This window comes from Magnolia sinica, chromosome 6, assembly GCF_029962835.1.
Source record: "Magnolia sinica isolate HGM2019 chromosome 6, MsV1, whole genome shotgun sequence".
Classification (NCBI taxonomy): domain Eukaryota; kingdom Viridiplantae; phylum Streptophyta; class Magnoliopsida; order Magnoliales; family Magnoliaceae; genus Magnolia; species Magnolia sinica.
In genome coordinates, this window is record NC_080578.1 from 64987366 (window position 1) to 65131544 (window position 144179).

The 144179-nt window shown below is 41.5% G+C and overlaps 1 long non-coding RNA gene across 4 annotated transcripts; it reads left to right on the forward strand.

Annotated features, from left to right (window-relative positions):
- The first annotated feature begins 31113 nt into the window (after nucleotides 1-31113).
- Nucleotides 31114-93591, forward strand: LOC131248817 (uncharacterized). Of its 4 annotated transcripts, XR_009172472.1 has the most exons (5): nucleotides 31114-31248; nucleotides 31320-31558; nucleotides 92178-92387; nucleotides 92470-92744; nucleotides 92830-93591. It is a non-coding gene; the product is annotated as an uncharacterized LOC131248817 (long non-coding RNA). The 4 variants fall into 4 exon arrangements; XR_009172473.1 differs by lacking the exons at nucleotides 31114-31248; nucleotides 31320-31558 and having other exon boundaries at nucleotides 92122-92387; nucleotides 92830-93483; nucleotides 93557-93591; XR_009172471.1 differs by lacking the exons at nucleotides 31114-31248; nucleotides 31320-31558 and having other exon boundaries at nucleotides 92123-92387; nucleotides 92830-93137; nucleotides 93183-93591.
- Nucleotides 93592-144179: the final 50588 nt, after the last annotated feature.

Consider the following 144179-nt stretch of genomic DNA (forward strand, 5'->3'; position numbering starts at 1 on the left):
TTTGTTTGTTATATATTTTTGTGTGTAGCCTTTATAGGCGTAGTAGTTCGGAAGTTGTTAGTTGTTTGAAGCTGTAGATGTTTTAGTTCACATGCTTTCTCTGTCGCAATCCATGTAATGCTGCACTTCTTGTATTGCGACAATTTTGTTAATAAAATGCATGTTATTTTTCCTTATGTTGTGATGTAAATGCTATGTGGGTGGATTATGTAGATGTTGAATCTTACAAGTTGCATCCTCTGTCGAATGTAGGGTATGCCTCCTAAGGGTTAGAAGACTTCGGCCCGTCTCTCTTTGGTCGAGTCGCTTGCCGGGGTTTCTCCCTTAGGCGATAGCCATACGGATCCACAGTCAGGCCCGTCTCATTTTGGTGCTGGGCTGGACTCTCAGCCAGCTGCTAGCCCCGCTGTTGGGCCGACTCCTGTGATACCACCCATGGCTACACCAGTCACGCCTTCGGTTCTTGAGCCGAACTGTGCATCTGCATCAACACCTTATGCATCTTCATCCGCTCCACCTCCTGATAGGTTTGAGCAGATGATGCTGTTGATGCAGCAGCAGCAGATTCAGCAGCAGTAGCACCAGAAGCAGCAGCGGCAGCAGCAGCAGCAATTTTTATCTTCCATGGCTGGCATCTTTGCTCAGTCGATGGGGGCAACTCCACCTGCTTCACCTATGCACCCATCTGGGAGCGCTAGTGCTAGCAGCACATTTGAACGATTCCAGCGCTTACGGCCTTCCACATTTGCGGGTTCTCATAGACCCAAGGAGGCCGAGTACTGGATTGATCCCATCTCTAAGATGCTAAGGCTGTTTCACTGTTCTGAGGCTGAGCAGGTCAAGCTTGCCTCCTTCATGTTTGAGAAGGAGGCCAGTTTATGGTGGGACAGTGTTCTCCGCACAGTTGTGGTAGGTTTTGAGTGGATGTGGCAGGCGTTTGAGGCACGCTTCCATGAGAAGTATTTTCTGGTTACGTACCGACACGAGAAGGAGAGTGAGTTCCTTTGCCTCCGTCAGGGAGGGATGTCGGTGACTGAGTATGAGAACCAGTTTACTGAGCTGGGTCGCTATGCTCCTTTGCTTCTAGGTGATCAGCTGATGCGGATGCCGCATTTTTCTGAGGGATTAAGGCCTGAGATCCGATCGAAGATGTGTTGTGCTAGTATATCTTCTTATGCTGAGTTGGTGAGCATGTCTCTGCGAGCTGAGCAGGACGGGGACAGGTCTTCCCGTATGCAAGCACCTATTGTTCCCAGACCGCAACCCGACTTTCCGAGCGCACCATTTTTTGGCAAGAGGCCGTGGGCAGATTCTCCTTCGAGGCGTGCAGCGCCGCCCGCTCAGCCAATGCGTTCTGACTTACGCTGTTCGTATTGTGGGAAGATGGGGCATTCGGATCGTAATTGTTTTACGCAAATGCGGGACAATGGATTTACTCCACCGCAGAGGATCAGTCGTCCGATGCCGCAGGTTATATCTCCTCCACCCCTTCGTTCAGTGCCAGTTATCCATCCTTCAGACCTCCTGTACCTCGCTTTAGGCCACCTTAGCGGCCTATGGTTCCACCGCCGAATCACCCACAACAGGCTCGAGTTCACGCACTTACAGCTAAAGCGCCTGGGGCTGACTTGGTACCGAGATCCTTTGAGGTTGTAGCTCACATTCAAGGTATTCCCATTTCTTTGTTGGTACCTCTATTATATCGTATGCGGCAGTTAAGCGCCTGAGTTTGGGCACTGTTACTATGAAGGGAGTGACGCTCACTACCGCTATAGGGACCTCCTCTGATATTTTTAAGATGTGTATGGGTTGTTTGATTGATCTAGGGAGCAGACCGATTCTTGTTGACCTGTTTGTCGCACCTTTATACCATTACGACGTCATTTTGGGTATGGATTGGCTCACGAAGATGCGAGCAGAAATTGATTGTGAAGCTAGGCTGGTGACAATCCATGGACCTGAGAGCGAGACATTCACTTTCCTTGTTCAGGTCAGTTACCCTTTCTGTTTTGGTTATTATACTTTTCTGTTTGAGAGTATTGCTAGTTCGGCGCTTGAAAGTACGCCGGTAGTTTGAGAATTTGAAGATGTGTTTGAGTCGATTCCTGGATTATCCCCTCAGCGCGAGATTGATTTTACTATCGATCTCATACCTGGTGCGACACCCATTTCATTGCCCACCTATCGTATGCCTCCGAGTGAAATGGAGGAATTGAGGAAGCAGATAGATGGCTTATTGAATCTGGGTTTTATTCGGCCTAGTGTGTCTCCTTGGGGGGCACCTGTCCTGTTTGTTAAGAAGAAGGATGGTTCCTTGTGATTATGTATAGATTATCACATTTGAATCAGGTAACTGTGAAGAACAAGTATCCTTTGCCCAGGATCGATGATCTATTTGATCAGTTGAAAGGGGCACGGTACTTCTCGAAGGTTGATCTGCAGTCAGGGTATCATCAGTTGCGCGTCAAGAATGAGGACGTGCAGAAGACCGCATTCAGGACTAGTTTCGGCCATTATGAGTTCCTTATGATGTCATTCGGTCTTACGAATGCACCGGCCGTGTTCATGGATCTGATGAATAGGGTGTTCCGGCCATTTTTGTTCCGATTCATCATTATTTTTATCGATGACATTTTGCTATACTCTACGAGTCGGGAAGAGCATGAGGAACACTTGAGAACGGTCTTGGATACTCTCAGGAAGAATCAGCTTTTTGCACAGTTCAAGAAATGTGATTTCTTGAAAGAGGAAGTCAAGTTCCTAGGACATGTGGGGTCCAAGGAAGGGTTAGCTGTCGATCTTGTTAAGGTGGCTGTAGTTCAGGACTGGAAGCAGCCTGGTTCGGTTACTGAGGTGAGAAGTTTTCTGGGTCTAGTAGGCTATTATCGATGCTTCATTCGGGACTTCTCGAAGATAGCCAGACCGTTGTCTCAGCTGACATGGAAAGATTTGAAGTTTGCTTGGAATGAAAAGGCGGAAATAGCTTTTCATGAGCTAAAGGACAAGTTGACGTCCGCCCCTGTGCTAGTATTGACAGAGCAAGGGGTTAAGTATACAATATATACCGACGCCTCTCGTATTGGTCTGGGTTGTGTCCTTATGCAGAAGGACAGGGTGATTGCTTATGCCTCGAGACAGTTGAGGAAACACGAAGAGAATTACCCTACACACGACCTGGAGTTGGCAGCTGTCATTTTCGCATTAAAGCTCTGGAGACATTACCTCTACGGAGAGGAGTTCGAGCTCTTTTGTGACCACAAGAGCCTTAAGCATATCTTCACACAGCGTGACTTGAATATGAGGCAACGCCGATGGATGGAAACATTGAAAGACTTTAAGTTCGGTGTTTCTTACCATCCGGGCAAGGCAAACCTTGTGGCAGACGGGTTGAGTCGCAAGAAGGCTATAGAGTTTGCGGCTCTGCTAATGATAGCAGAATGGGACATGATAGAGTTTGTGCGAGACTTTGAGCAGAAACTTACGGTGGAAGAGCCGTATGAGGTTATCGCACACATTCGAGTACAGTCCCTCATTGACGAGAGGATCATTGTAGCTCAAGCAGATGATGAACTATTGGCGAAGATGAGAGAGCGGGTTGGTACAGATGAGGACTCCGAGTGAAGTGTTGGTTCAGATAGGGGCCTACGATATCGTGGCCGGCTATGTGTCCCAGACATTCCTGACTTGAGACGGGAGGTTCTTGAGTCAGCCTATAATTCTAAGCTTGCGATGCATCCAGGTAGCACGAAGATGTATCAAGATATGAGGAGATCCTATTGGTGGGACAACATGAAGGTTCATATTGCTGAGTTTGTATATCGTTGTCTCACGTGCCAGCAGGTCAAGGCAGAGCATCGCCGACCTCCTGGACTGCTTCAGCCCATGCCCATAGTAGAATGGAAGTGAGACTTCATCTCTATGGACTTTATTTTAGGGTTACTGAGAACGAAGAAGGGACATGACTCTATTTAGGTGATCATCAACCGATTGACGAAGTCGGCTCATTTCTTGCCGATCAGAGTCACAAACTCTAGAAACAAGTTGGCTAGGTTGTATATCAAGGAGATTGTATGTCTGCACGGAGTTCCCTTGGAGATTGTGTCTGACAGAGACACGCGATTCACATCTATCTTCTGGACTCGTATCCAGGAAGCGATGGGTGTGAAATTGAAGTTCAGCACCGCGTTTCATCTGCAGACAGACGGGCAGACAGAACGTGTGAATCAGGTTCTTGAAGACATGTTGTGAGCTTGTGTTTTGGATTTCAAGGACAGTTGGGATGATTGTCTCCCATATACAGAGTTCGCGTATAACAATAGCTTCCAGGTGAGTATCAGCATGGCTCCCTACGAGGCATTGTATGGTCACCCGTGTAGAGCACCGCATTGTTGGGCAGAAGTTGGTGAGGGTAGTTTGATTAGCCTAGAGTTGGTACAGGTGACTTCAGAGAAAGTTAACATTATTCGACGTCGACTTCTGACAGCCCAGAGCAGGCAGAAGAGTTACGCTGATAAGAGGCGGCGACTGCTTGAATTTGAGGTTGGAGACCATGTATTTCTTAAGGTTTTCCCTATGAAGGGAGTTTTGTGGTTCGGTAAGAAGGGAAAGCTCACGCTGAGATTTATTGGTCCATTTCAAATACGGGATCGAGTGGGAGCAGTAGCATACCGCCTTGCTTTGCCTACACCACTTGTGAGCGTGCATAACGTATTTCATGTTTCTATGTTGAAGAAGCACGTTCCCGATCCTTCACATGTTATCAGTTGGGAGCAGGTGCAGTTAAGCGAGGATGCCACATATGTACTGCGACCGACACGTATCCTAGACAGGAAGGAGCAGGTATTGCGTAGCAAGGTTATCCCTCTTGTGAAAGTACTATGGACGCATCATAGTGAAGAAGAGGCCACTTGGGAGACTGAAGCTGAGGTCAGAAAGAGCTACCCTCAGATCCTTGAGGAGTATGAGAAGGTATGAATTTCGAGGATGAAATTTTTCTTTAAGGAGGGTAGATTGTAATGACCCGAAAAATTTCGTGTCAAGACCCGAGTACTACCTCTATTTTTTCCTTAGAAGTTAATGTGGGTTAATTAGCGTTAAACTCGATTGCTTGTGAAATTAGCACCAATCACTTTAAATTTGATCTGCAGGACTCAAAACCTGTAGAATCGTTAACGCTATGTTACCCTGAAATCTAGGATTCAACGCTAAATCCAGTTGCTCTCAAGAGTACTTGGAAACTTTGTATCGGACCTGGACCGCGCGTCGAAAGTCCGATAGCGTCGATCTTAGACAATTTTGGTCATCTTGTTGGGCTTGACCATCACCTCAAAAATCAAGTCCAGATGATGTCCTGGGTCGATTTGCTTGAGTCCGGAGTAAAGAGTGTGAGAAAGCTGAGAAATTAAATATAATTTATGAAATCTGAGTCATGTCGCTTGCACGCTGATTCTAAGCTTTCTGACCGTTGGATTCTGACCCAATTTCACCCTCGGATCAGGGAAGATGGCCCTGGCATGTCCTAGTGCCGGTGGACCTGATCGAGTTTCGGTGACCGTTGAATTGAGAGTGGTCCGCCACGACTGATCTGTAAATCCAATCTGTACGAAAACTCAGCCTGACCTAGATCCATGGTCAGTGAGCTTAAGTCCAACTGCACGTGGAGAAAGGACCACCAGAAGTGCTCCGTTGGACTAAGATAGACCTGATTTGGTTATAACCTAAGTATACCTTGGCCCTGGGGCTATTTTCATCTATTTTAGGCCTATATAAAGACCTTAAAACCCTCACTCTCTTTTCCATACGAATTTCCTAACCCTATCTAAGAAAGAGAGAGGAAAAGAGAGAGAAAGTGAGAGAGAAGTTGGTGAATCATCTTGAGATTCTTTCCCGTTGTTCTACATACCTAAACCATCACTTTTGAATTGTTATTCCGGCGATTCTAAGTTCATTCTTAGGTAAGTTAATCAAACCGTAATCTGTTTTAGAGCTTAGACTTGTTTAAGTGTTGATGTATCTCATTTTTATTCTTGCCTTAGGTTTTCTAGTCGCCATTGACGAAGACTCATCGTCTGAATCAGATCTATTGTGCTTTTCTGGTTTAAGGTGCAGACTATAATCGTATAGGTTATGGTTTTCAAGGCTTTCAATGTTGGGTAATGGTTTATTATTGTTATGAATGAAATTTCACATGCCAACTGTGATGTTTATTTTGCGTTCCTGATATGTATGTGTTATATTGTGATTGGTGTATTCTATGTATATGTAGGAAGTATCGTATACATATAAAATATGAACATGTGTTTGCCATGATTAATTGTCGTGTACTTGTGCTAGTTGTATGTGTGTCAACTCCTTAGTGAAAGGAATTGTCCAAATGTGTGTTATCACCAACATACATCATGTATGTTGGACTATGTAGTCAAAGTGTTTGTAGAAATGTCTAAATGGTTAAGTGTGTAATATATTAACCTATTATGGGCGTTGAGAAGAGATTCTCAACTACCCTATGGATGTGTAGGATTTCCTACATGCAATTCACATTCTTTGTTGTTTAACTTCAAGCACTACTTATGTGTAATTCATGCTAAGTTGATATTCATCACATGCTTCCATCTTGTATGATTAGAATTGTTGTTCCATTACTGTTCTAAATTATTATTATGAATCTCTGTCATAATTGAACATGTTTGGGACTATGAAATAGTCCAGGAAATCGGTAACAATCCTTGAGTTCGTGGCCGAGGTCATTTTCGCCACGTAGGACGTGTTTGACGAAACCGAGTCGTATTAGGATTGTCGACAGTGGTATGGCCACACAGAGTGTTTGTGCACTCTATGTCGTTCAACTCAACGTGCACTCATGCTAGTCGAGTTCGTCAAGTAACCCGATTGTCCCGGTGGATGTACACCATGTATGGACGCTATTGTTTGAATCTAGGGTACCAAACTTACCATTGCAATTCCATTAACCATTGTACCTTGATCCGCTAAGACTCATGAGCCGGACATGGTGGTATGGGACACCGTGGTCGAGCTGTCGGCCTACATTGGGGTGACGAACCTCCCCGTAGTGACCAGTGAGCACACCAGACTCATGAGCCGATTATGGTGGTATGGGACACTATATTCATACCGTCGGCGTATATTGATTTGTGACGAGCCCTTTGTAGTGAGCTCGAGCATACCTTGCTACTGCATTCAGGTGACGAGCCTTAGGGTAGTAACTAAGGTATGATAGGCATGGATTGATTGGTGTCGAGCCCTTTGCAGCGACCTAAAACCATAAGATTGTATGAGATTGTCTAGGACTGACGACCCTAGAATGGATCACTGTTTGGAAAGTGATATGAGGAAGGTACCTTATCTTCCCAATCCTACTGTATGAAAAGGACTAATAACAACCTGGTAATCATGTTCATGCATTGCATTGCATGTGCGTAGGAGTCGTTGGCATTGCGGGAGGTTGTCATGCGTACTGTAAGATGAAGATGCTGAGGGAGTGCAGGCGAGAGCATGCATCATTCCTACATACATCCTTGCATTAACAAGAATAGTTAGGACGTGTTTGATTGTATTGCCTTATCATTACTGCTTGATTGATTTGATAACATGTTAACTTTTACTGTATAGTTCCACTGAGCTGATCACTCACTCCCACATTCTGAGACGGTGTTTCAACACCGACCAAACCCTGTTTTAGATGCAGATGACGACGCGACCCCTGAGGTAGAGCAGGAGTATGAGGATGATGATGACGCGTTTTCTTTTATGCAGTTCCCAGGCGGGTTCATGTGAGTCATGTCCTGATATGTGAGGATTCTGGGTTTTCTTGTAATTGTAATAAATGATGTCATTTTGATACTTATATTTTGAAATCAACACTTGTAATTATGACCTGGCAGAGTATACGTATTTCAGGGACTTGCACATGTACGCATATGTTTCTTTAAGTCTTTCGCTTGCGTCTTTCACTTATCTCTGAAATATTGTTTACAGTTTGGCTTAATCTATTCCATGTTTTATGCACTCATACAAACAACATACATCCATCATTCAATATGTTGCATAAGTAATGTTTTGAAACTCGGGAGCTGAGTTATGCTCGACTCCCGAATTTCAGGGCGTTACAATTAATAACATGTAAAGTTGCAAAATATACAAATGTGTAATTTCATCTAGTCAGCATCCCAGTAATCCCCGTCGATCAGAACATGGTCTACATAGACCCACCTAATAACTGCATATAGGAGAACTCCTCATCATCATAAAAGTCAGGCTCCGCTTCATAAGCATCGCCTCCATCTGCAACTAAACCAGAGTTTGGTTGGTGTTTTAAAACACCGTCCTAGAGTGGGAGTGAGTGATCAACTCAGTGGAGCTATAAGGCAAAGGTTAACATGTTATCAACTCAAATAAGCAGTAATGATAAAGCAGTACAACAAGCCTAAGCACTCTTGTTGGTATGCGATATGATGTATGCCCTCGCCTACACTCCCTCAACGACATCATCTCACTATCGTGGCATGCACCACTCCGGACATATGCACTTTCTCGCCAAAGCACCGTGCAATGCGAATGCATGATTGTGTTAGCCAAGTTCTTATTTAGGCTTATTCAAACAGCATATTCAGGAAACTAAGGTACCTCCCCTTTACATCACTTGACCTAAGCGATGATCCATCTAAGGTCGTCAATCCTAGTTAATTGCATATGATAGGTAAGTTATAGGTTGCTATGGAGAGGCTCGTCACCATCAGCGTAGGACTATTTTGTACTCGAGGTCACTCCACCAGCGCCCTACCAACTGATAGTCTATTTTCGAAGGCACATTACTAACTCGACTAGGGACCACAGCCAGGCTGCACCATTATAGGCCGACAGCTCGAATACAGTGTCCCATACCACCATATTTGGCTCACGAGTTTGGGTTGCTCACTGGACACTACGGGGAGGCTCGTCGCCCCAACATAGGCTGACAGCTCAACCACGGTGTCCCATACCACCATGCCCAATTCATGAGTCTTAGCGGATCATAGTACCATGGTTTAAACGGGCTTTGCACTGGTAAGTTTGGTACCTTAGGTTCAAGTAGTAGCGTCCATACATGGTGAACATACGTTGGGCCAATCGGGTTACTTGACAAGCTCGACTAGTACGAGCGTACATTGAGTTAATCGACATAGAGTGCGTAAACACTCCACGTAGCCTAACCACTGTCGACAATTAGCGTACGACTCAGATTCCTCGAACGTATCTGTCGTGGCTAAATAGTATGGCCACCGATCGTAAACCATTACCGATTGTCTGGACTATATCATAGCCCCAATCACACTCCAAGCAATAGCATTCACATGTGATAATCAAAGGCAGCATGTGATAACCAATCTAACTATAAATCTCATTTGAGCATTTCAACAAATACTTAGTACACATGTTATCATACACCGGTATTTCATCCATAAATCACACAATAATAAGATAGGTTACACAAAGGAAACTGTAATTATATATAAGGGAATTGAGAATCCTATCTCAACACCCTCATTAAGTACATTGCATCAAACATTTTCTCATTCAGGCATTTTATCAAACACTTAGACTACACATATTACATACATGTAATAATTTGGTCAAACCGCATATTATAGCAAATTCTTCCATGTAGGAGTTACCACACATACAACCATCAAGTATTCCCAAACATCCATCATAATAAGCACAAATCATAATTCCATACTCATTTAGACATTTCAACGAACACATAAAATGCATTTAAAATCAACATAATTTACATATATGTGGAATATACGGAAAGCATCATATCTAAGCATATGTGATAGCAATCAAGTCAGACATAAATCATTGCTGATATTGAAAGCCTTGAAAACCATAACCTAAACATTTATAGTCCGCATCTTTCACCAGTAGACTCGTAACGAGCTCAGTTTGAACTCTTTATCTATCTACGGCATAATGACAACCTATATCATGAAATATGTCACGCCCCAAACCCGGAGATCGGATTCACAGGAATCCCGATCGCCGATCTGGTGTCGACAGCCTCCGTAGTACCCCATTCTTGGCTCCTAGCGTCCATACGCCAGATTCCGATCCTGTGATCCTACAACGAGGATTTTTTATTTTTTTTATATATACATTTATCTCATAATAAGCATAACCACAAGTATACCCAAATCATAAAGGCAACATCATCATCACATATCCACTAATATAATCATTTGAATACAATGCTAAAAGGGAAATACATATATCAAAAATCAAGCTCCAGAAGACTGTTGCATGCTCCAAGCTCAACAATGCTGCAACCTAACATCTCTTGCACGCATCTATCGTGCATAAGCTTATATAAAGCTTAGAGGGTGGTGTAAGTGTGTGCACAAGATAAGTGCCAAGTATTCAATACAATGCCATGATCATATGGTACCGAAAATACTGGTAATCCATAAATCGTACAATATCGGAATAAACAGATATACGGACAAGATCATGAATTATCAGAGTAAGCAGAAATACTGACAAGATCATAAATCATATGATAACAAAGTAAGCGAAAATACGGACAAGTCCATGAGTCAATCAGTATCTGAATACGCAATATCGGACAGCTATGCAAATGAGGAGTCATAAAGAGCTAAATATCAGATGTCGAGGATGCGATGCAATATGCAATTCCTAATGAGTTCATGAATAGCGTCAGCCGTACCGAGACCACATAAATGCAGAAACACGGTAATCCAAAATGACATATGGCACGGATGTAATGCAATATGCGATGCGAATGGAGTGACCATGCTAGAGTGTGAAGTCGGGATGATAGTACGTAGTATCGCAGGTTACGGGGTCTACCACAAATGACTTCTATCCAAACCAGCCCATACCTAAATTTAGATAGTCAGACCCAATGTGGTAGACTCCTGATCTCAAGTTAGTCGCGCACACAACCGAAATCCTGGCCATGCGAAGGTATACAACAATTAGTTGCGCACCACCAGCCCGAGTGGATAGTGAATGAAATGAATATATGAGTATGCGACTCCTACTCAATAAGTCCACATATTAGTACAGTTCCTCTCTAGGATCATCACCGGGGTTTAGTACACTCCAAATGGCACTGCCGCTCTCCTAGCCGCCTAGCCGCACAGTCCAAGTGAGTATAAGAAACCTCACTATCCGCCTGACCAATAGTCTGCCAATACCTATCCGGCACGTCGATAGTGGACCCATTCACGAGCTAGTCAAACTCAGCCTAGTATTGCCCCCTACCCTCGGGCGGGTAAGGCCACATCCCCTCCCAACCGATCACGACACAGTGGGAGACGCGGCCTCCTAGTATTCGGCACTCGGGCGCTCATGTATCCACTCGGTCTCGACGTTGGGGCGTCTCCTGGCCTTGGAGGTTTAGGGATTTTCACCCAGGGACATCTATAGCGCCCGTATGCTAGAACCAAACATTTTCGGTGTCCCATCTGACCATCCACGATATGTCTGTGGAGGCTACGGCCCTGATGTCACTAGGGCACACAATGCAAGATGCATGAGTCATACAATCCAGTTATGCATCAATCGTGCGCATACCATGCACTCATGTGAGATAACCTCCGCCTATCAGGGAGTCTCATAACAACCTGCCCAATGACATATGCAATGGTCAACCACATCTCATAACAAACATGTAGATGATGCCTATGGGCGTGTATGATGATGTTATGCTGTCACATACTCATAATCGGTATCAACAGTTGACCTCGACAATGTGGACATTTAACCAACATTGCCCCCAAGGAATGGCCCATATAGAGCCAAACATATAATGGGCCCACGGCCTCACACAAAGGCCTGATATACAACACAGTGGGCCTTACTCAAGGGCCACATATACACAACAGGCGGGCCCTGCTCATCGGCCTCAAATACATGACATGTGGGCCCTACACATGCGTCTCGAATACATCAAATGGGCCATGCATCATGGGCCATGAATACATCACAATGGGCCTTTCCCATGGGCCTAACAAACTAACATACATCAAAATGGGCTTCTAACATGGGCTTAATATACATCACAAAGGGCTTCATAGCCTTATATACATTACATTAGGCCTCGACAATCTGACCTAGCCAAGATACTCAGCCTTAACAATCGGGATTGGCCTATACAATTGGCCTCCACAGATCAAAATCGGCCTCAATGCTTGGCCTCGACAATCAGAATCAGAAAATCGATCACGCCAATCAAAATCGACAATCGGCCACGATATTCAAGATCAGTAAATCGGTCACATCAATGGAATCGGCAATCAGCCATGACAATCAGAATCGATCGATAATCAAAATCGGCAAATCGGTCATGTCAATCAGAATCGGCAATCGGCCATGACAATCAGAATCGATCGATAATCAAAATCGACAAATTGGTCATGCAATCGGAATTGCCAATCGGCCATGACAATCGGAATCGATCGATAATCAAAATCGATAAATCGGTCATGTCAATGGAATCGGCAATCGGCCATGACAATCGGAATCAATCGATAATCAAAATCAGCAAATCGATCATGTCAATCGGAATCGGCAATCGGCCATGACAATCGGAATCGATCGATAATCAAAATCGACAAATCGGTCATGTCAATCAGAATCGGCAATCGGCCATGACAATCAGAATCAATCGAAAATCAAAATCTGCAAATCGGTCATGTCAATCGGAATTGGTAATCGGCCATGACAATCGAAATCGATCGATAATTAAAATCTGTAAATCGGTCATGTCAATCGGAATCGGCAATTGGCCATGACAATCGGAATCAATCAATAATCAAAATCGGTAAATCGATCATGTCAATCAGAATCGACAATCGACCATGACAATCGGAATCGACAATCGGCAATGACAATCGGAATCGATCGATAATCAAAATCTACAAATTGGTCATGTTAATCAGAATCGACAATCGGCCACAATAATCGAAATCAATCGATAATCAGAATCGGTAAGAACGAGCTTAACAAGGCCTAAGGGAAAGTCACAATAAGGACATCTAACCATCATTGCCCATCAATGTGGGCATCTAACCAACATTGCTCCCAATGAGTGGCCCACGTAATGGATTCATACGCAAAATAACGGCCACACATACATCACATCGGGCCTCGCACCTGGGCCTCAAATACATCACAATGGGCCACAACCCATGAACCTCGAATATACAATAGGTGGGCCCTACACCTGGGTCTCGTATGCATCAAATGGGCCACATATCTAAGTCTCGAATACATCAAATGGGCCACAACATATAGGCCGAACACATCTCAATGGACCACAACCCATGGGCCCCAATACATCATAATGGGCCGCAACCTATGGGCCTCAAATACGACAAGTGGACCGCATCAATGGGCTTATATACACATCAAGTGGGTCGCATCGATGGGCCTGCTACACAACACAACGGACCTCATACTTGAGCCACAAATACACAATAGGTGGGCCTGATATACATAACAGGTGGACCCTGCACTTGGGCCTCAAGTACATAACAGGTGGGCCCTGCACATAGGCCTCATATATATATCAAGTGATAACATGGACATAAAACACATACATCAGGTAAGTCACACGTCCCACGGACGGTATGGATAAAACATACATCGTGTGGAGTCCATGTCCCGTGGACGGCATAGATGGAATACATACAATATGGTGGACCTTGTGATTACACAACAGGTGGGCCCTGCACGGTCAGTAGGCGGGCCTACACCTTTCAAATGGGTCCACAAAATGAACGACATGGATGAACAACACATATCTCATGGTAGGGCCCACCGTCTAGATCATGGTGGGCCACATCAAATGGATGAACAGAGTAGATACAACACGTAGATCACGTGGGGTCCATGTCCCACCCAGGGATGGACGGCCAGGATATATATCACATACATCACAGTGTGCACCATCGTCCAGCCATCTGGATGGTGGATACCAAACAGATGGACGGCATTGACAAACACATACATCATGTGGAGTCCACATGTGCGTGGGTCCCACAGCTGCTATGTAGCATAAAACACATACATCATAGCTGCTCACCGTCCCTGCTTCTAGACGGTGGGATATAACCCATACATCACTGTGGAGTTTACATTGATGGATGGTGTGGAGTGCAGTACATACATCAGTGGGCCCACAAAAGCTTCTGACATCAAAACAACACCATTTCTACTGCGTGGGCCCCTCTGTCCAGATGGACGGTGCATGTATATAATACATACATCACTGGTGGAATCCCACCATCCAGTAGATTGGACGGTGGGGGTACATAATACATACATCTATGTGGGATCCCTAGAGATAGACGGTGTGGCTGCAAATCACACACATCATGCGTGTGGCCACAAGGATGGATGGACGGCGTTAATACAGAATATATGCATCCAAGGTGGGCCACGTTGGATGGCCTGGATGTACATACATACCAGGTGGATCTCGCACGTGTGGGTGGGTGCATCCAGCACCGTCCTTTGCTGGACGGTGCGGGTGAAACAGATACAACACGGTGGGTAGCTCTTTGCTGACGTCAATACATCAGCTCTTTGCTGGTGTAGGGTCCACACGTGTGGACAGTGTAGGCACAGCACCCCATCAAGGTGCGTCCCACGTGTGGATGGCACGTGCATCACAGTAATCCCCACCATCCCAAGCATTGGACGGTGGAGGATCTACAATGCATACATCATTGTGGGGGGTCACGTCCAACATGAACGGGCACCACATTAGGGCCCCACCATCCCTACATGGACGGTGTGGATGGCTTAGATGAAACACATGCGTCAGAGGTGGGTCCACACGTGTGACCCACCATAGCTTTTGGAATAAAGCTAATTTTTTTTGTTATATTTTCCTTCATCCATGTCTGTCTAGGCGGACAGGCAGCGGCCTGTCCGCTGGACGTCATCAAGATGGGCCCTATGTGTAGACGGCATGGATATAACATATCCTAGTGGGCCACACACATACACATCATGTGGACCACGCACCTCATTATCTTCATCATCATACACAAGGAAAGGAGAGAGAGAGAGAGAGAGAGAGAGATCGGTGATGGTGGAGGGGCCCTGCCACTGTCGGTCCCTTTTGGATATAAAGCATACATTAAGGTGGGTCCCACCATGTGGGCACTTCAATCACCACAACAAAAATGAAAAAAATGTAGATTTAAGATCACCCACTGTTAGATCTCCACTTCCTTCTTCCGCCAATGCAATATAGAACTCCAAGGGAACAAGATTCAACGGTTGAGATCGATTTTTGAGAGTGGGATTAGGTGGTAGGAAGGTGGGCCACACCTAGCTTCTCTCCCATAGAGAGCTTGGACATCCACTCCCATGGGAGTTGCTTGGGATGGAGTGAAAAAAAAATGAGAGAGAGAGGAGTGATGATGGATGGGGTGATGGGATGAGTGAACATGGTGCTTGTTGACTTTTGGGTGAAAAAGGAATGGGTGTCATGCCTTGTTGGTGAAAAAAAAGATGGCTAGGTAAGGTTGTGTACTTAGACTTTGATTGATGGATTGATGTGACGTTTAGGGTAGAGATTCTCTTGAAAATTGCAACGCATGGTATTTTCCTCGATCTGAACGCGGGCTCACATCTCCTGGCCAGGGTATCGCCTCGGCGCCTAATACATGGTGTCGGAACTGCGACGACGGCGTGGTCGCATTGGTACAAGTCTCGAGTCGAGTCAACTCTGATATACAGGGCACGTCTCAGAATCATGTGCAAATGCTAATAACAGATCGCAGGTCGCCAGAATTCGAATGGGAGGATCGCGGGAGCCTACGGAATGGTACGGTCTAGGATACGGGCCTGACAAAATAGGTTTGATATTTCATCGTCTACTCTATTTCAATCCCTAGAATAGATTAGGGTTAGGATTGCTTACCCAAGAACATAGTCAGAATCACCGGAATAGTGACACAAACAGACCGGTTTAGCACGTGAAGTGATGGGATCGAATCCTAGGAACAAACCCTAACTCTCTCTGTCTTCTCCTCACTTTCTCCTTCTCTTTTCTCTCTCTTCTCTCTCTTAGGGTTGGAAATTCGTATGAAATGAGAGAGGGATGGGTAAAGGACCTTATATAAGCCCAAGACTGATGTAAATGGCCCCAGGGACATGGTGTACTTAGGTTATAGCCAAAAGTTGGCTGTTTCGGTCCAACGGAGCACATTTGGAGGCCCCTTTTCTATGTACGGTCCAAAGTCAGTCCCTTGACATTGGATATAGGTCCAGTTAAGTTTTCGATCCGACCGGATTTACAGATCCACCGCGGAGGATCAGTTTTAGTTCAACGGTCACCGTTACTCAATCAGGGCCACAAGTACATTAACATGTGTTGGAAATTTTCATGATTCGAGGGTGTAGTTAGGTCAGAATCTTATGGTCAGAATCCTTAAATTTGGCCTGCAAGTGAATGACTCAATTCACTTAAGTTTCAGTTCACTTCCTAAAGATATTCGCGTTTCTCACACACTTCACTTTGGGCTCAAGTTGTGCGTCTCGGGATACTATCTGGACTTAATTTCTGAGGTAGTAGTCAAGCCCAATAAGGTGGTCATAACTGTATAGTTTTGCGGTAATCGGACTTTCGAGGCATGGTCCAGGTTCGATACGGAGTTTCGTGATGCTCCAGAGAGCAACTGGGTTTTGAGATTGATCCTAGGTTTTTAGGTAATGTAAGGTTAGTAATTCTGCTCATTTGGGTCTTGCAATTCGTATTTAAAGTTGTCCAAGCTAATTCGACAGGTGATTTAGTTTAGCACTTAATTAATCTTTGTATAATTTCTAAAGGATTTGGTCCTAGTGATTTCTGCCTGAGGTGGTACTCGGGTCTTCGTGCGGATTTTTTCGAGACGTTACAACCCAGGTATATAAATCTTTAAAAAGCTTAGAACAACATAGGAGTATAAGTATGAAAACTGATTTTGCAAAATAGGAAAATTCTCTATGTTTTCAGCTTTCTTCGATGAATTCGGAATTGGATCGATTATATCAAACAAATGTTTTTGATAACGTCTATACATCCTCAATAACATCGAATTGAGGTTATTTATGTCCAACAACCAAAATGATATTTAGACAATATTCTTGATGAATCGACTATGCTTCGTTGACATCGGAATTCAAATTTTGATGACATCGAATAAGGGTTGATATCATCGAATATAGGCTAGTTTATGTCCAGTAAGCTTCAAAAGTAAATCAGAAATTTCGTTAATAACTCAAAACGAGCCTCGATAGTATCGGAATTCAAATCTCGATGACATCGAGGGAGATTTGATATCATTAAATTTGGACAAAACATGACCAGCAAGTTTGATAGGCAAATCATCTGGATATGATGGAAGAATCGAGCTACCATCGGTAACATTGAAATTCAAATATCGATCATATCGAAACTATGTCGATGACATCGATTTCAGACAAAGGAATGTCCAACAATCTTTCAAGGAAAATCTTCTGAAAAGATTGATGTATCAAACTAGGGTTCAATATCATCGACATTTGAAATTCGATAATATCGAAGTAGGCGCGATGACATCAAATCTAGCCTGTTCATGACCAGCAAGCTTTCTTAAAATATTCATTGAAAAGATCGATGTATCAAAACCAGTGTCAATGATATCGAGATTCAAAATTTGATAACATCAACAAATGTTCGATGTCATCTGTAAGACTCGTACCATTCTGTAGGCTCCCACGGTCCTCCTAATTGAATTCTGGCAACCAGCAACTTATAATTGGCATTTGCGTGTGACCCTAAGTCGCATCCTGAAGATCTGAGTCGGCCTACTCGAAACTTGTACCCTAGCGACCGTGTCGTCGCTGCGGTTCCAAAGTCGTATCTCGCGCGCCGATGCGATACCCAAGCTAGGAGTTGTGGGCCCGCATTTATTTCAAGAAAAGCACTGCTCATTGCGAATTTTGAGAGAATCTCTAACACCAATTACATCAATCATTCACAAGTTAAGTACACAACCCATCCCTCTCTTACCAACAAGGCATGGCTCCCATCTCTCTCCCATTCCTAAAGTCAACTCCCTCTCTCTCCACCCATCTCTTTCTTACAACACCATCCCTCTCTCCCATACATCACTCCATCCCATCCCATTCTCCACCAAATCCCAAGCTTCCATGAGAGAAAATCCTAAGGAGAGAAATAGCTAAGAGAGGACTCATCTTCCTACCCCCTCATCTCACCATCCAACCCTTCAATTCTCATCTTCCACCAATAAAGAAGAAGTCGAGGAGCTAAGGAAGTCAAGGGACCAAGAAGATTAGCAATCGGTGGGTGTTTATAGGATTAGATTTATATTTTGATGATGGGCTAAGTGGGGCCTACCGATCAATGGTATGGATCTCACTTTGGACCCTAGGTGTGGCTGATGGCCCACTATGACTCATATGTACATTCCATGACGGGGCCATTCTCCATGTATCCCATCATGATGTTTATTTTTCCTAGTATGTAAAGGGTCATCTAGACCTTGCATTTTGGTGGAGAAGGGATCTCCACCTTTCATTTTGATTGGTGGGCCTATATGTAATGGGACCCACTTGATGTATGTTGTAATTAATGGAAGGGAGGGCCCATAGTGTCGGGGTCCCTCCCATCACACGCCACTCTCTCTCTCTCTCTCTCTCTCCTTTATGATGGAGTGAGCCCCACCAATATATGTGTTATATCTACTCCGTCCATCTGACGGTGTGGCCCACCGTACTGCATGTGATAATCCACACCGTCCACTGTTGGGACGGTGGGAATCCCACCTGGACGCTGGTCAGTTTTACAAAAAAATATAATAAATGATATATATATATATATATATATATATATATATATATATATATATATATTATGTATTGGAGGTGGGCCCCATGTGGGACCCACGCATCTGGAAACAGATTGGTTGGTGTACCTCACACCAGCAAATAGCTGGTGTAATCGATGTCAATAAGTTTTATAGACCCCACCGTGATGTAAGGGTCTCTTCCACACCGTCTAGCACTTTGGACAGGTGGAACCCACTTGTGTTGAAGCTGATGGGCTGGTGTATTCTACACCAGTTATGTAGCTGTGTATTGATGTCAGCAGGTCCGTGGGACCCTTAACCATATTGTATGTGTTGTATCTAAGTAGTCTATTCATTCTGGATGAGCGAGGCCCACTTTGGCATGCGGTATATGCACACCGTCCATCTAACATGCTACATGGGCCAGCCTTGATGTATGCGTTGAACCACACCATCTACCAGGTGGACCACACTGCTGAAAATAGTGGAGCATTGAACACCTACCATTGAAATCCTTTTGGGGACTGCAGAAGTTCTGGATCATTGTGAAATTTGTTCTTCCTATTAATTCAGGTCTGTGTGACCTTGTGAACAGATCAGATGGAAAATAAATGTTATGGTTTTAATCGGCCTATTGCAATCAACCCATCCCTTGTATCAACCCTCCCAAGGCTATCGTCATTAGAGAAATAACTCAGACTGAAATGCACATACTTAGAAATTTTCTGCACTCTAAGATTATTATAAACCTCGTATAATTTACTTGAAAGTTTCATCAAATGAAATAGTACATGAGTGAGAGAAGACAACGTAACCTTTTATATAGAAGCCAAAAATTGATAGGTTGGGATTGTCCTATCGAGGAGATTCTTAGGCGTAGTCCATCTGCTGTTGGGACAAACATGCATGGGTTTGGATTATTGGACCATGGACCCCACTTGTCATTGAAAACCAAGGATTAAAATGGTGTGACAATCTATATGTAGTAAGATATATATATATATAAATCCCTTGTGTAGTATTTGTGGATTATGTATTTGTGGATAATGTGTAGTTGTGTACTATCATTTATACAAGAACATGTCCTGACTATATATGGACACACATGCTAAGACATGTATGTGAGAATGGTGAAGCTAAATTTCAATGGATCACATTAACTCGACAAAATCAAATGTTAGGGTCAGTCTTGGGGTGTTGTCATTGCACTATTAGCTCATATATGGTAGTTACACATATGATGAACGGTTCCAATCTTTGGATCATCTATACATGTGGGCCCATGATGGTGATCCTGAACCAGCACATAGGGGAAGTAAAAACCATAAAGAAGATCTATCCCTAGCCAAACAGCCACACAGACTATAACAACCATCAAACTACATTCATACAGGTCATAAAGAAACAAGATAAGGAAAAAAAATAAGGCATCATTTTTTAATCCATGTCTTAACCCAATCCGTTGATTTCTCACAAACATCACAGTGCCCCCTTTGCTTCCCGCCTACTATGACAGGCAACCCTCTCCTTACCATAGCAATCCTCATTTTGGATGGCAGGTACTCACCATCTCTTCAGATACTCACCAATATTGGACATTTGTTTGTCTAATTTAGACCACTTATTCTTTTTCATTTACCATTCCGTTTGATTTCCACAGTTTGACACCTAGGATCATTCAGTTGGTATGATTTTCAAGTTGCCACTGACTTAGAATGGGCCTTATTTATCTGGATGGTTTCAATTGAGAAACATAAATGCCTGGCAGGGGCAGCTCTGAAAGCATTGCAATGCAATTCCTATCAGAATCATATCTATACACATGAAACTAAATAAAAATGTTCACTGACAGAAACATACTACCCAACACCGACGTTATGGACACTGTTTATGCATACTAAACAAAGAAAAGGCTTTGCCTAAGCTTTTGACATACAGTATCTAACAACAATGATGTTTCTCAAATGAGCTATTTAAAAAAACATGAGCTTTTGAGATTATAGTATCCAACAACAATGATGATTCATCAAATGAGCTATTTAAAAACATATTGAAATGCATTCAACCACATTCCTTCCTTTGAGGAAGAACTTGGCCAAATGGGCTATAGAAAATCTATGCAACCAAACAACTAAGGCATGTTACATAATATTCCGGCCACATTTTTAACTCAGATTCATGCAGGTACAGTAGGACAAAATTAACCATGGAAATATCCATGTTCCCATTGCATGAGCATCATCTATGCTCTTGAATGTTGACAGTGTTGAACACCATCTTTAAATTAATTATTTACTAATTTGCTGCATAAAACATTTTTCCTTCTTCCAGGGTATTCCTTGATATTATTTTCAAAATGTGTTGGTCTGGATCCAAAAGTCCCTTTATCCTACATCCTTGTATCCATGTCCAAGAGATCACAACTGTCTCTGAGATTCAAGGAGACAGTGCCCAACAGAATCTGGGTTTTTAATGCGTGTTGTGTGTGTGTGTGTTGCGTGTGTCTATTTTAGATCTTTTGTGCTTTCATTATTCTTTGAGTTTATTTTAAAATATGGATGGATTAGTATGCCGGGCATCTTGAAGTCACAATATCCAACACCTTGTCATGTGCCCATCACCATGGCTAGATTCCTATGTTAGTTTTGGACCATTTAAAAAATGGTGGTGACTCTTCAAACATACACATAGCATAGTAGTACGGCAATCAGACTATCCAAATTGCTGACCCAACCATGGATGGAGAAAAACTGAAAAGTTGCACTGAGAAAATAATATTAACCATCTGATCTTTCCCTCCAAATGGGAACACTCACTATTTTACTTTTAACCATGGATTTGATAGCCATTAATTGGATGCTTAGTTTTACTCGATCAGTATATTTTTTCTTACATGCTCCATCCACAGTGCGACCACAGTTTGGATGGGTCTTATAGTTGTACATTAGTGCAGCACGTGAGGATGAGTCACCACCATTTTTCAAATGGTGCAAAACCAACATACAAGTCTAACCTGGATCCATCTATCACAGTAAATCTTTTATTCTGCCTAGTAGCAATTACACCTAATGGAAGTATTTGCAAATGTCGGTCCCAAGCTGATCTTGAATTTTTTGCTCAACTACCATGAGAATGAAACCAATCCCAAATAGCTGGGACAAGGTTGTAATGATGATGATATAGCAGCAAATCTTTGTCTGTGAGGAGCAAGTCAGAACTCCCATTCACCGAAGGCCGCTAATTCTCGGATAGCTTCAAGAATCCTCAACAGATAATAATAGTTCATAGTAAGGATGAGAGAGAGAGGGAGAGCGATGGAGATGGGAGTTTTGAATACAGGAGACATTTATAATACAGCTAGAACCAAGGATGAGTTTGCCAGGCTGCTTTAGGATGACCACGTAGATTGAATTGTGCACATCTCATTCCTAGTATTCATACTGAGGAAAAGCCTCAAGTTGCAGTTACATTCCTTTAAAGTTGAATACGAATCGGACTCAAAAAGTCCAAATTACTTTGATGTTCATGTAATAAAATATAGAGGTAGGTTACCAACTTAAGCAAGAAAATATATTGATGAAATATTCTCTGAGCCTTCCAAATCTACAAGATTTAGTTTCCCACATTTTTGAGCTCCTCATCTCCTATATTTGATTCTTCTATATAAATGGTTATGGAAAAGATAGAATGGGAACGACTGCATCAAAAAAAAAATAATGTTTGTTCAGTTAAATACGCTTACATAATCTTTAAGACTAAACATCAGTATAGTTAATAACCATTACCTGCTATGCTTGTTTAGTGTTATGCTTGTTCCAATTTTCCATCCTGTTGATCTTCCTGGTGTAGCCCACCCTTTTCACCAATCTGAGCTTCTACTCCAGTGTCATAAACAGGAAAAAAATCCCACCAAACATCATATTTTAGACTAACAATGGGTTGGATGGCAAATAAACTCTATGGTGGGCCACTATCACATGGGATAGTGGGCCCCACAACGTATACATGTATTGGCCCCACCATGGCCCATTCCATTGATAGTCGTGGGGTCCACGTACACCATTAAAAACTTCCTAGGGTCCAATGTAAGGTTCATTTGCTGTAAAGACCTTGGAAATTTTTGAGCTAATCTTTCCTTAAGTAGTTATTTTTGGGGTAATTAGCGTTATACTCGATTGCTTGTGAAATTTGCATCAATCACTTTAAATTCGATCTGCATGACTTAAAACCTGTAGATTAGTTAGCGCTATGTTACTCTAAAATCTGGGATCCATCGCTAAATCCAGTTGTTCTGGAGAATTTTTGGAAGTTCTGGATCGGACCTGGACCGCGCGTCGAAAGTCCGATAGCGATGATCTTAGGCTGTTGCGGTCACCGTGTTGGGCTTGACCATCACCTCGAAAATCAAGTCCATGTGATGTTCTGGGTCGATTTGATTGAGTCTGGAGTGAAGAGTGTGTGAACGGTTGGATATTTATTAAGCTTTTATGAAATCTGAGTCGTGTCGCTTGCGCGATGATTTCAAGCTATCTGACCTTTGGATTCTGACCCAAATTTACCCTCTGATCAGGGAAGGTGGCCCAGGCATATCCTTGTGCTTGTGGACCTGATCGAGATTCTGTGACCGTTGAATTGAGTGTGGTCCGCCACGGCTGATCTGAAGAACCGGTCGGTATGAAAACTCAGCCTGACCTAGATCCATGGTCAATGAGCTTAAGTCCGACCTTTTCGTGGTTTTAGGCCCACCGGAAGTGCTTCGTTGGATCGTAAGAGGCAGGTTTTGGTTATACCCTAAGTATACCTTGGCCCTGGGGTTATTTTCATTAATAATAGGCCTATTTATAGTCCTTAAACCCTAGCCCTCTTTTCCATACGAATTTTCTCTAACCCTAGCTTGGAAAGAGAGTGGAAAAGAGAGAGATAGTGAGAGAGAAGTTGGTGAATCATCTTAGATTCTTTCCGGTTCTTCTTCATCCTTGAACCTTCACTTTGAATCGTTATTCTGACGATTCTGAGTTCATCTTGGGGTAAGTTAACCTAACCCTAATCTGTGTTAGAGCTTAGAATAGTCTTGGTGTTGTTGTATCTCATTTCTATTCTTGCTTTAGGGTATTCTGTCGCCGTTGACGAAGACAACTCGTCTAAATCAATTTGGTGTTCTTTTCTGGCTTAAAGTGCAGACTTTAAGTGTATAGGTTATGGTTTTCAAGGCTTTCAATGCCAGTTAGTGATTTATTCTTGTTATGGATGAGATTTCGCATGCCAAATGTTGTGTTTACTTTGCGTTCCTGATATACATGTGGTATATTAAGATTTGTGTCTTCTATGTGTATGTATAAAGTACCGTATACGTATAAAATATGCACTTGTGTTTGCCATGATTATTTGTCATGTATATATGCTAGATGTATGTATGACAACTCCTTGGTAAAAGGAATTGTCCAAATGCTTGTTTTTCAACATACGTCATGTATGTTGTATCATGTATTCTAAGTGTTTGTAGAAATGCATGAATGATCTAAAGTGTAACTTATTACACTAATTGCGGGCGTTGAGAAGTGATTCTCAACACTCCTATTGATGTGCATGATTTCCTTCTTACTAGTTACATTCCATGTTATTTAAATTCAAGCATTACTTATGCTTACATTTATGTTAAGTTGTTATTCCTCAAGTGCTTCTGTACCATGATTTGAGTTGTTGTTTTCTTTACTGTTCTACATTCAACTCATATATCTGTTTTAGTGTAATGTGTTTGGGACTATGCATTAGTCTAGGAAATCGGTAATCTGCTTCATGGTCGTGGCTGAGATTGCTTTCGCCACGTAGGACGTATTAGACGAACCCGAGCCGTATTAGAGTTGTCGGCAGTGGTTTGGCCACACGGAGTGTTTGCGCATTCTATGCCGTTCAACCCAACGTGCGCTCGTGCTAGTCGAGTTCGTCAAGTAACCCGATTGTCCGATGTATGTTCACCATGTACGGACGCTACTGCTTGAATCTAGGGTACCGAACTTACCAGTGAGATCCTATTAACCATGGTACCTTGATCCGCTAAGACTCATGAGCCGGACATGGTGGTATGGGACACCGTGGTCGAGCTGTCGGCAGCCGCTGGGGTGACGAGCCTCCCCGTAGTGACCAGTGAGCAACTAAACTCGTGAGCCGATTATGGTGGTATGGGACACTATATTCGTGCTGTCGGCCTATATTGATTGGTGACGAGCCCTTTGTAGTGACCTCGAGCATACTTGGATACCGCATTGAGGTGACGAGCCTTGGTGTAGTAATGAAGGTATGAAAGGCGTGCATTGATTGGTGACGAGCCCTTTGCTACGACCTCAAATATATGATCGTATGAGACGACTAGGATTGATGACCCTAGAATGGATCACTGTTTGGATGGTGACATGAGGAAGGTATCTTAGCTTCCCAATCCTGCTGTATGAAATGGACTAATAACAACTTAGTAATCATATCCATGCACCGCATTTGCATGTGCTTTGTAGATGTGGTGCACTTTGAGGTGGTGTCATGCGTAACGTAAGATGAAGACGCTGAGGGTGTACGCGTGAGGGCACGCATCATTTTACATGCATCCTTGTATTAACAAGAGTACTTAGGACATGTTTGCTTGTCCTGCTTTATCATTACTGCTTGATTGAATTGACCTTTGCTTTATTGTTCCACTGAGTTGATCACTCACTCCCACGTTACGGGGCGGTGTTGTGCACACCAACCAGACCCTATTGTAGTTTCAGATGATGGCGCAGCCTGTGAGGCGGAGCTGTGGCAGAGCGGGAGATGGATGATGATGAGGCTGCTTTCTCTTATATGCAGTTTTCAGACGGGTTCTAGCAAGCCTCGGTCTGATGCGTGGGACTCTGGGATTATTTTTGGGAATTTAAATGATGTAACTTGATACTTATAATTTTGATAAGTAACACTTTCATACGACCTGGTTGGTGAATGTACTTCAGGGATTTACACTTGTACACATATATTTCTATAAGTCTTCCGCTTGCTTTCTTCACTTATCCCTGGATTATATCTGTGTTTTGGCTTAATCTATTCCATGTTTTATGCACTAATACAGACAACATACATCCATCATTAAATATGTTGCATAAGTGATGTTTTGGAACTCGGGAGTTGAGTTATGCTCGACCCCCGAATTTCAGGGCGTTACAAGTTGGTATCAGAGCATGATCTGGATTAAACCGGACCTGGGTTATGGTCACACACCGCATGTTGTCACTACTTTAGTGTATTTAGGTGCCGGTCTATCGTAGATTTTGTGTTTGTTCTCCGTAGCTTCTATCGGCGAAAGTTTCCTGAAAACCTTCGCCGAGATCGAGTCTGTGCTCTCTCCTGATCACACACAGCGACCCGAAACCTTTTCTAGATCATCTATTAATGAGTGTAGATGGTTTATCATCTTGTTTTAGCCCTTAAACCTTCAAGAAATCTTTATTTTAATTAGATTTCTGTTAGAATGGCCCGATAGGCGTCAAATCATGCAAGGGGCCGATCAGGGCATTTCCTGTAGGGCCCAGGGGGGAACCACACATTTTCGAGCATGGGGGACCAGGAGGACCTCGCCCAAACGGCGTGGCATCGCCGGACAGTCCAGAGACCGACGATGCCATCGCCGGTTCGGTGAGGGCTCGCCGATCAGCGGGCCAGGCGGGCCGGGCCGACGCGGGCCGATCACTTCTAGGCCTTATGTGGCCCACCCCTCTATGGTTTTCTATTTGAAACCCTTTCTAAACCCTATTCCCTTCATAAACTCCCCTCCCAAGCTCTCCCTTTCTTGAAAACCTTCTTCAAATCCTTCCAAATCTCTCACAAATCTTCTTCTTCTTTCATTTTTCGTGCAAACCCATCACCCCATCTCAAAACCCTCATTGTCATTACTGATTTTCCTCCTTTTCCTTCTCATTTGAGCTCTCATATTCCTTTTTGGTCTCTCAAGTGTGTGGAAGCTTCACCATCTTCCTATTTCTCTCTTTTTCTCATTTCTCATGGCCCTCTTTGAGATTGTGACGGCCATCTTTTCCATTTCTTCCCTTCTTTCCTTGATGGGGAAGAAGAGAGCTCCCGTGGATGAAGCGGGGCCTAGCCGCCCAACCCGTGCACGGAGGCCGAGAGGTGCTGCCGCGAGCACATCCGCCACTCGTGAATTCTAGACGAAGCGGGACCTTGATCCTTGAGCTCCCGTTAGTATGACCTTGTTGGTGGAGTTGTCGCATGGAGTCTATGAAGGCTGTAGAGTCCTTTTTGAGGCTCATGTTGATCCCCGGCTGTTTGGTGAGTTTATGTTGTTGGAGCGCCTAGAAGGGGCTGGTTGGGGTCCCTTGTTCAAAGGCGAGTATCGCGCGAATGCTAGCACTGTTCGAGCCTTTTATGCAAATATTCTTAATCCTTCGCCGGAGCCTCTGCAGTTCAAGATTCTTTGTGGTAGCGGTCGAGTGGGTATTGTCAATGTTGCTTTGATATCCCGACTCCTAAAGGTGCCACTTGGGGAAGTGCATGCCAGCGAGAAGAATGTGGACAGTGTGCGCGAGAGGGATCGTCGCACCTGATCCTTGTGTGGTCGTCTGGTCAAATGGTAGCCGAATAGGAGTCTTCTGGCTACCTACATGACAGACGACTTTCGTTTGCTTCACCACATATTTACGTTCAATGTATACCCAAGGTGGAGCAATCGCGGCGAGTGTACGCTCCTGATGGTGGATTTTCTGTATCAAGTGGGGTAGGAAGCGAAGTTGTGTGTGCCGACGTACGTCCTGCGCCAGATTATTCTCATCGCTCGTTCGAGTAGAAGGACCAAGTCGCTTCCATTTGGCCGTCTCATTTGCAAACTTGCACATGAGTTTGGCTATAGGCTTGAAGCTGAGAAGCCGGTTCCTGTTCGTCATATCAATCTGAGGACTCTTAAGCTGATGGAGGTTGGTTCTGGTCGGCATGCCTCAGAGAGTGAAGCTGAGTCTGAGAGCGATGGTGAAGAGAGTTTTGCTGAAGGTGGTGCTGAGATTGAGGAAGAAACAGAGCAGGACGAGGAAGAAGATGAGGCACAGGATTCGAGTGATAGCTCTCCTCCTGTGGCGCCAGAGCAGGGCGCAGAGCAGACTGTCAGAGATACCCGTCTCGCACGGCTTGAAGAAGGGCAGGCTGTTTTACGCCAGGATATTGTTGATCTTCGAGGCCTTGTTAAACATAAGTTTAAGAAAGTGACTCGAACTCTGAAGTCTATCCTGTGTTGCTTACAGGATAAGGGTGCCCAGCCTCCATCTCCTGATTCCGACGAGTAGCAGTCGTCGTGGCCGTCCTTTGCTTTGTTGTTGTTTTCTTTCTGTGTGTAGCCGTTGTTGGCTTTGTAGTTGGAGTTGTTGTAGTTGTAGTTGTTTGTAGTTGTTGTGGTTGTTTGAAGTGTTAGATGTTGTTGTTTACATGCTTTCCTAGTCGTGATTCATGTATTGCTGCACTACTTGTATTGCGACGATTTTGATTAATGGAATGCATGTTGTTTACCTTTGGAGTTGTGCTGTATTGCTGTGTGGATGGATTATGTGACGTAGAATCTGACAGGTTGTATCCTCTATTGAATGTAGGGATGCCTCCTAAGGGTTCGAAGTCTTCGGCCCGTCTCTATTTGATTGAGTCACTTGCTGGGGTTCCTCCCTTGAGCGATAGCCAGTCAGATCCGTAGGCGGGTCCATCTCATGCCGGTGTTGGGTCGACACTTATGGCTCCTCCAGTCACGCCCTCAGTTCCTGAGCCGAGCCGTGCACCCTCGTCTGCTTCACCTACTGATAGGTTTGAGCAGATGATGCTGTTGATGCAGCAGCACCGGCAGCAGCAGCAGCAAGAGTTCCTCTCTTCCATGGCTGGCATCTTTACTCAGTCAGTGGGGGCGACTCCACCTGTTTCACCTATGCCTCCATCTGGGAGCGCCAGTGCCAGCGGCACTTTCGAACGATTCCAGCGCTTGCGACCTCCTACTTTTACAGGTTCTCATAGACCCGAGGAGGCCGAGTATTGGATAGACCACATCTCTAAGATGCTGAGACAGCTACACTGCTCTAAGGTTGAACAGGTTGAGCTTGCCTCCTTCATATTTGAGAAGGAGGCCAGTCTGTGGTGGGACAGTGTTCTTCGCACTGTCGAGGAAGGTTTTGAGTGGTCGTGGCAGGCATTTGAGGCACGCTTCCACGAGAAGTATTTCCCGGTTACGTACCGACATGAGAAAGAGAGTGAGTTCCTTCGCCTCCGCCAGGGAGGGTTGTCGGTGATGGAGTATGAGAACCGGTTTACTGAGTTGGGGTGATATGTTCCTTTAATCCTGGGTGATCAGCCGATGAGGATGCGGCGTTTCTCTGAGGGATTGAGACCTGAGATCCGATCGAAGATTTGCTGTGCTAGCATTTTTTCTTATGCGGAGCTGGTGAGCATGTCCTTTCGAGCAGAGCAGGACGGGGATAGAGCGTCTCACATGCGAGCACCGATGGTTCCTAGGCCGCGACTGGACTTTCAGGGTGCACCTTTCCTCGGCAAGAGGCCGTGAGCAGATTCTCCTCCGAGGCGTTCAGCGCCGCCCGCTCAGCAGATGAGAGCTGATCTTCGATGTTCATATTGTGGGAAGATAGGGCATTTGGACCGTTTTTACTTCTCCCGTATGCGAGCTAGTGGTTTTACTCCACCGCAGAAGATTAGCTGTCCGATGCCTCAGGTTATCTCTCCTCCACCTCTTCGATCAGCGCCAGCTCATCCATCCTTCAGACCTGCAGTTCCTAACTTCAGGCCACCTCAGCGGCCCATGGTTCCTCCGTCGAATCGTCAGCAACAGGCTCGAGTTCATGTGCTTTCAGCTGAAGCGCCTATGTCTGACTTAGTGCCAAGGTCCTTCGAGGTGACAGCGCACATTGAAGGTATTCCTGTTTCTGTGTTAGTGGATACAGGGTCCACTACTTCTCTTATATCTTATGCGGCAGTTAGGCGTTTGGGTTTGAGATCTGTTCCTATGCAAGGAGTGACGCTTACTACCGCTACGGGGATTTCCTCTGCTTTGGGCAAGCGTTGTTTGGATTGTTTGGTCGATCTTGGAAGTGGATCGATCCGTGTTGATTTGTTAGTCGCACTGCTTTATCACTACGATGTTATTATGGGTATGGATTGGCTCATGAGGATGCAAGCTGAGATTGATTGTGAAGCTAGATCAGTGACGATCCATGGACCTGAGGGCGAGACTGTTACTTTCCCAGTTCAGGTCAGTTACCCTCTTCGTATTGATTATTATTCTTCTCTGTTGGAGAGTATGGCTGAATCGGCATTAGTTAGTACGCCAGTAGTTCAGGAGTTTGAAGATGTGTTTGAGTCGATTCCTGGATTACCTCCTCTGCGTGAGATTGATTTTGCTATCAATCTTATGCCTGGTGCGGCGCCCATTTCTTTACCCACCTATCGTATGCCTCCGAGTGAAATGGAGGAGTTGAGGAAGCAGATAGATGGTTTGCTAGATTTGGGTTTTATTCGGCCTAGTGTGTCTCCTTGGAGAGCACCTGTTTTGTTTGTAAAGAAGAAGGATGGTTCCTTGCGATTGTGTATTGATTATCGCAGGCTGAATTTGGTAACTATGAAGAATAAGTACCCTTTGCCCAGGATTGATGATCTGTTTAATCAGTTGAAGGGGGCATGGTACTTTCGAAGATTGATCTGCAGTCAGGGTATCATCAGTTGCGCGTCAAGGATGGGGACGTGCAGAAGACCTCTTTCAGGACCAGCTTCGGTCATTATGAGTTCCTTGTGATGTCGTTCGGTCTTACGAACGCACCGGCCATGTTCATGGATCTGATGAACAGGGTGTTTCGGCCATTCTTGTTCCGATTCGTCATTGTCTTTATCGATGACATCTTGATATATTCGGCGAGCCGGGAAGAACACGAGGAGCACTTAAGAGCGGTTTTAGATACTCTTAGAAAGCATCAGCTTTTCGCACAGTTCAAGAAGTGTGATTTCTGAAAAGAGGAAGTCAAGTTCCTGGGACATGTGGTGTCCAAGGAAGGAATAGCCATCGATCTTGCCAAAGTAGCTGCAGTGCAGGACTGGAAGCAGCCTGGTTCAGTTACTAAGGTAAGGAGTTTTCTGGGTCTTGCAGGCTATTATCGACGCTTCATTCAAGACTTCTCGAAGATTGCCAGGCCGTTGTGGCAACTGACACAACTTCGCACATATTCAATGATGGCACCAGGTGGGAGAGTACGTCGTTCGCGCACTGGATCTACCCCTTCTACCCATGATGGGACGGAGCCAGCATCGCCGCCACATGTTGCATCGCAGTCGTCGGATCCCTCAGTCACGTATACATCGGGCACTGCATGTAAGTATAGATATATATTTCTTTTAATGACTTTGGTTTATGTTTAGACTTACATATTTCTTTTGCAACAGCGTCGTCGACCAGCCGACGAGGACGTGGACCCACGCGTGGGTTGCTTTTACAGCGACTTACACGTGAGGGTAGGGTGACAGTAGAGTTCCCACAAGACTGTATTAGACCTGTAGGGAATAATGCTAGATTATTTACGTCAGAGGTCGGTGTCTTATGCCGATCTATGATCCCTACCATCACCTCCCATTGGGCAGACGTGACAAATGATGTGCGGTAGCTCATCTGTCAACGCTTTCAGGTAAATTTATATGTTATGTGTTTTATTTATATATGTATAGCTCGAAATTGATGGAGCAGACCCAGATGTTGAGCGGGGGTCCCTGGAAGGTGGGAACCACTATTATGACCATGATGAAGCAGTCAATTTCCTATGGACAACATTGGAGGGGCCTGGCCATTTGGACAGACCGTGTTTATGTATTTGCTTGAAATTAATGGAGCAGACCCGGATGTGCGTCGGAGCTATCCGGATGAGCGGAGGTCCCTAGAAGGTGGGAACCGCTGTTATGACCATGATGAAGCTGTCCATTTCCTATGGACAGCATTAGAGGGGCCTGGCCATTTGGACAGACCGTGTTTATGTATTTGCTCGAAATTAATGAAGCAGACCCGGATGTGCGTAGGAGCAATCCGGATGAGCGGGGGTCCCTGGAAGGTGGGAACCGCTGTTATGACCATGAGGAAGCTGTCCATTTCCTATGCACAGCATTGGAGGGGCCTGGCCATTTGCGCTGGTGGCCGTGTTTATATTTGTATTTGCAGGGACCAAACCCTTAACCTAAACCCGAACCGATTCTCAAATCCAAAAACCTATAACCTAAACCAAAACCAAAACCTGTAACCTAAACCCGAATCCATTCTCAAATCCCAAAACCTATAACATAAACCTAACCTTAACCTAAACCTAAACCTATAGCCTATAACCTAAACCAAAACCCGAACCCATTCTCAAATCCCAAAACCTAAACCTAAACCTAAACCTAAACCATATCCTAAACCTATTGTAACGCCCTGAAATTTGGGGGTCGAGCATAACTCAGCTCCCGAGTTCCAAAACATCACTTATGCAACATATTTCATGATGGATGTATGTTGACTGTATTAGTGCATAAAACATGGAATAGATAAAGCCAAAACACAGATATGATTCAGGGATAAGTGAATAAAGCAAGCGGAAGACTTATAGAAAAATATGTGTACAAGTGTAAATCCCTGAAGTACATATACAAGCCAGGTCGTATAAAAGTGTTATTTAACAAAATTATAAGTATCAAGTTACATCATTTAAGTTCCCAAAAATAATTCCAGAGATCCCGCGCATCAGACCGAGGCTCGCTAGAACCCGTCTGAAAACTGCATATGGGAGAAGGTAGCCTCATCATCATCCATCTCCCTCTCTGCCTCAGAAGTCGCATCCACATCTGCAACATCAGAACCTAAGACAGAGTCTGGTGGGTGTTTAACACCACCCCAGAAATGTGGGAGTGAGTGATCAACTCAGTGGAACAATAAGGCACTGGTTAACATGTTATCAGTTCAATCAAACAGTAATGATAAAGCAGAACAATTAAATAAATCCTAAGTACTCTTATTAATGCAGGGATGTATGCAAAATGATGCGTGCCCTCACGCGTACACTCTCAGCGTCTTCATCTTACGTTACGCATGACATCACCTCAAAGTGCGCCACATCTACAAAGCACATGCAAATGCAGTGCATGGATATGATTACCAAGTTGTTATTAGTCCAATTCATACAGCAGGATTGGGAAGCTAAGATACCTTCCTCATGTCACCATCCAAACAGTGATCCATTCTAGGGTCGTCAATCCTAGATATGTCATACGATCATATGTTTGAGGTCGTAGCAAAGGGCTCGTCACCAATCAATGCACGCCTTTCATGCCTTTACTACCACAATTCAGCTCGTCACCTCATCGCGGTATCTAGGTATGCTCGAGGTCTCTACAAAGGGCTCGTCACCAATCAATGTAGGCCGACAGCACGAATATAGTGTCCCATACCACCATAATCGGCTCACGAGTTTAGTTGCTCACTGGTCACTACGGGGAGGCTCGTCACCCCAGCGTAGGCCGACAGCTCGACCACGGTGTCTCATACCACCATGTCCGGCTCATGAGTCTTAGCGGATCAAGTACCATAGTTAATAGGATTTCACTGGTAAGTTCGGTACCCTAGATTCAAGCAGTAGCGTCCATACATGGTGAACATATATCGGACAATCGAGTTACTTGAGGAACTCGACTAGCACGAGCGCACGTTGAATTGAGCGACATAGAGTGCGCAAACACTCCGCGTGGCCAAACCACTGCCGACAACTCTAATACGGCTCGGGTTCGTTTAATACGTCCTACGTGGCGAAAGCAATCTCAACCACGAGCATAGGGTCAATTACCGATTTCCTGGACTAAGGCATAGTCCCAAACACCTTACACTACTACAGATACTCATATGGATTGCAGAACAGTAATGGAATAACAACTCAAATCATGGTACATACGCATCTAAAGAATCTCAACTTAACATAAATGTAAGCATAGGTAATGCTTGAATTTAAATAACATGGAATGTAACTTGCATAAAGGAAATCATGCGCATCAATAGGAGTATTGAGAATCACTTCTCAACGCCCGCAATTAGTGTAATAAGTTACACTTTAGATCATTCATGCATTTCTACAAACACTTAGCATACATGGAACAACATACATGACGTATGTTGAAATACATGCATTTAGACAATTCCTCTTACCAAGGAGTTATCATACATGCATCTAGCATACATAAATGACAAATAATCATGGCAAACATAAGTGCATATTTTATACGTATACGGTACTTTATAAATACACATAGAATACACAAATCTCAATATAACGCATGCATATCAGGAAAGCAACGTAAACACAACATTTGGCATGTGAAATCTCATCCATAACAAGAATAAATCATTCACTGGCATTGAAAGCCTTGAAAACCATAACCTATACACTTAAAGTCCGCACCTTAAGCAAGGAAAGAACACCGAACCGATTTAGACGAGATGTCTTCGTCAACGGCGATAGAATACCCTAAAACATGGATAGAAATGAGATACAACAACACCAAGACTAATCTAAGCTCTAACACAGATTAGGGTTAGGTTAACTTACCCCAAAATGAACTCAGAACCGTCAGAATAACGATTCAAAGTGAAGGTTCAAGGATGAAGAAGAACAAGGAAGAATCCAAGATGATTCACCAACTTATCTCTCTCACTTTCTCTCTTTTTTCCACTCTCTTTCTAAGCTAGGGTTAGAGAAAATTCGTATGGAATAGAGAGCTAGGGTTTAAGGATTATAAATAGGCCTATCTTTGATGGAAATAACCTCAGGGACAAGGTATACTTAGGTTATAACCAAAGCATGCCTTTCTCGATCCAACGAAGCACTTCTGGTGGGCCTATAACCACGAAAGGTCGAACTTAAGCTCATTGACCATGGATCTAGGTCAGGCTGAGTTTTCGTACCGACCGGCTCTTCAGATCAGCCGTGGCGGACCACACTCAAATCAACGGTCACGGAATCACGATTAGGTCCACAAGCACTAGGATATGCTTGGGCCACCATCCCTGATCAGAGGGTGAAATTGGGTCAGAATCCAACGGTCAGATAGCTTAAAATCGTCGCGCAAGCGACACGACTCAGATTTCATAAAAACTTATTAAATTCCAACCGTTCTCACACTCTTCACTCCGAGCTCAATCAAATCGACCCAGAACATCAGATGGATTTGATTTTCGAGGTGATGGTCAAGCCCAACTCGGTGACCGTAACAGCCTAAGATCATCGCCATCAGACTTTCGACGCGCGGTCCAGGTTCGATCCAGATCTTCCAAAAATTCTCCAAAACAACTGGATTTAGCGATGGATCTCAGATTTCAGAGTAACGTAGCACTAACTAATCTACAAGTTTAGAACCATGCAGATACAATTTAAAGTGAATGATGCGAATTTCACAAGCAATCGAGTATAGCGCTAATTACCCCAAAAACAACTACTTAAGGAAAGATTAGCACAAAAATTTCCAAGGTCGTTACACCTATAACCTATAACCTTAACCAAAACCTATAACTTAAACCCAAACCCATTCTCAAATCTCAAAACCTATAACCTAAACCTAAACCTAAACCTTATCAAAAACCTATAACCTATAACCTAAACCAAAACCTAAAACCAAAACCAAAACCAAAACCAATAACCTAAACCCGAACCCATTATCAAATCCCAAAACCAATAACCTAACCTAAACCTATACTTATAACCTAAAACTGTTCTCAAATCCCAAAACCTATAACCTAAACCTTATCCTAAACCTATAACCTATAACCTAAACTAAAACCTATAACCTAAACCAAAACCAAAACCTATAACCTAAACCCGAACCCATTCTCAAATCCCAAAACTTATAACCTATCCCTAAACCTTAACATATAACCTAACCTAAGCCTATACTTATAACCTAAAACTATTCCCAAATCCTAAAACCTATAAGTTAAACCTAACCTTAACCTAAACCTAAACCTACAAATTATAACCTTAACCAAAACCTATGACCTAAACCAAAACCAAAACCTATAACCTAAAGCCGAACCCATTCTCAAATCCCAAAACCAATAACCTAAACCTAAACCTAAACCTTATCCTAAACTTATAACCTAAAACCTAAACCAAAACATATAACCTAAACCAAAACTAAAACCAATAACCTAAACACGAACCCATTATCAAATCCCAAAATGTATAACCTATCCTAAACATATACTTAAAACCTAAAACTATTCCCAAATCCCAAAACCTATAACCTAAACCTAAACGTAAACCTTATCCTAAACCTATAACCGATAACCTAAACGAAAACCTATAACCTAAACTAAAACCAAAACCTATAACCTAAACCTGAACCCATTCTCAAATCCTAAAACCTATAAACTATCCCTAAACCTTAACCTATATCCTAACCTAAGCCTATACTTATAACCTAAAACTATTCTCAAATCCCAAAACCTATAACCTAAACCTAACCTTAACTTAAACCTAAACCTATAACCTATAACCTTAACCAAAACATAAAACCTAAACCAAAAGCAAAACCTAAAACCTAAACCCGAACCCATTCTCAAATCCCAAAACCTATAACCTAAACCTAAACCTAAACCTTATCCTAAACCAATAACCTATAACCTAAACCAAAACCTATAACCTAAACCAAAATCAAAACCAATAACCTAAACCCGAACCCATTCTCAAATCCTAAAACCTATAACCTATCCCTAAACCTTAACATATAACGTAACCTAAGCCTATACTTATAACCTAAAACTATTCCCAAATCCCAAAACCTATAACCAAAATGTAACCTTAAACTAAACTTAAACCTATAAATTATACCCTGAACCAAAACCTATAACCTAAACAAAACCAAAACCTATAACCTAAACCCGAACCCATTCCCAAATCCAAAAACCTATAACCAAAACCAAAACCAAAACCTATAACCTAAACCCGAACCCATTCTCAAATCCCAAAACCTATAACCTAAACCAAATCCAAAACCAATAACCTAAACCCGAACACAATCTCAAATCCCAAAACCTATAACCTAAACCTAAACCTATAACCTATAACATAAACCAAAACCTAAAACCTAAACCAAAACCAAAACCTATAACCTAAACCCGAACCCATTCTCAAATCCCAAAACCTATAACCTATCCCTAAACCTTAACCTATAACCTAACCTAAGCCTATACATATAACCTAAAACTATTCCCAAATCCCAAAACCTATAACCTAAAGCAAACCTTAACCTAAACCTAAACCTATAACCTATAACCTTAACCAAAACCTGAACCAATTCTCAAATCCCAAAACCTATAACCTAAACCTAAACCTAAACCTTATCCTAAACCCATAACCTATAACCTAAACCAAAACTTATAACCTAAACCAAAATCAAAACCTATAACCTAAACCCGAACCCATTCTCAAATCCCAAAGCCTATAACCTATCCCTAAACCTGAACATATAACCTAACCTAAGCCTATACTTATAACCTAAAACTATAACCAAATCCCAAAACCTATAACCTAAACCTAACCTTAACATAAACCTAAACCTATAAATTATAACCTTAACCAAAACCTATAACGTCAACCAAAACCAAAACCTATAACCTAAATCCGAACCCGTTCCCATATCCCAAAACCTATAACCTAAACCAAAACCAAAACCTATAACCTAAACCCGAACCGATTCTCAAATCCCAAAACCTATAACCTAAACCAAATCCAAAACCAATAACCTAAACCCGAACCCATTCTTAAATCCCAAAACCAATAACCTAAACCTAAACCTATAACCTATAACCTAAACCAAAACCAAAACCTATAACCTAAACCCGAACCCATTCTCAAATCCCAAAACCTATAACCTAAACCAAATCCAAAACCTATAACCTAAACCCGAACGCATTCTCAAATCCCAAAACCAATAACCTAAACCTAAATATATAACCTATAACCAAAACCAAAACCTATAACCTAAACCAAAACCAAAACCTATAACCTAAACCCGAACCCATTCTCAAATCCTAAAACCTATAACCTATCCCTAAACCTTAACCTATAACCCAACCTAAACCTATACTTATAACCTAAAACTATTCCAAAATCCCAAAACCTATAACCTAAACCAAACCTTAACCTAAACCTAAACCTATAACCTATAACCTTAACCAAAACCTAAAACCTAAACCAAAACCAAAACCAAAAACCTAAACCTGAACCCATTCTGAAATCCCAAAACCTATAACCTAAACCTAATCCTAAACCTTATCCTAAACCTATAACCTATAACCTAAACCAAAACCTAAACCTATAACCTAAACCCGAACCCATTCTCAAATCCAAAGCCTATAACCTATTCTTAAACCTTAACATATAACCTAACCTAAGCCTATACTTATAACATAAAACTATAACCAAATCCAAAACCTATAACCTAAACCTAAACCTAACCTAAACATAAACCTATAAATTATAACCTTAACCAAAACCTATAACGTAAACCAAAACCAAAACTTATAACCTAAATCCGAACCCATTCCCAAATCCCAAAACCTATAACCAAAACCAAAACCAAAACCAAAAAACTAAACCCGAACCCATTCTCAAATCCCAAAACCTATAACCTATCCCAAAACCATAACATATAACCTAACCTAAGCCTATACTTAAAACCTAAAACTATTCCCATATCCCGAAACCTATAACCTAAACCTAACATTAACCTAAACCTAAACCTATAACCTATAACCTTAACCAAAACATATAACCTAAACCAAACCCAAAACCAATAACCTAAACCCTAAACCATTCTCAAATCCCAAAACCTATAACCTAAACCTAAACCTAAACTTTATCCTAAACCTATAACCTCTGTAACCTAAACCAAAACCTATAACCTAAACCAAAACCAAAACCTATAACCTAAACCCGAACCCATTCTCAAATCCTAAAACCTATAACCTATCCCTAAACCTTAACCTATAACCCAACCTAAACCTATACTTATAACCTAAAACTATTCCAAAATCCCAAAACCTATAACCTAAACCAAACCTTAACCTAAACCTAAACCTATAACCTATAACCTTAACCAAAACCTAAAACCTAAACCAAAACCAAAACCAAAAACCTAAACCTGAACCCATTCTGAAATCCCAAAACCTATAACCTAAACCTAATCCTAAACCTTATCCTAAACCTATAACCTATAACCTAAACCAAAACCTATAACCTAAACCAAAACCAAAATCTATAACCTAAACCCGAACCCATTCTCAAATCTCAAAACCTATAACCTAAACCTAACATTAACATAAACCGAAACCTATAACCTATAACCTTAACCAAAACATATAACCAAAACCAAACACAAAACCAATAACCTAACCCTAACCTAAACATAAACCTATAAATTATAACCTTAACCAAAACCTATAATGTAAACCAAAACCAAAACTTATAACCTAAATCCGAACCCATTCCCAAATACCAAAACCTATAACCTAAACCAAAACCAAAACCTATAACCTAAACCCGAACCCATTATCAAATCCCAAAACCTATAACCTAAACCAAAACCAAAACCTATAACCTAAACCCGAACCCATTCTCAAATCCAAAAACATATAACCTAAACCTATAACCTAAACCAAAACCAAAACCTAAAACCTAAACCCGAACCCATTCTCAAATCCCAAAACCTATAACCTAAACCTAAACCGTAACCTAAACCTAAACCAATAACCTATAACCTAAACCAAAACCAATAACCTAAACCCAATCCAAAACCTATAAACTAAACCCGAACCCATTCTCAAATCCCAAAACCTATAATCTATCCCAAAACCATAACATATAACCTAACCTAAGCCTATACTTAAAACCTAAAACTATTCCCATATCCCAAACCTATAACCTAAACCTAACATTAACCTAAACCTAAACCTATAACCTATAACCTTAACCAAAACATATAACCTAAACCAAACCCAAAACCAATAACCTAAACCCTAAACCATTCTCAAATCCCAAATCCTATAACCTATAACCTAAACCTTATCCTAAACCTATAACCTATAACCTAAACCAAAATCTATAACCTAAACCAAAACCAAAACCTATAACCTAAACCCGAACCCATTCTCAAATCCCAAAACCTATAACCTATCTTTAAACCTTAACCTATAACCTAACCTAAACCTATACTTATAACCTAAAACTATTCCCAGATCCCAAAACCCATAACCTTTAACCTTAACCAAAACCTAAACCTAAACCTAAACCTATAACCTATAACCAAAACCAAAACCTATAACCTAAACCCGAACCCATTCTCAAATCCCAAAACCTATAACCTAAACCAATACCAAAACCTATGACCTAAACCCAAACCCATTCTCAAATCCTAAAACCTATAACCTAAACCTAAACCGTAACCTAATCCTATAAACCTATAGCCTAAACACACATCCCAAAACCATAACCAATAAACAAACCAAAACATATACTTATAACCTAAAACTATTCCCAAAACCCAAAACCTATAACCTAAACCAAACCTTTCCCTAAACCTATAACCTAAACTCAATTCCCTAAACCTAAACCTAGACCTAAACCTAAACCAAAACCTATAGCATAAACTCAAATCCCTAAAATCCCAAAACTTATAACCTAAACCAAAGCCAAAACCTATAGTCTAAACCTGAACCCATTCTCAAATCCAAAAACCTATAACCTAAACCTAAACCTATAACCTATAACCTAAACCAGAACTAAAACCTATAACCTAAACCAAAACCAAAACCTATAACCTAAACCTGAACCCATTATCAAATCCCAAAACCTATAAACTCATATACCTAAACCTTAACCTATAACCTAACCTAAACCTATACTTATAACCTAAAACTATTCCTAAATACCAAAACCTATAACCTAAACCTAACCTTTCCCTAAACTTATAACCTGTAACCTATAACCGAAACCAAAACCTATAACCTAAACCAAAACCTATAACCTAAACCCGAACCCATTCTCAAATTCCAAAACCTATAACCTAAACCTAAACCTAAACCTTAACTTAAACCTATAACCTATCACCTAAACTAAAACCTATAACCTAAACCAAAACCAAAACCTATAACCTAAGCCCGAACCCATTCTCAAATCCCAAAACATATAGCCTAAACCTAAACCTAAACCTATAACCTAACCTAAGCATATACTTATAACCTAAAACTTTTCCCAAATCCCAAAACTGATAACCTAAACCTAAAATTAACCTTAACCTAAACCTATAACCTATAACCTAAATCAAAACCTAAAACCTAAACCAAAACCAAAACCTATAACCTAAGCCCGAACACATTCTCAAATCCCAAAACCTATAACCTAAACCTATAACCTAAATCAAAACCTATAACCTAAATCAAAACCTATAACCTAAACCAAAACCAAAACCTATAACCCAAGCCCGAACCCATTCTCAAATCCTAAAACCTATAACCTATCCGTAAACCTTAACCTATAACCTAACCTAAACCTATACTTATAACCTAAAACTATTCCTAGATCCCAAAACCTATAACCTAAACCTAACCTTAACCTAAACCTAAACCTATAACATATAACCTTAACCAAAACCTATAACCTAAACCAAACCAGAACCTATAAACTAAACCCGAACCCATTCTCAAATCCCGAAACTTATAACCTAAACCAAAACCAAAACCTATATCCTAAACCCGAACCCATTCTCAAATCCTATAACCTAAACGAAAAACTAAACCTAAAACCAAAAACCTAAACCAAACCTATAACCCAAATTTCCTAAACCTAAACCATAACTCATCCTCAAATCCAAAAATATATAACGTAAACCTAAACCAAAACCAAAATTTATAACCTAAACCCGAACCCATTCTCAAATCCCAAAACCCATAACCTAACCTAATCCTATACTTATAACCTAAAACTATGACCAAATCCCAATACCTATAACTTAAACCTAACCACAACCTAAACCTAAACATATAACCTATAACTTTATCCAAAACCTATAACCAAAACCAAAACCAAAACCGAAAACCTAAACCCGAACCCATTCTCAAATCCTAAAACCTAAAACCTAAACCTAAACTTAAACCTTATCCTAAACCTATAACCTAAAACCTAAACCAAAACCTACAACCTAAACCAAAACCGAAACCTATAACCTAAACCCGAACCCATTCTCAAATCCCGAAACCTATAACCTATCCCAAAACCATAACCTATATCCTAACCTAAGCCTATACTTATAACCTAAAACTATTCGCAAATCCCAAAACCTATAACCTAAACCTAAACCTAAACCTTATCCTAAACCTATAACCTATAACCCAAACAAAACCTATAACCTAAACCCGAACCCATTCTCAAATTCCAAAACCTATAACCTATGCCTAAACCTTAACCTATACACAAACCTAAGCCAATACTTATAACCTAAAACTATTCCCAAATCCCAAAACCTATAGCCTAAACCTAATCTTAACCAAAACCTAAACCTATAACCTATAACCTTAACCAAAACCTATAACCTAAACCAAAACCAAAACCTATAACCGAAACCCGAACCCATTCTCAAATCCCAAAACCTATAACATATCCCTAAACCTTAACCTATAACCTAACCTAAGCCTATACTTATAACCTAAAACTATTCCCAAATCCCAAAACCTATAACCTAAACCTAAACCTAAACCTAAACATATAACCAATAACATAAACCAAAACATATAACAAAAACCAAAACCAAAACCTATAACCTAAACCCGAACACATTCTCAATTCCCAAAACCTATAACCTATCCCTAAACCTTAACCTATAACCTAACCTAAACCTATACTTTAACCTAAAACTATTCCCAAATCCCAAAACCTATAACCTAAACCTAACCTTTCCCTAAACGTAAATACAAAAACCTATAACCTAAACCTATAACCTAAACCAAAACCAAAACCTATAACCTAAACCCGAACCCATTCTCAAATCCCAAAACCTATAACCAAAACCTAAACCTAAACCTTATCCTAAACCTATAATCTATAACCAAAACCAAAACCTATAACCTAAACCAAAACCAAAACCTATAAACTAAACCTGAACCCATTCTCAAATCCCAAAACCTATAACCTATCCCTAAACCTTAACATATAACCTAACCTAAGCCTATACTTATAACCTAAAACTATTCCCAAATCCCAAAACCTATAACCTAAACCTAACAAAACCTATAACCTAAACTCGAACCCATTATCAAATCCCAAAACCTATAACTTAAACCAAAACCAAAACCAATAACCTAAACCCAAACCCATTCTCAAATCCCAAAACCTATAACCTAAACCTAAACCTAAACCTTATCCTAAACCTATAACCTATAACATCAAATCCCAAAACCTATAACCTAAACCAAAACAAAACCCTATAACCTAAACCCGAACCCATTCTCAAATCCCAAAACTTATAACCTATCCCTAAACCTTAACATATAACCTAACCTAAGCCTATACTTATAACCCTAAAACTATTCCCAAATCCCAAAACCTATAACCTAAACCCAACCTTAACCTAAACCTAAACCTATAAATTATAACCTTAACCAAAACCTATAACCCAAACCAAAACCAAAACCTAAAACCTAAACCCGAACCCATTCCCAAATCTAAAAACCTATAACCTAAACCAAGACCAAAACCTATAACTTAAACCCGAACCCATTCTCAAATTCCAAAACCTATAACCAAAACCAAATCCAAAGCCTATAACCTAGACCGAACCCATTCTCAAATTCCAAAACCTTAACCTATAACCTAACCTAAGCCTATACTTATAACCTAAAACTATTCCTAAATCCCAAAACCTATAACCTAAACCAAACCTTTCCCTAAACCTAAACCTATAGCCTATAACCTAAACCAAAACCTATAACCTAAACCAAAACCAAAACCTATAACCTAAACCCGAACCCATTCTCAAATCTCAAAACCTATAACCTAAACCAAAACTAAAACTTATAACCTAAACCCGAACCCATTCTCAAATCCCAAAACCTATAACCTAAACCTAAACCTATAACCTATAAACCTAAACCAAAACCAAAACCTATAACCTAAACCCGAACCCATTCTCAAATCCCAAAACCTATAACTTAAACCTAACCTTAACCTATAACCTAACCTAAACCTATACTTATAACTTAAAACTATCCCCAAATCCAAAAACCTATAACCTAAACCTAAACCTTAAGCTAAACCGTTAACCTATAACCTAAAGCAAAACCTATAACCTAAACAAAAACCAAAACCTATAACCTAAACCCGAACCCATTATCAAATCCCAAAACCTATAACCTAAGCCAAAACCAAAACGTAATCCTAAACCGTTAACCTATAACCTAAATCAAAACCAAAACCAAAACCTATAACCTAAATCCGAACCCATTCTCAAATCCCAAAACCTATAACCAAAACCAAAACCAAAACCTATAACCTAAAACCGAACCCATTCTCAAATCCTAAAACCTATAATCTAACCTAAACTTATACTTAAAACTTAAAACTATTCCCAAGTCCTAAAACCTATAACCTAAACCAAAACCAAAACCTATAACCTAAACCCGAACCCATTCTCAAATCCCAAAACCTATAGCCTATCCCTAAACCTTAACCTATAACCTAACCTAAGCCTATACTTATAACCTATAACTATTCCCAAATCCCAAAACCTATAACCTAAACCTAACCTTAACCTTAACCTAAACCTATAAACTATAACCTTAACCAAAACCTATAACCCAAACCAAAACCAAAACTTATAACCTAAACCCGTACCCATTCTCAAATCCCAAAACCTATAACGTAAACCTAAACCTTAACCTAAACCTAAACTTATAACCTATAACCTAAACCAAAACCTATAACCTAAACCAAAACCAAAACCTATAACCTAAGCCCGAACCCATTCTCAAATCCCAAAGCTATAACCTATCCCTAAACCTTAACACCTAACCTGTTAACCTATAACCTAAATCAAAACCTACAACCTAAACCAAAACCAAAACCTAGAACAAAAACTCGAACCCATTCTCAAATCCCAAAACCTATAACCTAAACCTTAACGTTAACCTAAACCTATGACCTATAACCAAAACCAATAACCTAAACCCGAACCCATTCTCAAATCACAAAACCTAAACCTAAACCTAAACCTTATCCAAAACCTATAACCTATAACCTAAACCAAAACCTATAACCTAAACCTAAACCAAATCCAAAACCTAAAACCTAAAACCGAACCCATTCTCAAATCCCAAACCCTATAACCTATCCCTAAACCTTAACATATAACCTAACCTAAGCCTATACTTATAACCTAAAACTATTCCCAAATCCCAAAACCTATAACCTAAACCTAACCATAACCTAAACCTAAACCTATAAACTATAAGCTTAACCAAAACCTATAACGTCAACCAAAACCAAAACCTATAACCTAAATCCGAACCCGTTCCCATATCCCAAAACCTATAACCTAAACCAAAACCAAAACCTATAACCTAAACCCGAACCCATTCTCAAATTCCAAAACCTATAACCTAAACCAAATCCAAAGCCTTTAACCTAAACCCGAACCCATTCTCAAATCCCAAAGCCTTAACCTATAACCTAACCTAAGCATATACTTATAACCTAAAACTATTCCCAAATTCCAAAACCTAAAACCTAAACCAAACCTTAATCTAAACCAAAACCTATAACCTATAACCTTAACCAAAACCTATAACCTAAACCAAAACCAAAACCTAAAACCTAAACCCGAACCTATTCTCAAATCCCAAAACCTATAACCTAAACCAAATCCAAAACCTATAACCTAAACCCGAACCCATTCTCAAATCCCAAATCCTATAACCTAAACCTAAACCTAAAACTTATAACTTAAACCAAAACCTATAACCTAAACCAAAACCAAAACCTATAACCTAAACCCGAACCCATTCTTAAATCTATAACCTAAACTCAAATCCCTAAACATTAACCTATAACCTAACCTAAACCTATACTTATAACCTAAAACTATTCCCAAATCCCAAAACCTATAACCTAAACCTAACCTTAACCTAAACCTAAACCTATAACCTAAACATAAACCAAAACCTATAACCTAAACCAAAACCAAAACCAATAACCTAAACCCGAACCCATTCTCAAATCCTAAAACCTATAACCTAAATCTAAACCGTAACCCATTCTCAAATCCAAAAATCTATAACCTAAACCAAAACCTATAACCTAAACCAAAACCAAAACCTACAACCTAAACCTGAACCCATTCTCAAATCCAAAAACCTATAACCTAAACCTAAACCTAAACCTTATTGTAAATCTATGACTTATAACCTAAACCAAAACCTGCAACCAAAACCAAAACCAAAACCTATAGCCTAAACCCGAACCCATTCTTAAATCCAAAAACTCATAACCTAAACCTAAACCTTAACCTAAACCGTTAACCTATAACCTAAACTTAAACCAAAACCAAAACCTATAACCTAAACCCAAACCCATTATCAAATCCCAAAACCTATAACATATAACCTTAACCAAAACCTATAACCTAAACCAAACCAGAACCTATAAACTAAACCCGAACCCATTCTCAAATCCCGAAACTTATAACCTAAACCTTATCCTAAACCTATAACCTATAACCTAAACCAAAACATATAACCTAAACCAAAACTAAAACCTCTAACCTAAACCCGAACCCAGTATCAAATTCCAAAACCTATAACCTAACCAAAACCTATACTTATAACCTAAAACTATTCCCAAATCCCAAAACCTATAACCTAAACCTTATCCTAAACCTATAACCTATAACCTAAACCTTGTCCTAAACCTATAACCTAAACCAAAACCAAAACCTATAACCTAAACCCAAACTTATTCCCAAATCTAAAAACCTATAATCTAAACCAAAACCAAAACCAAAACTTATAACCTAAACCTGAACCCATTCTCAAATCCCAAAACCTATAACCTAAACCAAAACCAAAACCTATAACCTAAACCCTAATCCATTCTTAAATCCCAAAACCTATAACCTAAACCTAAACCAAAACCTATAACCTAAACTAAAACCAAAACCTATATCCTAAACCTGAACCCATTCTCAAATCCAAAAACCTATAACGTAAACCAAAACCTTAACCTATAACCTAACCTAAGCCTATACTTATAACCTAAAACTATTCCCAAATCCCAAAACCTATAACCTAAACCTCACCATAACCAAAACCTAAACCTATTACCAATAACCTTAACCAAAACCTATAACCTAAACCAAATCATAAAACCTATAACCTAAACCTTATCCTAAACCTATAACCTATAACCAAAACCTATAACCTAAACCTGAACCCATTATCAAACCCAAAACCTATAACCTAACCTAAACCTATACTTATAACCTAAAAGTATTCCCAAATCCTAAAACCTATAACCTAAACCTAACATTCCTATAACCTAAATCAAAACCTATAACCTAAACCAAAACCACAACCTATAACCTAAACCCGAACCCATTCTCAAATCCCAAAACCTATAACCTATCCCTAAACCTTAACATATAACCTAACCTAAGCATATACTTATAACCTAAAACTATTCACAGATAACAAAACCAATAAACTAAACCTAACCTTAACCTAAAACTAAACCTATAACCTATAACCTTAACCAAAACCTATAACCTAAACCAAACCCAAAACCTATATCCTAAACCCGAACCCATTCCCAAATCCAAAAACCTATAACCTGAACCTAAACCTTAACCTAAACCTATAATCTATAACCTAAACCAAAACCTATAACCTAAACCAAAACCAAAACCCCTAACCTAAACCCCAACCCATTCTCAAATCCCCAAACCTCCCACCTCAACCTAAACCTTAACATATAACCTAACCTAAGCCTATACTTATAACCTAAAACTATTCCCATATCCCAAAACCTATAACCTAAACCTAACCTTAACCTAAACCTAAACCTATAAATTATAACCTTAACCAAAACCTATAACCTAAACCAAAACCAAAACCGATAACCTAAACCCGAACCCATTCCCAAATCCAAAACCTATAACCTAAACCAAAACCAAAACCTATCTCCTAAACCCAAACCCATTCTCAAATCCCAAAACCTATAACCTTTCTATAAACCTTAACCTATAACCTAACCTAATCCTATACTTATAACCTAAAACTATGACCAAATCCCAATACCTATAACTTAAACCTTACCATAACCTAAACCTAAACATATAACCTATACCTTTAATCCGAAACCTATAACCCAAACCAAAACCAAAACTTAAAACCTAAACCCGAACCCATTCTCAAATCCCAAAACCTAAAACCTAAACCTAAACCTTAACCTTAACCTAAACCTATAACTTTAACCTAAACTTAAACCTAAAACCTAAACCAAAATCTATAACCTAAACCAAAACCCGAACCCATTCTCAAATCCCGAAACCTATAACCTATCCCTAAATCTTAACCTATATCCTAACCTAAGCCTATACTTATAACCTAAAATTATTCTCAAATCCCAAAACCTATAACCTAAACCTAACCCTTCCCTAAACCTATAACCTATAAACCTATTCTCAAATCCCAAAACCTATAACCTAAACCTAAACCTATAACCTATGACCTAAACCCGAACCCATTCTCAAATCCCAAAACCTATAACCCATCCCTAAACCTTAACCTATAACCTAACCTAAACCTATACTTATAACCTAAAACTATTCCCAAATCCCAAAACCTATAACCTAAACCTAACCTTAACCTAAACCTAAACCTATAACCTATAACCTTAACCAAAACCTATAACCTAAACCAAAACCAAAACCTATAACCTAAACCCGAACCCATTCTCAAATCCCAAAACCTACAACCTAAACCTAAACCTAAACCTTATCTTAAACCTATAACCTATACTAAACCAAAATATATAACCTAAACCAAAACCAAAACCTATAACCTATATCCAAAACCCGAACCCATTCTCAAATCCCAAAACCTATAACCTAAACCCCTAAACCTTAACCTATAACCTAACCTAAGCCTATACTTATAACCTAAAACTATTCCAAAATCCCAAAACCTATAACCTAAACCTAAACCAAAACCAAAACCTAAACCTTTAACCTATAACCTAAACCAAAACCGAAACCTATAACCTAAACCCGAACCCATTCTCAATTCCGAAAACCTATAACCTATCCCTAAACCTTAACCTATAACCTAACCTAAACCTATACTTATAAAATAAAACTGTTCTCAAATCCAAAAACCTATAACCTAAACCTAAACCTAAACCTTATTGTAAATCTATGACTTATAACCTAAACCAAAACCTATAACCTAAACGAAAACTAAAACCTATAACCTAAACCCGAACCCATTCTCAAATCCCAAAACCTATAACCTAAACCTAACCTTAACCTTAACCTTAACCAAAACCTATAACTTATAACTTAAACCAAAACCTATAACCAAAATCAAAACCTATAACCTAAAGCCGAATCCATTCTCAAATACCAAAACCTATAACCTATCCCTAAACCTTAACATATAACCTAACCTAAGCTTATACTTACAACCTAAAACTATTCCCATGTCCCAAAACCTATAACCTAAACCTAACCTTAACCTAAACCTAAACCTATAAACTATAACCTAAACCAAAACCAATAACCTAAACCAAAGCCAAAACCTATAGCCTAAACCCGAACCCATTCTCAAATCCCAAAACCTATAACCTAAACCTAAACCTAAACCTTATCCTAAACCTATAACCTATAACCTAAACCAAAACCTATAACCTAAACCAAAACCAAAACCTAATCGTATAACCTAAACTCAAATCCCTAAACCTTAACCTATAACCTAACCTAAACCTATACTTATACCCTAAAACTATTCCCAAATCCCAAAACCTATAACCTAAACCTAACCTCTTCCAAAACCTATAACCTAATCCAAAACCTATAACCTAAACCAAAACCAAAACCTATAACCTAAACTTAAACTCATTCTCAAATCCTAAAACCTTTAACCTAAACCAAAACCAAAACCTATGACCTAAACCCGAACCCATTCTCAAATTCCAAAACGTATAACCTAACCAAATCCAAAGCCTATACCCTAAACCAGAACCAATTCTCAAATCCCAAAACCTTAACCTATAACCCAACCTAAACCTATACTTATAACCTAAAACTATTCCAAAATCCCAAAACCTATAACCTAAACCAAACCTTAACCTAAACCTAAACCTATAACCTATAACCTTAACCAAAACCTAAAACCTAAACCAAAACCAAAACCAAAAACCTAAACCTGAACCCATTCTGAAATCCCAAAACCTATAACCTAAACCTAATCCTAAACCTATAACCTAAACCTATAACCCATTCTTAAATCCCTAATCCTAAACCTTATCCTAAACCTATAACCTATAACCTAAACCAAAACCTATAACCTAAACCAAAACCAAAATCTATAACCTAAACCCGAACCCATTCTCAAATCTCAAAACCTATAACCTAAACCTAACATTAACATAAACCGAAACCTATAACCTATAACCTTAACCAAAACATATAACCAAAACCAAACCCAAAACCAATAACCCAAACCCGAACCCATTCTCAAATCCCAAAACCTATAGCCTAAACCTAAACCTAAACCAAAACCAAAACCTATAACCGAAACCCGAACCCATTCTCAAATCCCAGAACATATAACTTATCCCTAAACCTTAACATATACCCTAACCTAAGCCTATACTTATACCCTAAAACTATTCCCAAATGACAAAACCTATAACCTAAACCTAACCTTTACCTAAACCTAAAACTATAAATTATAACCTTAGCCAAAACCTATAACCTAAACCAAAACCAAAACCTATAACCTAAACCCGAACTTATTCCCAAATCCAAAAGCCTATAACCTAAACCAAGACCAAAATCAATAACCTAAACCCGAACCCATTCTCAACACCCAAAACCTATAACTTAAACCAAATCCAAAACCTATAACCTAAACCCGAACCCATTCTCAAATCCCAAAACCAATAACCTAAACCTAAACCTAAACCAAAACTTATAACCTAAACTAAAACCAAATCCTTTAACCTAAACCTGAGCCCATTCTCAAATCCCAAAACCTATAACCTATCCCTAAACCTTAACCTATAACCTAACCCAAGCCTATACTTTTAACCTAAAACTATTCCCAAAACCAAAAAGCTATAACCTAAACCTAACCATAACCTAAAAGTAAACCTATAACCTATAACCTTAACTAAAACCTATAAACTAAACCAAAACCAAAACCTAAAACCTAAACCAGAACCCATTCTCAAATCCCAAAACCTATAACCTAAACCTAAACCTATAACCTATTATCAAATCCTAAAACCTATAACCTAATCTAAACATATACTTATAACATAAAAGTATTCCCAACTCCCAGAACATATATCCTAAACTAAAACCTACACCTTATCCTAAACCTGTAACCTATAACCTAAACCAAAACCACAACCTATAACCTAAATCCGAACCCATTCTCAAATCCCAAAACCTATAACCTATCCCTAAACCTTAACATATAACCTAACATAAGCCTATACTTATAACCTAAAACTATTCCCATATTCCAAAACCTATTACCTAAACCTAACCTTAACCTAAAACTAAACCTATAACCTATAACCTTAACCAAAACCTATAACCTAAACCAAACCCAAAACCTATATCCTAAACCCGAACCCATTCTTAACTCCCAAAACCTATAACCTAAACCTAAACCAAAGCCCTATCCTAAACCTATAATCTATAACCTAAGCCAAAACCTATAACCTAAACCAAAACCAAAACCTATAACCTAAACCCGAACCCATTTTCAAATCCCAAAACCTATAACCTATCCCTAAACCTTAACATATAACCTAACCTAAGCCTATATTTATAACCAAAAACTATTCCCAGATACCAAAACCTATAACCTAAACCTAACCTTAACCTAAACCTAAACCTATAAATTATAACCTTAACCAAAACCTATAACCGAAACCAAAACCAAAACCGATAACCTAAACCCGAACCCATTCCCAAATCCAAAAACCTATAACCTAAACCAAAACTAAAACCTATATCCTAAACCCGAACCCATTCTCAAATCCCAAAACCTATAACCTAAACCAAATCCAAAACCTATAACCTAAACCCGAACCCATTCTCAAATCCCAAAACCTATAACCGAAATATAAACCTATAACCTATAACCTAAACCAAAACCTATAACCTAAACCAAAACCAAAATTTATAACCTAAACCCGAACCCATTCTCAAATTCCAAAACTTATAACCCATCCATAAACCTTAACCTATAACCTAACCTAATCCGATACTTATAACCTAAAACTATGACCAAATCCCCATACCTACAACTTAAACCTAACCATAACCTAAACCTAAACATATAACCTATAACCTTATCCAAAAACTATAACCAAAATCAAAACCAAAACCTAAAACCTAAACCTGAACCCATTCTCAAATCCCAAAACCTAAAACCTAAACCTAAACCTAAACCTTATCCTAAACCTATAACCTATAACCTAAACCAAAACCTACAACCTAAACCAAAACCCGAACCCATTCTCAAATCCCGAAACCTATAACCTATCCCTAAACCTTAACCTATATCCTAACCTAAGCCTATACTTATAACCTAAAACTATTCCCATATTCCAAAACCTATTACCTAAACCTAACCTTACCCAAAACCTAAACCTATAACCTAAAACCTTCACCAAAACCTAAACCAAAACCAAAACCAAAACCTATAACCTAAACCCGAACCCATTTTCAAATCATAAAACCTATAACCTATCCCTAAACCTTAACATATAACCTATCCTAGGCCAACACTTATAACCTAAAACTATAACCAAATCCCAGAACCAATAACCTAAACCTAACCTTAACCTAAACCTAAACCTATAAATTATAACCTTAACCAAAACCCATAACGTAAACCAATACCAAAACCTATAACCTAAACCCGAACCAATTCCCAAATCCCAAAACCTATAACCTAAACCAAAACCAAAACCTATAACCTAAACTCGAACCCATTCTCAAAACCCAAAACCTATAACCTAAACCAAATCCAAAACCTATAACCTAAAACCGAACCCATTCTCAAATCCCAAACCCTATAACCTATCCCTAAACCTTAACATATAACCTAACCTAAGCCTATACTTATAACCTAAAACTATTCCCAAATCCCAAAACCTATAACCAAAACCTAACCTTAACTTAAACCTAAACCTATAAATTATTAACAAAACCAAAACTTATAACGTAAACCAAAACCAAAACCTATAACCTAAACCCGAACCCATTCCCAAATCGTAAAACCTATAACCTAAACCAAAACTAAAACCTATAACCTAAACCCGAACCAATTCTCAAATCCCAAAACCTATAACCTAAACCAAATTGAAAACCTATAACCTAAACCAGAACCCATTCTCAAATCCCAAAACCTATAACCTAAACCTAAACCTATAACCTATAACCTAAACCAAAACCTATAACCTAAACCAAAACCAAAACCTATAACCAAAACCCGAACCCATTATCAAATCCCAAAACCTATAACCTAACCTAAACCTATACTTATAATCTAAAAGTATTACCAAATCCCAAAACCTATAACCTAAACCTAAACCTAACCCTTATCTTAAACCAATAACCTATAACCTAAACCAACATCAAAACCTATAACATAAACCCGAACCCATTCTCAAATCCCAAAACCTATAACCTATCCCTAAACCTCAACATATAACCTAACCTTAGCCTATACTTATAACCTAAAACTGTTCCCATATCCCAAAACCTATAACCTAAACCTAACCTTAACCTAAACCTAAACCTATAACCAATAAGCTTAACCAAAACCTATAACCTAAACCAAACCAAAACCCTATAACCTAAACCCCAACCCATTCTCAAATCCCAAAACCTAAAACCTAAACCTAAACCTAAACCTTATCCTAAACTTATAATCTATAACCTAAACCAAAACCTATAACCTAAACCAAAACCAAAACCTATAAACTAAACCTGAACCCATTCTCAAATCCCACAACCTATAACCTATCCCTAAACAATAACATATAACCTAACATAAGCCTATACTTGTAACCTAAAACTATAACCAAATCCCAAAACCAATAACGTAAACCTAACCTTAACCTCAACCTAAACCTATAAATTATAACCTTAACCAAAACCCATAACGTAAACCAATACCAAAACCTATAACCTAAACCCGAACCCATTCCCAAATCCCAAAACCTATAACCAAAACCAAAACCAAAACCTATAACCTAAACCCGAACCCATTCTCAAAACCCAAAACCTATAACTTAAACCAAATCCAAAACATATAACCTAAAACCGAACCCATTCTCAAATCCGAAAACCTATAACCTATCCCTAAACCTTAACATGTACCCTAACCTAAGCCTATACTTATAACCTAAAACTATTCCCAAATCCCAAAACCTATAACCAAAACCTAACCTTAACCTAAACCTAAACCTATAAATTATAACTTTAACCAAAACTTATAACGTAAACCAAAACCAAAACCTATAACCCAAACCCGAACCCATTCCTAAATCGCAAAACCTATAACCTAAACCAAAATCAAAACCTATAACCTAAACCCGAACCCATTCTCAAATCCCAAAACCTATAACCTAAACCAAATCCAAAACCTATAACCTAAACCAGAACCCATTCTCAAATCCCAAAACTTATAACCAAAACCAAAACCTATAACCTAAACCAAAACCAAAACCTATAACCTAAACCAAAACCAAAACCTATAACCTAAACCCGAACCCATTATCAAATCCCAAAACCTATATGTAATGACTCTGGAAAATTTTGTGCTTATCTTTCCCTAAGTAGTTATTTTTGGGGTAATTAGCGCTATTCTCGATTGCTTGTGAAATTCGTATCAATCACTTTAAATTGGATCTTTATGGCTCAAAACTTGTAGATTAGTTAGCGCTATGTTACTCTGAAATGTAGGATCCATCGCTAAATCCAGTTATTCTGGGGAATTTTGGAAGTTCTGGATCGGACCTCAACCACGCGTCGAAAGTCCGATAGCGATGATCTTAGGCTGTTGCGGTCACCATGTTGGGCTTGACCATCACCTTGAAAATCAAGTCCAGAAGATGTTTTGTGTCGATTTGATTGAGTTCGGAGTGAAGAGTGTGAGAACGGTTGGAAATTTATTAAGCTTTTATGAAATCTGAGTCATGTCGCTTGCGCGATGATTTTAAACTATCTGACCGTTAGATTCTAACCCAATTTCACCCTCTGATCAGGGAAGGTGGCCTAGGCATATCCTTGTGCTTGTGGACCTGATCAAGATTCAGTGACCGTTGAATTGAGTGTGGTCCGCCACGGCTGATCTGAAGAGCCGGTCGGTATGAAAACTCAGCTTGACCTAGATCTATGGTTAGTGAGCTTAAGTCGACCTTTCGTGGTTATAGGCCCACCGGAATGCTTCATTGGATCGAGAGAGGCTTGCTTTGGTTATAACCTAAGTATACCTTGTCCCTGGGGTTATTTTCATCAATTTGAGGCCTATTTATAGTCCTTAAACCCTAGCTCTCTTTTCCATACGAATTTTCTCTAACCCTAGCTTGGAAAGAGAGTGAAAAAGAGAGAGAAAGTGAGAGAGAAGTTGGTGAATCATCTTAGATTCTTTCCTGTTCTTCTACATCCTTGAACCTTCACTTTAAATCATTAATCTGACAATTCTAAGTTCATCTTTGGGTAAGTTAACCTAACCCTAATCTGTGTTAGAGCTTAGAATAGTCCTGGTGTTGTTGTATCTCATTTCTATCCTTGCTTTAGGGTATTCTATCGCCGTTGACGAAGACAACTCCTCTGAAATCAGTTCGGTGTTCTTTTCTAGCTTAAGGTGCGGACTTTAAGTGTATAGGTTATGGTTTTCAAGGCTTTCAATGCCAATTAATGATTTATTCTTGTTATGGATGAGATTTCACATGCCAAATGTTGTGCTTATGTTGCGTTCCTGATATGCATGTGTTATATTGAGATTTGTGTATGCTACGTGTATGTATAAAGTACCGTATGCGTATAAAATATGCACTTGTGTTTTCCATGATTATTTGTCATGTATGTATGCTGGATGTATGTGTGACAACTCCTTGGTAAAAGGAATTGTCCAAATGCATGTATTTCAACATACGTCATGTGTATTGTTTAATGTATTCTAAGTGTTTGAAGAAATGTCTGAATAATCTAAAGTGTAACTTAATACACTATTTGCGGGCATTGAGAAGTGATTCTCAACACTCCTATTGATGCGTATGATTTCATTCATGTAAGTTACATTCCTTGTTATTTAATTTCAAGTCTTACTTATGCTTACATTTATGTTAAAGTGATATTCTTCAAATGCTTGAGTACCACATGATTGAAGTTGTTGTTCCATTACTGTTCTACATTTAATACAAATATCTATTGTAGGGTAATGTGTTTGGGACTATGAATAGTCTAGGAAATCGGTAATCTGCCTTAAGGTTGTGGCTGAGATTGCTTTCGCCACAAAGGACGTGATTAGACGAACCCGAGTCGTATTAGAGTTGTCGGCAGTGGTTTGGCCACGTGGAGTGCTTGTGCATTCTATGTCGTTCAATTCAACGTGCGCTCGTGCTAGTCGAGTTCATCAAGTAACCCGATTATCCGATGTATGTTCACCATGTATGGATGCTACTGCTTGAATCTAGGGTACCGAACTTACCAATGAAATCCTATTAACCTTGGTGCCTTGATCCGTAAAGACTCATGAGCGGAACATGGTGGTATGGGACACTGTGGTCGAGCTGTCGGCCTACGCTGGGGTGACGAGCCTCCCCGTAGTGACCAGTGAGCAACTAAACTCGTGAGCCAATTATGGTGGTATGGGACACTATATTCGTGCTATCGGCCTACATTGATTGGTGACGAGCCCTTTGTAGTGACCTCGAGCATACCTGGATACTGCATTGAGGTGACAAGCCTTAGTGTAGTAACGAAGGTATGATAGGCATGCATTGATTGGTGACGAGCCCTTTGCTACGACCTGAAACTATATGATTGTATGAGATGTCTAGGACTGACGACCCTAGAATGGATCACTATTTGGATGGTAATATGAGGAAGGTACTTTAGCTTCCCAATCCTGCTGTATGAAAAGGACTAATAACAACTTGGAAATCATATTCATGCACCGCATTTGCATGTGCTTTGTAGATGTGGCGCACTTTGAGGTGGTGTCATGCGTAACGTAAGATGAAGACGCTGAGGGTGTATGCGTGAGGGCACGCATCATTTTGCATACATCCTTGCATTAACAAGAGTACTTAGAACTTGTTTACTTATTCTGCTTTATCATTACTGCTTGATTGAACTGATAACATGTTAACCTGTGCTTTATTGTTCCACTGAGTTGATCACTCACTCCCACGTTCTGGGGCGGTGTTAAACACCCACCAGACTCTGTCTTAGGTTCTGATGTTGCAGATGTTGATGCGACTTTTGAGGCAGAGCGGGAGATGGATGATGATGAGGCTGCTTTCTCTTATATGCAGTTTTCAGACGGGTTCTAGCGAGCCTTGTTCTGATGCGTGGGATTCTGGGATTATTTTTGGGAATTAAATGATGTAACTTGATACTTATAGTTTTGATAATAACAGTTTCATTACGACCTGGTATGTATATGTACTTCAGGGATTTGCACTTGTACACATATATTTCTATAAGTCTTCCGCTTGCTTTCTTCACTTATCCTTGAATTATATTTGCTATTTGGCTTAATCTATTTCATGTTTTATGCACTAATACAGACAACATACATCCATCATTGAATATGTTGCATAAGTGATGTTTGGAACTCGGGAGCTGAGTTATGCTCGACCCCCGAATTTCAGGGCGTCCAAGGAAGGGATAGCCGTCGATCTTGCCAAGGTAGCTGTAGTGCAGGACTGGAAGTAGCCTGGTTTAGTTACTAAGGTAAGGAGTTTTCTGGGTCTTGCAGGCTACTATTGACGCTTCATTCAGGACTTCTCGAAGATTGCCAGACCGTTGTCACAGTTGACACGGAAGGATTTGAAGTTTGCTTGGAATGAGAAGGCGGAGTTAGCTTTTCAGGAGCTGAAGGACAAGTTGACGTCCGCCCCTGTGCTAGTATTGCCAGATCAAGGGGTTAAGTATATTATATATACTGATGCCTCTCACGTTGGCTTGGGTTGTATCCTTATGCAGAAGGACAGGGTGATTGCTTATGCTTCGCGTCAGTTGGGGAAACACGAAGAGAATTACCCTACGCACGACCTGGAGTTAGCAGCTGTCATTTTCGCACTAAAGCTTTGGAGACATTACCTTTATGGTGAGGAGTTCGAGCTCTTTTGCGACCACAAGAGCCTTAAGTACATTTTCACGCAGCGTGACTTGAATATGAGGCAGCGCCGATGGATGAAAACATTAAAGGACTTTAAGTTCGATGTTTTCTTACCATCCGGGCAAGGCAAATCTTGTGGCAGATGCGTTGAGTCGCAAGAAGGCTATTGAGTTTGCGGCTCCGCTGATGATAGCAGAGTGGGATATGTTGGAGTTTGTGCAAGATTTTGAGCAGAAGCTTACGGTGGTTGAGCCGTATGAGGTTATCGCACACATTCGTGTATAGCCCCTTATCGAAGAGAGGATTGTTGCAGCTCAGGCAGATGATGAGCTTTTGGTGAAGATGAGGAAACGGGTTGGTACAGATGAGAACTCTGACTAGAGTGTTAGTTTTGATGGGGGCCTACGATTTCATGGCCGGTTATGTGTTCCTGACATCCCTGACTTGAGACGGGAGGTTCTTGAGTTAGCCCATAGTTCTAAGCTTGCGATGTATCCAGGTAGCACGAAGATGTATCAGGATATGAGAAGGTCTTATCGGTGGGACAATATGAAGGTCCAGATTGCTGAATTTGTTTCTCGTTGTCTCACATGCTAGCAGGTTAAGGCAGAGCATCGCCGACCTCCTGGGTTGCTGCAGCCCATGCCCATAGCTGAATGGAAGTGGGACTTCATCTCTATGGATTTTATTTCTGGGTTGCCGAGAACGAGGAAGGGATATGACTCTATTTGGGTGATCGTCGACCGACTGATGAAGTCGGCGCATTTCTTACCGATCAGAGTCACTAACTCTGCAGACGAGTTGGCTAGGTTGTATATCAAGGAGATAGTACGTCTGCATGGAGTTCCCCTGGAGATTGTGTCTGATAGAGACACGCGTTTCACTTCTATCTTCTGGACTCATATCTAGGAAGCGATGGGTGTGAAACTGAAGTTCAGCACCGCGTTTCATCCACAAACAGATGGGCAGACGGAGCACGTGAATCAGGTCCTGGAAGATATGTTGCGAGCTTGTGTCTTGGATTTCAAAGACAGTTGGGATGATTGTTTTCAGTATGCAGAGTTCGCGTATAATAATAGTTTCCAGGCGAGTATCGGCATGGCTCCCTATGAGGCGTTGTATGGTCGCCCGTGCAGAGCACCACATTGCTGGGTAAAAGCTCACGAGGGTAGTTTGCTTGGCCCAGAGTTGGTGCAGGTGACTTCAGAGAAAGTTGACATCATTCGACGTCGACTTCTGACAGTGTAGAGTAGGTAGAAAATTTATGCTGATACGAGGCATCGACCGCTTGAGTTTGAGGTTGGAGACCATGTGTTTCTGAAGGTCTCTCCTATGAAGGGAGTTCTACGGTTCGGTAAGAAGGGGAAGCTGACGCCAAGATTTATTGGTCCATTTCAAGTTCTGGATCGAGTGGGAGCGGTAGCATACCGCCTTACTTTGCCCACACCTCTTGTGGGCATGCATAACGTATTTCATGTTTCTATGCTGAAGAAGTACGTTCCTGATCCTTCGCATATTATCAGTTGGGAGCAACTGCAGTTGAGTGAGGATGTCACTTATGTACTGCGACCGACGCGTATTCTGGATAGGAAGGAGCAGGTATTGTGCAGCAAGGTTATCCCACTTGTGAAGGTGTTATGGACGCATCATGGTGTGGAAGAGGCTACTTAGGAATCTGAAGCTAAGGTCAGGAAGAGCTACCCTCAGATCCTTGAAGATTATGAGAAGGTATGAATTTCGAGGACGAAATTTTCTTTAAGGGGGTAAGATTGTAATGACACTGGAAAATTTTGTGCTTATCTTTCCCTAAGTAGTTGTTTTTGGGGTAATTAGCGCTATACTCGATTGCTTGTGAAATTCGCATCAATCACTTTAAATTGGATCTGTATGACTCAAAACTTGTAGATTAGTTAGCACTATGTTACTCTGAAATCTAGGATCCATTGCTAAATCCAGTTGTTCTGGAAAATTTTTGGAAGTTCTGGATCGGACCTGGACCGCGCGTCGAAAGTCCGATAGCGATGATCTTAGGATGTTGCGGTCACCATGTTAGGCTTGACCATCACCTTGAAAATCAAGTCCAGAAGATATTCTGTGTCGATTTGATTGAGTTCGGAGTGAAGAGTGTGAGAACGGTTGGAAATTTATTAAGCTTTTATGAAATCTGAGTCGTGTCACTTGCGCGATGATTTTAAGCTATCTGACCGTTGGATTCTGACCCAATTTCACCCTCTGATCAGGGAAGGTGGCCCAGGCATATCCTTGTGCTTGTGGACCTGATCGAGATTCAGTGACCGTTGAATTGAGTGTGGTCCGCCACGGCTGATCTGAAGAGCCGGTCGGTAGAAAAACTCAGCTTGACCTAGATCCATGGTCAGTGAGCTTAAGTCCAACCTTTCGTGGTTATAGGCCCACCGGAAGTGCTTCATTGGATCGAGAGAGGCTTGCTTTGGTTATAACCTAAGTATACCTTGTCCCTGGGGTTATTTTCATCAATTTGAGGCCTATTTATAGTCCTTAAACCTTAGCTCTCTTTTCCATACGAATTTTCTCTAACCCTAGCTTGGAAAGAGAGTGGAAAAGAGAGAGAAAGTGAGAGAGAAGTCGGTGAATCATCTTGGATTCTTTCCTGTTCTTCTACATCCTTTAACCTTCACTTTGAATCGTTATTCTGACGATTCTGAGTTCATCTTTGGGTAAGTTAACCTAACCCTAATCTTTGTTAGAGCTTAGAATAGTCCTGGTCCTGTTGTATCTCATTTCTATCCTTGCTTTAGGGTATTCTATCGCCGTTGACGAAGACAACTCGTCTGAAATCAGTTCGGTGCTCTTTTCTAGCTTAAGGTGCGGACTTTAAGTGTATATGTTATGGTTTTCAAGGCTTTCAATGCTAGTTAATGATTTATTCTTGTTATGGATGAGATTTCACATGCCAAATGTTGTGCTTATGTTGCGTTCCTGATATGCATGTGTTATATTGAGATTTGTGTATTCTACGTGTATGTATAAAGTACCGTATGCGTATAAAATATGTACTTGTGTTTGCCATGATTATTTGTCATGTATGTATGCTGGATGTATGTGTGACAACTCCTTGGTAAAAGGAATTGTCCAAATGCTTGTATTTCAACATACGTCATGTGTGTTGTTTAATGTATTCTAAGTGTTTGTAGAAATGTCTGAATGATCTAAAGTGTAACTTATTACACTATTTGTGGGTGTTGAGAAGTGATTCTCAACACTCCTATTGATGCATATGATTTCATTCATGTAAGTTACATTCCTTGTTATTTAATTTCAAGTCTTACTTATGCTTACATTTATGTTAAAGTGATATTCTTCAAATGCTTGAGTACCACATGATTGAAGTTGTTGTTCCATTACTGTTCTACATTTAATACGAATATCTGTTGTAGAGTAATGTGTTTGGGACTATGAATAGTCTAGGAAATCGGTAATCTGCCTTAAGGTTGTGGCTGAGATTGCTTTCGCCACAAAGGACGTGATTAGACGAACCCGAGTTGTATTAGAGTTGTCGGCAGTGGTTTGGCCACGCGGAGTGCTTGCGCATTCTATGTCGTTCAATTCAACGTGCGCTCGTGCTAGTCGAGTTCGTCAAGTAACCTGATAATCCGATGTATGTTCACCATGTATGGACGCTACTGCTTGAATCTAGGGTACCGAACTTACCAATGAAATCCTATTAACCTTGGTACCTAGATCCGCAAAGACTCATGAGCCGGACATGGTGGTATGGGACACCGTGGTTGAGCTGTCGGCCTACGCTGGGGTGACGAGCCTCCTCGTAGTGACCAGTGAGCAACTAAACTCGTGAGCCAATTATGGTGGTATGAGACACTATATTCGTGCTGTCGGCATACATTGATTGGTGACGAGCCTTTTGTAGTGACCTTGAGCATACCTGGATACCGCATTGAGGTGACGAGCCTTAGTGTAGTAACGAAGGTATGATAGGCGTGCATTGATTGGTGACGAGCCCTTTGCTACGACCTGAAACTATATGATCGTATGAGATGTCTAGGACTGACGACCCTAGAATGGATCACTGTTTGGATGTTGATATGAGGAAGGTACTTTAGCTTCCCAATCCTGCTGTATGAAAAGGACTAATAACAACTTGGTAATCATATTCATGCATCGCATTTGCATGTGCTTTGTAGATGTGGCGCACTTTGAGGTGGTATCATGCGTAACATAAGATGAAGACGCTGAGGGTGTATGCGTGAGGGCACGCATCATTTTGCATACATCCTTGCATTAACAAGAGTACTTAGGACTTGTTTAATTGTTCTGCTTTATCATTACTGCTTGATTGAACTGATAACATGTTAACCAGTGCCTTATTGTTCCACTGAGTTGATCACTCACTCCCACGTTCTGGGGCGGTGTTAAACACCCACCAGACTCTGTCTTAGGTTCTGATGTTGCAGATGTTGATGCGACTTCTGAGGCAGAGCGGGAGATGGACGATGATGAGGCTGCTTTCTCTTATATGCAGTTTTCAGACGGGTTCTAGCGAGCCTTATTCTGATGCGCGGGATTCTGGGATTATTTTTGGGAATTAAATGATATAACTTGATACTTGTAATTTTAATAATAACACTTTCATTACGACCTGGTATGTATATGTACTTTAGGGATTTGCACTTGTATACGTATATTTCTATAAGTCTTCCGCTTGTTTTCTTCACTTATCCCTGAATTATATTTGCTATTTGGCTTAATCTATTCCATGTTTTATGCACTAATACGGACAACATACATCCATCATTGAATATGTTGCATAAGTAATGTTTTGGAACTAGAGAACTGAGTTATGCTCGACTCCCAAATTTCAGGGCGTTACACTATAACCTAACCTAAACCTATACTTATAACCTAAATGTATTCCCAAATCCCAAAACCTATAACTTAAACCTAAACCTAAACCTTATCCGAAACCTATACCCTATAACCAAAACCAAAACCAAAACCTATAACTTAAACCTGAACCCATTCACAAATCCCAAAACCTATAACCTATCCCTAAACCTTAGCATATAACCTAAAACTATTCCCATATCCCAAAGCCTATAACCTAAACCTAACCTTAACCAAAACCTAAACCCATACCCTATAACCTTAACCAAAACCTATAACCTAAACCAAACCAAAACCCTATAACCTAAACCCGAACCCATTCTCATTTCCCAAAACCTATAACCGAAACCTAAACCTAAACCTTATCCTAAACCTGTAATCTATAACCTAAACCAAAACCTATAACCTAAACCAAAACCAAAACCTATAACCAATCCCTAAACCTAAACATATAACCAAACCTAAGCCTATACTTATATCCTAAAACTATTCCCAAATCCCAAAACCTATAACCTAAACTAACCTTAACCTAAACCTAAACCTATAAATTATAACCTTAACCAAAACCTATTACTTAAACCAAAACCAAAAGCGATAACCTAAACCCGAACTCATTCCCAAATCCAAAAAACTATAACCTAAACCAAAACCAAAACCAATATCCTAAACCCGAACCCATTCTCAAATCCCAAAACCTATAACCTAAACCAAATCCAAAACCTATAACCTAAACCCGAACCCATTCTCAAATCCCAAAACCTATAACCGAAACATAAACATATAACCTATAATCTAAACCAAAACCTATAACCTAAACCAAAACCAAAACTTATAACCTAAACCCGAACCCATTCTCAAATCCCAAAACCTATAACCTAACCATAAACCTTAACCTATAACCTAACCTAATCATATACTTATAACCTAAAACTATTCCCAAATCCCAAAACCTATAACCTAAACCTAACCATAACCTAAACCTAAACCTATAACCTATAACCTTAACCAAAACCTATAACCTAAACCAAAACCAAAACCTAAAACCTAAACCCGAACCTATTCTCAAATCCCAAAACCTATAACCTAAACCTAAACCTAAACCTTACCCCAAACCTATAACCAATAACCTAAACCAAAACCTATAACCAAAACCAAAACCAAAACCTATAACCTAAACCCGAACCCATTCTCAAATCCCGAAACCTATAACCTATCCCTAAACCTTAACCTATATCCTAACCTAAGCCTATACTTATAACCTAAAACTATTCCCAAATCCCAAAACCTATAACCAAAAACCTAAACCTAAACCTAAACCTTATCCTAAACATATATCCTATAACCTAAACAAAACCAATAACCTAAACCTAAACCAAAACCTATAACCTAAACCCGAACCCATTCTCAAATCCCAAAACCTATAACCTATCCCTAAACCTTAACATATAACCTAACCTAAGCCTATACTTTTAACATAAAACTATAACCAAATCCCAAAACCAATAACCTAAACCTAACCTTAACCTAAACCTAAACTTATAAATTATAACCTTAACCATAACCTATAACGTAAACCAATACCAAAACCTATAACCTGAACATGAACCCATTCCCAAATCCCAAAACCTATAACCTAAACCAGAACCTATTCTTAAAACCCAAAACCTATAGCCTAAACCAAATCCAAAACATATAACCTAAAACCGAACCCATTCTCAAATCCCAAAACCTATAACCTATCCCTAAACCTTAACATATAACCTAACCTAAGCCTATACTTATAACCTAAAACTATTCCCAAATCCCAAACCTATAACCAAAACCTAACCTTAACCTAAACCTAAACCTATAAATTATAACCTTAACCAAAACTTATAATGTAAACCAAAACCAAAACCTACAACCATGACCCGAACCCATTCCTAAATCGGAAAACCTATAACCTAAACCAAAACCAAAACCTATAACCTAAACCCGAACCCATTCTCAAATCCCAAAACCTATAACCTAAACCAAATCCAAAACCTATAACCTAAACCAGAACCCATTCTCAAATCCCAAAACCTATAACCTAAACCTAAACCTATAACCTATAACCTAAACCAAAACCTATAACCTAAACCAAAGCCAAAACCTATAACCTAAACCCGAACCCATTATCAAATCCCAAAATCTATAACCTAACCTAAACCAATACTTATAACCTAAAAGTATTCCCAAATCCCAAAACCTATAACCTAAACCTTATCCTAAACCTATACCCTATAACCTAAACCAAAACCAAAACCTATAACATAAACCCGAACCCATTCTCAAATCCCAAAACCTATAACCTATCCCTAAACCTTAGCATATAACCTAACCCAAGCCTATACTTATAACCTAAAACTATTCCCATATCCCAAAACATATAACCAAAACCTAACCTTAACCTAAACCTAAACCTATAACCTATAACCTTAACCAAAACCTATAACCCAAACCATACCAAAACCCTATAACTTAAACCCGTACCCATTCTCAAATCCCAAAATATATAACTTAAACCTAAACCTAAGCCTTATCCTAAACCTATAATTTATAACCTAAACCAAAACCTATAACCAAAACCAAAACCAAAACCTATAAACTAAACCTAAACCCATTCTCAAATCCCAAAACCTATAACCTATCCCTAAACCTTAACATATAACCAAACCTAAGCCTATACTTATAACCTAAAACTATTCCCAAATCCCAAAACCTATAACCTAAACCTAACCTTAACCTAAACCTAAACCTATAAATTATAACCTTAACCAAAACCTATAACCTAAACCAAAACGAAAAGCGATAACCTAAACCCGAACTCATTCCCAAATCCAAAAACCTATAACCTAAACCAAAACTAAAACCAATATCCTTAACCCGAAACCATTCTCAAATCCCAAAACCTATAACCTAAACCAAATACAAAACCTATAACCTAACCCCCGAACCCATTCTCAAATTCCAAAACCATTAACCGAAACATAAACATATAACCTATAACCTAAACCAAAACCTATAACCTAAACCAAAACAAAAATTTATAACCTAAACCCGAACCCATTCTCAAATGCCAAAACCTATAACCTATCCATAAACCTTAACCTCTAACCTAACCTAATCCTAGACTTATAACCTAAAACTATTCCCAAATCCCAAAACCTATAATATAAACCTAACCATAACCTAAACCAAAACCTATAACTTATAACCTTAACCAAAACCTATAACCTAAACCAAAACCAAAACCTATAACCTAAACCTGAACCCATTCTCAAATCCCAAAACCTAGAACCTAAACCTAAACCTAAAACTTATCCTAAACCAATAACCTATAACCTAAACCAAAACCTATAACCTAAACCAAAACCGAAAACTATAACCTAAACTCGAACCCATTCTCAAATCCCGAAACCTATAACCTATCCCTAAACCTTAACCTATATCCTAACCTAAGCCTATACTTATAACCTAAAACTATTCCCAAATCCCAAAACCTATAACCTAAGCCTAAACCTAAACCTTCTCCTAACAATATATTCTATAACCTAAACAAAACCAATAACCTAAGCCTAAACCAAAACCTATAACCTAAACCCGAACCCATTCTCAAATCCCAAAATCTATAACCTATCCCTAAACCTTAACATATAACCTAACCTAAGCCTATACTTATAACCTAAAACTATAACCAAATCCCAAAACCATTAACCTAAACCTAACCTTAACAAACCTTATCCAAAACCTATAACGTAAACCAATACCAAAACCTATAACCTAAACCCGAGCCCATTCCCAAATCCCAAAACCTATAACCTAAACCAAAACTAAAACCTATAACCTAAACCCGAACCCATTCTCAAAACCCAAAACCTATAACCTAAACCAAATCCAAAACTTATAACCTAAAACCGAACCCATTCTCAAATCCCAAAACCAATAACCTATCCTTAAACCTTAGCATATAACCTAACCTAAGCCTATACTTATAACCTAAAACTATTCCCAAATCCCAAAACCTATAACCAAAACTTAACCTTAAACTAAACCTAAACCTATAAATTATAACCTTAACCAAAACTTATAACGTAAACCAAAACCAAAACCTATAACCTAAACCCGAACCCATTCCTAAATCGCAAAACCTATAACCTAAACCAAAACCAAAACCTATAACCTAAACCCAAACCCATTCTCAAATCCCAAAACCTATAACCTAAACCAAATCCAAAACCTATAACCTAAACCAGAACCCATTCTCAAATCCCAAAACCTATAACCTAAACCTAAACCTATAACCTATAACCTAAACCAAAACCTATAACCTAAACCAAAACCAAAACCTATAACCTAAACCAGAACCCATTATCAAATCTCAAAACCTATAACCTAACCTAAACCTATACTTATAACCTAAAAGTATTCCCAAATCCCAAAACCTATAACTTAAACCTAAACCTAAACCTTATCCTAAACCTATACCCTATAACCTAAACCAAAACCAAAACCTATAACATAAACCCGAACCCATTCTCAAATCCCAAAACCTATAACTTATCCCTAAACCTAAGCATATAACCTAACCCAAGCCTATACTTATAACCTAAAACTATTCCCATATCCCAAAACCTATAACCTAAACCTAACCTTAACCTAAACCTAAACCAATAACCTATAACCTTAACCAAAACCTATAACCTAAACCAAACCAAAACCCTATAACCTAAACCCGTACCCATTCTCAAATCCCAAAACCTATAACTTAAACCTAAACCTAAGCCTTATCCTATACCTATAATTTATAACCTAAACCAAAACCTATAACCTAAACCAAAACCAAAACCTAAAAACTAAACCTGAACCCATTCTCAAATCCTAAAACCTATAACCTATCCCTAAACCTTAACATATAACCAAACCAAAGCCTATACTTATATCCTAAAACTATTCCCAAATCCCAAAACCTATAACCTAAACTAACCTTAACCTAAACCTAAACCTATAAATTATAACCTTAACCAAAACCTATTACTTAAACCAAAACTAAAAGCGATAACCTAAACCTGAACTCATTCCCAAATCCAAAAACCTATAACTAAACCAAAACCAAAACCAATATCCTAAACCCGAACCCATTCTCAAATCCCAAAACCTATAACCTAAACCAAATCCAAAACCTATAACCTAAACCCGAACCCATTCTCAAATCCCAAAACCTATAACCAAAACATAAACATATAACCTATAACCTAAACCAAAACCTATAACCTAAACCAAAACCAAAACTTATAACCTAAACCCGAACCCATTCTCAAATCCCAAAATCTATAACCTAACCATAAACCTTAACCTATAACCTAACCTAATCATATACTTATAACCTAAAACTATTCCCAAATCCTAAAACCTATAACCTAAACCTAACCATAACCTAAACCTAAACCTATAACCTATAACCTTAACCAAAACCTATAACCTAAACCAAAACCAAAGCCTAAAACCTAAACCCGAACCCATTCTCAAATCCCAAAACCTATAACCTAAACCTAAACCTAAACCTTATCCTAAACCTATAACCTATAACCTAAACCAAAACCTATAACCTAAACCAAAATCAAAACCTATAACCTAAACCCGAACCCATTCTCAAATCCCGAAATCTATAACCTATCCCTAAACCTTAGCCTATATCCTAACCTAAGCCTATACTTACAACCTAAAACTATTCCTAAATCCCAAAACCGATAACCTAAACCTAAACCTAAACCTTATCCTAAACATATATCCTATAACCTAAACAAAACCTATAACCTAAACCTAAACCAAAACCTATAACCTAAACCCGAACCCATTCTCAAATCCCAAAACTTATAACCTATCCCTAAACCTTAACATATAACCTAACTTAAGCCTATACTTATAACCTAAAACCATAACCAAATCCCAAAACCAATAACCAAAACCTAACCTTAACCTAAACCTAAACCTATAAATTATAACCTTAACCAAAACCTATAACGTAAACCAATACCAAAACCTATAACCTAACCCCGAACCCATTCCCAAATCTCAAAACCTATAACCTAAACCAAAACCAAAACCTATAACCTAAACCCGAACCCATTCTCAAAACCCAAAACCTATAACCTAATCCAAATCCAAAACCTATAACCTAAAACCGAACCCATTCTCAAATCCCCAAACCTAAAACCTATCCCCAAACCTTAACATATAACCTAACCTAAGCCTATACTTATAACCTAAAACTATTCCCAAATCCCAAAACCTATAACCTAAACCTAACCTTAACCTAAACCTAAACCTATAAATTATAACCTTAACCAAAACTTATAACGTAAATCAAAACCAAAACCTATAACCTAAACCCGAACCCATTCCAAAATCGGAAAACCTATAACCTAAACCAAAACCAAAACTTATAACCTAAACCCAAACCCATTCTCAAATCCCAAAACCTATAACCTAAACCAAATCCAAAACCTATAACCTAAACCAGAACCCATTCTCAAATCCAAAAACCTATAACCTAAACCTAAACCTATAACCTATAACCTAAACCAAAACAAAAACCTATAACCTAAACCCAAACCCATTATGGAATCCCAAAACCTATAACCTAACCTAAAACTATACTCATAACCTAAAAGTATTCCCAAATCTCAAAAGCTATAACCTAAACCTAAACCTAAACCTTATCCTAAACCTATAACCTATAACCTAAATAGAAACCAAAACCTATAACATAAACCCGAACCCATTCTCAAATCCTAAAACCTATAACCTATCCCTAAACCTTAGCATATAACCTAGCCTAAGCCTATACTTATAACCTAAAACTATTCCCATATCCCAAAACATATAACCTAAACCTAACCTTAACCTAAACCTAAACTTATAACCTATAACCTTAACCAAAACCTATAACCTAAACCAAACCAAAACCCTATAACCTAAACCCGAACCCATTCTCAAATCCCAAAACCTATAACCAAAACCTAAACCTAAACCTTATCCTAAACCTATAATCTATAACCAAAACCAAAACCTATAACCTAAACCAAAACCTGAACCCATTCTCAAATCCCAAAACCTATAACCTATCCCTAAACCTTAACATATAACCTAACCTAAGCCTATACTTATAACCTAAAACTATTCCCAAATCCCAAAACCTATAACCTAAACCCAACCTTAACCTAAACCTAAACCTATAAATTAAAACCTTGACCAAAACCTATAACCTAAACCAAAACCAAAACCTATATCCTAAACCCGAACCCATTCTCAAATCCTAAAACCTATAACCTAAACCAAATCCAAAACCTATAACGTAAACCTGAACCCATTCTCAAATCCCAAAACCTATAACCGAAACATAAACGTATAACCTATAACCTAAACCTAAACCAAAACTTATAACCTAAACCCGAACCCATTCTCAAATTCCAAAACCTATAACCTATCCCTAAACCTTAACCTATAACCTAACCTAATCCTATACTTATAACCTAAAACTATTCCCAAATCGCAAAACCTATAACCTAAACCTAACCATAACCTAAACCTAAAACTATAACCTATAACCTTAACCAAAACCTATAACCTAAATTTAACGCCCTGAAATTCGGGGGTCGAGCATAACTCAGCTCCCGAGTTCCAAAACATCACTTATGCAACATATTGAATGATGGATGTATGTTGTCTGTATGAGTACATAAAACGTGGAATAGATTAAGCCAAACTGCAAATATAATTCAAGGATAAGTGAAAAACGCAGGCGGAAGACTTAAAGAATTATAAGTGTACATGTGTAAATCCCTGAAATACATATACATACCAGGTCGTGTTACAAGTGTTACTATCAAAATTATAAGTATCAAGTTACATCATTTAATCCCAAAAGAAATCCTAGAATCCCGCGCATCAGAACAAGGCTCACTAGAACCCGTCTGAAAACTTCATGAAGGAAAATGCAGCCTCATCATCAAACTCCTGCTCTGCCTCAGGAGCCGCATCAACATCTGCAACTAAGACAGAGTCTGGTGGGTGTTTAAACACCGTCCCAGAACGTGGGAGTGAGTGATCAACTCAGTGGAACAATAAAGCAAAGGTTAACATGTTATCAATCAATTAAGCAGTAATGATAAAGCAGAATAACCAAACATGTCCTAAGTACTCTTGTTAATGTAAGGATGTATGCAGAATGATGCGTGCCCTCGCGCGTACACCCTCAGCATCTTCATCTTACGTTACGCATGACATCGCCTCAAAGTGCGCCACGTCTACAAAGCACATGCAAATGCAGTGCATGAACATGATTACCAAGTTGTTATTAGTCCTTTTCATACAGCAGGATTGGGAAGCTAAGGTACCTTCCTCATATCACCATCCAAACAGTGATCCATACTAGGGTCGTCAGTCCTAGATCATCTCATACGATCATATAGTTTTAGGTCATTGCAAAGGGCTCATCACCAATCAATGCATGCCTATCAACCTTCGTTACTACACTCAGGCTCGTCACCTCAATGCGGTATCCAGGCATGCTCGAGGTCACTACAAAGGGCTCGTCACCAATCAATGTAGGCCGACAGCATGAATATAGTGTCCCATACCACCATAATCGGCTCACGAGTTTGGTTGTTCACTGGTCACTACGTGGAGGCTCGTCACCCTAGCGTAGGCCGACAGCACGACCATGTCCCATACCACCATGTCCGGCTCATGAGTCTTAGCGGATCAAGGTATAGCGGTTTATAGGATTTGCACTGGTAAGTTTAAAACTCTAGATTCAAACAATAGCGTCCATACATGGTGAATATACATCGGATAATCGGGTTACTTGACGAACTCGACTAGCACGAGCGGACTTGGGTTGAACGACATAGAGTGCGCAAACACTCCGTGGGGCCAAACCACTACCGATAACTCTAATACGACTCGGGTTCGTCAAAACACGTCCTTTGTGGTGAAAGTAGCCTCAACCACAATCTCAAGGCTGATTACCAATTTCCTGGACTAATTCATAGTCCCAGACATATTCCACTACAACAGATATTCATATCAACAATTGAAAATAGTAATGGAACAACAACTCAAATCATGTGGTATATAAGCATTTAAAGAACATCAACTTAACATGAATTTTACACATAAGTAATGCTTGAAATTAAACAACAAGGAATGTAACTTGCATAAAGGAAATCATACACACTAATAGGAGAGTTTAGAATCGCTTCTCAACGCCCATACTAGGTTGATATATTACACTTTAGATCATTCAGACATTTCTACAAACACTTAGAATACATAGTTCAACATACATGACGTATGATGAAATACACACATTTGGACAATTCCTTTTGTCAAGGAGTTGTCACACATACATCTAGCACAAATACATGACAAATAATCATGGCAATCACATGTTCATATTTTATACGTATACGGTACTTTATACATCTACAAAGAACACACAAATCTCAATATAATACATGCATATCAGGAACGCATAATAAACATAACATTTGGCATGTGAAATCTCATCCATAACAAGAATAAACCATTAGCTAACATTGAAAGCCTTGAAAACCATAACCTATACAATTAAAGTCCGCACCTTAAACTAAAAAAGAACACCGAACTGATTTCAGACGATATGTCTTCGTCAACGGCGACAGAACAACCTAAGGCAAGAATAAAAATGAGCTACAACAACACATAGACTCATCTAAGCTCTAAAACAGATTAGGGTTAGGTTAACTTACCCAAGGATGAACTCAGAATCGCCGGAATAACGATTCCAAAGTGAAGGTTTAAGGATGAAGAAGAACAGGAAAGAATCTAAGATGATTCACCAACTTTCTCTCTCACTTTCTCTCTCTTTTCCTCTCTCTTTCTTAGCTAGGGTTAGGAAATTCGTATGGAAAAGAGAGCTAGGGTTTAAAGGTCTATATATAGGCCTAACATTGATGAAAATAACCCCAGGGCCAAGGTATACTTAGGTTATAACCAAAACAGGCTTCTCTCGATCCAACGGAGCACTTTCGGTAAGCCTTTTTCCACGAGAGGTAGGACTTAAGCTCACTGACCATGGATCTAGGTCAGACTGAGTTTTCGTACTGATCGGATTTTCAGATCAGCGGTGGCGGACCACACTCAATTCAACGGTCACCGAAACTCGATCAGGTCCACAAGCATAACGACATGCCTGGGCCACCTTCCCTGATCAGAGGGTAAAATTGGGTCAGAATCCAACAGTCAGATTGCTTAAAAATCATCGCGCAAGCGACACAACTCAGTTTCATAAAATCACATTTAATTTTCATCGTTCTCACACTCTTCACTCTGGACTCAATCAAATCGACCCAGAACATCATCTGGACTTGATTTTTGAGGTGATGGCCAAGTCCAACATGGTGACCAAAACAGCCTGAGATCATCGCTATCGGACTTTCGATGGGTGGTCCAGGTCCGATCCAAATCTTCCAAAAATTCCCAAGAGCAACTAGATTTAGCGATGAATACCAGATTTCAGAGTAACCTAGCGCTAACTATTCTACAGATTTTGAGTCATGCAGATCAAATTTCAAGTGATTGATGCAAATTTCACAAGCAATCGAGTTTAGCACTAAGTAACCCACAAATAGCTTCTAAGGAAAAATAGAGGTAGTACTCGGGTCAAGGCACGAAATTTCCCAGGTCATTACACTAAACCAAAACCAAAACCTAAAACCTAAACCTGAACCCATTCTCAAATCCCAAAACCTATAACCTAAACCTTATCCTAAACCTATAACCTATAACCTAAACCAAAACCTATAACCTAAACCTAAACTAAAACCTATAACCTAAACCCGAACCCATTCTCAAATCCCGAAACCTATAACCTATCCCTAAACCTTAACCTATATCCTAACTTAAGCCTATACTTATAACCTAAAACTATTCCCAAATCCCAAAACCTATAACCTAAACCTAAACCTAAACCTTATCCTAAACATATATCCTATAACCTAAACAAAACCTATAACCTAAACCTAAACCAAAACCTAAAACACAAACTTGAACCCATTCTCAAATCCCAAAACCTAAAACCTATCTCTAAACCTTAACCTATATCCTAACCTAAGCCTATACTTATAACCTAAAACTATTCCCAAATCCCAAAACCTATAACCTAAACCTAAACCTAAACCTTATCCTAAACATATATCCTATAACCTAAACAAAACCTATAACCTAAACCTAAACCAAAACCTAAAACACAAACCCAAACCCACTCTCAAATCCCAAAACCTAAAACCTATCTCTAAACCTTAACCTATATAATAACCAAAGCCTATACTTATAACCTAAAACTATTCCCAAATCCCAAAACCTATAACCTAAACCTAACCATAAACTAAACTTAAACCTATAACCTATAACCTTAACCAAAACCTATAACCTGAACCAAAACCAAAACCTAAAACCTAAACCTGAACCCATTCTCAAATCCCAAAACCTATAACCTAAACCTAAACCTATACCTTATCCTAAACCTATAACCTATAACCTAAACCAAAACCAAAACCTATAACCTAAACCCGGACCCATTCTCAAATCCCAAACCCTATAACCTATCCCTAAACCTTAACCGATATCCTAACTTAAGCCTATACTTATAAGCTAAAATGATTCCCAAATCCCAAAACCTATAAACTAAACCTAAACCTAAACCTTATCCTAAACCTATAACCTATAACCTAAATGAAAACATATAACCTAAACCAAAACCAAAACCAATAACCTAAACCCGAACCCATTCTCAAATCCCAAAACCTATAACCTATCCCTAAACCTTAACCTATATCCTAACCTAAGCCTATACTTATAACCTAAAACAATTCCCAAATCCCAAAACCTATAACCTAAACCAAACCTTAACCTATAACCTATAACCTTAACCAAAACCTATAACCTAAACCAAAACCAAAACCGAAAACCTAAACCCAAACCCATTCTCAAATCCCAAAACCTATAACCTAAACCTAAACCTAAACCTTATCCTAAACCTATAACCTATAACCTAAACCAAAACCAAAACCTATAACCTAAACCCGAACCCATCCTCAAATCCCAAAACCTATAACCTATCCCTAAACCGTAACCTATAACCTAACCTAAGCCTATACATATAACCTAAAACTATTCCCAAATCCCAAAACCTATAACCTAAACCTAACCTTAACCGAAACCTAAACCTATAAATTATAACCTTACCCAAAACCTATAACCTAAACCAAAACCAAAACCTATAACCTAAACCCAAACCCATTCCCAAATCCAAAAACCTATAACCTAAACCAAAACTAAAACCTATAACCTAAACCCGAGCCCATTCTTAAATCCCAAAACCTATAACCTAAACCAAATCCAAAACCTATAACCTAAACCCAAACCCATTCTTAAATCCCAAAACCTATAACCTAAACCTAAACCTATAACCTATAACCTAAACCAAAACCTATAACCTAAACAAAAACCAAAACCTATAACCTAAACCAGAACCCATTCTCAAATCCCAAAAGCTATAACCTATCCCTAAACCTTAACCTATAACCTAACCTAAGCCTATAATTATAACCTAAAACTATTCCCAAATCCCAAAACCTATAACCTAAACCTAACCTTAACCTAAACCTAAACCTATAACCTATAACCTTAACCAAAACCTATAACCTAAACCAAAACCAAAACCTATAACCTAAACCTGAACCCATTCTCAAATCCCAAAACCTATAACCTAAACCTAAACCTAAACCTTATCCTAAACAAATAACCTATAACCTAAACCAAAACCAAAACCTATAACCTAAACCCGAACCCATTCTCAAATCCTAAAACCTATAACCTATCCCTAAACCTTAACATATAACCGAACCTAAGCCTATACTTATAACGTAAAACTATTCCCAAATCCCAAAACCTATAACCTAAACCTAACCTTAACCTAAACCTAAACCTATAAATTATAACCTTAACCAAAACCTATAACGTAAACCAAAACCAAAACCTATAACCTAAACCCGAACCCATTCTCAAATCCCAAAACCTATAACCTATTCCAAAACCATAATCTATAACCTAAACCCGAACCCATTCTCAAATCCTAAAACCTATAACCTAAACCAAATCCAAAACCTATAACCTAAACCCGAACCCATTCTCAAATCCCAAAACCTATAACCTAAACCTAAACCTATAACCTAAAACCTAAACTAAAACCTATAACCTAAATCAAAACCAAAACCTATAACCTAAACCCGAAACCATTCTCAAATCCCAAAACCTATAACCTATGCCTAAACCTTAACTTATATCCTAACCTAAACCTATACTTATAACCTAAAACTATTCCCAAATCCCAAAACCTATAACTTAAACCTAACCTTAACCTAAACGTAAACCTATAAATTATAACCTTAACCAAAAGCTATAACCTAAACCAAAACCAAAACCTATAACCTAAACCCGAACCGATTCTCAAATCCCAAAACCTATAACCAAAACCCAAACCCATTATCAAATCGTAAAATGTAAAACCTAACCTAAACCTATACTTATTTCATAAAACTATTCCCAAATCCCAAAACCTATAACCTAAACCTAACCATAACCAAAACCTAAACCTATAACCAATAACCTTAACCAAAACCTATAACCTAAACCAAAACCAAAACCTAAAACCTAAACCAGAACCCATTCTCAAATGCCAAAACCTGTAAGTGCTATAGTTTATATCCATGTCTGTTGTCAAATTTGTGGTGCCAAAATCACTGTTATATATAACTTGCATAAGTGAAGCTCTCTCAAGGATCAACATTCATAAACAAGCTAAGCTCACAACAAGCAAAGCTCACAAGTACAAGGATCAATCTTGAATGCAAGAACTGCTCACAAGACAAGACTCAAGCTGCAAGACTTCAAGAAGAGTACAAAGCAGTTTGTAAAGAACTCAAGACACTTTCAAGATTGAGCTACATCAAGATTTTAAGATTGAACTTAATCAAGACTTCAAGGCTCATACTTCAAGGTCACTAGTTCCTAATGTTTCAATGTCCTTACTTCATGGTTGAGGTTTGACTGACCTTAGGTTGACCTTAGAAGTAGGTCACTTTGGATACATAAATCGAATGTTTATTTTACAGAAGTTTGGTCTGTTCTTCGACTAGTCCTAGGCCTTCTTCGACTAGTCCTAGTGTTGCTTCGACCAGTCTAAGAAATTCCTCAATCAGTCGTGAGTTTGTTATAAATTTCGGATAAAATCTGTTAGGCTTCGACTAGTCCAGGAATCTGTTCGACCAGTCGAAGGAACAGTGTCGACTGCATCTTCGACCAATCGAAAATCTTCGACTCAAAATCCAGCGATGTTTTTCAGGTTCTTCGACCAGTCGAAGGTGACCTACGACCAGTTGAAGGAGACCTTTGACCAGTCGTAGAACGGTCAAAGCTTATTGCGCCTGATTTTTCAAATATCTGTTATTGCTTCGACTAGTCGAAGAGCTCCCTAGACCAGTCGAAGACGCGATCTGCTCACCTATAAATAGTGCACGAATCTCAGAAGAAATCATCGAATTAATTAATCCATTCAAGCTAATCTTCGTCGAACTTCTGAGAGATAATTCTATGCTCCATCTAAGCTAAGTGTGCTTATTTAATATTCTCTTTCCTTAGCTTTATTTAATTGATTTTGTTTCTGCTATTCCAATCTAATTTGATAAGAGGAATTGTTATTCCCTTTCTTTGGAATCAAAATCAATTAAGGCAAGCCCTATTTGGTTTAATTTAAAATCTATTAGAATTAGAACCATTGTAATTAAGTACTGGACATTGAACTTGGACATTCAATCATCTACTCGACTTAGTTCTACCGGGCTACAACGAAGAAGAAAAGGTATTTTACATTTAATTGTAAATTCCTTCTGCTTTTGGTTTCTTTCAAGATTTGCCGAAAAATCTTGTTGTATTGGTTATCCGAGGAGAGCTAGGAAAACTTGTGTGGGGTTTTTTAATTGTGTAAGCCCACAGACAAAGACACAATTGTAAAGGTTTTGGGTGAACCTGGGAAAACCTATTTTGTTAGTGAACGCTAATATCCCCTGTGTGAGGATATTAGGAGTGGAGTAGCATTCTGTGTGGCTGTTGTTTAACAGTTGGTGAACACATAGGCGAACCACTGTAATCCCTTGTGTTGTGGTTGAATGATTTATACTTCTGATCTTTAATTATTCTTTTGTGGGATGTATGTATGGTGGTGAATGTTGTAATCATTTAATTCAAGCATTGTGAGAATTTTGTAATAGTTTAGAATTTATTTTCTACTATTCCTTTATCAGCTTGATATTCAATTTCTTTAAAAGTTGTTCCAGCAAGGTTGCGTGTATGGCTGTCCCTAGAACAATACATTTGTGATTATAATTTATTTTAATTCAGTTTGTATTTATTTCTGTATTCCTCTTCGGTTTGAGATTTGATACAAAGATCTTTCTAGAAATAAGGTTGTCCTACCATAAACTCTGGTTTTTGGTGTAAGGTTGTCCTTAGAACAACATTTGTATCAACCTCTTAAGATTTGAATTTTGAGGTTATTTTACTTTCTTGCATTGTGATTTATTTTGGCTATCATATTCTTTTTAATTCCGCTGTTATAAGTTTTATTTGGCATTATCCTATTCACCCCCCTTCTAGGACATATAGCTAGGCCTTTTCAAAACCTATAACCTAAACTTAAACCAAAACCTTATCCTAAACCTATAACCTATAACCTAAACCAAAACCTATAACCTAAACCAAAACCAAAACCAATAACCTAAACTCGAACTCATTCTCAAATCCCAAAACCTATAACCTATCCCTAAACCTTAACCTATAACCTAACCTAAGCCTATACTTATAACCAAAAACTATTCCAAAATCCCAAAACCTATAACCTAAACCTAACCATAACCAAAACCTAAACCTATTACCAATAACCTTAACCAAAACCTATAACCTAAACCAAAACCAAAACTTAAAACCTAAACCTGAACCCATTCTCGAATGCCAAAACCTATAACCTAAACCTAAACCGAAACCTTATCCTAAACCTATAACCTTTAACCAAAACCAAAACCCATAACCTAAACCAAAACCAAAACCTTTAACCTAAACCCGAACCCATTCCCAAATCCAAAAACCTATAACCTAAACCAAAACCAAACCTATAACCTAAACCCGAACCCATTCTCAAATCCCAAAACCTATAACCTAAACCAAATCTAAAACCTATAACCTAACCCCGAACCCATTCTCAAATCCCAAAACCTATAACCTAAACCTAAACCTATAACCTATAACCTAAACCAAAACCTATAACCTAAACCAAAACCAAAACCAATAACCCAAACCCGAACCCATTCTCAAATCCCAAAACCTATAACCTATCCCTAAACCTTAACCTATAACCTAACCTAAGCCTATACTTATAACCTAAAACTATTCCAAAATCCCAAAACCTATAACCTAAACCTAACCATAACCAAAACCAAAACCTATAACCAATAACCTTAACCAAAACCTATAACCTAAACCAAAACCAAAACCAAAAACATAAACCTGAACCCATTCTCAAATGCCAAAACCTATAACCTAAACCTAAACCGAAACCTTATCCTAAACCTATTACCTATAACCTAAACCAAAACCTATAACCGAAACCAAAACCAAAACCTATAACCTAAACTCGAACTCATTCTCAAATCCCAAAACCTATAATCTATCCCTAAACCGTAACCTATAACCTAACCTAAGCCTATACTTATAACCTAAAACTATTCTTAACTCCCAAAACATATAACCTAAACCTAACCTTAACCTAAACCTAAACCTATAACCTAGAACCTTAACCAAAACCTATAACATAAACCAAAACCAAAACCTATAACCTAAACTCGAACCCATTCTCAAATCCCAAAACCTATAACCTAAACCTAAACCTAAACCTTATCCTAAACCTATAACCTATAACCTAAACCAAAACCTATAACCTAAACCCGAACCCATTATCAAATCCCAAAACCTATAACCTAACCTAAACCTATACTTATAACCTAAAACTATTCCCAAATCCCAAAACCTATAACCTAAACCTAAACCTAAACCTTATCCTAAACCTATAACCTCTAACCTAAACCAAAACTAAAAACAACAACCTTAACCCGAACCCATTCCCAAATCCCAAAACATATAACCTATCCCTAAACCTTAACATATAGCCTAACCTAAGCCTATATTTATAACCTAAAACTATTCCCATATCCCAAAACCTATAAGCTAAACCAAACCTTAACCTAAACCGAACCTAAACCTAAACTTAAACCTATAACCTATAACCTTAACCAAAACCAAAACCAAAACCTATAACCTAAACTCGAACCCATTCTCAAATCCCAAAACCTATAACCAAAACCTAAACCTAAACCTTATCCGAAACCTATAACCTATAACCTAAACCAAAACCTATAATCTAAACCAAAACCAAAACCTAAAACCTAAACCCGAACCCATTATCAAATCCCGAAACCTATATCCTAACCTAAACCTATACTTATAACCTAAAACTATTCCCAAATCCCAAAACCTATAACCTAAACCTAAACCTAAACCTTATCCAAAACCTATAACCTATAACCTAAACCAAAACCTATAACCTAAACCTAAACCAAATCCAAAACCTAAAACCTAAAACCGAACCCATTCTCAAATCCCTAAACCTTAACATATAACCTAACCTAAGCCTATACTTATAACCTAAAACTATTCCCAAATCCCAAAACCTATAACCTAAACCTAACCATAACCTAAACCTAAACCTATAAACTATAAGCTTAACCAAAAGCTATTACCAAAACCAAGACCAAAACGTATAACCCAAACTTGAACCCATTCTCAAATCCCAAAACCTATAACCTAAACCAAAACCAAAACCTATAACCTAAACCCGAACCCATTCTCAAATCCCAAAACCTATAACCTAAACCAAAATCAAAACTTATAACCTAAACCCGAACCCATTCTCAAATTGTAAAACCTATAACCTAAACCTTATCCTAAACCTATAACCTATGACCTAAACCAAAACCTATAACCAAAACCAAAACCAAAACCTATAACCTAAACCGGAACCCATTATCAAATCTCAAAACCTATAACCTAACCTAATGTAATGACCCTGGAAAATTTTGTGCTTATCTTTTCCTAAGTAGTTGTTTTTCGGGTAATTAGCGCTATACTCGATTGCTTGTGAAATTCGCATCAATCACTTTAAATTGGATCTGTATGACTCAAAACTTGTAGATTAGTTAGCGCTATGTTACTCTGAAATCTGGGATCCATCGCTAAATCCAGTTGTTCTGAGAAAATTTTGGAAGTTCTGGATCGGACCTGGACCGCGCGTCGAAAGTCCGATAGCAATGATCTTAGGCTGTTACGGTCACCATGTTGGGCTTGACCATCACCTTGAAAATCAAGTCCAGAAGATGTTCTGGGTCGATTTGATTGAGTTCAGAGTAGAGCTGGGTCGGTATGTTCCTTTGATCCTCGGCGATCAGCCGATGAGGATGCGGCGTTTCTCTGAGGGATTGAGACCTGAGATCCGATCGAAGATTTGCTGTGCTAGCATTTCTTCTTATGCGGAGTTGGTGAGCATGTCCTTGCGAGCAGAGTAGGACGGGGATAGGTCATCCTACATGCGAGCACCGATGGTTCCTAGGCCACGACCGAATTTCCAAGGTGCACCTTTTCTCGGCAAGAGGCCGCGAGCAGATTCTCCTCCTAGGCGTTCAGCGCTGCCCGCTCAGCAGATGAGAGCTGATGTTCGCTGTTCTTATTGTGGAAAGACAGGGCATTTGGACCGTTTTTGCTTCTCTCGTATGCGGGCCAGTGGTTTTACTCCACCGCAGAGGATTAGTCGTCCGATGCCTCAGGTTATCTCTCCTCCACCTCTTCGATCAGCGCCAACTCATCCATCCTTCAGACCTGCAGTTCCTAACTTCAGGCCACCTCAGCGGCCCATGGTCCCTCTGTCGAATCGTCAGCAGCAGGCTCGAGTTCATGTGCTTTCAGCTGAAGCGCCTATGTCTGACTTAGTGCCGAGGTCCTTCGAGGTGACAGCGCACATTGAAGGTATTCCTGTTTCTGTGTTAGTGGATACAGGGTCCACTACTTCTCTTATATCTTATGCGGCAGTTAGGCGTTTGGGTTTGAGATCTGTTCCTATGCAAGGAGTGACGCTTACTACCGCTATGGGAATTTCCTCTGCTTTGGGCAAGTGTTGTATGGATTATTTGGTCGATCTGGGAACTGGATCGATCCGTGTTGATTTCTTAGTTGCACCGCTTTATCATTACGATGTTATTATGGGTATGAATTGGCTCATGAGGATGCGAGCTGAGATTGATTGTGAAGCCAGATCAGTGACGATCCATGGACCTGAGGGCGAGACTGTTACTTTCCCAGTTCAGGTCAGTTACCCTCTTCGTATTGATTATTATTCTTCTCTGTTGGAGAGTATGGCTGAATCGGCGTTGGTTAGTACGCCGGTAGTTCGGGAGTTTGAAGATGTGTTTGAGTCGATTCCTAGATTACCTCCTCAGCGTGAGATTGATTTTGCTATCGACCTCATGCCTGGTGTGGCGCCCATTTCTTTACCCACCTATCGTATGCCTCCAAGTGAAATGGAGGATTTGAGGAAGCAGATAGATGGTTTGCTGGATTTGGGTTTTATTCGGCCTAGTGTGTCTCCTTGGGGAGCACCTGTTTTGTTTGTGAAGAAGAAGGATGGTTCTTTGCGGTTATGTATTGATTATCGCAGGCTGAATCTGGTAACTGTGAAGAATAAGTACCCTTTGCCCAGGATTGATGATCTGTTTGATCAATTGAAGGGGCACGGTACTTTTCGAAGGTTGATCTGCAGTCAGGGTATCATCAGTTGCACGTCAAGGATGGGGACTTGCAGAAGACAGCTTTTAGGACTAGCTTTGGTCATTATGAGTTCCTTGTGACGTCGTTCGGTCTTACGAATGCACCGGCCGTGTTCATGGATCTGATGAACAGGGTGTTTCAGCCATTCCTGTTCCGATTCGTCATTGTCTTTATCGATGACATCTTGATATATTCGGCGAGCCGGGAAGAACACGAGGAGCACTTAAGAGCAGTTTTGGATACTCTTAGGAAGAATCAGCTTTTTGCACAGTTCAAGAAGTGTGAATTCCAGAAAGAGGAAGTCAAGTTCTTGGGACATATGATGTCCAAGGAAGGGATAGCCGTCGATCTTGCCAAGGTAGCTGCAGTGCAGGACTGGAAGCATCCTGGTTCAGTTACTGAGGTAAGGAATTTTCTGGGTCTTGCAGGCTACTATCGACGCTTCATTCAAGACTACTCGAAGATTGCCAGACCGTTGTCGCAGTTGACACGGAAGGATTTGAAGTTTGCTTGGAATGAGAAGGCGGAGTTAGCTTTTCAGGAGCTGAAGGACAAGTTGACGTTCGCCCCTGTGATAGTATTGCCAGAGCAAGGGGTTAAGTATATTATATATACTGACGCCTCTCGCATTGGCCTGGGTTGTGTCCTTATGCAGAAGGGCAGGGTGATTGCTTATGCTTCGCGTCAGTTGAGGAAACACGAAGAGAATTACCCTACGCACGACCTGGAGTTAGCAGTTGTCATTTTCGCACTAAAGCTTTGGAGACATTACCTCTATGGTGAGGAGTTCGAGCTCTTTTGCAACCACAAGAGCCTTAAGTACATTTTCACGCAGCGTAACTTGAATATGAGGCAGCGCAGATGGATGAAAACATTGAAGGACTTTAAGTTTGATGTTTCTTACCATCCGGGTAAGGCAAATCTTGTGGCAGATGCGTTGAGTCGCAAGAAGGCTATTGAGTTTGCGGCTCTGTTGATGATAGCAGAGTGGGATATGTTGGAGTTCGTGCGAGATTTTGAGCAGAAGCTTACGGTGGTTGAGCCGTATGAGGTTATTGCATACATTCGTGTACAGCCCCTTATCGATTAGTGGATCGTTGCAGCTCAGGCAGATGATGAGCTTTTGGTGAAGATGAGGAAGCGGGTTGGTACAAATCAGAACTTCGACTGGAGTGTTAGTTCTGATGGGGGCCTACGATTTCGTGGCCGGTTATGTGTTCCTGACATCCCTGACTTGAGACGGGAGGTTCTCGAGTTAGCCCATAGTTCTAAGCTTGCGATGCATCCAGGTAGTACGAAGATGTATCAGGATACGAGAAGGTCTTATTAGTGGGATAATATGAAGGTTCAGATTGCTGAATTTGTTTCTCGTTGTCTCACGTGCCAGCAGGTTAAGGCAGAGCATCGCCGACCTCCTGGGTTGCTGCAGCCCATGCCCATAGCTGAATGGAAGTGGGACTTCATCTCTATGGATTTTATTTCTGGGTTGCCAAGAATGGGGAAGGGATATGCCTCTATTTGGGTGATCGTCAACCGACTGACGAAGTCGGTGCATTTCTTACCGATCAGAGTCACTAACTCTGCAGACGAGTTGGCTAGGTTGTATATCAAGGAGATAGTACGTCTGCATGGAGTTTCCCTGGAGATTGTGTCTGATAGAGACACACGTTTCACTTCTATCTTCTGGACTCGTATCCAGGAAGCGATGGGTGTGAAACTGAAGTTCAGCACCGTGTTTCATCCGCAAACAGATGGGCAGACGGAGCGCGTGAATCAGGTCCTGGAAGATATGTTGCGAGCTTGTGTCTTGGATTTCAAAGGCAGTTGGGATGATTGTCTTCAGTATGCAGAGTTCGCGTATAATAATAGTTTTCAGGCGAGTATCGGCATCGCTCCCTATGAGGCGTTGTATGGTCGCCCGTGTAGAGCACCACATTGCTGGGCAGAAGTTAGCGAGCGTAGTTTGCTTGGCCCAGAGTTGGTGCAGGTGACTTCAGAGAAAGTTGACATCATTCGACGTCGACTTTTAACAGTGTAGAGTAGGCAGAAAAGCTGATACGAGGCGTCGACCGCTTGAGTTTGAGGATGGAGACCATGTGTTTCTGAAGGTCTCTCCTATAAAGGGAGTTCTGTGGTTCGGTAAGAAGGGGAAGCTGACGCTGAGATTTATGGGTCCATTTCAAGTTCTAGATTGAGTGGGAGCGGTAGCATACCACCTTGCTTTGCCCACACCTCTTGCAGGCGTGCATAACGTATTTCATGTTTCTATGCTGAAGAAGTACGTTCCTGATCCTTCGCATATTATCAGTTGGGAGCAACTGCAGTTGAGTGAGGATGCCACTTATATACTGCGACCGACGCGTATTCTAGATAGGAAAGAGCAGGTATTGCATATCAAGGTTATCCCTCTTGTGAAGGTGCTATGGACGCATCATGGTGTGGAAGAGGCTACTTGGGAATCTGAAGCTGAGGTCAGGAAGAGCTACCCTCAGATCCTTGAAGATTATGAGAAGGTATGAATTTCGGAGACGAAATTTTCTTTAAGGGGGGTAGATTGTAATGACCCTGGAAAATTTTGTGCTTATCTTTCCTTAAGTAGTTATTTTTGGGGTAATTAGCACTATACTCGATTGATTGTGAAATTCGCATCAATCACTTTAAATTGGATCTGTATGACTCAAAACTTGTAGATTAGTTAGCGCTATGTTACTCTGAAATCTGGGATCCATCGCTAAATCCAGTTGTTCTAGGAAATTTTTGGAAGTTCTGGATCGGACCTGGACCGTGCGTCGAAAGTCCGATAGTGATGATCTTAGGCTGTTGTGGTCACTATGTTGGGCTTGACCATCACCTTGAAAATCAAGTCCAGAAGATGTTCTGGGTCAATTTGATTGAGTTCGGAGTGAAGAGTGTGAGAACAGTTGGAAATTTATTAAGATTTTATGAAATCTGAGTCGTGTCGCTTGCGCGATGATTTTAAGCTATCTGACCGTTGGATTCTGACTCAATTTCACCCTCTGATCAGGGAAGGTGACCCAGGCATATCCTTGTGCTTGTGGACCTGATCGAGATTCTGTGACCGTTGAATTGAGTGTGGTCTGCCACGGCTGATCTGAAGAGCCGGTCCGTACGAAAAATCAGCTTGACCTAGATCCATGGTCAGTGAGCTTAAGTCCGACCTTTCGTGGTTATAGGCCCACCGGAAGTGCTTCATTGGATCGAGGGAGGCTTGCTTTGGTTATAACCTAAGTATACCTTGTCCCTGGGGTTATTTTCATCAATTTGAGGCCTATTTATAGTCCTTAAACCCTAGCTCTCTTTTCCATACGAATTTTCTCTAACCCTAGCTTGGAAAGAGAGTAGAAAAGAGAGAGAAAGTGAGAGAGAAGTTGGTGAATCATCTTAGATTCTTTCCTGTTCTTCTACATCCTTGAACCTTCACTTTGAATCGTTATTCTGATGATTCTGAGTTCATCTTTGGGTAAGTTAACCTAACCCTAATATGTGTTAGAGCTTAGAATAGTCTTGGTGTTGTTGTATCTCATTTCTATTCTTACTTTAGGGTATTCTATCGCCGTTGACGAAGACAACTCGTCTGAAATCAGTTCGGTGTTCTTTTCTGGCTCAAAGTACGGACTTTAAGTGTATAGGTTATGGTTTTCAAGGCTTTCAATGCCAGATAATGATTTATTGTTGTTATGGATGAGACTTCACATACCAAATGTTGTGTTTAAGTTGCGTTCCTGATATGCATGTGTTATATTGAGATTTGTGTATTCTACGTGTATGTATAAAGTACCGTATGTGTATAAAATATGCACTTGTGTTTGCCATGATTATTTGTCATGTATGCATGCTGGATGTATGTGGGACAACTCCTTGGTAAAAGGAATTGTCCAAATGCTTGTATTTCAACATACGTCATGTGTTTTGTATAATGTATTCTAAATGTTTGTAGAAATGTCTGAATGATCTAAAGTGTAACTTATTACACTATTTGCGGGCGTTGAGAAGTGATTCTCAACACTCCTATTGATGCGTATGATTTCATTCATGTAAGTTACATTCCTTGTTATTTAATTTCAAGTATTACTTATGCTTACATTTATGTTAAGTTGATATTCTTCAAATACTTGCGTACCACATGATTGAAGTTGTTGTTCCATTACTGTTCTACATTTAATACGAATATCTTTTGTAGGGTAATGTGTTTGGGACTATGAATAGTTCACGAAATCGGTAATCTGCCTTAAGGTTGTGGCTGAGATTGCTTTCGCCACAAAGGACGTGATTAGATGAACCCGAGTCGTATTAGAGTTGTCGGCAGTGGTTTGGCCACGCGGAGTGCTTGCGCATTCTATGTCGTTCAATTCAACGTGCGCTCGTGCTAGTCGAGTTCGTAAGTAACCTGATTATCCGATGTATGTTCACCATGTATGGACGCTACTGCTTGAATTTAGGGTACCGAACTTACCAATGAAACCCTATTAACCTTGGTACCTTGATCTGCAAAGACTCATGAGCCGGACATGGTGGTATGGGACACCGTGGTCGAGCTGTCGGCCTATGCTGGGGTGACGAGCCTCCCCGTAGTGATCAGTGAGCAACTAAACTCGTGAGCCGATTATGGTGGTATGGGACACTATATTCATGCTGTCGGCCTACATTGATTGGTGATGAGCCCTTTGTAGTGACCTCGAGCATACCTGGATACCACATTGAGGTGACGAGCCTTAGTGTAGTAACGAAGGTATGATAGGCATGCATTGATTGGTGATGAGCCCTTTGCTGTGACCTGGAACTATATGATCGTATGAGATGTCTAGGACTGACGACCCTAGAATGGATCACTGTTTGGATGGTGATATGAGGAAGGTATCTTAGCTTCCCAATCCTGCTGTATGAAAAGGACTAATAACAACTTGGTAATCATATTCATGCACCGCATTTGCATGTGCTTTGTAGATGTGGCACACTTTGAGGTGGTGTCATGCGTAACGTAAGATGAAGACGCTGAGGGTGTACGCGTGAGGGCACGCATCATTTTGCATACATCCTTACATTAACAAGAGTACTTAGGACTTGTTTAATTGTTCTGCTTTATCATTACTGCTTGATTGAACTGATAACATGTTAACCAGTGCCTTATTGTTCCACTGAGTTGATCACTCACTCCCACGTTCTGGGGCGGTGTTAAACACCCACCAGACTCTGTCTTAGGTTCTGATGTTGCAGATGTTGATGCGACTTCTGAGGCAGAGCGGGAGATGGATGATGATGAGGCTGCTTTCTCTTATATGCAGTTTTTAGATGGGTTCTAGCGAGCCTTGTTCTGATGCGCGGGATTCTGGGATTATTTTTGGGAATTAAATGATTTAACTTGATACTTGTAATTTTGATAATAACACTTTCATTATGACCTGGTATGTATATGTACTTCAGGGATTTGCACTTGTACACATATATTTCTATAAGTCTTTCGCTTGCTTTCTCCACTTATCCCTAAATTATATTTGCTATTTGGCTTAATCTATTCCATGTTTTATGCACTAATATAGACAACATACATCCATCATTGAATATGTTGCAAAAGTGATGTTTTGGAACTCGGGAGCTGAGTTATGCTCGACCCCCGAATTTCAAGGCGTTACACCTAAACCTATACTTATAACCTAAAACTATTCCCAAATCCCAAAACCTATAACCTAAACCTAAACCTAAACCTATAACTTATAACCTAAACCAAAACCTATAACCTAAACCAAAACCAAAACCAAAACCTATAACCTAAACCCGAACCCATTCTCAATTCCCAAAACCTATAACCTATCCCTAAACCTTAACATATAACCTAACCTAAGCCTATACTTATAACCTAAAACTATTCCCAAATCCCAAAACCTATAACCTAAGCCTAACCTTAACCTAAACCTAAACCTATAAACTATAACCTTAACCAAAACCTATTACCTAAACCAAAACCAAAACCTATAACCTAAACTCGAACCCATTCTCAAATGCCAAAACCTATAACCTAAACCAAAACCAAAACCTATAACCTAAAGTTGAACCCATTCTCAAATCCCAGAACCTAGAACCTAAACCAAAACCAAAACCTATAACCTAAACCCGAACCCATTCTCAAATCGTAAAACCTATAGTGTAAACCTTATCCTAAACCTATAACCTATAACCTAAACCAAAACCTATAACCAAAACCAAAACCAAAACCTATAACCTAAACCGGAAACCATTATCAAATACCAAAACCTATAACCTAACATAAACCTATACTTATAACCTAAAACTATTCCCAAATCCCAAAACCTATAACCTAAACCTTATCCTAAACCTATAACCAATAACCTAAACCAAAACCCAAACCTATAACCTAAACCCGAACCCATTATCAAATCCCAAAACCTATAACCTAACCTAAACCTATACTTATAACCTAAAACTATTCCCAAATCCCAAAACCTATAACCTAAACCTAAACCTAAACCTTATCCTAAACCTATAACCTATAACCTAAACCTAAACCAAAACCAAAATCTATAACCAAAACCGGAACCCATTCTCAATTCCCAAAACCTATAACCTATCCCTAAACCTTAACATATAACCTAACCTAAGCCTATACTTATAACCTAAAACTATTCCCATATCCCAAAACCTATAACCTAAACCTAACCTTAACCTAAACCTAAACCTATAAACTATAACCTTAACCAAAACCTATTACCTAAACCAAAACCAAAACCTATAACCTAAACTCGAACCCATTCTCAAATCCCAAAACCTATAACCTAAACCAAAACCAAAACCTATAACCTAAACCCAAACCCATTCTCAAATCCTAAAACCTATAACCTAAACCAAAACCAAAACCTATAACCTAAACCCGAACCCATTCTCAAATTGTAAAACCTATAACTTAAACCTTATCCTAAACCTATAACCTATAACCTAAACCAAAACCTATAACCTAAACGAAAATCAAAACCTATAAGCTAAACCCAAACCCATTATCAAATTCTAAAACCTATAACCTAACCTAAACCTATACTTATAACCTAAAACTATTCCCGAATCCTAAAACCTATAACCTAAACCTAAACCTAGACCTTATACTAAACCTATAACCTATAACCTAAACCAAAACGAAAACCTAAACCTAAACCTAGGACCTAAATATATTCTCAAATTCCTAAACCTAAACCTACACCTAATCCTAATCTCAACTACTTAACCTAAAACTAAACTTGAAAACCCAAACCTAAACCCGATCCCAAACCCAAACCCGATTTCCTAAACCTAAACCTTAACCTATTTTCAATTCCCTAAAAGTATAACCTATAACCTAAAACCTAAATGTATTCTCAAATCCCTAAACCTAAACCTACAGCTAATCCTAATCTCAACTCCCTAACCTAAACCTAAACCAAAACTTGAAAACCCAAACCTAAACCCGATCTCGAACCCGAACCTGATTTCCTAAACCTAAACCTTAACATATTCTCAGTTTCCTAAAGCAAACCTATAACTTATAACCTAAACCTTAACCTAACCTAAACCTATAACCTTAACCTAAACCTAAAACCTAAACCTAAACCTAAAACCTAAATGCATTCTCAAATCCTTAAACCTAAACTTACACCTAGTTCTAATCGCAACTACTTAACCTAAACCTAAACGTGAAAACCCAAGCCTAAACCCGATCCCGAACCCGACCCTGATCTCCTAAACCTAAACCTTAACCTATTCTCAAATCCCTAAACCTAAACCTACACCTAACCCTAATCTCAACGCCCTAACCTTAACCTAAACCTAAAAATAAACTTGAAAACCCAAGCCTAAACCCGATCCTAAACCCGAACCCGATTTCCTAAACCGAAACCTTAACCTATTCTCAAATCCCTAAACCTAAACCTACACCAAATCCTAAGCTCAACTCCGTAGCCTAAACCTAAACCTAAACTTGAAAACCCAAACCTAAATGCGATCTTGAACCCGAACCCGATTTCCTAAAGCTAAACCTTAACCTATTCTCAATTCCCTAAACCTTAACCTATAACCTAACTTAAATCTAAACCTATAACCTACACTTATAACCTATAACCTAAAGCTAAACCTAAAACCTGAATTTATTCTCAAATCCTTAAACCAAAACCTACACCTAATCTCAACTCCCTAACCTAAACCTAAACCTAAACTTGAAAACCCAAGCCTAAACCTGATCCCGAACCCGATCCCGATTTCCTAAACCTAAACCTTAACCTATTCTCAAATCCCTAAACCTAAACCTACACCAAATCCTAATCTCAACTCCCTAACCTAAACCTAAACCTAAACTTGAAAACCCAAACCTAAACCCGAACCCGAACTCGATTTCATAAACCTAAAACCTTAACCTATTCTCAATTCCCTGTAGCTATAACCTATAACCTAAACCTAAACCATAACCTTAGCCTAAACCTTATCCTAAACCTAAACCTAAACCTTAACCTTAACCTTAACCTTAACCTTAACCTAAACCGAAACCTAAACCTTAACCTTAACCTATACTTATGAATTCTAATTTATTTTATAAAAGTTCATTTATGACTAAGTTATTTTCTTAATAAGTTTATTGCCTTAATCTATTATTTACAAAACTACAGGATAAATTTCACTTGAATTTGAGTGTTCCGCACATCTCCTATGCCGTCGACGACATGATGAAGGAGCGGTTCAAGGCTTACCGTGGTAAGTTATACCAGCAGTACAAGCGGTCCGTGAGCCACGAGGAGCTCGTACAGTTCGCACCACCTCACGTGACCCATGAGGACTGGCGGATACTCTGCGATAGGTTTTCGTCTGATTCTTTTCAGGTAATATTTACATATTTATGATATCTTAATGTAATAATTAAATTCATAATTAATAGCAATGCATTATGTATAATGTGTTCAGAAGAGGAGCAAAATAAATTCCGACAACAGGAGAAAGTTAGAAGTAAACCATGTAGCTGGTTCAAAGTCATTTATATGACTTCGTCACAACATGGTAAGAAATTACTGGTAATTTATATATTCTTTCCATGCATTTATATTAACTCTATTTTTCTTTCGATTGCGCAACGAGATTCCGTCACTGGCCAGGAGCCCGGACCAGTAGATTTCTATAAAGGGACTCACTGTCGGCAGGCGAGTGGATCTTGGATACATCCTAGAGCCAGCGAGATTTGGGTAAAAATTCTTACATTGTAAAATTTAATTACATTAAAATAAAATAATGTCATTTATTATGAAAATTCATATGTTTTAATTACAGGAGGAGATGAACACCTTACGCAGTTAGCCCACTCCTGATGGTACTCAGTGGAGTGAGCCAGAGATCCTGAGTCAGGTGCTTGGCACCTGTTCTGGATATGTGCGTGGGCTTGGCCATGGTGCCAAGCTCATGGCACCCGCTAGAGCTGCCTCCAGCCGATCCGTCGTCGTTGGTGACAACGTCGCACGCCAAGCTGATACTGCAGAGAAAGAGGTTCAGCAGCTACGGGTTGTCGTCGATGACATTAGAGATCAGCTGGACAGGCAGAGGGAGGAGCAGGAGAGGAAGATGATGGAGGAGCTGGCAAGGTAGAGGGAGGAACAGGAGAGGAAGATGGAGGATCAGCTGGCGAGGCAGAGGGAGGAGCAGGAGAGGAAGATGGAAGAGATGTGGGTGGAGCATGAGTGACGGATGACGGAGATGTTTCAAGCTTTCGCTGCACGCTTACCCACCGATGCCCCACCACCTTCGCCTTCATCTTTATGATTTTTTCTTTTTTATTTATAATGTTAAACTTATATGTATTTATGCGTGAATGAATGTGATGTGTATAAGATTGTTTGTAGTTTATGTTTGGATGGATTAACTAATTTGGGTTAGATGGATCTGAATGTGAATATGATGAAATTTGACAGGTGTATTATGATATAACAGGTGTACATCAGGAAAAATATGATACATAACAGGTGTATATTAGGATGTGAATATGAATATGATGATATAACAGGTATATCAGGATGAATATGATGAAATATATTGCAACGGGTGTCTATCAGGTATTTTGTATGAAATTTTGTATTGGACATTTTTTAAAAAAAGGACTTTTAGCGACGAAAATTTTCGCCGCTAAAGGTCTTTTCGAAATATATATAGCGACGAAAGTTTTCGTCGCTAAAAGTTTTGTAGCTATTTTTAGCTACGAAAATTTTCGTTGCTAATAGTTTTCTAAATATTTATAGCGACAAAATTTTCGTCGCTAAAAGCAAAAAATTATATTTTTGGCAGCGAAAACTTTTGCTGCTAAAAGTCTTGCAAAGTATATTTCGTTGCGAAATTGTTCGTGCTAAAACTAGAAAATATATTTTTAGCAGTGAAAAGTTTCGCTGCTAATAGTCTTACAATATTTTTTTAGCGACGAAACCTGTCGTGGCAAAAAGTTGAATGAATATTTTTAGTAGCGAAATGTTTCGCTGCTAATAGTTTTGAAGTATTTTTTTAGCGACAAAATATGTCGTGGCGAAAAGTTGAATGAATATTTTTCACAGTGAAAAGTTTCACTGCTAATAGTCTTGCAGTATTTTTTTAGCGACGAAAAGTGTCGTGGCGAAAAGTTGAATGAATATTTTTAGCAGCGAAAATGTTCGCTGCTAAAAGTCTTTTATAGATTTTTTAGCAATGAAAATTTTCGTTGCTACAAGTGGAACAATTATTTTTTGCAGCGAAAATTTTCGCTACTAAAAGTCATGTATAGCTTTTTTAGCGACGAAAAGTTTCGTCGCTAAAAAGCATCTATTTAGCAACGATTCAATTTTTTCACCGCTGAAACTCTTTTGTGGCGGTGTATTAGCGACGAAAAATTTCGTCGCTAAAACTATTTAGCTACGAAAAAATGGCTTTTAGCGATGAAAATTTTCGTCGCTAAAAGTGGGATTTCTTGTAGTGTTCTAACAAAAAGGGGGAGAAATATTATATTTTTATGACATGGATATGAGATCATCATATTTGCATATTTGCATACACTCTATGAACTATATTTTTGCAGATATGACTAAGTGCTCAGGGGGAGTGATACAGATGCATGATCTTAGGGGGAGTAACAAGATTACTAGTGTTGACTCAAAAGATTTGTGTTGTTTGAGATGTTGTAATATGTTATACTGAGTTGTATTTGAGTTTTGCCATGAAATTGACAAAGGGGGAGATTGTAAGTTCTTATAATTAAAGCCCATATTGTTCATCAAATTTCGTAGTCCTGTTACGATCGCAAGCTTGACTGAAGACAGGCTATCAACTCGATCAAGTACATAGAAAGAAAACTCAACATCTCAATGCAAGGTCAAAGTAATGGTTCGAAGTTCAGAGCACTTCATATGAGTTAACCTATAGGTAGTATAAACCTAGTTGGACCATAGGTTAGGTGTATTTTACTCATACGTATATTAAACCACATTTTATGTTAAATACACACTAGTTAGGCCAGCCCAAGGTCTAGTTTGGCCAGCCTAACTACTTGGACCAACTATACAACATTCTGATAAAAATAAGATCTCATAAGATCAAAATTTACGGTAGGTTCAGCCAGCCCAAGATGGGTCATGGCTAGCCGAACCTGACTTCGTACAGCCCAAGGAAGTTCGGTCAAGTTTCCAACAATGAAACGATTTCACAATCCAGGCTACTTAGGCTAGCCGAATTTGATCTTAGGCTAGCCGAATTGGGTGTTCGGCCAGCCGAACCCAGGCATAGGTCAGCCAAAGTTTGAAAGATTTTATCTCACGATTTTCAGATTCTTATTGAAATGTGATCTTTTGAGTTAGGCCAGTCGAACTGAATCTTAGGCCAGTCGAACTACAAAGATCCTTGGATATATAAAGAGGCTTTCTCTTATATTCTAAATCAAGAAAATTCATATATTTTTACTATGTTGTAAAGAAAGATCTTTCAAGCCTCTTTAAGCTATTTGTGTTGTAATTCATATTTTATTAGCAGCTTATTCTATTCTCCTTTTCAAAGTTAGTTTTAATTATTTTGATAAGAGTAATCTATATTCTACTTTGAGAAGAAGGAGAATTGAATATGCAGTTATAGAGTTTCATTCATTACATTGAAAATCTATTAAATCCCTTTGTATCTTTTTTGGGTTGAACTCATACATCGGCTTTATCAATATCCAAGAAGGAGATCGCTGCACTCAATCTACAACTATGACTTCGACCCGTCAAATCCCAAATAAGTACTGTTTGTTTTAATTACTTCAGTTTTGGGTTTTTTTGTGATATCCTAAAAATCTCAGCGAGTTTGTTTGTAGTGATCCCATAAAATCAGAAAGCGGGTTTGTTTGTGGTGACCCTGTAAAATCACAAAGTGGGTTTGATTGTGATAGCCCGTGAAAATGACAATAATTGTATAAGGTTGTTAAGGTGAACCTGGAAAACCTTGAAATAATGGAAAGCCAAAATTGTGAGGGTAGTAATTTTGGAAGTGGAGTAGGTTGCATTGAGGCATCGAAGCACTATAACTCTTTTGTGCATTATGGTGATTTGATATTATTATTTGTGATATTGTTCTATTCTGATTTCTTGTTTTAGTTTGATACTTTGATTTTAAAGATTTCATAAAATAAGGTTGTCCTACCTAAATGTTTTAAGTGTAAGGTTGTTCTACGAACTATTTGGTATCAAGGATTCAATACTTTGTAATATTATATTTAATTGAGTCATTATTCTACATTATATCAAATTAATTGGCATTGTCCTATTTACCCCCCTCTAGGACATTTATAGCTCGTCCTTTCATAGCTTCGACACCATAAACTAGTGAATACGACAAACCTTTTGTTGTGGTTCGATCAACAATTCGTTAAGCCCCTAGAGCTTCTTGTAATTTTTCATTCTAGTCATGTTTATTCCCTGTGAAGGTTTTCTTTAAGATTTTGGCTATCGTCTTATTGAACGCCTCTGCTAATCCATTTGTCGGAGGATAATAAGGCATCAAGAATAAATGGTAAATGTCAAATTTCTAGTATAATTTCTCCATGCCCCTGTTCTTGAAAGGAGTGCCATTATCGGTGATGATAAATCAATTCGGGCTTCAGTTGAAACCATACCATTTAATTATGACAGTGAAAGCATGATCAATTTGGCTAAAAATTCTATTTATCACTCACGTATTAAATAAATTGATGTTCATCACCATTTTATCCGACAAGTGCTTGAAGTAGGAGGCTTGACTCTGGAGAAGATTCAGGACATGCTCACTAAGGTGGTTCACACAGAGAAGTTCAAGTTCTGTGTAACTTCTTTAGGCTTGGTAAAAGTGTAAAAGGAAGATGGAATGTGCACAAGAAGCGATGGTGGAGCTATGATACAAGGAAAAATTAGAGATGAGGAAAAATGATTTATAGAGAATAGCGATTAAAGACATGTTGAAGATTGTTGTTGATGTCTTCAAATATGAAAATAACAGGTCTGTCAATGACAGCTTGATGCCATCGAAGGTTGCACGATGCCATTTGTCGATGACAGCTCAGTGCCATCAAGCAGACTTTGATGCCATCGAAGGCTACTTGATGCTATCTGTTAATGACAACTTGATGCCATCAAAGGATCCTTGATGTCAATGGAAAATTTTTGAAAAATCCATGTTTTAATGTAGGAATATTTTGGAGTTTAGTTTGATCACATCGAAGGTGATCAATGCCATTAACAATCTATCAGTGCCATCAAAGTGCCATCAAATTATCACGCAGAGTTACGTAGAGTTGCATAAGTACGAGATTTGTTTCCTATTCCGATTGTGATTCTCATAGAGGCTATATATATGGGAGCAATCAGGCATAGGGTATATCTCAGGGCTTTCTAGTTTGTTCCAAAGGGTTTCAAGGGATTGCAATGGAGATTTGAGGCTTGTTCGAATCGAGTAATCTCTATCTTTTGTAATTTATGTTTTCATTGTGCATAACTATCTTTTTGTGCCTCGGATTTTCCTGTAAGCGGTTTTCCACATTAAATTCGGAGAGTTTGTGATTGGACCTTATTGTGCGATTGGAATACTTGATTCATCTTCGTGTGCTTCTGTGGTTCCCCAACAGCGGGATCATCTATAATGTTTGAAAAATGCTAGTGGGCCTCATTGTGGTATATGTATGTCATTAAACCCTATCAAAATGGTCACCCAACTATAAAAAGTACATTTCAACAATCATACCAATCCATCCATCACGTGAGCCACTTGAAGAATTTGGAGGATTTATGCATTTATCCATTGTTTAGTCCCGACCCACCGGATGATTATACCAGACTCCCATCATCGCCATGCAGGTTGGATGGCATAAAACCAAGAAGGTAGGCCAAACCGTAGAAAGCAACATACGACCACCCAAAAACTTTCTATTCATGTGGCCACCCTACAAAGGTTGTATAATAAGCTTATCGTACAATCGTTTGAAAACGATCCATCCTTCCAAAGAGAAAAAAAAAAAAAAACAAAAAGAAGAAGAAGAAGAAGAAGAAGCACACTGCACGTATTGGAGGATCGAAGAGGACGAGTATAAAACGAGACAAGTCGCGTTTGGTTTTCAAAATGAGTAGAGTAGACAATTGAAAATAGAAAGAAAATTAAAAATTAAAAATTCCAGGGGATATTTGTCTTTTGGCGTAGGGAATATGCGGAAGAAAAGGAATAGGAATGTCCCTGTCTGTCTATCTGGCTGTTGTATGCTGCATTGCAGACGAACAAATATGCTTCATAAGGATTCTCGCCAGATTCTGGTCGGACTTGCGAGTTTGTTACGGCAACGCAGCTGCAACATTGCTGTTGAATGACGGAATCTCCAATGGAATGGAATCTAGCTTTATAATGCGCTCATTGACCAACGCGCTCACCTCATTTATAGCTTGCCGAACAGGAAACGGTCTCACACTCGGTCTTTCAATGGGTCTCGTCAACTTCCGTCGTATCATGAAAATAATTATTTTTAATTGTATTATATAATCGAAAATACAAGTGCATAAATACAATATAAAACTGTCTTTTCCATATCATTTCAGCTTTCCATCAGAAAGGTTACAATGTTTAGTATCTTCTGCCCTCGAAACCATGCTGTTTGAATCCTCTTGTGGGCCACAGTTACACGAAACGGACGCAGATTAGCTACTGACAGGTTGAGTAGCAAGACTAGCTACTGAATTGACGTCACCAATTTCTGTGGGCCCACCATGATGTATGTGTTGTATCCACACTGTCCATCCATTTGGAGAGATCATTTTAGCCCATGATCAAAAGAATGAGGCAGATCCAAAGCTGCAGTGGACCCCACCATAGAAAGCAGTGGGGAGAGTGATGCCGACCGTTGAAACCTTCATATGGTCACAACTTGTTCATAAGTTAACACAGACATTAGAGAAGACAAAACACAAATATAAACTTGATCGAAAACTTTTGTGGCCCTAAGAAGTTTTTAATGGTGAGCGTAGTTCCCAACTGTTTTCTGTGGTAGGGTCTACTCAAGCTTTGGATCTATTCATTCTTTGGTTCACGCCAAAAAATGATCTCTCCAAACGGATAGACGGTGTTGATACAAAACATACATCATCATGGGACCCACAAAACTAGGTGACATCACTTTAGTAGCAAGGCTCACAACTCAACCTATCTGTAGATAATCCGCTTCCGAAACAGGGACAATTAAAACCGTTAGGCCCCATTTGTTAAATTTGAAGTCTAAAGCCTGATTCTGAAATCTGAAGCCTGATTCTGAAATTTGAAGTAAAAAAAACTTGTTTGGTAATTATGGCTGAAGTTTGGAAATTAAGTATTGAATTTGAAACAAACGGTTTGTTAACAAATATCTGAAATGTCTTAAATATGTTAATTTGACACATTCGCCCATCCATATCTCCTGTTTGGAAATGTTTTACATTATAAATAAATTATTTTTTATTAAATGAAAATAAAATTATTCTATTTAATTCAAATAAACTAAAGTACTTAACAGAAAATTAAAACATCATTAGATAAAATATTAATGATTTGCATGTATAAGTGTGGCGGCAATTTCTTCTCGCATATTGGACATAATAGTTTGTTCAAAATCTCCAAATACTCCTTCCACTTCAGGCATATCGTTCTCTGATTCGATATTCATCTCCAAAAGAACATTTTCATCATGTTAGAAGAGTGGATCGAAGATGGATTCTTTTCTGATGTAGTTGTGTAGTGTCATGCATGCAATAACTATGTCTCTTTGTGTCAGGAAGAAATATGGTGTCATCCACTTCAAAATTGGAAAACGCACCTTCGACACTCCCAAAAGACTTTTCGATTACATTCCACAATTTCACATGCATATGATTAAAAACCTCCTCTTTACTAGTAGGCCGCCCACCACTACGAAAGTCACCCAACCAATACCGAACATTACGAACATGGATGAAGGGAAAACACAATATAAGCTTGCTCCAAAACTTTTGTGGCCCCCAAGAAATTTTCAACTGTAGATGGTCAATTCAACTGTTTCTTATGGGTGTGGTCCATTCAAACAGTCTGTTTCAATCAGAAACGAAAAGCATTTGATTCAGGTGAATTATCTTACTTAATCATGACAACGAGAAAGAATAGAGAGAATAATCATCATATCTTATTCATTTTGAGTTCATTTGTGTCACGCCCCAAACTCGGAAAACGGGCTCACAAAATTCCCGATCGCCGAATCCGGTGCCGACAGCCTCCGTAGTACCCCATTTTCGGATTCCGGCATTCTCATGCCAGGTTCCGATCCTGGGATCCTACAAGGAGGGTTTTTAGTATAAATTTTTTTTTTGTAATAGAGCATAACCACAAGCATAACCAAGTCACAAAACAGCATCACCACATATCCACTAAATCAAAACTTTAAGTACAATGCAGAAAGGGAAATACAAGGTGATCAAAAGCTCCAAAATAAACTGACGTGCACTCCTGCCTCAGCGCTGCTGCTGTCCAACACTACCTGCACGCAACAGTCGTGCATAAGCTTACAAAAGCTTAGAGGGTGGTGCAAGTGTGTGTAAGGCGAGTGTCAAGTGTACAATATCAGAGTAATGCGGAAATATGCGATAAGTCCATGAATGCTATCGGCCATACCAAGGCCATGCGATGCGAGGCCTATGTAGCCAAATGTCATATGCGAGATGCGAAGCAAGCAAGTCAGTCCTCATCAAGTACACATATCAGTACAGTTCCTCTCTGAGAAATCACCGGGGTCAAATACACTCCACACTGACTTTTACTTCCCTAGCTGCACAGCCCAGCGAGCATAAGAGACCTCATTACCTACCTATGGTCAGCCAACACCTACAAGGCTCACTAGTAGCGAAATTATTTACGAACTGATCAAACTTAGCCTAGCTTATAGCCCTCTCACTCGGGTGAATAAGGCCACACTCCCTTCCAACCGACCACGATACAGTGGGAGACGCGGTCTAATGGTAACAGCACCGGCGCTCGTGTATCCACTCGGTCTAGACGTTGGAGCATCTCCTGGTACCAAAAAGGTTCTGGGACTTTCACCCAAGGACATCCTAAGTGCCCACAGTGCTAGAACCAAGCATTTTCGGTATCCGATACGGCCATCCACGATGTGTCTGTGGAGCCACGGCCCTGATGTCGCTAGGGCGTGCAGTGATCAAGTCACACATATGCAAGATGCATGAGTCACACCGTACAATCATGCAGCAATCTCATGCGTACCACGCAATCATGCGGGGCACTCCGTCTCATAAGGAGTCCCGTAAATGTCTCAGCCCAACGGCTTATATTATGATCAAGCATTCCTCATATCAAGCATACATATGATGCATATGGGCATGTATCATGGAGCTATACTAAGCATGTTATAAAGTGGTGAACTACCAACAAATGTGGGCCTACTAATGGGCCCTAGGGAGAGTTATAATGCGGACATTTAACCAACATTATTCTTACAACGTGGACGTCAAACCAACATTTCTCCCAAGGCATAACCTGTCATCAAACATTATTACACAGACTATGGGGGGAATCCCTCATTGCAATGGACCCTAAGGACATCCTGTTGGGCCTCGACCCATGGGCCTTATATTCATCAAATGGGCCGCATCATATGGGCCTTTTATAAATCAAGTGGGCCACATCGGAGGGGCCTTATGTACATTGCAAATGGGCCATATCCCACGGGCCTTTGAATGCATCACAATGGGCCTTGTAACATGGGCCTCAAATACATTGAATGGGCCCCATCACATGGGCCTTACATGTATACCAAGGTGGGCCACACCAAAGTACAAGTGGTGAGGATGATTTCCACCATTAAAATCCCTAAGGCCCACCAACAAATATATATTATATAATATAATATATAATATATACAATATAACATATATAATATAATATATATATATATAAATATATATATATATACATATATATATATATAGATAATAATATATATATTTATATACACACACCACAAGCACGCACGCACACACACGCGCGCACACACGCGCACAGGGGGGGTCCCACCGTCCAGGGAGGACGGTGCGGACGAACACATACAGCAAGGTAGGCCCCACCGTCTGTCCGGACGGTGGCTACAACACATACATCACTGTGGGTCCCATGTGGGGCCCACCATAACGTTTGCTTTCCATCCAACCCGTTGAGGAGGTCACGCAGACCTGGTTTAAGTGGAAGAACAAATTTCATATTGATCCTAAACTTCTGTGGGCCCAAAAATTGGTTTCAATGGTAGAGAGTTCAACCCCACTGTTACCTTTGGTGTGGGCCAACTGAGTCTTGGATCTGGCTGATTTTTGGAGGGGACCCACCTCAAGGGGTGGTCCACCTCATGGACGGCGTGGATACAAAATATACATCATGGTGGGGCCCACATGAGGGGCCGTGGGTCCCTGCACGGACGTCCGCTACACGCGTAGGCAGCGCCTCCGCCTCTGGCGCTGTCAGCGGTTGAAAGAAACCTCCATTTTCAAGGTTTTGCATACGTGGGGCCCGCATCAGGGAGATCCGAGCTCGCCATCGATCCCCATGGCTCAAGACAAGAAGGATGAGCCCAATATTCAATATATTTTGGTGAATAAAAACAGTAGTTGGATTTTTAACGGTAACCACCACTGTTTCTCATGCTATGGCCCACCAGTTACTCGGATCTGCTTCATTTTTCGGCTCAACGCCTAAAATGAACTCAAGAATGAAATGGACGGCATGGATTGTCTTCATACATCAATGTGGGGTCCACACAAGTGGACCACCTCAATGGGGTGTGAACCAAGCTGATATTGGTGTTTTTTTTTCAGTCAGGGTCGTCCCTGGACAGGGACGGCCTGTGCACACGGCATGCACAAGGTGGGCCTTGCTCCTGTGGGCCACCAAATGGATGAATGGTAAGGGTAAAACATATATTAAGGTGGGGCCCATCCAAGTGGGTCACATGGCCACCCCATCACGCACAAGGATAAATAAATAAATAAATAAAAGAGAATGAGAGAGAGAGAGATAGAGAGAGAAATGGGACACGCATGATGGAGGGCTCCGCCACTATGAGCCCTCCCTTACAAGCAATCATACATCGAGTGGGTCCCATTGCATGTGGGCCCACCAAATCAAGGATCAACGGTGGAGATCCCTTCTCCACCAAAATGAAAGGTCTAGATGACCCTTTTCAAGCTAGAAAATAAACATCATGATGGGGTTCATAGAGAATGGCCCCATCACGGAATGATCATGAAGATCAAGGTGGGCCATCGACCACATCTTAAGGTCCCAAGTGAGATCCATACCATTGATCGGTAGGCCTCACTTGGTCCATCATCAAAACATGAAAACCTATCCTATAAGGCACCCACCGGTCGATCTTCTCGGTCCGTTGGAATGCCGGCCTCCTTGAGCTTCACTTAAACGGTGGAAGATGGGGAATGAAAGGCTAGGATGGAGGGTTTGGGATGGGAAAGTGGACCACACACATGCACTCTCTCACATGGAGAAGCTTGGACGTGAGAGCTCTCTTAGGTTGCTTGGAATTGAGTTGAGAAATGAGAAAGAGAGAGGGAGAGATGGGATGTAAAGAGAGAGAGTGATGGATGTGAGTGATGGGTGAGGTGATGTGTACTTGACTAGCATGGGTGTGTAAGAGAGAGGGTGAGAAAGGGTTGACTTTGGAGAGAGAAAGCATGGGTTGCTTGTACTTGACATGAGGTGATGGATGGGATTGATTGATGGGATTGATTTGACACATTGTAGAGATTCTCTTGAGATTGCAACGCGGCGTTTTCTTGAAATAAACGCGGCCACATCTTCTGCCAGGGTATCGGATCGGTACAAGAGACGCGGCGTTAGAACCGCGACGACGGTGCGGTCGCAAGGGTACAAGTCTTGATTTAAGCCGACGCAAATCTACAGCATACGACTTAGGGTCGATCGCAACGTCAATTATACGTCACGGGATGTCGAAATTCGACAGGAAGGATCGCGGGACTCGATGGAACAGAACGGACTAGGATACGGGTCTTACAGCTCTCCCCACCTAACAAGAAATTTCGTCCTCGAAATTTACACTAACATCACAACTCAACATAACTCATAAGGGAAGAGGAAACATAACATCACATATAATCAAAACACCATACATTATACAATCAAACATGAAAAAGATGGGGATAAGATCTCGAATCTCCGCCTCGCACTCCTAAGATGCCTCATCCACACTATGATGGCCCCACTGCACCTTCATAAAGGGGATGACCTTGGTCCACATGACCTACTCCTTCCGATCGAGGATACGAACTGACTGCTCAATGTAAGAAGCGTCCTCACAAACCTCCAATGCCTGCCAATCAATAACGGGAACGATGTCTGACCCATACTTCCTCAACATTGAAACGTGGAAAACGTTGTGGATGCCAGACAACTGAGATGGCAAGGCAAGCCGATAGGCCACGACGCCAATGCACCCAGTTATCTCGAAAGGTCCTATAAATCTCGGGGCAAGCTTGTCCTTTGCTCCAAAATGAACCATACCCTTCATGGGTAAGACCTTGAGATACACATGGTCCCTAACGGAAAACTCCAAGGGACGACGCCGACAATCAGCAAAACTCTTCTACTAGCTCTGAGCTGTGCGCATCCTCTACCTGATGATGTTTATAACCTCTGACGTCTGCTGCACAAGCTCGGTACCCAAGAGATAACGCTCTCCAACCTCGGTCCAACAACTCGGAGATCTGCACGGTCTTCCATATAATGCCTCAAAAGGAGCCATGCCAATGGTCGCCTGATAGCTGTTGTTGTACGTGAACTCAGCCAATCGCAGGTGCTCGTCCCAACTACCCGAGAAATCAATCGCGCAGGCCCGAAGCATATCCTCAAGGATCTGGTTGACCCTCTCAGTCTGGCCATCGGTCTGCGGATGATACGCGGTGCTGAGCTGCAAATCAGTCCCCATTGCTCTCTGAAAGCTCCTCCAAAACTGAGACGTGAACCTCGGGTCTCGGTCTGAAACGATCGAGACAGGAACACCGTGCAGTCTCACGATCTCATCAACAAACATCTTGGCGAGCCGGTCCGTATGCCAAGTCTCACGAATTGCCAGAAAGTGTGCCGACTTTGTCAGACGGTCCACGACAACCCAGATAGTGTCATGACCACGCTGAGTCCTCGGCAAACCCATGACAAAATCGGTAGATATGTGCTCCCACTTCCACATCGGAACGCTCAATGGCTGCAATAGACCAGGGGGTCTCTGATGATCGGCCTTGACACGCTGGCATGTGTCACACTCGGCCACAAAACTGGCTATCTGGCGCTTCATCCCCGCCCAAAAATACTGACGCCTCATATCACGATACATCTTCGTCGATCCAGGGTGGATAGAGAATCGTGATCGATGTGCCTCGGTCATAAGATCTCGGCGTAACTCAGGAATATCCGGGACACATAATCGGCCTCTGAAGCGAAGTCCACCATTAGAACTAATCTGCCAATCTGTCTGACTCTCAGATGCTGCCTCTGCTCGGTAATCCTGTAATGACTCGTCTGTCTGCTAAGCCTCGATCACCCTTGCGATAAGAGAGGGTTGAATCGATAGGCTCGATTGCTGAACGATAGAAGACTGTAGACCAAACTCGAAGTCGTACTTTGTTATATCCTCAAGCATCCTCCACTCCTGAATCATCATGTGCGCCACCAGGCCTCGTGGCTGACGGCTGAGGGCATCCGCCACCACATTCGTCTTGCCTGGGTGGTACTGGAGATCAAAATCATAGTCCTTCAGGAGCTCCATCCAACGCCTTTGCCTCATGTTCAGCTCGGACTGAGAGAACAGATACTTCAAGCTCTTGTGGTCGGAGAAGAGCTCGAACCTCACCCCATAGAGATAGTGCCTCCACACCTTCAGTGCGAAGACAACTGCTTCCAACTCCAAATCATGCGTGGGGTAGTTCAGCTCATGGACCTTGAGCTGACGAGACGCATAAGCCACCGGCTTCCCGTGCTGTATCAAGACAGCACCCAAACTAACTCACAAGGCATCAGTAAATACAACAAGTCCATCACTCCCAGAGGGAAGAGTGAGGACAGGAGTGGACGTGAGGTGGTCCTTCAGCTCCATAAATGCATGCTCACAAGCGTCGCTCCAAACGAACTCGACACCCTTCTGGGTCAACCTGGTCAATGGGGCTGCAATGCGAGAGAATCCCTCAATAAAACGTCAGTAGTAGCCCGCTAAACCAAGGAAACTACGGATCTCGGATGCGTTCGTGGGCTGGCCCCACTGACGTACGGCATCAATCTTTGAGGGGTCCACTGCGACACCCTGCCTCGTCACCACATGACCGAGGAACTTCACCTCCTCCTGCCAGAACTCGCACTTCTCCAGCTTCGCGTAAAGCTGGTGTGCACGGAGCGTCTGCAATGTGATCTCCAGATGTCGCTCATGCTCCTCATGGGTCCTCGAATAGATTAGAATGTCGTCGATGAACACCACAATAAACTGGTCAAGATATGGACGGAAGACCTCGCTCATCAATCGCATGAACACGCGGGCGCATTGGTCGGTCAGAAGGACATGACTGGAACTCAAAATGACCATAGCGAGTCCTGAAGGTCGTCTTCGGGATATCCTCATCTCGAACCCGAACCTGGATGATAACCGGACCGCAAGTCTATCTTCGAAAAGAATGCGCCTACTGCAATCGATCAAACAAATCATCGATCCTCAAGCGGGTACTTATTCTTGATTGTGACCTTGTTGAGCTCGCGGTAATCTACGCAAAGCCTCAACGAGCCATCCTTCTTCTTCACGAAGAGTACCGGTGCTCCCCACGCCGAACCGCTCGGACGGATAAAGCCTAACTCGCGCAACTCGTCGAACTACTTCTGCAGTTCCCGTACTCCAACGGTGCCAGATGATACGGGCCTTTGAAATAGGCGCAGTACCAGGCACAAGATCAATCTGGAACTCAGTGTTCCGACGAGGTGGTAACCCCGAAATCTCCTGGAATACATCAGGAAAACCACAAACGACCGACAGCTGGTCAATACTTAAAGTAACTGACTCCTCAACGGCACACGACAATATGCAGGAAAGCTACTCTACTCTGGGCTCGGCAACAAACTGGAACTTTGGCACGCCGACTGTCCTCGCGAAGCAGTCCAATACGGCATGGTACTCGGCAAGCCAATCCATGCCCAGGATGACATCAAACTCGGACATCGGCAATACGAATAGGTCCACAGGCAAAAAGATATCCCTAATCAGAACGGGACAAGACGTGCAAAATTGATCTAATACTGCAGTCTTCCCTAAGGGCGTCGATACTGACAAATCCTCACGGGCAGACTCCATCGGCAAACCGATCGATCAACTCTCGGCCACAAAAGAATGAGATGCACCGAGTCAAATAATACACGTGCAATGCATGCGAAAACAGGAGAGTACCCTCGACGACCCCTCCCGATGACTGAGGTCTGCTGGGCGGCATAAAATCTACCCTGGGCTCGCTGGGAGGTGCAGTCCCCTCTCGAGGTCTCTGCGATGCGATGCCGATTGCGCGGTGGTGGCTCGATCTGCCGCTCTCTGCTGTGGGGGAGGCCCACGGAGGCCGGTGATGTGGTCGCTGCTGCCGCCGTGGTGGCTGCCGTGGGAGGCGATGCGGTGTCTAGCCGCTGCGCGTGGATGGGGCACCCGCACGCGATGTCCCCTACCGCACCCAAAGCAAGTACCGTAAATGGTCCCGAAGGTGGTCTGGGGTACTGCTGCGGTGCTCGAATCCCGGGCGGGTCATGCGTCATGCTGTGAACGATGTCCTGCCGCCGCCTTGAACTACCGAGGGCGCCTTCCTCTTATGATCTCCCCTCTGAGTCACGGGCTCTCTGCAAACTAGCCCAATCCGACTCATAAATCTGAGCCCTTCCACAATTTGTTCAAACATCGGAAGCATGTGTCTGACCACATGGCTCCTGAGGGCAGGACGCAAACCGTTCTTAAAGCGGCGGGCCTTCCGCCCCCTCATAATCAATAAGATACGTTGCAAATCTCGATAGCACAATGAAATGTGCCTCATACTGGGACACAGTCATGTCTCCCTGGACCCGAGTCTCAAACTCTAATGCACGCTCGCCGCACATGCTCGGGAAAGAACTTCCTCAAACCGGTCCTACAAAGTCCTCCCGAGTCCACTCAAAATCGGTGGCTACAGATCGGGCCACGAGATGCCCACCAATGCCGAGCCTCACCCGAGAAGGAATACGGCTAATGGAACTCAGCTCGGTCGTACATCTCATGGTGTCAAATATCTTCTCTACCTCGGAACACCATATCTCTCACGCGCGGTAGAGGTCGAGGCTCGCCTAAACGCGGAGGATCGTCTGTCGGAAGTCCTTGAGAAGGGCGCTTGCTCGCTCCTGCTCAGCCTCGGCGGGTTAGTAGGACGCCTGCTCTGCGCCTGAAGAATAGAGGTCATCGCTTGAAGCATCTGCTGGCACTCATATCACGGGTACGGTCGGATCCGCACCGGTCTCAGGTAAAGGAGTGGCATCCTCGGGCTGAAAATCAGGAATATCTGGTGGCGGAACAGGAGTCGCCGGTGGTAGAGCGGGAGCAGCAGCTGGTGGAGGAGCGGGGGTCGCAGGTGGCGGAGGGGGATTCGCTCGGGTCGATCTTCTAGCCATTTGTCCTACAAGAAGGAACAAGGGCCTATCAGCCTTGAGAATTCTCGAAGGCATGAAGGTTAAGGGTCTAAGTCGAAAAATCGCGAAGTTATTCCGACTTGGAACCTATACATTCTAAGTTCATAGCAGATATGTGATGTGATCCTCAGGTATTCCCAAGTTATGCTCTGATACCAACTTCTGTCACGCCCCAAACTCGGAAAACGGGCTCACAAAATTCCCGATCGCCGAATCCGGTGCCGACAGCCTCCGTAGTACCCCATTTTCGGATTCCGGCATTCTCATGCCAGGTTCCGATCCTGGGATCCTACAAGGAGGGTTTTTAGTATAAATTTTTTTTGTAATAGAGCATAACCACAAGCATAACCAAGTCACAAAACAGCATCACCACATATCCACTAAATCAAAACTTTAAGTACAATGCAGAAAGGGAAATACAAGGTGATCAAAAGCTCCAAAATAAACTGACGTGCACTCCTGCCTCAGCGCTGCTGCTGTCCAACACTACCTGCACGCAACAGTCGTGCATAAGCTTACAAAAGCTTAGAGGGTGGTGCAAGTGTGTGTGCAAGGCCAGCGCCAAGTGTACAATATCAGAGTAATGCGGAAATATGCGATAAGTCCATGAATGCTATCGGCCATACCAAGGCCATGCGATGCGAGGCCTATGTAGCCAAATGTCATATGCGAGATGCGAAGCAAGCAAGTCGATCCTCATCAAGTACACATATCGATGCAGTTTTCCTCATATTATCAGGGTCTAATACACCTCACACCGACTACCTCCTCCCTAGCCGCACATCAAGTAAGTGGAAGAGACCACACTATCCGCCCGACTAGTAGTCTACCAATACCTACTGGCCGATAGCGGACTCATTTGCGAGTGGTCAAACTCGGCCTAGCTTATAGCCCCTCACTCGGGCGTGATAAGGCCACACCCCCTTCCAACCGACCACGAACAGTGGGAGACGCGCCACTCGGTATTCGGCACTCGGCGCCGTGTATCCACTCGGCCTAGACGTTGGAGCATCTCCTGGTACCAAAAAGGTTCTCGGGACTTTCACCCAAGGACATCCTAAGTGCCCACAAGGCTAGAGCCAACATTTTCGGTATCCGATACGCCATCCACGATGTGTCCGTGGAGCCACGGCCCCGATGTCGCTAGGGCGTGCGGTGATCAAGTCACACATATGCAAGATGCATGAGTCACACCGCATAATCATGCAGCGCAATCTCATGCGTACCACGCAATCATGCGGGGCACTCCGTCTCATAAGGAGTCCGTAAATAATTAACCAACGGCTTATATTATGATCAAGCATTCCTCATATCAAGCATACATATGATGCATATGGGCATGTATCATGGAGCTATACTAAGCATGTTATAAAGTGGTGAACTACCAACAAATGTGGGCCTACTAATGGGCCCTAGGAGAGTTATAATGCGGACATTTAACCAACATTATTCTTACAACGTGGACGTCAAACCAACATTTCTCCCAAGGCATAACCTGTCATCAAACATTATTACACACACTATGGGGGAATCCCTCATTGCAATGGACCCTAAGGACATCCTGTTGGGCCTCGACCCATGGGCCTTATATTCATCAAATGGGCCGCATCATATGGGCCTTTTATAAATCAAGTGGGCCACATCGGAGGGGCCTTATGTACATTGCAAATGGGCCATATCCCACGGGCCTTTGAATGCATCACAATGGGCCTTGTAACATGGGCCTCAAATACATTGAATGGGCCCCATCACATGGGCCTTACATGTATACCAAGGTGGGCCACACCAAAGTACAAGTGGTGAGGATGATTTCCACCATTAAAATCCCTAAGGCCCACCAACAAATATATATTATATAATATAATATATAATATATACAATATAACATATATAATATAATATATATATATAAATATATATATATATATATATATATATACATATATATATATATAGATAATAATATATATATTTATATACACACACCACACGCACGCACGCACACAGCACGCACGCACACACACGCGCGCACACACGCGCACAGGGGGGGTCCCACCGTCCAGGGAGGACGGTGCGGACGAACACATACAGCAAGGTAGGCCCCACCGTCTGTCCGGACGGTGGCTACAACACATACATCACTGTGGGTCCCATGTGGGGCCCACCATAACGTTTGCTTTCCATCCAACCCGTTGAGGAGGTCACGCAGACCTGGTTTAAGTGGAAGAACAAATTTCATATTGATCCTAAACTTCTGTGGGCCCAAAAATTGGTTTCAATGGTAGAGAGTTCAACCCCACTGTTACCTTTGGTGTGGGCCAACTGAGTCTTGGATCTGGCTGATTTTTGGAGGGGACCCACCTCAAGGGGTGGTCCACCTCATGGACGGCGTGGATACAAAATATACATCATGGTGGGGCCCACATGAGGGGCCGTGGGTCCTTGCACGGACGCCCGCCTACACGCGTAGGCAGCGCCTCCGCCTCTGGCGCTGTCAGCGGCAGCAGCGAAATTTTTTGAAAGAAACCTCCATTTTCAAGGTTTTGCATACGTGGGGCCCGCATCAGGGAGATCCGAGCTCGCAATCGATCCCCATGGCTCAAGTCAAGAAGGATGAGCCCAATCTTCAATATATTTCGGTGAATAAAAATAGCAGTTGGATTTTTAACGGTAACCACCACTGTTTCTCATGCTATGGCCCACCAGTTACTCGGATCTGCTTCATTTTTCGGCTCAACGCCTAAAATGAACTCAAGAATGAAATGGACGGCATGGATTGTCTTCATACATCAATGTGGGGTCCACACAAGTGGACCACCTCAATGGGGTGTGAACCAAGCTGATATTTGTGCTTTCATTTCAGTCCAGGGACGTCCCTGGACAGGGACGGCCTGTGCACACGGCATGCACAAGGTGGGCCTTGCTCCTGTGGGCCACCAAATGGATGAATGGTAAGGGTAAAACATATATTAAGGTGGGGCCCATCCAAGTGGGTCACATGGCCACCCCATCACGCACAAGGATAAATAAATAAATAAATAAAAGAGAATGAGAGAGAGAGAGATAGAGAGAAATGGGACACGCATGATGGAGGGCTCCGCCACTATGAGCCCTCCCTTACAAGCAATCATACATCGAGTGGGTCCCATTGCATGTGGGCCCACCAAATCAAGGATCAACGGTGGAGATCCCTTCTCCACCAAAATGAAAGGTCTAGATGACCCTTTTCAAGCTAGAAAATAAACATCATGATGGGGTTCATAGAGAATGGCCCCATCACGGAATGATCATGAAGATCAAGGTGGGCCATCGACCACATCTTAAGGTCCCAAGTGAGATCCATACCATTGATCGGTAGGCCTCACTTGGTCCATCATCAAAACATGAAAACCTATCCTATAAGGCACCCACCGGTCGATCTTCTCGGTCCGTTGGAATGCCGGCCTCCTTGAGCTTCACTTAAACGGTGGAAGATGGGGAATGAAAGGCTAGGATGGAGGGTTTGGGATGGGAAAGTGGACCACACACATGCACTCTCTCACATGGAGAAGCTTGGACGTGAGAGCTCTCTTAGGTTGCTTGGAATTGAGTTGAGAAATGAGAAAGAGAGAGGGAGAGATGGGATGTAAAGAGAGAGAGTGATGGATGTGAGTGATGGGTGAGGTGATGTGTACTGACTAGCATGGGTGTGTAAGAGAGAGGGTGAGAAAGGGTTGACTTTGGAGAGAGAAAGCATGGGTTGCTTGTACTTGACATGAGGTGATGGATGGGATTGATTGATGGGATTGATTTGACACATTGTAGAGATTCTCTTGAGATTGCAAACGCGCGGCGTTTTCTTGAAATAAACGCCGGCTCACATCTTCTGCCAGGGTATCGGATTTTCAACTGTAGATGGTCAATTCAACTGTTTCTTATGGGTGTGGTCCATTCAAACAGTCTGTTTCAATCAGAAACGAAAAGCATTTGATTCAGGTGAATTATCTTACTTAATCATGACAACGAGAAAGAATAGAGAGAATAATCATCATATCTTATTCATTTTGAGTTCATTTACATCTTTTTGATCCTTTGATTCTAGGATAGAGTTTTATAACTAAAAGTAAAAAGTGTTGAAATATATTCAAATATGTGAATTTTGGCAGCATTTCAACTCATATCATTCATGTCCCCATCAGAGATGAGTTGTGCAGATCTTCCTTTCTCATTAATATGATAAAGGAGTGCCAGAACCCCTTAGAAATATCTGAAATAACTTGGAAAACTCATGAAAAACCAACATGTTGTTGCTTCATAGAGCATCCGCGCGACTCCTCCATGAGTTACGCAGCCAAGGAGTTACGTGGGCCTACCCAATTCATGAAGAGTAGCGCGGCCCGGCCTCCACTTTTCTCTCTTCCTCTCTCTTTCTCTCCTCTCCAGTACCTCTTGGAGGCACTGGTCTTCTGAAAATTTGATCCTCTAAATGAAGGGGGTAAGGGTATTTATAGGCTTCCGCACGTGTGGGTCCTCGAATTCTGAGCAGTGGACCCCACTTTGCATTCCTGATCCAACCAACCACAAAGCGAGTAGCGCGGACCCGCACAACTTATGGTCCATGCAACTTGTTCCTTCCATGTTCGCCTCAATCTTCAATCTTCCTTGACCATATTTTTATGCTCCAACAGATACCCCCTTGATCCGAGATTTGATCGCTTGTCAGGTTGAAATGAAGGATCAAAATTATTTCCCCCTGTATTGAGTTGCGCGGACCCACGCAACTCTCAGTCAAATCCCAGAACAGCTATAAATATCAAGATTCTACTCATTCTTTCACTTTAGAATTTCTTTTCTCTAGTCCCATCTTGTTTCCGTGCAACTCAAAGTTCGTGCAACTTGGGTCCCGCACAACTCGGGTCCTGCGCAACTCAGGTCCCACGCAACCTGGGTCCTGCACAACTCTCTGACACTTAGTGCAATTCCAATTGTTCCGAAACTCTGCCCAATTTTCTTCTGGGCCCTAAGTTTTCCATTTTCTTCTCAAAACCATGTATTTGATTTAACAGCCTCTATTCCTTAATCATGAGACATTCAAAAGCTTCGTCCTCGAGAAGAAGAGGTCCTTCATTTTCTTCGGAGCCTCTCACCATACTTTGGATTGCATAGAAATCAATGAAGAGGCATTGGAGCTTCACTACCCTTTTCCAAGTGAAACAATCACTATCCCTATAAATTTGCGACGTCATTGGTCAATTCTGCATAGTGAACCATCCACCTATCAAAGCAGCCTTACTTCTATAGACAATTGGATTATGAGGGAACCAAAGATTTTGGAAGGTCATTTAGAAGGGAAAGAATCGCGCCAGAAGGTTGGTATAATATATAAAATGCAATTTTTACATCCTTGCCATAAACCTCATAAGCCCTTCCCAACTCATTTCTTTGAATCTGCTTAGCAATATTTCTTCAATGGTCATGTACCTTAGAGAACAAATGATTTTTTGGCTAAGGGTCTTCTATCTCCTCAAAATTTCTATAGTGCTTGGGCCTGGACCATTGCTCAAAAACATATTATCATCCTGGAACAGATTAACCTTCTCGATGTCATCATAGCCACATCAGAACATTTCCATGGAGATGTAGCTATCTTCAGGGGTTTTCTCAATCACTAGTCCCCAATCACCTACTCATTTCATCTTCCTTTAGGTGAGATGAGCATTACTCTATGGGATCTTCTCTGTATAACAGGTCTTCCCATCATGAGCAACATCTTTGATGCTTATATCCCTTCAAATGAAGAATTTTCTCTTGCTTCTGTGGAAAATAGTGAATCTGAGATTTCAAAGACCGCACTTGAGCTCTTTAGAGAACTGGCCAACTTCCCACAACCTGAACATATTACTTCCCTTGAATGGTTGGCTCACTTTTCTCGAAAACTATGGTATATTTCTTTTCTTTTGCTCTTTCCTTTTCAAGTCTTTCAAGTCTTCACCTCTCTTCTAAATAACCACATTATTTTTCTTTAGAAGCTTTGCGAGCCATAATCATCGGGTCCTCAAGACCATTCGTGAGAACATTACGAGCACCATTGAATACAGCCGCTCTTGAGAATTAGCTGCTTTTTTAGCTTATTGGCTGAGCTTAGTGATATTTCTTGACTCAGAATAGATGGACGTCATCAGACTATCCCTCTTTATAGTCGCAGGTGCGATGGTGGAGGGTCAGAGAAATTCGTTAGCTCCTCCACTTTTATGCTCCTTATATCGTGCTTTTGGGGACATAGTTTTTGATCCTGTAGATTTAACGATTAAATCTTTTCCGGTTTGTACTCCTTAACATTTCTTTATATGCTGGTTAGGAGTATACTTCCCTTGGACCTTTACCGATTCTAAAGGAGCATATTTAGATCCCCACCGGTTCCCTCTTCAACATTATCAATTAAGGAGGATGATTGAGAAATCAGAAGGCTGGGTCACCTGAAAGATAGAAAATGGTGATCCTATCGACTTTCATCAATTTTCGTTCACTAGCCATCCGAACAGCATAGAAGTTAATGACAATACTATCTCTTTTGGCGAACATTCATTCCTTGTTTCCATTAGATCCAGTACTCTCCCACTTAGAGAGGGTAACACATTCTGGCGTGAACCCTATTATCCTAGTAGATTTGCTCATTAATTCGGATTCGACCAAACCGTCGGGCCATATAATTGGGCTTTAATATGGAGGCATCTCTTAAATGTCAATACTGGGTCTCATTTCATAATTCCTAGCTATAACTATCCATTCCATACTTCTTACTCCTGGATGTACTGGTGTGCTCATCAATACTACTTGGTATGTAGATATTACCTAACGGATCATGCCATATACATTCCTCCACCGCAGCTAAGGAGTTATCAGAAAGACCAAAGCATAGGTTATTTTGAAGAAACGAATCATGCCCCCCGTCCAGGTTAGCTTTGTGTAAGAATTTCTTCGAGCGATATTATTCACGAAGCAAAACCTGCTAATACCATTGAAGGATGGATAGCTTTTGGTGTCCCTTTAAGGAATTCAGAGAATATATTTGGACCATCGAACCTTCCTGGGGAAAATGACGATTTTATCACGATTTCATCCTCCGCCACCTTTAAGAATTTTGCGGGACAATTTATCTTCATTGTAAAGATCTCATAGTTCTCATCAGAAAGGTAAACATGTAGTAATTAACTGCCTAAACTTTTGAGTATAATACTACAAACATTTCAAATTTTCTTGACATCGCTATAATTGAAAGAGAAAATATAGCATTTTGTGTTTCTTGCAATGATTTCTAACAATGTGTTTCTATATGAGATGGATGAGCGCATGCATTTGTATAATTATGCCCTAATTCGAGGCTCATAATCATATCAGTTCCTATAAGCATATTTAATAAGTAATATAGTAGTAATCTATATACAACTGTCAGCATAACATCACCTATATGGCATTTTAAATGAGCGGAACTAAATAAATTTTGGTTTTAGTTAATTTCACACACAGTTTAAGCTCTTGAGTTGTTGGAGCAATCATTGTTTTTAGACTCATAAGTAGTTGGAGTTAGGTCTTCCGCGAATGACCTCTATAACTTTGTAGAGTTCACGGGGCTTATCGCGGCCGGGGAGTTCACAAACCGTGATCCATCAGAGGGGCCTAGTGAAGCTACTGGGGTAATGAACTCGGTGGGTTTTATGCACATAGTTGGCCACAATAACTCTTTAGAGTTCACGGGGGCGTAAGGCTACTTTCAAATACTAAATCCAGGGTCGCCAGTCCATCAATGAGGGGTTGTCTTGCTTCAGAGACCTGTCCTCATGTGTTACTACTGAAATCAAGCCAAGGATCTGGGGAGTCATCCTACTTCAGAGACTCACTTTTTGTTTGCCTGCCTGGTCAGACTCATTCCTGAGTGGGCATTTTCTCACCAGCCCTCGCAATGCTGCCGAAAAGTGTACAGACGACATAGGTCTTACGTGATTGCTTCATCAACTGCCTGCATGGATGCACATGATGCTCTTTACGGGCTTTTTAGGGCCACAGGCTTCTCATTGCTGCCCGAATAATCTCACCGCATCGCCATCGCCAATGATGATAAGCCTTATACAGAGTTGACCTCATATAGTCACTTCATATGCTTAGCTTTACTGCCGTATATCATAGATTACCATCGTTGTTATAGGATTTCATACGTGGTGGTTGGCTTTATAAGCCTTGCTAGAGGTAATAAATCGAAATTGATATATCATCCCTGGATGATGATGAAAATAACATTTTATAATTGGAATAGTACATCAGCTTGGTGATGCTATTAATTTTGATAAATTTAGATAATAAAACGGCCTTTGTGTTGGCGATACGGCAATGGCGATGCAGCTTTTAACGATTTGATAGTGATCATTGGTGCTTTTCATTTGGCAATAATCATTGGTGATTATCATTGGCGCTTTAACTTGATAAGTTTGAAAATCTATGTTTTATTAATTGTGCAAGAAAGAATATAGAGCGTCGGCTTTTGAGGTTCTTTCATCATTCTGCTTGTCTTGACCCCTTTTGATTGAGAAGTACTATGCTATGAATCTTCTGAATTAAAACTTTGTGCATATTCAGGGATGATATATTTTAATGAAGCGAGCATTGACTGGTATACTTATACCCCGTTCGTCTTGATCTACCACCTAATAGGCTCCATTGGAGTACACTTCAAATATTATATACGGACCATCCCATTTGGGATCAAATTTGCCCCCTGTTCTACGGGTAACCATAATCGGCCTTTTCAACATTAACACCATATCACCTTTCTTAAAGAATTGATGCTTAACTCTTTTATCAAAGGCAGCAGAGATTCTAGCCTGATATACTTGTAATCGTTGTTGGGCTACTAGTCATATTTCATCAAGCAAATCCAACTCCAGCAATCTTATTTTGGTGTTTTCATCTTCTGTAATTGATTGATGTACTACTACTCTGAGGGACGCAACTTGCATCTTAGTGGGGATAACATCTTCAACCCCATAAACTAAAGAATATGGTGTGGCTTTCGTAGCATTACAATGAGTAGTTCGATAGGCCTATAGAGCTTCTTGCAATTTTTTATCCCAATCGCACTTATTCCCCATGACCGTTTTCTTCAATATCTTCACGATTGTCTTATTGAACGCTTCAGCTAACCCATTGGTTGGTGAGTAGTAAGGTGTCAAAAATGAATGCTGGATATCAAATTTTCAGCATAACTTCTCCATACCTTTGCTCTTGAATGGTGTCCCATTATCATTGATGATCCTTTGCGGGATACCGTGGCGATATATTATCGAGTGTCATATGAAATTCACGATGTCCTTTTCTTTGACATTTCTTAGTGCGATAGCTTCGGTCCATTTTAAGAAATAGTCTGTAGTCGCTAAAATGTACTGTTTCCCTTTAGATGACGGTGGATTTATAGGGCCGATAACATCTAGTCCCCAGGCTGCAAAGGGCCAAGAAGTCACCGATTAATGAAGGTCTTCTAGAGGTACACGTATGATGTCACCATGTATTTGACATTCATGGCATCGCTTCGCATATTCAATCACATCTTTCAACATTGTAGGCCAATAATACCCCATCCGATGTATCTGATGGAACAAATTTCGGCCAACCTAATGACCCCCGCATTCACTTGAGTGAGCTTCTCGTAATATTTAATTCGCTTTTTTCGTATCCAAGCATCTTAACAACACCTCATTATATAACTTCTTGTAGAGCTCTTCATTGCATAAAATAAACTTCTTCACTCTTTGCTTTATTTGTAGCTTCTGTGCTAGCTCTTCTGACAAAATATCATATTTGAGATAATCTACAAAAGGCTAGCACCAATCGTCTATTGTGATCTCCAAACATGATACGGGAAGTGCTTCAGAGACTTCATCGACATCTTCGGCTGACGGTAAGAATCTTCTTTCTTCGATTGTTATTTGAAGAGGACTCCGATTAGAACAAGATATGGCTACAGCCAAGCTGGCTAAAGCATCTGCTCTTTCATTTTCTGATCGCGGTATACGCTTGATTTCGACGTCTTGAAACTGTTCCAATAATTGTTGCACTAATCGATAATACGGTAGGAGCTCCTGCTTTCTTATTTCAAATTTAGTCATAAGATGATTTATCACCAACTTAGAATTGCCAAAGATTTGCAACGCCTTTATTTTCATCTCTTTGGCTATTTCCATTCCTATAATGAGAGCTTGATACTTGACTTCATTATTGGTATTACGGTCCCTAACGTAAAGGAATACAGCAACAAGTTGCCCTGAGGACTGATGAATATCACTCCAGAGCCCGTTCCCGAAGTCCTAGAAGCCTCATCAAAGTATATCAGACATACATTAGGCGATTCTATCATCATAACCTATTCATCTGGAAAATCATCACTGATTGCTTCTGTCACGCCCCAAACCCGGAAATCGGGCTCACAAAATTCCCGATTGCCGAATCTGGTGCCAACAGCCTCCGTAGTACCCCATTCTCAGCTCTCAGCGCCCATATGCCAGATTTCGATCCTGGGATCCTACAAGGAGGATTTTTCAACGTACATTTGTCTCATAATAAGTATAACCAGAAGTTTACCCAAATCACAAAGGCAACATCATCATCACATATCTACTAATATAAACATTTGAATACAGTGCTAAAAGGGAAATACATATATCGAAAATCAAAGCTCCAGAAGACTGATGTGCGCCCTATGCTCAACGCTGCTGCAACCTAACACCACCTGCACGCATCTATCGTGCATAAGCTTATAGAAAGCGTAGACGGTAGTGTAAGTGTGTGCACAAGGTAAGTGCCAAGTACTCAATACAATGTTATAACCATACAATACCGAAAATGCTGCCAAGATCATGAATCATACGATATTAGAGTAAGCGGAATGCAAATCATAATGAGTCAAATATCAGATGTTGAGGATGTAATACAATATGCAAATCCTGACAAGCCACGAATACCATCAACCTCATCTAAGCCATATAAATGCAGAAACATAGTAACCCAAAATGTTAAATGTTGCGAATACAATGCAATATGCGGTGAGAATGAAATGACTAAGTTGGAGTGAAGTCGGGATGATAATGCATAGTATCGCAAGCTATGGGGTCCATCACAAGGGGCTTCTATCCAAACCAATCCCATACCTAAATTTGGATAGCCAGACTCAATGTGGTAAACCCTTGACCTCAGGTTAGTTGCGCGCTCCAGCCGAAATCATTGCCATTACGAAGGTACACAACAATTACTTATTCACCACCAACCCGAGTGAATAATGAATGAATGAATGAATGAGTAAAATGTTGAGTATATAACTCCTGCTCAAAAAGTCCACATATTAGTACTGTACATCTCTAGGATTATCACCGGGGTTTAGTACACTTCAAACCAGATTGCTACCCCATCGCGCGCAACAAGGTGAGTGGAAGAGACCTCACTATTCGCCTGCCAATATCGGGCCCGGCTCGTCGATAGCGGACTCATTCCTTGCGCTGGTCAAACTCAGTCTAGCTTTGCCCTCTCCTCTCAGGCAGGTAAGGCTGCACCCCCTTCTAACCAACCAGATATAGTGGGAGAAGCGTCCTAACGGTGTACGGCCCTCATGCGCTCATGCATCCACTCGGTTTAGACGTTGGAGCAACCTCTGGAACCAAGAGGGTTTAGAAAATTTCACCAAGGGATATCTATAGCACCCCATGTAGAATAGATTTCTATTGTCCCATCTAGCCATCCACGATATGCCTGTGGAGGGTACGGCCCCGATGTTGCTAGGGCGTATGGTGGTCATATCACATAATGCAAGATGCATGAGTCATACCATCAGTCATGCATCAAACCTGTGCGTACCGCGTGCTCATGTGGATAACTCTTTCTATCAGGAAGTCCCATAATAATCTGCCCAATGACATGTGCTATGATTAATCATTCCTCATATCAGGCATACATATGATGCAAATGGGCATGGGTCGTGAAGCTATACTAAGCATGTTATATGATGTGGTGTACTTTCTTCATATCAAGGATAGGCCTAGATAGCTTACTCATAACAAGAATGGGCCTCACAATGGGCCTAAGGGAAGGTCACAATGTGGACATCTAACCATCATTGCCCATCAATGTGGAAATTTAACTAACATCGTGCCCAAGTAGTGGCCCACATAAACATCATTACATATATTATAGTGAAATCACACATTACATTGGTCCACACATTCATTGCATTGGGTCTCACTCAAGGGCCACATATACACCACATTGAGCCTCAACATACGGGCAACAAATACATCACAATGGGCCTTATCAACTGGGCCACAAATACATCACAACGGGCCACATACCTGGGCCTAATATACATCACAATAGGCCGCAAAACATGGGCCTAATACACATCACAATGGGCCGCTTGACATGGGCCTAACACATCACTATGGGCTACTCACACGGGCCTAATACACATCACTATGGGCCGCATCTCATGGGCCTAATTCACATCACTATGGGTCACATCACATGGGCCTAACATGCATCACTATGGGCCGCTCACACGGGCTTAACACACATCACATGGGCCTAACACATCAATATGGGCCGCGCTCACACAGGCCTAATACATATCACTATGGGCCGCGCTCACACAGGCCTAATACATATCATTATGGGTCACATCTCATGGGCCTAATTCACATCACTATGGGCCACATCACATGGGCCTAACACGCATCACTATGGGCCACTCACACGGGCCTAACAAACATCACTGTGGGCCACATCAGATGGGCCTAATACACATCACTATGGACCACATCACATGGGCCTAACATGCATCACTATGGGCCGCTCACACGGACCTAACACACATCACTATGGGCCACATCACATGGTCCTAACATATCACTATGGGCTGCTCACATGGGCCTAACAGACATCACTATGGGCCACATCACATGGGCCTAACACATCACTATGGGTCACTCACACGGTGTAATTCACATCACTATGGGCCACATCACATGGTCCTAACACGCATCATTATGTGCCGCTTACATGGGCCTAACACACATCACTATGGGCCACATCACATGGGCCTAACACATCACTATGGGCCGCTCACACGGGCCTAATACACATTATTATGGGCCGCATCTCATTGGACTAATTCACATCACTATGGACCACATCACATGGGCCTAACACGCATACTATGAGCCGCTCACACGGGCCTAACACACATCACTATGGGCCACATCATATGGGCCTAACACACATCACTATGGGATACATCACACGGGCCTCTCACACGGGCCTAACACACATCAATATGGGCCACATCACATGGCCCTAACACATCACTATGGGCTGCTCATATGGGCCTAACACACATCACTATGGGCCACATCACATGGGCCTAACACATCACTATGGGTCGCTCACACGGGCCTAACACACATCACTATGGGCCACATCACATGGGCCTCGAATATAACTCAATGGGCCATGCCAAGAAGGGCCATAAATACACAACAGGTGGGCCCTGTACATGGGCCTAATATACACAACAGGTGGGCCCTGCACATGGGCCAAAAATACATCATGATGGGCCTCATGGATGGGCCGCACCAAAAATCACTTCATTAGTTGCAGGGGTAACATGTGTATCACTGTACACTATCACTCTATGGGGCACATGGCCACTAATGATGATCAACACTGTCCAACATTGGACATGCAAATTAGCATCGTCCAACCGTTATCCATGTAAATCAGCACCGTCCAACCATTATCCATGTAAATCAGCACCATCTAAACATTATCCATGTAAATCAACATTGTCCAAACATAGTCTAGCACCGTCCAGCACAATCTAGATGGTGTGGATGAAATAAATACATCGTGGTGGGTCCCACCTACCATGGACGGAGAGGATATACAACACATCATTAGGGTGGGTCCCATCCCACACGTGCAACATGTGTGGGGTGGGCCCTACATAAGCTGAAATGGATGGATGGTGTGCATAAGCACATACATTACAGTGGGATCCACTCCATTGTCCAGGCAAAATGGGCGTAGTGGATATAGAATAAATGCATTAAGGTGGGTCCCACCTACTCACACATGTCACACGTGTGGGGTGGGCCCATATCCAGCCAGGTGAACGGCTGGTGTATAAAACACATACTTCATGGTGGAGACCCACCGTCCTGGCATGGACGGTGTGGATATAGAATAAATACATTAAGGTGGGTCCCACCCGCCACATGTGTCACATGTGTGGGGTGGGCCACGTCCAGTACAAATGGTCGGTATGAATATAACATACACATCATGCTGGCCCCACAACAATGGACGAACGGATGGTTTTGATACAACACATACATCGTGGTGGGGCCACTTAACTTGCTGATGTTGGACAGTAGTGGGACCCACCGTCCCTGGTAGATAGATGGTGTGGGTACAAAACGTCTTTAAGGTGGGGTTGACACCACTCCCACCAGCGCTTGAAACAAGCTAGTATTTGTGTTTGCCTTTCATCAACGCCTGCTGCTGGACAGCAACAGGCCCGACTGATCTCGCCCCATCCTGGCCATGCATTGGACAAGCAGTGGCTAGACAGTGAGGATATAGGTCACCTACATCAAGGTGGGGTCCACTAGGGTGGGCCACATAGTCCCGGGGCCAGGCCGATATCTGTATTTTCCCTTTTTACCCGAGCCCAAAGCGAGCGGTAAGTGGCCCAGTGGCTGGATAGTGGATGTCCTACTATGGGACACTGTGTGGGCCCTCTTGATGGATAGTCAGGATATGATACACGCAACACTAGGTGGGCCACACATCATCACCATAAAAGAGAGAGAGAGAGATAGACGGTGTAGATGGAGGGACCCCGCCATTATGGGCCCCTCATACGATTACAACACATACATCAAATTGGGTCCCATCACAAGTGGACCATCAAATTGTAGATCAATGGTAGATCACCCACCTTTGATCATGGACTTCTCCTCTTCCTTCTTCCACCAATGCATGCTAGAGCTCCAAGGGGTGCGATTCAACGGTCGAAATTGACTTTGAATGGTGGAGATGGGAGGTAGGAAGGTGGGCCACACTAGCTTCTCTCACGGAAGCTTGGACATGGGTTACTTGGAGAATGAGGGAGAGAGAGATGAGAGAGAGTGGTTGTAAGAGAGAGATGGGTGTGAGTGATGGCTGTACTTGGTTGTAAGAGAGAGAGAGATGGGTGTGAGTGATGGGTGTACTTGGTTGTAAGAGAGAGAGTTGACTTCGGGGAGGGTGGTTGTGAGGTGATGTGTACTTGATATTTGATAGGATTGATGGGACATGATTTAAAATCTCTCTTGAGTTTTGCAAATCATGGCATTTTTCTCGAACTGAACGCGGGCCCACATCTCTTGGCCCGGGTATCGCCTCGGTGCACGAGACGTGGCATTGGATCCGCGGTGATGGCGCAGTCGAAAGGGTACAAGTCTCGGGTCAAGACAACCCTGATATATGGGATGTGACTTAGGGTCACATGCAAACACTGATTATAGATCGCGTGTCACCGAAATTCGACTAGGAGGACCACGGAAGCCTACAGAACGGTACGGTCTAGGATACGGGCATGACAGCTTCATTATCTGGTATGGGGTGAGCTACTAAGAAATCTATCACTGCTTTTCCTTTCATCGCTTTTACCGATTCACAGGTGATCGTATATTCTGAAAGCAAAAGCATCCATTTGGCCAATCTCCCAAATAACATCAATCTCGTTATCAAAAACTTTATGGGGTCTGCTCACGAGATTAGGATTATATCATGAGAAAGACAATAATGTCTCAATTTCTTACAGCAAATATCAATGCCGGGCATATTTTCTCAATGGCTGAATAATTGCACTCAGCACCTATCAGAGCTCTATTCAGATAATATAGCGCAATCTCTTTTCTTTGTTCGTTTACTTGTGGTAGCAGGTCCCCTAATGAATTTTCTACTGCAGAGATATAAAGAATGAGGGTTTTACCCTTCAGAGCGGCTACTAGTACAGGGGGATGCTTCAATAACTCTTTGATTGAATCAAATGCATTCTGACAAGCTTTGTCTCATATAAATTTTGTTCCTTTCTTCATCAAATGGGAAAACGGCTAACACCTTCCTGCCAATTTTAAGATAAAACGGTGATTATATGACAACTTTCCATGCAGACTTTTTAATTCTTTTAACATTTTCGGCGGTGGCATGTCCTGAATGGCTCTAATCTTTCCTGGGTCGATTTCGACTCATCTGTGCCTGACGACAAAACCGAGAAATTTTCCTAATGAGACACCAAAAGTACACTTGGACGAATTCATTTTTAGCTGTTTCTTTCTAAGTCGACGAAGTACCGAAACCAGATGTTCAGGATGTTCTTCATGATCCTTTGATCTGACTACTAGGTCTCCCACATAGCATTCGACATGCTTGTGCATCATGTCATGGAATATATTTTGTATTACTCTCTGATATGTTGCGCTAGCATTCTTGAGGCCAAACGACATGACTTTATAACAGTAAATTCCTAGAGATGTCTTGAAGGCCATGGCTTCCTCATCTTCTGAAGCCATTCTCATTTGGTTGTATCCAGCATAACCATCCATAAAGGACATAATGGCATACTCAGTCGTACTATCAATTAATAACTCAGTTATCGGTAATGAGAAATCATCTTTGGGATATGCTTTATTCAAATCTCTAAAATCAACACATACTCTGATTTGTCTGCTTTTCTTTTTCATCAGGACAATGTTTGATATCCATTTGGTATACTTGACTTCTCTGATGAATCCAACCTTAATTAACTTATTTACTTCTTCTTCGATCAGGGGAACCAGATCTGGGTGAAATCGCCTTTGCGCTTACTCAATCGGTTTCTTGTCTTTAGAGATGTTTAGCCGATACATTGCCACTGATTGTTTCAGGCTTGTCATTTCTACATATATTCAGGAAAACACGTCGTTATTTTCTTTTAAAAGCTTAATATGTTGATCAGCTTCTTGTTCAGGGAGACTGACGCTTATGAACGTGTTCCATGATTCTTCTTCAGTTCCAAAATTTATATCTCACAAACTATCAATGGTCGGTTGCCCTCCATCTTCTATCTATTTTGGAGCTGCTTCAGGATGCTTAATTACTTTGGGGTCTATCTCTTCCATTGATTCAACCGTGATTATATTTACTGAAGATTCTTCCCCTATTCCATGGAATTTCTTCCATCTCTCCTCATTGACTCCAACTGGGATAAAAAAAACTTTTTCCACCATTCAGTCCAACCGGTTCTTCATAATCAAAACCCATATTTAATTTTCATCATTTTCCTTGTAGTGGGGCAGTATCTTTTGAGGTCTTCAGACGTTAACTTATCGACATTCGCCCTATTGTCTTCCTTCTCTACTATTTCTACTCCCAAATTTGTATAAAATTCAATAGGCTCCGGGTTCTTTGAACTAGCTTTAACATGAAACCTTTTAGGCATAGCCGAAAAAAGTTTTTTCCTCTCTACATGTGGTAGCGGCATCGTATAATTTGACTATAGAATCTCCAACTGTTCGGATGATAATAACGTCAGTGGAGGTTGTCCCTGTTGTCTTAAATGCCTTGGTACGAAATAAAATTTCTACTTCATGTTTTCTTTCTCAAATAACTTTATTTTCATGACTTCATTCAGCACCATTTTCCTCTCATCATTTTCCTTTTTATTTTCTATGGTGAATCTGTAAGACCCGTATCCTAGCCCGTACTGTTCCGGAGGCTTCCGTGATCTTCCCAGTCGAATTTTGGTGACCCACAACCCATAAACTACATTTACGTGCAACCCTGAGTCATGTCCCGTATTCCAGAGTTGACTCAACCCGAGACTTGTACCATTGCGACCGCACCGTCACCGCGGTTCCAACGCCATGTCTTGCATACTGATCCGATACCCTTGCCAATAGATGTGGGCCCCCGTTTATCTCAAGAAACGTCGCATGTTTGCAATTCCAAGAGAATCTTTACATTATGTCCCATCAATCAATCAATCATTCACCTCATGTCAACTACAAGAGCAACCCCAAAGTCAACTCTCTTTCACCCTCTCTCTTACACACTCATACATGTCAAGTACAACTATCACCTCACATCCATCACCTCTTTTACAACCATCCCTTCTCTCTCTCTTTCTCTTCACATTTTTCAAACACCTAAGAGGTGCACGTCCAAGCAATTTCAAAAGAGAAAAGTGATGTGTGTGGCCCACTTCCCATCCCAAGATCCATCATCCTAGCCCTTCATTTCTCATCACCTTCCATCAAAGTGAGACACAAGGAGATCGACGTTCCATTGGACCAAGAAGATCAAATGGTGGGTGCTTCATAGGCCTAGATTTTCATGTTTTGATGATGGGCCAAGTGGGTCCTACCGATTGATGGTATGGATCTCGCTTTAGACCCTAGATGTGGCCGATGGCCCACTTTGATTCTCATCATCATTCCATGAGGGGCCATTCTCATGGACCCCATCATGATGTTTATTTTCCTTGCATGAATAGAGGTCATCTAGACCTTCTATTTTAGTGGAGAAGGAATCTCCACCGTTGATCTTTGATTTGGTGGGCCCACATGTATTGGGACCCACTTGATGTATGATTGAATGTAAGGGAAGGCTTATAGTGGCGGAGCCCTCCATCACACGTGTCCCTCTCTCTTTCTCTCTCTCTCTCTCCCTCTTTTTTTTCATTTTATATGATGATGTGATTGTGTGGCCCACTTGGATAGACCCCACCTTGATGTATGTCTTATCCACACCATCCAGCCATTTAGGTGCCCTACCTGGGCTGCACATCCATAGGTGGGGCCCACCTTTATATGTGTCGTATGCAAACCGTCCAACATCCAGGGATGTTGGACTTGGCACACAGTGAAGTGTGAACAGCAGCGTGGTGTACTGGCAAGTAGAAAATAAAAATATTAGCTTGATTATAAACTTTTGGGGTGGACCACCCAGGCAGGCCCTACCTTGATCTATGGCTTTAATCCATGTCGTCCATTCCATTCACTAGCTCATTTTAGGTGTTGAGCCAAAAAATGAAGGCAATCCGATTATCCAGCAGGCCATAATATAGAAAATATAGATTTTTACCATTAAAATCGACTAGGACCCACCTTGAGCCAAAACATACTGAATAGTGGGCTCATTTAGACTGTTTTAAGCCATGGAATCCAATGGATGGGATGAATTCACCTGATGTGGACCCCACCTAGGAAAAACCTTAAAAATACTATTTTAAAAAAATATATATATAGTAAAACAACCAAGCAGCAGACGCTCCTGCTGGACATCCAGAGGACGCGCAGCAGCGTCCTGCTGTGTTTGATGGTTGGGTAGTGGGTCCCAGCCATGGGCCCCACCAAGGTGTATGATGTACATCAACACTGTGCATTTGATGGAGCCCCATTTAGGCAGTGGGCCCTCCAAAAATCAGCCGTATAGGAATTTAGGTGACCCCCACGGCAGGAAACAGTAGGATTGAGCATCTGCCATTAAAACCCTTCAGTGGTTACAGAAGTTTTGGATCATTATGTGTAACAACCTTGGAATTTTTTGTGCTAATCTTTCCTTAAGTAGTTGTTTTGGGGTAATTAGCGCTTTACTCGATTGCTTGTGAAATCCGCATCAATCACTTTAAATTGTATCTGCATGGCTCAAAACGTGTAGATTAGTGAGCGCTATGTTACTCTGAAATCTGGGATCCATCGCTAAATCCAGTTGTTCTGGGGAATTTTTGGAAGATCTAGATCGGACCTGGACCGCGCGTCGAAAGTCCGATGGCGATGATCTTAGGCTGTTGCGGTCACCGAGTTGGGCTTGATCTTCACCTCGAAAATCAAGTCGATCCGATGTTCTGGGTCGATTTGCTTGAGTTCGGAGTGAAGAGTGTGAGAACGGTTGGAATTTATTAAGCTTTTATTGAAATCTGAGTCGTGTCGCTTGCGCGACAATTTTAAGCATTCTGACCGTTGGATTCTGACCCAATTTTACCCTCTGATCAGGATGGTTGGCCCAGGCATATCCTAGTGCTTGTGGACCTGATCGAGTTTCCGTGACCGTTGAATTGAGTGTGGTCCGCCACGGCTGATCTGAAGAGCCGGTCGGTATGAAATCTCAGCTTGACCTAGATCCATGGTCAATGAGCTTAAGTCCGACCTTTCGTGGTTATAGGCCCACCAGAAGTGCTTCATTGGATCGAGAAAGGCGTGCTTTGGTTATAACCTAAGTATACCTTGACCCTGGGGTTATTTCCATCATTTTAAGGCCTATATATAGTCCTTAAACCCTAGCTCTCATTTCCATACGAATTTTCTCTAACCCTAGCTTGGAAAGAGAGTGGAAAAGAGAGAGTAAGTGAGAGAGATAAGTTGGTGAATCATCTTGATTCTTCCTTGTTCTTCTTCATCTTCGAACATTCACTTTGAATCGTTCTTCTGACGATTCTGAGTTCCTTTGGGGTAAGTTAACCTAACCCTAACCTATGTTAGAGCTTAGATTAGACTTGGTGTTGTTGTATCTCATTTCTATCCTTATTTTAGGGTATTCTAGCGCCGTTGACGAAGACAACTCGTCTAAATCAGCTCGGCGGTTCCTTCTTCGCTTAAGGTGCGGACTTTAAGTGTATAGGTTATGGTTTTCAAGGCTTTCAATCCCAGTTAGTGATTTATTCTTGCTATGGGTGAGATTTCACATGCCAAATGTTGTGTTTACATTGCTTTCCTGATATGCATGTGCTATATTGAGATTTGTGTATTCTAAGTGTATTTACAAAGTACCTTATACGTATAAAATACGCACTTGTGTTTGCCATGATTATTTGTCATGTATGTATGCTAGATGCATGTATGACAACTCCTTGATAAAAGGAATTGTCAAAGTGCATGTATTTTAACATGCGTCATGTATGTTGTTCCATGTATGCTAAGTGTTTGTAGAAATGCATGAATGATCTAAGTGTAACTTATTACACTTGTTGCGGGCGTTGAGAAGTGATTCTCAATACTCCTATGGATGCGCATGTTTTCCTTTATGCAGTTACATTCCAAGTTATTTAAATTCAAGCATCTCCTATGCTTACATTTATGTTAAGTTGATATTCTTCAGATGTGTATGTACCATGATTTGAGCTGTTGATCCATTACTGCTTTACATTCCATATGAATATCTGTAGTTGTGTAAGGTGTTTGGGACTATGCCTTAGTCCAGGAAATCGGTAATTGACCCTATGAATCGTGGTTGAGATTGCTTTCGCCACGTGAGACGTATTAGACGAACCCGAGTTGTATTAGAGTTGTCGGCAGTGGTTTGGCCACGCGGAGTGTTTGCGCACTCTATGTCGCTCAATTCGACGTGCGCTCGTGCTAGTCGAGTTCGTCAAGTAACCCGATTGTCCGATGTATGTTAACCATGTATGGACGCTACTGCTTGAATCTAGGGTACCGAACTTACCACGAAAATCCTAATAACCATGGTACCTGATCCGCTAAGACTCATGAGCCGGACATGGTGGTATGGGACACCGTGGTCGATCTGTCGGCCTACGCTGGGGTGACAAGACTCCCCATAGTGACCAGTGAGCAACTTAACTCGTGAGCCGATTATGGTGGTATGGGACACTATATTCGTGCTGTCGGCCTACATTGATTGGTGATGAGCCCTTTGTAGTGACCTCGAGCATACCTGGATACCGCAAGGAGGTGATGAGCCGATCTGTGGTAGTAAGGGCATGAAAGGCGTGCATTGATTGGTGACGAGCCCTTTGCTACGACCTCAACTATATGATCGTATGAGATATCTAGGATTGACGACCCTAGTATGGATCACTGTTTGGATGGTGATATGAGGAAGGTATCTTAGCTTCCCAATCCTGTTGTGTGAAATGGACTAATAACAACTTGGTAATCATATCCATGCACCGCATTTGCATGTGCTTTGTAGATGTGGCGCACTTTGAGGCGATGTCATGCGTAACGTAAGATGAAGACGCTGAGGGTGTACGCGTGAGGGCACGCATCATATTGCATTCATACTTGCATTAACAAGAGTACTTAGGATTTAATTACTTATCCTGCTTTATCATTACTGTTTGATTGAACTGATAACATGTTAACCAGTGCCTTATTGTTCCACTGAGTTGATCACTCACTCCCACGTTTAGGCGGTGTTACACACCCACCAGACTCTGTCTTAGGCCCTGATGTTGCAGATGTGGATGCGACGTCTGAGGCAGAGCGGGAGCTGGATGACGACGAGGCTGCCTTCTCCTATATGCAGTTTTCAGACGGGTTCTAGCGAGCCTCGGTCTGATGCGTGAGATTTCTGGGATATATTTTGGGGACTGAAATGATGTAACTTGATACTTAAATTTTAATAAATAACACTTTTACACGATCTGGTTGTATATGTAATTCAGGGATTTACACTTGTACACATTTTACTATAAGTCTTCCGCTTGCTTTATTCACTTGTCCCTGAATCATATCTGTGTTTTGGCTTAATCTATTCCATGTTTTATGCACTAATACAGTCAACATACATTCATCATTAAATATGTTGCATAAGTGATGTTTTGGAACTCGGGAGCTGAGTTATGCTCGACCCCCAAATTTCAGGGCGTTACAAGTTGGTATCAGAGCATGATCTGGATTAAACCGGACCTGGGTTATGGTCACACACCGCACGTTGTCGCCACTTTAGTGTATTTGGGTGCGGGTCTATCATCGCTTTGTGTTTGTGCTCTGTAGCTTTTATCGGCGAAAGTTTCTTGAAAACCTTTGCCGAGATCGAGTCTGTACTCTTACCTGATCACACACAGTGACCCGAAACCTTTCCTAGACCCTCTATTAATGAGTGTAGATGGTCTATCTTCCCTTTTTTTTCATCTTAAACCTTCCAGAAATCGCTGTTGAACCAGATTTCTGTCAGAATGACCCGATAGGCCTCAAACTACGCAAGGGGCCATTTGGGGCATTTCCAGTGGGGCCCAGGGGGGAACCACTCATTTTGGACCAAGGGGGACCAGGAGGGCCTCGCCAAATTGGTGAGGCATCGCCGATATGTCCAGAGACCGGCGATGGCCAGGCGGGCCGGGCCGATGCGGGCCGATCGTCCATAGGCCTTGTGTGGCCCACCCCTCCACGGTTTTCATTTTAAAACCCTTCCTTTTACCTATTTCCTTCATAAAACCCACCCCCAAGCTTTCCTTTTCCTCCAAAACCTCTCCAAACTCTCTTAAATCTCTCCCAAATCTTCATCTTCCTCCCATTTTCGTGCAAACCCATCACCTCATTCTCAAATCTTCCATTCCATTGCTGATTTCTTCTTTTTCCCTTCTCATTTGAGCCTTTTCATTCCCTATTTGGCTAATAGTTGTGTGGGAGCTTCACCATCTTCCTATTTCTCTCTTTCTCTCATTTCTCATGGCCCTCTTTGAGATTGTGACGGCCATCTTTTCCATTTCTTCCCTTCTTTCCTTGATGGGGAAGAAGAGAGCGCCCGTGGATGAAGCCGGGCCGAGCCGCCCAACCCGTGCACGGAGGCCGAGAGGTGCCGCCGCTAGCACGTCCGCCACGCGCGAGTTCCAGACGAAGCGGGACCTCGATCCTCGAGCTCCTGTCAGTAGGACCTTGTTGGCGGAATTATCGCATGGAGTCTATGAGGGGCGTAGAGTCCTTTTTGAGGCTCATGTTGATCCGCGGCTCTTTGGTGAGTTCTTCTTATTGGAGCGCCTTGAAGGGGCTGGTTGGGGTCCCTTGTTTGAAGGCGAGTATCGCGCGAATGCTAGCACTGTTCGGGCCTTCTATGCCAACATTCTGGAGCCTTCGCTGGATCCTCTATAGTTCAAGATTCCCTGTGGTAGCAGACGAGTTGGAATTGTCAATGTTGCTTTGATATCCCAACTCTTGAAGGTGCCACTTGGAGAAGTGCATGCCAGCGAGAAGAATGTGGATAGTGTGCGTGAGAGGGATCGTCGCACCCGATTCCTGTGTGGTCGTCTGGTTGAATGGCAGCCGAATAGGAGTCTTCTGGCTTCTTTCATGACGGACGACTTCCATTTGCTTCACCACATCTTTACGTTCAATGTATATCCAAGGTGGAGCAACCGCAGCGAGTGTACGCGCCTGATGGTAGATTTCCTATATCAGGTGGGGCAGGATGCGAAGTTGTGTGTGCCGACGTACGTCCTGCGTCAGATTATTCTCATCGCTCATTCGAGTAGAAGGACTGAGTCTCTTCCCTTTGGCCGCCTCATTTGCAAGATTGCACATGAGTTTGGCTATAGGCTTGGAGCTGAGAAGCCGGTCCTTGTTCGCTATATCAATTTGAGGACTCTCAAGCTGATGGAGGTTGGTTCTGGTCGGCTTGCCTCAGAGGGTGAGGCTGGGTCTGAGAGTGGTGATGATGAGAGTTATGCTGAAGGCGGTGCGGAGTCTGGGGAAGAAGCAGAGCAAGGCGAGGAAGAGATTGAGGCACAGGATTCGAGTGATAGCTCTCCTCCTGTGGTGCCTGAGCAGGGCGCAGAGCAGACTGCCAGAGATGCCCGTCTTATACGGCTTGAAGAAGGGCAAGCTGCTTTACGCCAGGAGATGGTTGATCTTCGAGGCTTTGTTAAGCATAAGCTTAAGAAGATGTCTCGGACTTTGAAGTCTATCCTGTGTTGCTTGCAGGATAAGGGTGCTCCGCCTCCATCTCCTGATTCCAACGAGTAGCATCATCGTGGCCGTCTTTGCTTTATTGTGTTTTTCTTTTTGTGTGTAGCCGTTGTTGGCTTGTAGTTGGAGTTGTTGTAGTTGTTGTAGCTGTTAGTGGTTGTAGTTGTTATGGTTGTTTGAAGTGTTAGATGTTGTTGTTTTCATGCTTTCCTAGTCGTGATTCATGTATTGCTGCACTACTTGTATTGCGACGATTTTGATTAATGGAATGCATGTTGTTTGTCTTTGGTGCTGTGTTGTACTGTGTTGTTGTTGTGTGGATGGATTATATGACTTAGAATCTGACAGGTTGCATCCTTTGATTTAATGTAGGGATGCCTCCTAAGGGTTCGAAGACTTCGGCCCGTCTTTCTCTGATTGAGTCGCTTGCTGGGGTTCCTCCCTTGAGCGATAGCCAGTCAGATCCACAGGTGGGTCCATCTCGGGCTAGTGTTGGGTCGACACCGATGGCTCCTCCAGTCACACCCTCGGTTCCTGAGCCGAGCCATGCACCTTCTTCTGCTTCGCCTGTTGATAGGTTTGAGCAGATGATGTTGTTGATGGAGCAGCAGCAGTTTCAGCAGTAGCAGTATCAGCAGCAGCAGCAGCAGGAGTTCCTCTCCTCCATGGCTGGCATCTTTGCTCAGTCAGTAGGGGCGACTCCACTTGTTTCACCTATGCCTCCATCTGGGAGTGCCAGTGCCAGTGTTAGTGCCAGTGGCACATTCGAGCGATTCCAGCGCTTGGGACCTCCTACTTTTGCGGGTTCTCATAGACCCGAGGAGGCCGAGTATTGGATTGACCGCATCTCTAAGATGCTGAGACCGTTGCACTGCTCTGAGGTCGAGCAGGTTGAGCTTGCCACCTTCATGTTTGAGAAGGAGGCCAGTTTGTGGTGGGACAGTGTGCTTCGCACTGTCGAGGAGGACTTCGTGTGGTCGTGGCAGGCGTTTGAGGCGCGCTTCCACGAGAAGTATTTTTCGGTTACGTACCGACACGAGAAGGAGAGTGAGTTCCTTCACCTCCGCCAGGGAGGGATGTCGGTTACGGAGTATGAGAACTGGTTTACTGAGTTGGGGCGGTATGTTCCTTTGATCCTGGGTGATCAGCCGATGAGGATGCGGCGTTTTTCTGAGGGGCTGCGACCTGAGATCTGATCGAAGATTTGCTGTGCTAGTATTTCTTCATATGCGGAGCTGGTGAGCATGTCTTTGCAAGTAGAGCAGGACGGAGATAGAGCGTCCCGCATGCGAGCACCGATGCCTCCTAGGTCGCGACCGGACTTTCAGGGTGCACCTTTCCTCGGCAAGAGGCCCATGTTGATTCTCCTCCTAGGCGTTCAGCGCCGCCCGCTCAGCAGATGAGAGCTGATCTGAGATGTTCTTATTGTGGGAAGGTGGGGCACTTGGACCGTTTCTGCTTTTCCCGTATGCGAGCAAGTGGTTTTACTCCACCGCAGAGGGTTAGCCGTCCGATGCCTCCGGTGATTTCTCCTCCTCCTCTTCGATCAACGCCAGCTCATCCATCCTTCAGACCTGCAGTTCCTGGTTTCAGGCCACCTCAGCGGCCCATGGTTCCTCCGCCGAATCGTCAACAGCAGGCTCGTGTTCATGCGCTTTCAGCTGAAGCGCCTACGTCTGACTTGGTGCCGAGGTCCTTTGAGGTGACAGCGCATATTGAAGGTATTCCCGTTTCTGTGCTAGTGGATACATGGTCCACTACTTCTCTTATTTCTTATACGGCAGTTAGGCGTTTGGGTTTGAGATCTGTTCCTATGCCTGGGGTGACGCTTACTACCGCTACGGGGATGTCCTCTGCCTTGGGCAAGCGTTGTATGGATTGTTTGGTCGATCTGGGAAGTGGATCGATCCGTGTTGATTTGCTAGTCGCACCGCTTTATCACTACGATGTTGTTATGGGTATGGATTGACTCACGAAGATGCGAGCTGAGATTGATTATGAAGCGAGATCAGTGACGATCCATGGACCTGAGGGCGAGACTGTTACTTTCCCAGTTCAGGTCAGTTACCCTATTCGTATTGATTTTTATTCTTCTCTGTTGGAGAGTTCGGCCGAGTCGGCGTTGGTTAGCACGCCGGTAGTTCAGGAGTTTGAAGATGTGTTTGAGTCGATTCCTGGATTACCTCCTCAGCGTGAGATTGATTTTGCTATCGATCTTATGCCTGTTGCGGCGCCCATTTCTTTACCCACCTATCGGATGCCTCCAAGTGAAATGGAGGAGTTGAGGAAGTAGATAAATGGTTTGCTGGAATTGGGTTTTATTCGGCCCAGTGTGTCTCCTTGGGGAGCACCTGTTTTGTTTGTGAAGAAGAAGGATGGTTCCTTGCGATTGTGTATTGATTATCACAGGTTGAATTTGGTAACTGTGAAGAATAAGTACCCTTTGCCCAGGATTGATGATCTGTTTGATCAGTTGAAGGGGGCACGGTACTTTTCGAAGGTTGATCTGCAGTCAGGGTATCATCAGTTGCGCGTCAAGGTTGGGGACGTGCAGAAGACCGCTTTCAGGACCAGCTTCGGTCATTATGAGTTCCTTGTGATGTCGTTCGGTCTGACGAATGCACCGGCCGTGTTCATGGATCTGATGAACATGGTGTTTCGACCTTTCCTGTTTCGATTCGTCATTGTCTTCATCGATGACATTTTGATTTATTCGACGAGCCTGGCAGAGCACGAGGAGCACTTAAGAGCGGTTTTGGGTACTCTTAGGGAGCATCAGCTTTTCGCACAGTTCAAGAAGTGTGATTTCTGGAAAGAGGAAGTCAAGTTCCTGGGACATGTGGTGTCCAAGGACGGGATAGCCGTCGACCTTGCCAAGGTAGCTGCAGTGCAGGACTGGAAGCAGCCTGGTTCAGTTACTGAGGTGAGGAGTTTTCTTGGCCTTGCAGGCTATTATCGACGCTTTATTCAAGACTTCTCGAAGATTGCCAGACCGTTGTCGCAGCTGACACGGAAGGATTTGAAGTTTGCTTGGAGTGAGTAGGCGGAGTTAGCTTTTCAGTAGCTGAAGGACAAGTTGACGTCTGCCCCTGTGCTAGTATTACCAGAGCAAGGGGTTAAGTATATTATATATACTGACGCCTCTCGCGTTGGTCTGGGTTGTGTCCTTATGCAGAAGGACAGGGTGATTGCTTATGCTTCGCGTCAGTTAAGGAAACACGAAGAGAATTACCCTACGCACGACCTGGAATTGGCAGCTGTCATCTTCGCATTAAAGCTCTGGAGACATTACCTCTATGGTGAGGAGTTCGAGCTCTTTTGCGACCACAAGAGCCTTAAGTATATTTTCACGCAGCGTGATTTGAATATGAGGCAGCGCAGATGGATGGAAACATTGAAGGACTTCAAGTTCGATGTTTCTTACCATCCTGGTAAGGTGAACCTTGTGGCAGATGCGTTGAGTCGCAAGAAGGCTTTGGAGTTTGCAGCTCTGCTGATGATAGCAGAGTGGGAGATGTTGGAGTTCGTGCGCGATTTTGAGCAGAAGCTTACGGTGGTTGAGCCGTATGAGGTTATCGCACACATTCGTGTACAGCCTGTTATCGACGAGAGGATCGTTGCAGCTCAGGCAGATGATGAGCTTTTCGTGAAGATGAGGCAGCGGGTTAGTACCGATGAGAGCTCCGACTGGAGTGTTAGTTCTGATGGGGGCCTACGTTTTCATGGCCGGTTATGTGTTCCTGACATCCCTGACTTGAGACGTGAGGTTCTCGAGTTAGCCCATAGTTCTAAGCTTGCGATGCATCCAGGTAGCACGAAGATGTATCAGGATATGAAGAGGTCTTATTGGTGGGACAATATGAAGGTCCAGATTGCTGAATTTGTTTTTCGTTGTCTCACGTGCCAGCAGGTCAAGGCAGAGCATCGCCGACCTCCTGGGTTGTTGCAACCCATGCCCATAGCTGAATGGAAGTGGGATTTCATCTCTATGGATTTTATTTCTGGGTTGCCGAGGACGAGAAAGGGATTTGACTCTATCTGGGTGATCGTCGATCGATTAATGAAGTCGGCGCATTTCTTACCGATCAGAGTCACTTACTCTGCAGACGAGTTGGCTAGGTTGTATATCAAGGAGATAGTGCGTCTGCATGGAGTTCCCCTGGAGATTGTGTCTAATAGAGACACGCGTTTTACATCTATCTTCTGGACTCGTATCCAAGAAGCGATGGGTGTGAAACTGAAGTTCAGCACCGCGTTTCATCCGCAAACAGATGGGTAGACGGAGCGCGTGAATCAAGTCCTGGAGGATATGTTGCGAGCTTGTGTTTTGGATTTCAAAGATAGTTGGGATGATTGTCTTCGGTATGCAGAGTTCGCGTATAATAATAGTTTCCAGGCGAGTATCGGCATGGCTCCCTATGAGGCATTGTATGGTCGCCCGTGCAGAGCACCACATTGTTGGGCAGAAATTGGTGTGCGTAGTTTGCTTGGCCCAGAGTTGGTGCAGGTGACTTCAGAGAAGGTTGACATCATTCGACGTTGACTTCTAGCAGCGCAGAGCAGGCAGAAGAGTTATGCTGATACGAGGCGTCGACCGCTTGAGTTTGTAGTGGGAGACCATGTGTTTCTGAAGGTCTCTCCTCTGAAGGGAGTTCTGCGGTTCGGTAAGAAGGGGAAGCTGACGCCGAGATTTATTGGTCCATTTCTAGTTCTGGATCTAGTGGGAGCAGTAGCATACCGCCTTGCTTTGCCCACACCTCTTGCGGGCGTGCATAACGTATTTCATGTTTCTATGCTGAAGAAGTACGTTCCTGATCCTTCGCATATTATCAGTTGGGAGCAAGTGCAGTTGAGTGAGGATGCCACTTATGCTGAAGAAGTACGTTCCTTATAGATAGGAAGGAGCAGGTATTGCGTAGCAAGGTTATCCCTCTTGTGAAGGTGCTATGGACGCATCATGGTGTGGAAGAGGCTACTTGGGAATCTGAAGCTGAGGTCAGGAAGACCTACCCTCTGATCCTCAAGGATTATATGAAGGTATGAATTTCGAGGACGAAATTTTCTTTAAGGGGGGTAGATTGTAACGACCTTGGAATTTTTTGTGCTAATCTTTCCTTAAGTAGTTGTTTTGGGGTAATTAGCGCTTTACTCGATTGCTTGTGAAATCCGCATCAATCACTTTAAATTGTATCTGCATGGCTCAAAACGTGTAGATTAGTGAGCGCTATGTTACTCTGAAATCTGGGATCCATCGCTAAATCCAGTTGTTCTGGGGAATTTTTGGAAGATCTGGATCGGACCTGGACCGCGCGTCGAAAGTCCGATGGCGATGATCTTAGGCTGTTGCGGTCACCGAGTTGGGCTTGATCTTCACCTCGAAAATCAAGTCGATCCGATGTTCTGGGTCGATTTGCTTGAGTTCGGAGTGAAGAGTGTGAGAACGGTTGGAATTTATTAAGCTTTTATTGAAATCTGAGTCGTGTCGCTTGCGCGACGATTTTAAGCATTCTGACCGTTGGATTTTGACCCAATTTCACCCACTGATCAGGATAGTTGGCCCAGGCATATCCTAGTGCTTGTGGACCTGATCGGATTAAGTGACCGTTGAATTGAGTGTGGTCCGCCACGGCTGATCTGAAGAGCCGGTCGGTATGAAATCTCAGCTTGACTGAAATCCATGGTCAATGAGCTTAAGTCCGACCTTTCGTGGTTATAGGCCCACCAGAAGTGCTTCGTTGGATCGAGAAAGGCGTGCTTTGGTTATAACCTAAGTATACCTTGACCCTGGGGTTATTTCCATCATTTTAAGGCCTATATATAGTCCTTAAACCCTAGCTCTCATTTCCATACGAATTTTCTCTAACCCTAGCTTGGAAAGAGAGTGGAAAAGAGAGAGTAAGTGAGAGAGATAAGTTGGTGAATCATCTTGATTCTTCCTTGTTCTTCTTCATCTTCGAACCTTCCCTTTGAATCGTTCTTCTGACGATTCTGAGTTCCTTTGGGGTAAGTTAACCTAACCCTAACCTGTGTTAGAGCTTAGATTAGACTTGGTGTTGTTGTATCTCATTTCTATCCTTATTTTAGGGTATTCTAGCGCCGTTGACGAAGACAACTCGTCTAAATCAGCTCGGCGGTTCCTTCTTCGCTTAAGGTGCGGACTTTAAGTGTATAGGTTATGGTTTTCAAGGCTTTCAATCCCAGTTAGTGATTTATTCTTGCTATGGGTGAGATTTCACATGCCAAATGTTGTGTTTACATTGCTTTCCTGATATGCATGTGCTATATTGAGATTTGTGTATTCTAAGTGTATTTACAAAGTACCTTATACGTATAAAATATGCACTTGTGTTTGCCATGATTATTTGTCATGTATGTATGCTAGATGCATGTATGACAACTCCTTGATAAAAGGAATTGTCAAAGTGCATGTATTTTAACATGCGTCATGTATGTTGTTCCATGTATGCTAAGTGTTTGTAGAAATGCATGAATGATCTAAGTGTAACTTATTACACTTGTTGCGGGCGTTGAGAAGTGATTCTCAATACTCCTATGGATGCGCATGTTTTCCTTTATGCAGTTACATTCCAAGTTATTTAAATTCAAGCATCTCCTATGCTTACATTTATGTTAAGTTGATATTCTTCAGATGTGTATGTACCATGATTTGAGCTGTTGATCCATTACTGCTTTACATTCCATATGAATATCTGTAGTTGTGTAAGGTGTTTGGGACTATGCCTTAGTCCAGGAAATCGGTAATTGACCCTATGAATCGTGGTTGAGATTGCTTTCGCCACGTGAGATGTATTAGACGAACCCGAGTCGTATTAGAGTTGTCGGCAGTGGTTTGGCCACGCGGAGTGTTTGCGCACTCTATGTCGCTCAATTCGACGTGCGCTCGTGCTAGTCGAGTTCGTCAAGTAACCCGATTGTCCGATGTATGTTAACCATGTATGGACGCTACTGCTTGAATCTAGGGTACCGAACTTACCAGGGAAATCCTAATAACCATGGTACCTGATCCGCTAAGACTCATGAGCCGGACATGGTGGTATGGGACACCGTGGTCGAGCTGTCGGCCTACGCTGGGGTGACGAGCCTCCCCGTAGTGACCAGTGAGCAACCTAACTCGTGAGCTGATTATGGTGGTATGGGACACTATATTCGTACTGTCGGCCTACATTGATTGGTGACGAGCCCTTTGTAGTGACCTCGAGCATACCTGGATACCGCAAGGAGGTGACGAGCCGATCTGTGGTAGTAAGGGCATGAAAGGCGTGCATTGATTGGTGACGAGCCCTTTGCTACGACCTCAACTATATGATCGTATGAGATATCTAGGATTGATGACCCTAGTATGGATCACTGTTTGGATGGTGATATGAGGAAGGTATCTTAGCTTCCCAATCCTGTTGTGTGAAATGGACTAATAACAACTTGGTAATCATATCCATGCACCGCATTTGCATGTGCTTTGTAGATGTGGCGCACTTTGAGGCGATGTCATGCGTAACGTAAGATGAAGACGCTGAGGGTGTACGCGTGAGGGCACGCATCATATTGCATTCATACTTGCATTAACAAGAGTACTTAGGATTTAATTACTTATCCTGCTTTATCATTACTGTTTGATTGAACTGATAACATGTTAACCAGTGCCTTATTGTTCCACTGAGTTGATCACTCACTCCCACGTTTCTGGGGCGGTGTTACACACCCACCAGACTCTGTCTTAGGCCCTGATGTTGCAGATGTGGATGCGACGTCTGAGGCAGAGCGGGAGCTGGATGACGACGAGGCTGCCTTCTCCTATATGCAGTTTTCAGACGGGTTCTAGCGAGCCTCGGTCTGATGCGTGGGATTTCTGGGATATATTTTGGGGACTGAAATGATGTAACTTGATACTTAAATTTTAATAAATAACACTTTTACACGATCTGATTGTATATGTAATTCAGGGATTTACACTTGTACACATTTTACTATAAGTCTTCCGCTTGCTTTATTCACTTGTCCCTGAATCATATCTGTGTTTTGGCTTAATCTATTCCATGTTTTATGCACTAATACAGTCAACATACATTCATCATTAAATATGTTGCATAAGTGATGTTTTGGAACTCGGGAGCTGAGTTATGCTCGACCCCCGAATTTCAGGGCATTACATTATGAAATTTGTTTTTCCTCTTCATTCCGGTCCTTGTGACCTTATTAACAGATTAAATGGTAAATAAACCTCATGATGGGCCATACGTGGGACCCACCTTTATGATTTGTTGTATATCCCAGCCGTCTAGTAAGTTTGGACAGTGGGTACCCACCTTGATGTAAGTGTTTCTCCACACCGTCCAGCCTCCTGGATGGTGTGACCCACCTCTGTATATGTTATATATATATAATATAATATAAATAATATATTATGGTGGCCCCACGTGGGACCCACTGATGAAAGTGTTTTACCCACACCGTCCAACATGTGGACCCACCTTGTGAAGTGGGACGGCTAGTGTACCTCACTCCAGCTATACAGTTGCTGTAGTGATGTCAACAAGTTTTGTGGGACCCACGCAGCTGGTAGCTGCTGTGAGGTCAGCAAGTTCTGTGGGTCCCATTCCATGTCATCCATCTGTTTTTCAGCTAGACCGTCCACCCATGTGGACCCTACCATGATGTATATTTTGTATGCACGCCGTCCAACAGTGGATGGTGGTGCCCATTATGTATGTGTTTCGTTTCCACACCGTCTAAACGGTGGGACCCACCTTACGTATGGGTTGTATATCCAGTCCGTCCATCAAATGGACGCACCCTAGAACCACCATGATTTATGTGTTTTATCCCACCCGTCTGTCCACTTGCTAGGACATGGACCCTATCCATGTGGGGCTCCCTGATGTATGTGTCTTTCCCATGTTGTACATGGGCTGGGACGTGGGGCCCATATGATGTATATTTGTACCATCCATCCCCAATAAATGAGGCCCACCTTAGTTTATATATTTTATATCCACCGTCCGTCCAGTTTGCTAGACGGTGGACTCCACTTTGATGTATGTGTTTTATACTATCCGTCCATCTGCCCTAGGACGGTGGTAACCCACCTCATGTATATTCACGCCGTCCATCTATTTTTTTTTTTAGTGGGACCCATCTTAATATATGTATTGTATTTTAGCATCGTCCATCTGGACGTGCTGAGGGGCCAACTGCGATGTATATGTTTGGCCTGGACCATCCAACTTGCTGGATGGTGGGCCCATCTACTGTGCATTCGCGGGCCCCACCATGTTGTAGCAGGCACACTGTCCACCTGTTGGGCCCACTTTATGATGTGTTGTATATTTGAGCCATCCAGCAACTCATGCTACTGTTGATGTTAGCAGTTGTGGGCTAACCGTGGGGCATGTGTTTCTCAAAACCATCCATCTGTTTTTCCATGTACAGCCCCACCACGATGTATTTATTTCATCCACACCGTCCAGATTATGCTGGACAGTGCTGGATAATGTTTAGATTATGCTGATTTACATAGACAATGTTTGGGCAGTGCTGATCATCATAAGTGGGCCATGTGCCCCATGGGATGATAGTGTACAGTGATACATGTGTTACACCTACAACCATTGATATAATTTTTGGTGTGGTCCAAGTCCACTTGAGGCCCATTTTAATGTATTTTGTGACCCATGTAATGTGGCCCACTTGATATGTAAGGCCTAGTATTGAGGCCCATGGGCGCGACCCATCCTGATGTATATTTAAGGCCCATGTGATAGGGCCCACCTATTTGAATCTGAAGTCTATGGACGAGGCCCAATGAGATGTATTCGAGGCCCATGGGTGAGGCCGAATGTGATGTATTTGAGGCCCATGAGTGAGGCCCATTGTGATGTATTCGAGGTCCATGTGATGGGGCCCATAGTGATGTGTATGTAGCCCTTGTAAGAGGCCCATTGCGATGTGTATTAGGCCTTTGTGTGAGGGCATGGGCCCACTATATGTTTAACCCAATGTGGGTCATTCCTTGGGAGTAATGTTGGTTGAATGTCCACATTGATGGACAATGATGGTTGGATGTCCATATTGTGACCTTTCCTTAGGCCTTGTTAGGCCCATTCTCACTAATTGCTGATTCTGACTATTGATTCTGATCATCGATTCCGATTGTTAAGGCCGAGACCGATTGACGAGACCAATTCTGATTGTCGAGGATGAGTCTGATTGACGAGGCCGATTCTGTAGGTCGAGGCCGATTCCGATGGTTGATTCCGATTGTCGAGGCCGAGTCCGATTGACGAGGTTGATTCCATATGTCGAGGCCGACTCTGATGGTCAATTTTGATTGTCGAGGCCGAGTGTGATTGATGAGGCTGGTTTCAATAGTTGTGGCTGATTCCGATAGTTGTGGCTGATTTCGATTGTCGAGGCCAATTCCGAGTATCGAGGCCAATTCTGAGTATGTGACAGCAAAGCATCATGATACATGCTCATACGCATCATCTGCATGTTTGATTATGAGATATGGTTGGCCATTGCATATGGCAGGTTGTTCATGGGACTCCCTGATAGGCGGAGTTGCCCCACATGAGCGCACGGTATATGCAGGATTAATGCATGATTGGATTGTGTGACTCATGCATCTTGCATTGTGTATTATGATTATTGTATGCC